This window comes from Stomoxys calcitrans, chromosome 3 (assembly GCF_963082655.1).
Source record: "Stomoxys calcitrans chromosome 3, idStoCalc2.1, whole genome shotgun sequence".
Lineage (NCBI taxonomy): Eukaryota > Metazoa > Arthropoda > Insecta > Diptera > Muscidae > Stomoxys > Stomoxys calcitrans.
This window is the reverse complement of record NC_081554.1, coordinates 162,353,205-162,497,383: the sequence shown is the minus strand read 5'-3', so window position 1 is coordinate 162,497,383 and position 144,179 is coordinate 162,353,205. Positions and strand designations below refer to the sequence as shown.

Here is a 144,179-nt window from a genome sequence, read left to right as displayed (position 1 = left end):
ACCGAATTAGCTCAAAGGAAACAACAGATGCACGAGACTATAGATATGTTTTTCCAGAATATGGGTCAGATTAGGGCCAAATTAGTCCAACCGATATCAGAGTATGATATGATTAAAATCATGAAAAAGAATATAAAAGAGAGCATTGGCAGAATTATATACCCAATACAAGTTTCATCAGTGGAGCAATTGAGAATAGAATGTAACGAGGCAGAGAAAAATTTTCCAAGACGCGACATGCGAAACATTCCTCCACCATCCCGTCCCATAAGGCAAATCAATGAGGTTTTTGTAGGATGTCCTTCCGAAAGTGATTATGAGAATCCAGATTATGAAGAAATATCGGCTATACAGTACAATCGTCAGGCAAGGGCACCTCTTAAGTGTTGGAATTGCCAGAAGACTGGGCATTCCTTTCGCGATTGTGATTCCACAACAAGAGCTTTATTTTGTTATAAGTGCGGCAGGCCAGGTACGGTTACTCCAAGATGTCCAACTTGTCTACAGGGAAACCTGAACAAGGGCGTGGAGAATGTCGGGGGGCCACGTCCACCACCGAGTTCCCCCACTTTCGAGGAATAAGAGCAAAAGAAGCTCAGAACTCAATTACTTTAGAACCAGACAAATCAGAGAATGAATATGAACCATGGATGAGACATTATTTACCAATGAGTATCCGCCAGCAAAATTATGATAAAGTGCGATCTAAGATTTTCGGAAAGGACAGTATCGAGATGGGTGAAAAACCCGTACCTAAGGTCCGAATTAAATTCAACGAGAAGAAGAAGAAATTTAAAGCTATTTTAGATTCCATTAGGAAGCTCGTCCAAGGGAAAGATCCAAGGGTTTATGCCGATGTCGAGGTGGAGGGAGTACCAATGAAAGGACTATTAGATACTGGTGCCACGGTTAGTGTACTCGGTAATGGTTGTAGAGAGCTTATAGAGAATTTGAATTGTAGTTTTAAGGAAATATATTCAAATGTTAGAACCGCCGGGGGTGGGGAACATAGGATTTTGGGAAAAGTAACCTTAGATGTAGTATATAAGGGTATGAAACGTAATTTAGATTTATATCTATGCCCCGATTTAGATCAAGAGCTATACTTAGGAATTGATTTTTGGAAGATATACCAATTGGCTCCGGATATAATAAAAGTTGATGGGATCGATATTGAGAAGGTCCAGAAAGATCTACTAGATGGGGATGATGAATACAAGTTGAACCCCCATGTTCTTGAGGAAAGGCAACAACAGAAATTGGATGAAGTTATATCGGAATTCAATACTTTTGAGGAGAAAGGACTGGGCCACACCAATCTGGAAAGACATTCAATTAAGCTTATAGAAGGCGCTGAGCCATTTAAAGATAGACATTATCCAATGTCACCAGCTGTGCAGGCTTTGGTATACGAAGAGGTTGATACCATGCTTAGGTTGAACGTCATCGAAGAGAGCAACAGTCCGTGGAATAACCGAACTACAATAGTTCGAAAACCAGGAAAAAATCGATTCTGCCTGGATGCCAGGAAACTTAATAAGCTCACAGTGAAGGATGCATATCCACTTCAGAACATCGATGGCATCCTGAGCAGAATCGATGAGACCCAATATATCAGTAGCGTTGACTTAAAATATGCCTTCTGGCAGATCGAGCTGGACGAGGAAAGTAAGCAATACACAGCGTTCACGGTGCCAGGACGACCCCTTTATCAATTTCGGGTCATGCCCTTCGGGCTATGTAATGCGGCCCAACGTCTGTGCAGGCTTATGGACCGAGTCATACCTCAACGCCTAAAGGAGAACGTGTTTATTTATTTAGACGATTTATTGGTTATCTCCAGCGATTTGGACGAGCACATACGTCTATTGAGGGAAGTCGCCAGATGCCTTAAGGAGGCTAATTTGACTATTGGCATGAAGAAATCTCGTTTTTGTCTTAAGGAATTGAAATATTTAGGTTTCATCATCGGTAATGGTGTTCTGGGAACCGATCCCGACAAGGTGGCGGCCATAAGAACGATAAGGATTCCAAAAACCCCCAGGGAGGTGAGAAGCTTTTTAGGAACAGCTGGGTGGTACAGGAGATTTATTAAGAACTTCGCGACTATATCGGCTCCGTTAACGGAGGCCCTGAGAAAGTCAAGGAAATTCGAGTTGACCAATTTGGCAGTTAAGGCCTTTGAGGATTTGAAAAGGGCATTGACGTCTGCTCCTGTTCTACGCCACCCAGACTTCTCAAAGAGGTTTTATATTCAGTGCGATGCCTCGGAATACGGTATTGGGGCTGTTCTTTTTCAATTGAGTGGAGCTAACGAAGAACACCCCATAGCGTTTTACTCCCAAAAGCTGAATGCATGTCAACGCAACTACAGCGTAACGGAGAAGGAGTGTTTAGCGGCGGTAATGGCTGTCAAGAGATTTAGGCCATATGTGGAAATGATGCCATTTACCGTCATAACAGACCACGCTAGCCTGAAGTGGTTGATGACCCTCAAGGATTTGAGTGGCAGGCTTGCGCGTTGGTCACTCCAGCTCCAGCCGTACGATTTTGAGATTGAACACCGAAAGGGTGCCGAGAACGTGGTTGCGGACATGTTGTCCAGATCTCCTCAGGATGTTACGGTTGAAGAGTTGTCCAAATATGATTTACTGGAGGTCGAATCGGAGGAATTCCGGAGCGAAGAATACCTCGACCTGATAAAAACTGTCACTGACAACGGAGATAAGTTGCCGGACCTTAAAATTCGTGATGGTCTAATTTTCAAAAAGACGTGTTTTGACCAGGAGCTTGAGGATGAAAATAAGTGGAAATTGTGGGTTCCGTCGACTGTTACGAGAGGAATTATACAAAGAGCTCATGATTCACCCACTAGTGCCCATGGCGGTATCACTAAGACCATTGAAAGGGTCAAGAGGTTCTATTATTGGCCAAAAATGACCACACAAATAAAACATTATGTGGCGAATTGTCAAGTTTGTCGAGAGAGTAAACCGTGCAATAAGATACTGCGGCCAGAGATTGGGCAGGAGGCTGTAACGGATCGCCCATTTCAAAAATTATATATAGATTTTTTGGGAAAATATCCGCGTTCGAAGAAAGGAAACGCATACATATTCATAGTTATGGATCATTTTTCCAAATTTACCTTCTTAAAGGCCATGCGAGAGGCCACGGCTAATAATGTTATCGAATTTTTGGTAAAAGAGATATTTAATAAATTCGGAGTTCCAGAACTAATTCATAGCGATAACGGAGCTCAGTTTGTTTCCAAAAGTTTCCAGGATCTAATGGAGAGGTATAAGATACGACATATGCGAACCGCGGTTTATTCTCCGCAATCAAACGCCTCTGAGCGAGTCAACCAGTCCGTGATAGCGGCCATAAGGGCTTACTTAGAGGGCGATCATCGTGATTGGGACCAGTATTTATCCGAAATTGAATGCGCCCTACGAACATCCGTTCATTCCTCCACTGGAGTTACTCCGTTCTTTTCATTGTTTGGATATCATATGTATTCCAGTGGCCTTGATTATCAGCTGGCTAGGAAGCTAGGTTCCATGACGGACCATGAACTCCAGCAGTTGCAGAGACCTGAGAAACTCGAATTGATTCGGGAAAAAGTCAAGCAGAGAATACATGAGGCGTATCAACGAAGTTCGACCCGATATAATAGGCGTGCACGTACTATTAAGTTTCTACCGGGACAAGAGGTGTACAGACGAAATACTGTTTTATCAGATTTTGCAAAAGACCGAAACGCGAAACTTTGCAAGAAATTCTTGAAATGCCGGATATTGAGACCCGTGGGAAATAACATGTACGAGCTGGAGACCTTGCACGGGAGGTTTATAGGTGTATATCACGTCAAGGATATTCAGATATAGTGCAATATAGATTTTAGAAAACTGTGATTATTAGTGCAATATTAGGATAATGCAAATTAGTGATTAAGTTCATGTTTGTTGGTTTGTATTCGTCCTAATATGTAATCACGTTCTATACTATAGTGCAATATAACTCCTTTCTGTGATATATACCGAAGTACCTGATTTTTGTTTGACCATCCGCATAATTATACATATCTTGTGATTTTACTTTTGGTAATTATATTGACCGATCCGTAATTATACCCATCTTTTTTGTAACTTTACATGTGTCATTTAGTGATAATTTACTAAATCTTTTATCACGGTGTTCGGCCAGTTTCTAGACCGCTTCAAATTCTCCTTATTTTTTTTTATATGAGAACTCACCCTGATTGGGATAATTATTCGAGCCTTTATGGCCTTCGTCATAGATGTTATGAGGACTACACGTCTGAAAATAGAAAGGACACAAAGTAAATTCCTTATGAGGTGGACTCCGACTGATGTACTTCCCTAATAGATATCGTGAGGCCCGGCTTTTTAATATCAGGGTTGTGGGAGTTCCCCACGTTCATGGACATTATTTGGTCATGAGTTCAGGGCCCGCACACCAGTCCTTTCATCGGATCCTCGAAAGCCCAGGTGTTTTGTTGCGGGACAATATTTTTCGTCTCACAATAGGGCAAAGAAAAATTTGGCGTAGGTCTCCCCTGGTATGAGGCCTTTTCGCCTACGTGGCGGCCTCAGGACCACGAATTATCTCCAGCTCCTATTGTTGGATTTGCTGGAGGAGCTGGAGAGATCTCCTGGGCACACGCGGACGGCAACCAGGCTTGTATCGTGCTATGGTTTGCCATGCACAGGCTGTTGTTGTTTTTTTTGTTCTTTGTTATGCATTCGTATGCCTGAGCCGCCAAAGGGATTTGGGGATGTAAGTTTTGTATTTCCACATTTTCAGCTGCACGGAGCAGGAAAAGGTCGGGAGATCCAAGACAACATCTAGCCATTCCATTAATGCGACTCAGGGTGCCCACGGAATGATTCGCGATTTAATCCCACTGCCTGAAGAAAACGTGGAGTGAGTATGGGGATGCAAGTTGTGGGTTTCTAGGATAGTTTCTCCCCGTGGGAGAAGAAACCACCTGGAAACTCACAACTGCATCTTGCCGATTCACTATCACGGTTCAGGGTGCCTCGAGGATTTTATTTTTATTAATTTTTTTTGTGGGTTTACTCCTTTTATCCTTTTAATTCTGCTGGTGTTTCTTGCTGCGTGCTGTCGGTGGGGAATGTGGTTTCTAATGAACAGCTGTTTTGTCGATTGACAGCTATCGCCGGATCGCGTTGCCAATACTGCCCACCGAATTACACTGGCCGAAATTGTTGTTGCCATCGTACTACCAGATAACGCAGTTTTCATTCAAAATCTGCGGTTTTGAAATTGAGCGGAGATTTTGCGAAAAGGAAAAACGCGTAGAGTGGCACAAATGAGAGACGAGAAATTAAAGATGGCCACTGGAAGGTAAAAGGCCTGTTTTGTTGGGGAATTTGAGTGAAAGCAAGGTAATAAAAGGAGGTATTCGGGGAATTTTCCCGAATAGTTTGGTTCAGTTACTGGCGTCATTGCATATACATTTTATTATTTTTCTGTGTTTTTTTTTGTGGTTATTGCGAAGTAAGCCCGTGTATTTATTTGAATAAGCAAGTGGGAAAATTGTTAAATTACCTTGTTCTTGTTTTTAGTTATTTTTGATAAAATTTTAACTTCTAATTGTGGCGGAAAAACGGTCGTGCTTCTGTTTCTTATATTTTTTTTTATTGTCCAATACACGAAGTAAGTTATGATTGTGCCATAGATTGTGCCTAAGGGCTTTTACCAGTTATGTTCTTTTATATAGGACACAACGCCTCCTGGACGTCAGGAGGCTGGTATTTTTCTTCCCGTACTGATAATGAATTAATGAAGTATCTTGGGAAGCGGTCTTCTAATAGCCGACCGTGCCGTCCTGTTCCACCAGTTGCATCACAAACAGGAAATTGGACCAAATTTCCCAACACGAATCATAAAAAGGTAGGACGTGTAGTCTCTTATTGAATTTTACCCGCCAAATACACCCGAAATAATTAAAAAGTAAGGGAGAGACGACAAATCCTCCAGTCTTGGATTGGTGACTCTTTTTGTGTCACCCAGTTGAGGTTAGGCTCCCTCTGGCGTCCAGGCCGGATGTTTATTTAACCATATCGAGAGGATAAAACAACCAAAGAGGTGTCAGGGCGATATACGATTTTGTGCATTTTTACGATATACGATATGGGCATATTAATGACCCCTAAACAAGAAATCTGAACCGGAAATATCATATGTATTTCCAAGCGACATAAATGATTTTTGCTGCCGTTTTCAACATTTGGATTATCTATATTTTTTATTATTTTTTGTAAATATTGATTTGACATTTTTGTTTTATTGTTTTTTTTTTAGGCCTCCATATATTTTTTTTATATTTCATATTATTTTTATTATATTTTATTTCTTTTTATATGTTAATTTGTAGGTCTCATTAACAGTTTTTTTGTTCCTAAGCTGTGATAGGAGTTGCAAAGTAAATTCAATAATTCTTAGACCGAATCATAACTAGACCTTTTCCTTGGCTACTTGAGCTCATTTAGGTAGGGGTTTTGTCTAGGTATAATATTTTTTTTGGTAGTATTTTATTATGAGGAAAACTAGCCTTTATTAAGACAGTCTTTGCATATCCTAATTTTTTTGTTCGATTGTGAAATCATTTCGGTTATACACAGGTCTTGCGGACCGTTCGTTTAATTGTATGACAATTTTTGTTAATATTAAATAATTGTTGTGTTTTGATAATTTTCCTTTTTTTTTTTGTTTTATTAGATTTGTTTTGACACTACATAAATATAATAGGCTAGATTTTTTTTTAAAGACCAAATCTTTTATTATTAATAAAATTATGTATTTTTGATTGTTTATTGTGCAAACCAAAGATGGTGTGGTAATTGTCTTTTCGAAAGGAGGTTTGACGTGAGGTAAGTGGTGTGGTGTGAGCGGGTTTTCGGGGCCATGATAATAGGAGGGGAATCCTCATGGCCATGGTGGGGTGGGCGACTGGGGGCCAACATCTGCCTCCCACTCAAGTGAATCTGTTTGTTGTGATTTTTGTTCGTTTTATGTTAGGACTTCTTATTGATTGCTGCGTACCTTGGGCCGAAATGACGGGTTGGGACCGCCCAGGAGAAAACGGCGAGAGCTAGTCGAGGCACTAAGTCATTTCTAGGCCGCATAGAGGGACACGTAACAAAATTGTGTGTCCAATGGCATAAATATAGGGAGAAAGTGGTACAGGGCACTCCACAGGGGGGACATTTTATCGCCACTCCTATGGGTGACCACCATAAATGACCTATTACGGATGCTGACTGAGGAGGGATTTGAACCCATCTGCTGCGCAGACGATGTTATAATACTTCTAAGGGGTAAGGATCCGAACGAGCTATGCAGAAGGGCCGAAAGGGTCTTGCATATGGCATATGACTGGGCTAGACCCAGAGGTCTCAATGTTAACCCAGAGAAGCCTGTTCACGAGGAAGACGAAGGTGGGCGAATTTAACGCACCACGTTTCCTCAATAAGATGATTTCGATATCTGGCAAGGTCAAATACTTAGGTGTGATCTTGGACAGGAAACTGAGAAACTGAATTGGAGGTGTCACATTCAGGAGCGTACTAAGAAGGCTCACAGATGTTGGGCACTGTGTAGACGGGCCGTAGGCTCGAAATGGGGCCTGAATCCTAGGATAGTACACTGGCTCTACAGGAGAGTGATTAGACCAATACTTACTTACACCTCAGTAGTTTGGTGGACTGCTATGGAGAAAAAGTGCAACATAAAGACCATACAACAGGTTCAGAGAACATGTTGTCTTGACATAGGCGGAGCGCTGAGGACCACGCTCACTAGGGCAGTGGAGGCTATTCTAGATATCTGAAATGAACCTTGAAGTCGAGTGCGACGCACTTCTGCCATTGGCATAGTCTTGGATTGACGGAACCCTAGTATTGCCATCTGGAAGATCACGTTACACGGATGGATCAAAGCTAGGGACAAAGTGGGCCTGGGGGTTTACATTGAAAATCCAGGGACCGACACCTGTTTTAGACTGCCTGACCATAATACGGTCCTGCAGGCGGAGATCCCGGCGATCACTGAATGTGTGAAGTGGTGTGGTGCTAACGCGAGGACGTCGAGTGTGAACATCTTTACCGACAGTAAAATTGCCATAAGGGCAATAACGGCCAGGACGGTAAGGTCACGAACAGTCTTGCAGTGTAAGGAGATTAACGCCTTCTCTGAGGATGGGAAAATCCGCATCGTTTGGCTGCCGGGCCATAACGGAGTAAAGGATAATGAAAGGGCAGACGATTTGGCGGTGAAGGCTAGAGGACTGCCGTCAACAAACTTGGTTAACCCGAAGCTTTTCGGGTTGACGCAGTCCGAGTTAAGGGAGTGGGCGACGAATGCGCATGCCTCATTGTGGAACAACGAAACGGTCGGTAGGTTCAGCAGATTCAGCTGGTAACACATTTGATTGGAGCGCATATACCCGATGCATGACACTCCTTTTCACCTTCTTTCTATCGATTTCCTTCTAAATTACTGAATAAAATGTTACACTTACCTTTAGAATCAGTCACTGTTATTTCGCCTTATATGACTGTTGACCGATTATTGTCTCGTGAAAAAGAGCTGCTACCACTGCCTCTTCTCTTCGGGAACATTAGTCACAGTCAGAACGCGAACAAGGTAGTCATAAACAAGAAATAAAAACAAAAACAAATTCATTTGGAATTTTTTTTATTGATCAAATTTAGGCTTAATGTTACAATTTCATTTGTAATCCCAAATTATAATATGTCATAGGAAATGTATGGATGTGTATGTACTGGCTATGTTTGTCTGCTGAGGAAAAGGTCTGTTTGATCCAAACCACATTTTAAGATTTTAAAACAAAAAATCAATTGCCTTAATCGTAGCAAACAGAAAAAATAACACAATTTCACTAGACAGAAAAAGTAATCGACCTTAACCGAGGAACTAGGAAACGAGGTTCGAATCTAAAGCTCCAGCCGCCATACAGGTCTAGTTTCTGCTAGCTTGAAGATAACTCCTCACGCCGTGTCTTATCCGTCTCTGGTGGCTTGTCAACAACTCCAGCCGGCGCGTCTTGTGCAAGTTCTAGTTTCAAGAGGCCTGCCGACAGCTCTAGATGCCACCCCGCACCACGTTTTCCTTTTCTAGTTTCTGGAGCATTGCGGATAGCTTGGCACCACACTTCTCCTGTTTTACGATGCATCGAGTGCCGCACACCATCGTACCCACCGAGTAACGCTAGGTCTCAAGAAGGCCTTTGGTGCGTCTGTCACTTACATCCTTCCCCATCATCGTCAAAACAACTGATGTCCGAGGCCAGCCAGGAATCTAAATGCCTTTCTGGCAAATCTGCTTGTCATCACGGTAATTAAAAGGCTTGCTGCAGCTAAGGCTTCAACCATATTAAGGGATGGCCCGAGGCAACGGTAAAGCAGACATGCAAACGTCTGCGATAAAGTGGTGATTGTCCCATCCATTAGAAAACTACAGCCAGCGAAAGTATTGTTGGTCCGAGGCAAAATTACAAATTTTTGGCCGATTCGAGTTTTAGTACAACTTAAATCGGACAGTATTATTTAGAGCGACATGGCTGCGTCGCTGAGACCGATGTTCTCACCAGGTTTCGAAATAAGGCTTTCAGCGTTATAAGACACATTCTAATCTCTAACCGAGCTAAACTCTCTGTGGGTCCCAGGACTTGACACCTTAATGATGGCGCTTATAAATAGGACAGGCTACGTCTTGACATTCTGAAGATTGCGTTCGCACCTATAAAGATAGCCGCTTGAAATTTTGCAGAATATTCGAAGCCATGTCTATGTTTGGCATCCCTGCAAAACAAACTGTCCCCGACAAACTTGACTAAAACGGAAAAGAACCTCCCCGAACCAAAGCCAGTCTGTAGATTTTGAACAAACGCCACACGATATTGGCTCTAATGCATGCTGAACGTCTATGCTATTGGCATAGTAGGCCAGTCAAAGCGAGAGAGATAATAGGCCAGTCAAAGCGAGAGAAAAAATCTACTGTTGTTGTTATAGCAGTGTGAATGTACACAGAGGCGGCAGCCTTTGCCAATGAAGGACTTTATCGGGATCATCCGCTACGTACCCCGTCACGGGATAGCTGTGAGCACCACACGGGCTGAAATATTGAGATACGATCTGTGTGGTGTTCATTGCTGTCACGACAGGCTTAGCCGTAAGCTGGAATGCCCCATACGGAGTAGCTGCACCGGCAGTCGCGGACAATCAGCGGTATCGAACGGAGAGTCTCAGTGAGAGGTCGGGCGGAACCGGCTCTTGCATAAATTCTGAGTACATATGAAGCTGCGAGCTACCAAACGCGTCCACAGGTTACGGATAGTGGAATGCTCCATACGGAGGAGCTGCACCGGCAGTCGCGAACAATCAGCGGTATCGAACGGAGAGTCTCAGTGAGGGGTCGGGCGGAACCGGCTTTTGTACAAATACTGAGTGCCTATGATGCTGCGAGCTATCAACCGCGTCCACAGATTACGGATAGTGGAATGCTCCCTACGGTGTAGCTGCACCGGCTGTCGCGAACAATCAGCGGTATCGAACGGAGAGTCTCAGTGAGGGGTCGAGCGGAACCGGCTCTTGTACATATACTGAGTGCCTATGATGCTCGATATGACAAGGCGAGTTATTGGCGTCACGACCGGAACAAGTTTGCTCACCTAAAGAAGCTTGATGAGGATCAGATCAGAAAGAATGCCACAGATAAAACAAGAAAAAAAACATGGATACTACTTTAGATCTTATAGAGAGCAAAAGCACGGATATTTGCTAAACCAGATGGGCAGTCCACCATAGCGCAGCACGTCCGCCTATGACGCTGAACGCCTGGGTTCGTATCCTGGCGAGAACATCAGAAAAAATTTTTCAGCTGTGGTTTTCCCCTCTTAATGCTGGCAACATTTGTGAGATACTATGTCATGTAAAACTTCTCTTCAAAGAGGTGTCGCACTGCGGCACACCGTTCGGATTTGGCTACAAAAAGGAGGCCCCTTATCATTGAGCTTTAACTTGAATCGGACTGCACTCATTGATATGTGAGAAGTTTGCCCCTGTTCCTTAGTGGAATGTTCATGGGCAAAATTTGCATTTGCAGATGAGCTGTGTTTGGGGTATCCGAGGAACAAAGCCACCGATAAAATAAGACACGGATACAACCACACTGAGCAAAACTTATAGCATGGATACTTGCGAAAGCAGATGGGCAATTGTGCTAAGTTCGGCCGGGCTGAATCTTATATACCCTCCACCATAGATCGCATTTGTAGAGTTTTTTTCCCGATATCTCTTCTTAGGCATACAAAGGATAAAAGAAAAGAATTGCTATAATATTGCAGCTATATCAAGTTATGGGCCGATTCGGACCATAACTGTATTGAATGTTTGAGACCATAGTAAAAGTCAATGTGTAAAATGTCAGACAATATGAGTAAGAATTGTGCCCTTTAGGGGCTCAAGAAGTGAAATAGGGAGATCGGTGTATATGGGACCTGCATCAGGCTATAGACCGATTCAGACCATATTTGACACGTATGTTGAAGGCCATGGGAGAAGCGGTTGTACAAAATTTCAGCCAAATAGGATAGTAATTACGCCCTCTGGAGGTTCAAGAAGTCAAGATCCCAGATCGGTTTATATGGCTGCTATATCGGGCTATGGATTGATTTGAACCATATTTGGCAGAGTTGTTAGAGGTCATAACAAAACACGTCATGTGAAATTTCAGCCAAATCGGATTAGAATTAAGCCCTCTAGAGGCTCAAGAAGTCGAGATTCAAGATCGGTTTATATGACAGCTATATGAGGTTATGGGCCGATTTCAACCATACTTTGCACAGTTGTTGGAAGTAATAATAAAACATCTCATGCAAAATTTCAGATAAATCAGATAAGAATTATGCGCTCGAGTGGCTCAAGAAATCAAGATCCAAGATCGGTTTATATGACAGCTATATCAAAACATGGACCGATATAGCCCATTTACAATCCCAACCGACCTACACTAAAAAGAAGTGTTTGTGCAAAATTTCCAGCGGCTAGCTTTACTCCTTCGAAAGTTAGCGTGCTTTCGATAGACAGACGGATGGACATGGCTAGATCGACTTAAAATGTCATGACGATCAAGAATATATATACATTATGGGGTCTTAGACGAATATTTCAAGGAGTTACAAACAGAATGACGAAATTAGTATGCCCCCATCCTATGGTGGAGGGTATAAAAAGTATGCAATTCAATGCAGAAATTGACATTTCTATAAAAAAAATTTACGTTGGCAACTCAGCTGAAGTTGGGTGGCAATCCACAATCGATCTACTATTCTGCGAGAAAGGAGACTATGGGAGTCTCTACGCCGACATTGACTAGGTTAGTTTAGGTTGTTAGGTGGGGTTACGCAACTCCAGTCGCTAGCCGCTTTACTTGGACATCTTAGAACCACCGTGTTTTTCTTAGGAGAGAAAATACAAAGAGTATTGTGCAAGGCAGTTGAATTAAATACACAGGAAAAAAAAGGACAAATGTATCGTGAGAAGACAGGCAAATCGGGGCAGAACCCCAATGGACTGGAGTTTTCTTCATTCAGCTATTTTAGGCAAAAGTCCGCCTATTCCCACGTCCAGCGCGTGTATCCTATCTAGCTATTGCTGTAATGCATTTTCATTTGTGTGTTTTTCTGTTTACCAAATTTCCCTCGATATCAATAAAATGGAAGTGATTCGATTAGAGGAAGAAAAGATTGTGCATAAAACAATCCTTGTATGGGAAAAATAAAAAATCTGGCTATATAAAAAAAAAACAGAATATTTTTGGTAAAATTGTGGTTAGGTGGGGGAAGTTAAAGTAAGGGAATTAATTGTGTGTTCTCATACATATGATCGATTTCAGATTTATTTTCAATGACATCTTTGTTATTCTCTTTTTCATTTTAATTTATATATGCATATTACTATAAATGTATAATGATTTGACTTTTGTTTGATTTGGCCTAGGCTGCTGTTTGTTGTAGGTTTTTAGTTTGTAAAAAAAAATAAATTAAAAATCTTTAAACAGCTTTGTCCAGAATAAAAAAATTATCAAATAAAGAAAAATAAAAGTGTTTACAATAAACTTATACAAAGTAGAAAGAATATATGTATAATTTTTAATTAAATTAGAGAAAAAGTATTTGCAATTACAAAGTCTTTTTTTTTCATCATCATTGAATACTGCTCTGTCCACTCAGCTTAGGGACAGTGTATTTGAATGGTTGTTTTTTTTGTTTGTTTTGTTTTGTTTTATTGATGGTGTGGTGTGTTTTGTCCCGATTAACATCTATTTCCTAATTTCTATACCTTGCTAGCAGCTATTTATGAGGTCTAGTTTAAAAGGATGATGTGGTTGATCGAAATAAAAAATATATATATATATATATATAAATATATGTGTGTGTGTGTGTGTTTGTGGTAGAAATTATATAATGTTTTCATTTTATATATGCTGCCACTTGATTTTTGCTCAATAATTGCTAATCTCTGTGGGAATTTGAGCGTGAACGTGAAATCGAGGAACCACCTCCGCCGCCGCCATGTCTGCGTGAAGACTCTGTGCGACTACGTTTTGAATGAGTAATGCGCTTGGGCGACGGTGAATCGTGTTCATAACGTCTTTTTGGCGATGGTGAATCGGCAACGGTAGGACCTCCGGCTCCATTGCGATCCTCATCACTGTATCTGTAAGCGGTTTCTCCATTTTCGCGTCCATTTTCACGAGATCGCCCATATACCTCTCTAGATTTTCGTGTAGTTTCTCTAGTTGCAGAAACTGAGCGGCTGCGTGAACGTGAGGCTGATCTTGAGTGAGACCGACGGCCTCGTGATACACTGCGTGAGCGACTGCGGGAATGTCTGCAAAATAAGCAAAAAAAAAAAAAAACCATAAATATCATTTAAATATAAAGGTAATCCACCACCATGGATTTCCAAATAAAGGGTGATTTTTTAAGATCTATAGGAAAGTTTAAAAAAGAAACAAGTTTGGATACCCACCACCTCGGTTATATATGTAAACCACCTTTTGTCAAATTCCAGTGAAAAATGCATACCTTATGCCCAATAGCAGCTATATCGAAATATATTCCGATTTGGACCAAATACTAATAAGTACAAGTAATTGTTCAATTGTGTATAAAAAATATTGATCTTTTTAGTAGCTATATCTAAAAAATAAACCGATCTGAACCATATACGACACAGATGTCGAAAAGCCTTGCATAAGTCACTGTGTTAAATTTCAGTGAAACCGGATTATAATTGGGCCTTTTATGCGGCCAAGACTTTAAATCGATATATCGGTCTATATCGCAGCTATATCTAAATCTGGACCGACCTGAGCGAAATTGAAGATAAACGTCGCAGGGCCCACCACAATTCACTGTCCCAAATTTCGGCGTTATCGGACAATAAATGCGCCTTTTATGGGCTCAAAACCTTGAATCGAGAGATAGATATATACGGCAGCTTTATCCAAATCTAGACCGATTTGTGCGATATTGCAGAAGTATGTCGAGGGGCTTAACTTACTGTTCCAAATTTCGGCGACATCGGACAATAAATGCGCCTTTTATGGGGCCAAAGCCTTAAACCGAGAAATCGGTCTATATGGCAGTCCAAAATCTGGACCGATCTAGGCCAAATTGAGAAAGGATGTGTGGCTTTTATGGGCCTAAGACCCAAAATCGGCGGATCGATGTATTTGACAGCTATATCCAATCTGGACCGATTTAAGCCAAATTGAAGAAGGATGTCGAAGGGACTAACGCTACTCACTGTCCCAAATTTCAGCAAAATCGGATAATAAATGTGGCTTTTATGAGCCTAAGACCGACCCTAAATCGGAGGATCGGCCTATATGGGGGCTATACCAAGATATAGTCCTATATACTTAAACTTCTTATGGACAAAAAAAAACTGTGCAAAGTTTCAGCTCAATATCTCTATTTTTAAAGACTGTAGCGTGATTTCAACAGACAAACGGACGGACATGGCTAGATCGTCTTAGATTTTTACGCTGATCAAGAATATTAATTCTTTATAGGGCCGGAAATGGATATTTCGATGTCTTGCAAACGGAATGACAAAATGAATATACCCCCATCCATCGGTGGTGGGTATAAACATACAAAAAATTAAAAAAAAAACAGGTGAAAGCGTGCTAAGTTCGGCCGGGCCGAATCTTATATACCCTCCATCATAGATCGCATTTGTCGAGTTCTTTTCCCGGTATCTCTTTTAGGCAAACAAAGGATAAAAGAAAAGAATTGCCATAATATTGCAGCTATACCATGTTATAGTCCGATTCCGACCATAATTGAATTGAATAATGGAGACCATAGTAAAAGTCATTGTGTAAAATTTCAGCCAATTCGAATAAGAATTGCGCTCTTTAGGGGCTCTAGAAGTAAAATAGGGAGATCGGTTTATATAAGAGCTGTATCAGGATATAGACCCATTCGGATCATATTTGACACGTATGTTGAAGGTCATGGGAGAAGCCGTTGTACAAAGTTTCAGCCAAATCGGATGATATTTACGCCCTCTGAAGGCTCAAGAAATCGAGATCCCAGATCGGTTTAAATGGCTGCTATATCAGGTTATTGATCGATTTGGCACAGTTGTTGGAAATCATAACATAACAAGTCGTGTAAAATCTCAGCCAAATTTGAAAAGGAATTGCGCCCTATAGACCCCAGTTAGGTTTATATGACAGCTACATCAGGTTATGAACCGAACCATACTCAGCACAGTTATTGGAAGTCATAATAAAACACCTCATGCAAAATTTCAGCCTAATCGGATAAGAATTGTGCCTCAAGAAGTCAAGATCCAAGATCGGTTTATATGGCAGCTATATCAAAACGCGGACCGATATAGCCCATTTACAAACCCAACCGACCTACACTAATAGAAAGTATTTGTGCAAATTTTCAAGTGGCTAGCTTTACACCTTCCAAAGTTAGCGAAAGTCAGCTATATCAGGTTATAGGCCGATTTCAACCATGCTTAGCACAGTTGTTGGAAGTCATAAAAAAAAAACCTTCATGAAAATTTTCAGCCAAATCGGAAAAGAATTACTCCCTTTAGTAGCTCAAGAAGTCAAGATCCAGGATCGGTTTATATGGCAGCTATATCAAACATGGACCGATATGGCCCATTTACAATTCCAACCGACCTACATTGATAAGAAGTATTTGTGCAAAATTTCAAGCGCCTAGTTTTACTCCTTCTAAAGTTGGCGTGCTTTCGACAGACGACGGATGGACGAACATGGCTAGATAGACTTTAAATGTCATGACGATCAAGAATATATATACCTTATGGGGTCTCAGACGAATATTTCGGGGTGTTAAAGACCAAGTTAGTATACCCCAACCTATGCCTGCATTATTCAAAATCAAGACGTCAAATCAGGAGATAAGTTTTTGTGGGAGCTATATAAATTTATACACTGATTTGGACCGTATTTGGCACAGTTTTTGGAAGTCATAACAGAACACTCTGTAAAACAATTGCGGGGCACAAGAAGTTAAGTCCAAGGACCACTTTATATGGGTGCTATATTTAAATCTGATCCGATGTGGCCCATTTGCAGTCACCAAAGGTCTACAAAAAAAAACGATCTCATGGCAGCCGGTTGTACGTACCGGATTGACCCCGATGGAGTTCTCCATCGGCAAGGGCTGCCGCCTCAGTGTACAACACACTGCTACAACAACAATTTGAATCTTCCAAAATAATGTAGTCAGTGGCTACTTAGGCCACCGTAGCACAGAGGTTAGCATGTCCGCCTATGACGCTGAACGCCTGGGTTCGAATCCCGGCGAGACCATCAGAAAAAATGTTCAGCGGCACAAGTGCCTATGATGTTCGTTACAAGGCGAGATATTGGCGCCTTTAAATAACCAATGGACATCATGTTTCCGCGGCGATCGTTCGTATAGACCGGAACAAGCTTGCATCCAAATGTGGCTACAACAAGATTAAATGTCGATACTAAAGCATATTCCAATCCGTATGCGATATTACGGCTAAAGGCGTTAAAAACAAAGGACATCATTTAGATGCCAGTTTACGGTAAGGTAGGTGATAATGAGAGAGCAGACTACCTGGCTGTGGTAAGTGCCAGAGGTTTTACAAGGTCAAACTTATAAAACGTGAAACCTTCCGTTGCAGCGAAATCCGAGATGTTGATCGAAGAGACCTATAGTATAATTTTATGACATACATTTTTGTAGAATATTTTTAATTATGCTATAAAGCAGGTCTTAACGTTTTTCTGGGAATAAAACGCAAATAGTCCCCTTCAATAAGTCGGAAAACATATTCCCATTGCTAAAGACACTGTATGCTAAATAGAAAGGATCAAATAGAAGCCTAAGCGGACTATTTGCAAAAAAAATTCCGTCGTATAGGTAATCCGAGTTGTATAATGAAAGTGTATCGGATGGAAGAAAATTTGCAAATGCTTTTATATTTTGCATTGTTTTTTTTTCTTTTCAATAAAACTAAAACTTTTTTACAATTATAAAAAGGTTAATACATTAATCTAATGTACAGAGTGAAAGTTCTGAAAGGCTTAAATATAGGACCATGTGTATATAAAAACTAAAAATTAAATGGCTAACAAAGTATCCAACAAAAAAGTTGTTTAAACTAAACCTAGTCGTCACTTTGTTGCTTATCTTTTTTGGACTTTTTCTTTTTAGATGGGGTGGGTGTCTCCACTTCTGTTGGCTCTGGAGCTTCTTGGTCCTTATTTTTATTTTTCTTCTTCTTCTTTTTCTTCTCCGACTTAGGTTCTTCTATAGCCTCCTCTGCAGCTTCTACATCTTCCTCTTCATCCTCAAATTTAGCCGATTTTACAGGAGTACTTGCTTCAGCAGCAGACTCAGAATGCTTACGTTTCTTTGCAGGCAAGGTGCTATCAGCTTCAGGTTCATAGGTAAAGACCTCACTGTTATGTAAAAAAAAGATGAACAGCATTAAAAATGGCGTAAAACAAAAATCAAATATGTATCGATGTGACTTCATATTTATTCTTTTATCCATACTTCAGACAGCCAAGGTTTATCATCATTGGGAATATATTCAGACAAATGCGAAACCTTATGGATATCATCATAGATATGGATAAAAGAAAAAAATATACATCCACTTCTGCCATACTAACCTTTTTGATTGATATTTTTCAAATTTCGCCTTTGCTTTTCCTGTTCCAGAGAGTTTTCGCAAATTTCCTTCCTCTAGTAGCCTTAAACGAGCTTCCAGCTTCACCTTGTGGGTAGCACCAAGTTCAAAGGATGCTTCCTCACCAAACGCATCCACTCGTGTGGCAAGTGATGCCTTAGCAGCTAATGAACGAGACATTTTTCCCTTATTTTTCAAGCTGGCCTGGCCTACTAATTGTGCGTGGAAAATTAGACCATATTTGGGGGTATCCTTTTTAGTTTTGAGAGCACGGAAGAGAGCCTTTTCAGCACCCAAAATTTGTACTGTAGATGAGGGATGTTTGGCCAAGTTTATCAATGATCCAGCATGGGCAATTAAACGAGCTCCCACCGTCTCTCCAACCAAAACTGTTAAATTGGGGGCCATTGCCATCATACGTGTTTTTAAATAATCATACAAATGTGATCTATAATCGTTGATTGATAAAATTTCATCACATAAACACTGGATGTTCATGATGTCTTCTTCGGAAATCTCAGTACCCATAGATATTTCGGCGGCTTCCTTCACCTTCTCCTCAACATCTTCGGGAAGTATGTCTGACAAGTCGGAGGTGGCCATGTTTTCCCTTGTACCAACCAATTTTATTGTCTTCACAAAGGCAATGTTGTCGGTTATGATTTTACCCAATTCGGGAAAATGCCATCCATACCATTCTCTCGCTCTCATCATGTAGTTATTGAGCTCTTTATCCAAGTCATCCAACAAACATTGTGCCTGCACAATCATTGTATCGATTTTATCAGGAGAGAACTTTAACTTGTAGCGTGACAAACTATGCGCTAAACCTAAAGCCATTGCTGTCATTTCTTTTTTGGGTAAACCACCTAAAAGACTATCAGCCTGTTGACGTATGCATCTCATCAACTCTTGAACTCCTGTGTTGTAGACACACTGAACGGAGAACTTTTCTTTGATAGCATTACCCAGCTTAGCATCGGCCACCAGCAATGACTCCTGTACTTCATCGTTTAACAATTTTTTAAGAGTTTTCTTTAGGGGTTTTGAGACTTTACCCTCAACTGCAGCCGTCGCTGCAGCCAATGCTTCCGTGGTATCATTAAATTTTTCAAAATGCTTTAATTTTAATAGTTTGTTGGCTTTTTCTGGTGTCTGAAATTCCAAATAGAGGTTATCCACTTCTTGAACTTTTTTCTCATCCATCAGCTTAAATATGGCGTATCCCGCCGGCGTCTCGTAAAGCACAAACATCTTTATCGATGTTTTTCAAACTGTTTTGCACTGTTTAATTCAAATATTTTATGTACAAATTTAAACTTTTATTTTCAACTCAGTCGTGGAAAATATTTTTCACAGCTCCACGCGCTTTCATTAAAAATCCCAAATGAAAGCAGGCGCAGAAAAAACACGTGTGAGCAGACATTTTGATAAACGAATAGAGCGACATCTGCATATGCTTGCAAATACAACTCTGTTAAAATCAAATAAAGTGGCATCATCACTTTTGGGGTGTTCACATACTAAGGATAGCATTCATTTATAAATAAGTTTATGGTTCCTTCATACTAGGAACTTGCATAATGCCATGTCTACATTAACTCGTTTTGAAAAACGTCTGAACCGTTCACACTGGTTGAGATATTTTGGGAATTGTACTTTTTCACACTCTAATATAAATTTTGTTATGCACTATTGTCACGATTTTTATTTTTTCTTTCATTATCTGTATATTGTTGATTTTATAATTTTTTTTTGATAAAAACTCGATTTGTATTTTTTGACATTATTTAGGGCTGTGAACAATTTAGGCACTTATTTGGGCTCACATGCTTTGAATGACTTGTTATTGAGGTAAACGAGTCGTTTTGCTCTTATATATTGTAAAGGAAAACCCGAGTCGTTCACAGAGCATTATAAAGGGAAAGCGAGTCGTTTGCTCTAAATTGCTTTGGCCTGAACATAGTATTGGGTTGCCCAAAAAGTAATTGCGGATTTTTCATAGTCGGCGTTGACAAATTTTTTCACAGCTTGTGACTCTGTAATTGCATTCTTTCTTCTGTCAGTTATCAGCTGTTACTTTTAGCTTGCTTTAGAAAAAAAGTGTAAAAAAAGTATATTTGATTAAAGTTCATTTTAAGTTTTATTAAAAATACATTTACTTTCTTTTAAAAAATCCGCAATTACTTTTTGGGCAATCCAATATAACGCAGGATGCACTTATTAATCCGCTATTACACGGCATGTAGTTGTTTTATGACATGTCATTTTGTATTCATATATAATTTAAAAAGGTTAGTCAAAATTGTCAATTTACATACGATGCATCTTACATTATCAAAGAACCGATCGCTGTGGGAACATGGTGCCATTGGTTATTTAAAGGCGCCAATAGCTCGCCTTGTCATATCGAGCATCATAGGCACTCACTTTTTGTGCAAGAACCGGTGCCGCCCAGCCTCACATTGAGACTGCCATTGCAGCTACTCCGCATGGACTATCCGCAACCTGTGGACGGTAGCTCGCAACTAAGATTCTCGGGACAGCAAAGAACACCACACAGATCGGAACTCAATGTTCCAGTCTGTGTGGTGGTCTCGCAGCTATCCCATGAATGGGATCATTTCTGCTATTACACCTGAATGTTAAGTATGACATAATCTAACCTTTTCGTATGACATAACCTAAAAATGTTAGCAAGTCTTAATTTTTTTGTGAGAAATTTTGTGTGAGAAAGGTGGTTAAATCATATATTTATAAAAATAATTTAATTTGGGGTTGCTTTGATTCGACTGACACCAAAAACACCTGATTTCTTTATGTTGTTGTCAGAAGGAAATGAGCACGCTCCTTCTGTTAGAAACAATACTCGAGTAATTATAAAGGTAGTATTACATTGGTACAAAAATTGTTTGCAGACAGTATTCCACATTAAGCAGAGCATGCCCCTCCAGCGAAATTTTCGGGTGCAGCCAAGACATTTATGTCGCCATTGAAACTAGTTGTGTAGAATACTATTGTATATGGCGACAAACATCGATTTATAATTTTAGTCGAATTTTAATCACCAATGCCTACTATGTCACCCTGTTACGCAAAGAAAATTTCATTTGAGCTGCGTACTTGCAAACTATATCGGTAACGAATGCATTTCTTATGGACGAACACTGTGGAACAACAAAACGGTCGGAAGGACGACGAAAATCGTATGGGGATATCAGGATCGTGAGAATACGAGCCTATTAATGAAATATGTAAGATCAGTATAGCTTTCGGTGCCATTACGGTAAAAAGGACTACGAGCTCACTTTTACTTTTTATGTATTGAGAGCGTAGAGTAATACTACAACTGTTAAATAGTACATACACGTTTTGCGGCAGCTCCTGTATTACATCAATTATTGGTGTCCACATGGAAAATTGAAGGCTGAGAAACCTACCAATAGAAACACTTACGATCCTGGAACTTGTTGGAGAAAGTGCGGAGTGTGTATAGCCAGCGACGACCGTTTTTTTTCACAAATTAAAAGTCGAAATTCATATCTTTTTTCACAAATTGCCTGGAAAGTGGTAAAATATTGTTTTTTTTTTTTTTTTTTTTTTTGTTAATGTTAACCGTTTCACAACATTATCCGAGGCAGTAAGTAAACAAATACCAAATCAATACAAACGAATGACATCTGTCATCTTAACAAAGTGTTGCCACCCTGTGCATTCATTATATGACAGATAGGTTATGGTTTATGTCCACGATAATTATTTATTGTGAATAATAAATTGGCGTTACCAGACGTGATCGTTTTTTGAAAAAGCCGGATTAAACTTATTCCTTTAAAAGAGTATGCAAAATAAATACACAGCAAACTCGACACCACAGACAAAGAGAAAATTAGCTGAGACATCTCCTGAATTTGAAACAATGGCAAAGAAACCCGTAGGTAACATGGATGTTGAAGAGCTAATGTATATTATGAAAACAACCATGAATACTTTGTTAGAGGAAAAATTAGAAAGTCTTCCAACAAAAAAGGATATCGAAGATATCAAATCAGGCATAGCTTCAACAAACGCGGAATTGGCAGACCTTAGAGCTGAAAACAGCATACTGAAACAGGAAATAGAAGAGTTAAGGAACAGCAGAGAAGAAGATGCAAATACAATACGGTGGCTGGAATACCAAATTAAAAACACCAAATTGCTATTCAAAGGTATAACATTTGAAAAAACGGCAATTGATTCTGTTCTGAAGATCTGTACGGAAAAACTACATATAACACCAAAAATACTTACGGCGCATACTGTTACCCAATATAAAGGCAAACAAACTATTATTGCAGAATTTGATTCGGATATGACTGTCGCGCAAGTATTGGGAGCAACTAGAAACTTGATAGGCACAGATGTATCGGTTTATAGAGACTTAAACCCCAGTCGGCGCAGAAACAAAATGAAAATGCTAGCTCTCAAGAAGCAAATATTACAAGCGAGCAAAAAACACAAGGTTATCGTGAGAGACGATAAATTGAAAATAATGGACAAATGGTTCTCGTGGAACTCTCAAAACGTTCTTGTAAGCGGGAACAAGCCCGCAGAAGCTATACTAATTGATCTTTATGCAGATGAAATAAATACCACTATCATAGAGCAAATGCTAAACCAAGCTAGATCAAAAAACTAAGTCCGCCAGCTTCTGGGACAGTACAAGAAGCTGCAGAAATAAATTGTTTAAATAATTTGAAAATAGTTTCTTATAATATACACGGTTTTGAAAATAAATATTTGTATCCAACATTTTTCAATTACCTGATGTCTTTTGAAGTTATTTTGCTCCAAGAAACACACCTCATAGAGGAAAAATCAAAAAATGCCGAAAAATTTTTCCCAGGATATGATATAAGTTGGTTATATGCAAAAAGATGTACCAGATTTGGTCGAGCAATAGGGGGTCTAATGTTGGGAGTTAAGAGGACAATTATCCAGAAAGGCATGAAATATTCCTTTAACCGCCAAGATGAACTACTAACTATTAAAATCAGCTGGTATCAAGAAGAAATCACTCTTATTCCAGTTTACCTCAGAGGGGCGAATTGGGCAAATGAATTTGCAAACTTAAAAAAATATATACATGAACTCGAAGATACTAATCTAATCGTAATTGGAGATATCAATGCCAGAATCGGAGAATTGCAGCAAAGCAACCATATGGAGATCGAAAGCGGGTTTTCAGCTGGGAAAGAAATCCGGAAATCTAAAGACAAATTAGCTGATTGGAAAGGGAAGGCGTACATTGAGTACTGCAATGACATTGGTTTGTTTCTTCTGAATGGGCGAACTGAAGGCGATGAACAAGGAAATTTCACATTTATAAATTCGGTAGGCTCTTCGGTCATTGATCTCTGTGCGGTCTCCAGCGCCATTTTGGAAAATGTTGATAGTTTTCGAGTAGAGGAAATGCCGTGGTCAGATCACTTACCTATCGCCCTACAGCTAAAAATACATTCCTTACAACACAATTATTGCAAGCTAAGCCTACTCCCGCAATTAATATGGAATCAGCAAAACAAAAACATATATCGAAACAAGCTTAACGCAAATTTGGAAAGAATTAATGAGCGAGAAACTGTGGTTGGTATCAAAGACCTAAATAACATTATCAAGGCGTCATCAGAAAAAAAACCCCCAAAGCATTCACTCTTAAAAAAAAATCCTTGGTTTAATCTTAGTTGTTATTGGGCCCAGAGAAAAGCATATAAATGCTTAAATAAATACCGAAAGTCAAACACAATACAGCATAAAAATGAATATATACAAGCTAAGAAAAAATTAAGAGAAGTTTGTCTATCGGCTAAGCATGCATATTATGACCGTTTGTCTATCAAAATTCAAAGGACAAACTGCACAAAGGAATGGTGGAATTTAGCAAAAAAGATTAATAACAAGGAACATAGAATTGGAAACGCTATAACACCAGAAATGTTCAGAGACTATTTCTGCGACCTTCTGAATCCTACTCAAATGTCTCAAGACATACAGTACGCGAAACCGCTAATTTTTGATGCATATCTAGATAGAGAAATCACAGTAACAGATATACAACATGTCTTAGGTAGAGTAAAACCTCATAAAGCTCCTGGTGACGACAGGATTCCATATGAGTTCTATGTGAACGCATCAGAGCAATTCCTTGTTGAAGTGGCGCGAGTTTTTACAAACTTCTATGACAACAGCATTATTGATGAGTCGCTGATAAGATCTATAATTTACCCAATTCATAAAAAAGGAAATATAAATGATCCTTGTAATTATAGAGCTATATCGTTTATGAACACAGCTGCAAAAATTCTGATGGGCATCCTGAATTATAGGCTCACGTCATGGGTTGAAGAAAACCAAATAATGGAAGAATATCAGGCAGGGTTCCGGAAAAATTACTGCACAGCGGACAATGTGTACAACATAGTTGCAATAGTAAGTTTAAAATTAGCGGAAAAGAAGAAAGTCTATGCATTTTTTGTTGACTTCCGAGCAGCTTTCGACAAGGTCTGCAGAAAATCATTGATATACAAGCTTTATCTTAACCGAGTCTCATCCAAATTTATAAATATGATAGAAGCCATTTACCAAAACACAAAATGCACAATATGGAACGGAGAAGAACTCTCACAGGATTTCGAAACAGTGTCTGGTGTTAAACAAGGCTGCCTTCTTTCGCCACTTCTCTTTGCTTTATACCTAAATGACCTGCATGAACATCTAGAAGGAGGTATTGATGTAGAAGGAAAAAACGTTCGTGTATTAATGTACGCGGACGATATTGTAATATTGTCGGGTGACATAAATTCCCTTCAAAACATGATCATCAACCTGGAAGAATACTGCAAACTATGGAATATGGAACTAAATATGTCCAAGTCAAAGATAATGGTTTTCAGAAATGGAGGGCGATTGTCAGACAGGGAAAAATGGTTCTACAAAGGACAAGAGATTGAGATTGTCTCCGAATATACATACCTTGGAGTTGTACTGACCCCAAGACTAAGCTTTAAGCGACATGTCAGTAGTCGAATTACACAAGCAAAAGCGGCGATAAATTCTACGTGGAAAAACTTCCTTCAAAAAAATAATATAAACCTTGAAATGAAATGGAAACTTTTTCAAGCAGTTTGTCGGTCAATTCAAGGATATGCAGCCCAAGTTTGGGGATTTGGATGCTTTGACGAAGTGGACAAGCTACAAAGATACTTCCTGAAGCGAATCCTGAAGTTACCAGAAAGCACCCCAAATTATGCAATAGACATTGAAACGAACGTGGAAAGCGGCCATATGTATACCTTACAATTGCATCTTAACTATATATATAGCACGATGTTTAAATACGATAGTAATCGTTTACCAAATTTTCTAACCAAATTAATATTATCAAAAAATATATTTTGGGCAAAGTCAATTAACGATCAATTGGTGGAAATGGAGGAAACTCCAATTACCAACGACACACCGGAACACACCTGGCTATCAACCTTTATGCGCCTTACTTTAAAACTGAAGAAAGCAAGTAAACTCAGTAATATTGAAAGGGCAAGAGAAAGTGACACTAGGATATACAAATATCTAGATTATACACGCTGCCTATCGTACATGAATGGCTGCTATACTCAATCGGAGATAACATGGATTTTAAAAGCGAGATGCGATTTGATTTATTTAAACGGCAGTACAAACGGAGCTACTGAAGAAAACGCACTATGCACACTCTGCAATCTCCGGGAGCTGGAAAACCTAAATCACTTCCTTGGAAACTGTCCTATTCTGAGAGAAATCAGAGATCGAGTGTTTGGAAAACCATTCCTAACGCATACCGAAATTATTGAAATACTTGATGGAAACCAAATAGATGACTGGCCAAAACTTATCTCATACCTGAAGTCTGCGACTCAATATCGTAAACTTATAATAAATGAATATCGATAATATTATGAATTATGTAATGTTACTAGCACCGGCTCACGACAACATTGTCACAGCCGTAAAATCTTTTTTCAGACTAATATTCACAAAATTTAGAAATGTAAAATAATGTAAATTGTATTAAGCTCTCGAATTTATCTGAATAAAGATACCTTACTACTACTATTGAGAGCGTACAGCAAGCCGATTATGGGATTAAGTCTAAGCCATAGTGTACACTGATAGAAAAATGACGGTATTTTGCCAATGCCGCCTAGTATTATTATGTTCACGTCATTGGAAAAGATTTTTAATACCATTTGATATCAATTCAATACCAGACAAAAGAGGCTATTAAGAATTGACGGCATCACATTTATATTCTTGTCATCGCGACAGAAGTTTTGAGCTTTGTACTTTAAATATTGTCTCCATTATGAAATATTTGTTTAATAAATAAATTAAATGTTTTAATACAATTTGAGTGTGTTAACACCTGCGCTAATACTCGAAAGCGGTGAAAATGGAGATAGTATAAATTCTAAGCACATTCTGCCTCAACGATGATGTCTTGGTGTATATGAATCAATTGCAGAATACATTGAATCAAGCATGTTCAGGGTGTTACATTACTTTTTGTAATTATTAACATAAATAATCAAAATCAAATTAGATTAAAATCATTTTCAATGATTTTTTTGGTTTATAGCGGGTGAAATATCAATAACGGTTTTGTACTAAAAACAAAAACGGTCTGGTGCTGAAACGATAATAAGTTTAGTACCAAACGGTACTAATCATTTTATGCTTCATCCATACCATCCCGTATTGTTTTTGTACCATACGGTGTTACTTTACTATCAATACCGTATGGAACTGAAATGAGCACGTTTGGTAACAAATTTTCTCTGGGTGTAATGTTGGACACATGTGTTAGTGTGCGTTATATTTCCAAGCACATGGGCTTGTGTTCTTGTGCACTTGCACAAATATGTGCAACTTTGTATATGTATTTGCCCGCCACTACCATAGTGGCATGTGGCTGATTAATATCCACACCTTCTTTGCAACCTTTCCTGACCCTGGAGAGAATTTAATTGAAGTTACTAAAAAAGTTTTTGTTAAAGTGGTTTTTTGTTATACCATTAATAATAATTTAAACACAATTGCTGCGTTTTATTTACCAGTCTTGCGAATTCGCTAGTTTCTGGATAAATAAAAGGCTCTTCCCAATAAATATTTTGTACTATAACGTTGGCAGCACTGACAACACATCTGAATTAATAAAATTATGTCATTTTAATTTTAAATAAATGTTTCTCGGAATTCATAAATGTGATTTTATTAAAATCCTAAGCAATTTTGACATTTCAATACCTCTATTCAATGTTGCGTTCTTCCTCTTTTAGTTTTATCATTCAAATTGAATGATTATACCATATCTATTAATAAACGGCGATAAGATTAGCCGCATAGCTAAACTGGATATCATTTTTCTCCGTACAAACTAAGCGAGAAAATTCGCTTAATGGATAAATAAAACACCCCTAACACTTTATGTGATTTGTAATGTGAAATTATTCTCTCATTTAAAATATATATATATATGTACCTCCTAAAAAAATCGTCAAATCATAAAGCGATTCAGCGTCAAAAGGGAATATTTTGACAAAAAATTGGCAAAATGATGTAAACCCTTTACGTCCGGAAGCGCTGAGTACACTACATACTCATATAAACTAGTCAGTCGAATAAAATGTTTTTGAAAAGGACTCGAACGTGTAAATACTCCCTAAACCTTTTTCATATCGAGTTGTCAGGCGTGTTACGGTTTTTATTTATTTGACGTCTGTCAAAAATACATTGCACGTGGTAGCCGCAAATATACCAAGCCAAGTTTAGTGAATCTACAACATAGATACAATTTGGAAATGGAAACCAATAGGTTTCCACTGTTACAACGATTAAATGGTAAATATTTAATAATTAGGAAGAAGGACTTTTTGTAACAAAAGATGTGATGATACTCAAAAGGTTTCGCAATTGTCAGAAAATTATTCCCAATGAAGATAAACCTTGGCTGTCTGAGAAATTTACATTTAATATAAATATGGCTATACTCATCCGAAGCGGTTTAAACTAAAAAAGTTCTTTTACTATTTCAGATATATTGAAAGTGTATTCACGTATCTTGGAAGAAAACTGTCATTGACAATGGGTATAAAATATGTACCGGTTTATTGAGGTTAGTATCAAAATGCTTGATTTCATACAATACTGCCTAAGCATGATGCATTTTATTAAGGTTTCGCATTTGTCTGAATAATATTCCCAATGACGATAAACCTTGGCTGTCTGAAAATTATGTATGAAACAGCTTGGAATATTCTCTTATTTTAGCAGCTGTATTAATTTTTTTATAATTCTAATTTTAGAGAAATGGCGGCTTTGTTGATATGAAAATGTTTACAATTTTGGAAGTCTGGTCTGATCGAAGGCAAACTTTGGATTTAAGGAAATTTCCCATTTAAGGAGACTTCTGTCACGTCATGAGGCTGTCCTATACAAGATTTTAGCTCAATGAAAAGGTTATGTGAGATTGGCGAACCGCAGAGCGACCTACATGAAGTACTCATAGTACTCACTCAGTATTCAGCTAAATATGTTGATGTATTAGCCAGGATTCGACCGCGGGAGTTCTACGTTATATGCGGACATTCTAAACTATTAAACACATTGGCTCACGTACTGCTTTATCTGCCCAAGCAATCAGGGTTTCCCCTGATTATATATGACCTTCTGTAATTGTAAGCATGAAGCAAAGGTGAAGAATGAGCGAAAAAGCCCAAATATGGTGTTGAGGAGATCACATTTCTTTCCACAATTTGTGCTAACATCGGTGGAATAATCTGATCTGACAACCAAAGGGGTGTACCAAATTCAAGATGCCAATTACTGTTACTGCTAGAGGCTCAAAGGCGACAATGCTACATGTGTCGCAGCAAAAAAAAATTTTAATCATAAACTGTTAAAAATAAATTGTAATAATATGAAACATATTTGTATTCACTGCATTTTTGTTTTCCAAGCTTTATTAAAATTAAGACCCTGAAGGGGAAATGTATGTATCTATATGGCAGCGATATCCAAATATTTTTCGATCTGGGCCATATTCAATACGGATATCCATGAACCTAATACAGTAGAGCAGTGTGCGTGACACTTAAGCGCCAACTCTGAAACTTGTACACATCGTGTGATACACATACACAGCAAAAGAGAGTAAAGCCTGTGCTATCTCTCCTGCAAATTTTTACTGGTAAAGTGCGCGAATATTATTATACGCGAATTGATCGATCAAAAAATCAGGCCCCACGCTGATGACAAATGTTTTACGTAGGGTAAATATATCACAGATCTTGCCAGTTTTTTCATAACAAGGATTGGAGACAACTCTAAAGTCCACCTTGATTGTCGTAGATCTCACAACGAGAAAGCTGCCCCTTTTCAAATTTATATTTTCTGGGTCCCGGGATCAGCGTTACCTTTGAAATTTTCGAAAAAGGTCACAAAGTGTCATTCATTAAAATAAGTGGCATAACTTATTTAAAAGGGTGGCGCAGCAATGACACTATATATAGAGAAGGCAAACTCCTCACATTTCAAAGAGTGCTATTCGATTCAATTTTAATCGGACAACTCCATCACGAGAAGTTTTACACGTCAAATGTCGCCAGGGGGTTTAAGAAGTCAACGAAAGATAAGTTTCTAAGAGAACTTATTCTAAAAATCAAATAGAATTATATGAAATATCGAAGTCGTTTTAGCTCATGTTGCCTCTCATGTTTAAACAATTATTTGCTTTTGCACATACTTTGGATAACAAAAGACGAATAAAAATGGCCGGGTAACATATTTAGGCATGTTTTGGTAATATTTTTAATATATTTAACACTTATTTCATATTTTTTAACTTATTTAATAAAAATAAACTATGTATTGTATTCAGTATGTTTCATATTGTACACATAAACAAAGCCTACAGTTGATTTGTTTTGATACTTTGCATGCGTGCGAAATTTAAACACCGCAGTAGAACGGTATTCAAACTTTGCATTGATATAGAAAAAGATGGTATAGAATGTTTTCTTCCTAGTCAGAATGGGGTCCAAGTAGCAGTGACCCGACTGAAAAACAACAAGGCAGCAGAAGCCGACAGTTACCCGCTGAACTACAATATTTAAGACCGAAGGCGAAACGCTCATAAGGCGTTTCCTTTCCCGTACACAAGAAAGGAGACAAGGCGGAATGTGCCAACTACAGAGGAATAAGTCTCCTCCCCATCGCATACAAGATACTCTCGTGCGCACTGTGTAAAACCTAAAGTCAATGAGTAAATTAGGCACTATCAATGCGGCTTTATATGCTAGACCAGTTATTCACACCGAGAAGGTCAAATCAACACCTGCCATCTCTTAGTTGATTACAAAGCTGCTTTCGGCACCCCTATACGTTTAAAGTTATTTCAAGCCATGTCTGAGTTTGGTATCACCGCAAAATTAATAAGACTATGCAGGATGACACTTGCTGATACACGTTCCTCAGTAAGAATAGGAAAGCATCTCTCCGAACCATTTAATAACAAATTAGGTTTCAGACAAGGAGGCAGCCTATCGTGTGATCTCTTGTGTGATATCTTGCTGGAGAATATTATAAGAGATACAGATGTGAACAGAAATTGCACACTACACACAAGACAACAAATGCTACTCGCCTATGCCGACGATCACCGGAAGAAACAATCGCAGTCTTTGGAGGTGACAGGCAGTAAATGGAGATAAGACAAAGTGGATGATATCAACTCCTGTAATCGCGATCAGATAAAGAAAATGGAGAAAGTTGGAAGCTAAAACTTTGAGGCAGTCAGCAATTTTATCTACCTCGGCACCGCCGTAACCGAAACCAATGACACCAGTTTTGAAAAAAAGCGAAGAATAATACTGGCAAACAGATGCTACTTTGAATTAAGTGTCTTAAGTAATTAAGACACTGATACTGCCCGTGTTCTGAGGTATGGCCACTTCTCAAAGCAGACGAGGCAGTGCTTGTGGCGTTTGAGAAAAAAGATTATCCTTAAAATATATGGACCAGTTTATGTGAATGGAGAATATAGGCGTCGTATGAACCACGAGCTGTATGAACTGTATAACGACGATAGCATAGTTACAAGTATCAAAAGATAACGGCTGCGTTGGATAGGTCATGTTGTCAGAATGGATGAAGAAGCTTCAGCGAAAAAGTCTTTTGAAGGCAAACACGGTGGTACAAGCAACCCGATGGAATGATCAAGTGGTGGTAGACACCTAAACTTGGTGTCAAAGATTGTAGAATGAGCGCAGAAGATCGAAGTGGCTGAAATGCTATTCTACGTTAAAGTTAAGTAAGTAGAATGGTATACAAACTTTGCATAGATACGTTTTGAAAGTCAGCCAAGTTCGAAAACAATCCAGTGCAGCCGATTGTACGTACCAGATTGACCCGATGGAGTTCTTCAATAACAAGGGATCCCCCTCAGTGAACAACACACTAACAACAGAAGATCGAAGAAATATATTCATATTCAACGGAATGGCGAAGAGAGAATACCTCTTATCTTCCGGTGGTGGGAATCAAATGTTGCAATTGAAAATATTGCTTTGAACATTCAAGATTTAGCACAATAAAAACGACTCCTTTTTTAAAGCGCAGCCCAGAGGCGAGGCTTTTCGTAGAGTAGCTTCAGCTATATAAATAAAACTTCTATTTAGAGAGGGGAATGCCTCTGAATAATATTTGAGATGCTTTCGGCAGGATTTCAACCCAGTCGTTCAGTGTCATAGTCAGACATGCTAAAAAATGTGGCACCGTTTTAAAGTGAAAACAGATAATTAAAAAACACTTTTAGAAAGTGGCTAAAAAGAGCGGAAAAGTAGGCCAAAAATCAAAAAAAGTATGGTATTTAGTAGATTAGGTTGAAAAGAGGGAGCGGATATTAATCCACCCCATGTCACTATGGCGTGAGGTCCGATCTGTTTGGTGTTTATTGATGTCACGAGAAGCTTAGCTTAGCGAGTAGCTGCAACGGCAGTCGTGGACAATCGGCGGTATCGAGCGGAGTCTCAGTGAGAAGTCGGACGGCACCGGTTTTTGAACAAATATAGAGGCCTATGGTGCTCGATATGACAAGGCGAGTTAATGGTGCCTTTAAATAACCAATTACCACCCTGTTCCCGCGGCGATCGGTTCCTTGGACCGGAACGAACTTGCCCACCTACAGCAGCTTGACGAAGATCGCCACCTCCACATGAAAATGCGGGTACAACAACAACAACCTACGCCAGTAATCGACTTGTTGTGCGCTCTAAATACTAAAAACTTCGAAGAAGAAAGTCAGGAATTCCGTGCTACTTACAAAATCGTGCAACCAGTCGTCAGACTAACAGATAAGAAAAGACGGATAAACCAGAGGGATGCGCAGTTCGTCCCCAGGTGTAGGTTTTATTTCCGATTCAGACAGCGACAGTGTCAATGAAACAGCTGAATCGAGAGATGAGGACAGCGGGATGATGGCAGAAGTGACCGAGGGCTAAACTCACAAGAAAACCGTGAAAGTAATCCGGGGTACGACGAAGGAGACAGAGAAGTATGCAAGGGCAACGCAATCGGGCGAAAGTGCAGAACACAGCTAAGATGTTGGAGAAGAAAAAGAGCTCCGCGCTTTCAAGTACAACCGCAATGAAGACTCCAGACAGTGCTCTGAGGAGGGAGACAAAGTCGTAAAATGAACGAAGGAACCCGCACGGCCCCTAAGTTTTCATGGAGAAGTGTAACTTCCAAAAGGATGCCACAGCCATCAAGGAAGCGAACGATGATGATGAGGACGGTGAAGAGCTGTCATCTTACGCCAGTGTGGCAAGGAAGCACAACTGAGATGCGATGACTTATGCAGTCATCGATATCGGCAGCGCATCCGGTAGGATTCCACCAGATCATCGATCCCAAGCGCATCATATTGTAAACGAACGAGGTTTCGAACATGTGTTGAACTCTGAAGGGGGTTCACCCATATAGAGTATGAGCTTCGAGTACAGAGGGTACATCTTCAAAAATCTCGTTGGAAGTATCCACACACCCTGGGGTGCAAAGCTCGTCCTTGTCAGAAAGATGCACATTCCCCAGCTCACAAAGGTAACGATTTTCATCAAGGGCGAGGGCGACAAATTCGGGACGGAACGCATGATGGAAGTCTTAAACAAGTAAAACCAGGATTTTGTCGTGGAGAAATAGTGGTCTTCCACAAGGAGGAGAAGGGAGAAGGAACTCCCGTTGTGGTGGGAATTGACCAAGTCTCCTTGACAAGTTTGGCTAAGACTGAAGTTTGACGTACTACGGAACTAAGGTCCTCTTTTTCAGGAGTGGGAAAGCTAGGAAAGGCAAATATCCTCATATAGAGCTAACAAACAGTGCAGTGGCAGGACACTCAATACCGCCTTACAAACGGGGGCCGGCGACGAGACAATAACCGACTCTCTCAATATTGGGAAGACAATGATAAGCAAAGATCCTGATACTAAAACATCAGACCTTTAGACAAAGCAGCGTATCATGTAGACCATTACAACTTTCATGACCACGATGTAGAAGCAAAGCTCTATACTATCCGGTAAATTATTCAGCTACCTAAAATCTATGACAAGGGAAAACGCCAACATTCAGAATGTGTGCCCCGCATGCAACCTGAGACAACACACAATTAAACTATTTATCTTTCCACCAGACTACTTTGGAAGAATCTCATTTCAGCCAACGTTGGATCGGTCATGTTGTCAGAATGGATGAAGAAGCTTCAGCGAAGAAGTCTTTTGAAGGCAAACACGGTGGTACAAGCAACCCGATGGAATGATCAAGTGGTGGTAGACACCTAAACTTGGTGTCAAAGATTGTAGAATGAGCGCAGAAGATCGAAGCGGCTGAAATGCTATTCTACGTTAAAGTTAAGTAAGTAGAATGGTATACAAACTTTGCATAGATACATTTTGAAAGTCAGCCAAGTTCGAAGACAATACAGTGCAGCCGATTGTACGTACCAGATTGACCCGATGGAGTTCTTCAATAACAAGGGATGCCCCCTCAGTGAACAACACACTAACAACAGAAGATCGAAGAAATATATTCATATTCAACGGAATGGCGAAGAGAGAACAACTCCTATCTTCCGGTGGTGGGAATCAAATGTTGCAATTGAAAATATTGCTTTGAACATTCAAGATTTAGCACAATAAAAACGACTCCTTTTTTAAAGCGCAGCCCAGAGGCGAGGCTTTTCGTAGAGTAGCTTCAGCTATATAAATAAAACTTCTATTTAGAGAGGGGAATGCCTCTGAATAATATTTGAGATGCTTTCGGCAGGATTTCAACCCAGTCGTTCAGTGTCATAGTCAGACATGCTAAAAAATGTGGCACCGTTTTAAAGTGAAAACAGATAATTAAAAAACACTTTTAGAAAGTGGCTAAAAAGAGCGGAAAAGTAGGCCAAAAATCAAAAAAAGTATGGTATTTAGTAGATTAGGTTGAAAAGAGGGAGCGGATATTAATCCACCCCATGCCACTATGGCGTGAGGTCCGATCTGTTGGGTGTTTATTGATGTCACGAGAAGCTTAGCTTAGCGAGTAGCTGCAACGGCAGTCGCGGACAATCGGCGGTATCGAGCGGAGTCTCAGTGAGAGGTCGGACGGCACCGGTTTTTGAACAAATATAGAGGCCTATGGTGCTCGATATGACAAGGCGAGTTAATGGTGCCTTTAAATAACCAATTACCACCCTGTTCCCGCGGCGATCGGTTCCTTGGACCGGAACGAACTTGCCCACCTACAGCAGCTTGACGAAGATCGCCACCTCCACATGAAAATGCGGGTACAACAACAACCTACGCCAGTAATCGACTTGTTGTGCGCTCTAAATACTAAAAACTTCGAAGAAGAAAGTCAGGAATTCCGTGCTACTTACAAAATCGTGCAACCAGTCGTCAGACTAACCGATAAGAAAAGACGGATAAACCAGAGGGATGCGCAGTTCGTCCCCAGGTGTAGGTTTTATTTCCGATTCAGACAGCGACAGTGTCAATGAAACAGCTGAATCGAGAGATGAGGACAGCGGGATGATGGCAGAAGTGACCGAGGGCTAAACTCACAAGAAAACCGTGAAAGTAATCCGGGGTACGACGAAGGAGACAGAGAAGTATGCAAGGGCAACGCAATCGGGCGAAAGTGCAGAACACAGCTAAGATGTTGGAGAAGAAAAAGAGCTCCGCGCTTTCAAGTACAACCGCAATGAAGACTCCAGACAGTGCTCTGAGGAGGGAGACAAAGTCGTAAAATGAACGAAGGAACCCGCACGGCCCCTAAGTTTTCATGGAGAAGTGTAACTTCCAAAAGGATGCCACAGCCATCAAGGAAGCGAACGATGATGATGAGGACGGTGAAGAGCTGTCATCTTACGCCAGTGTGGCAAGGAAGCACAACTGAGATGAGATGACTTATGCAGTCATCGATATCGGCAGCGCATCCGGTAGGATTCCACCAGATCATCGATCCCAAGCGCATCATCTTGTAAACGAACGAGGTTTCGAACATGTGTTGAACTCTGAAGGGGGTTCACCCATATAGAGTATGAGCTTCGAGTACAGAGGGTACATCTTCAAAAATCTCGTTGGAAATATCCACACACCCTGGGGTGCAAAGCTCGTCCTTGTCAGAAAGATGCACATTCCCCAGCTCACAAAGGTAACGATTTTCATCAAGGGCGAGGGCGACAAATTCGAGACGGAACGCATGATGGAAGTCTTAAACAAGTAAAACCAAGATTTTGTCGTGGAGAAATAGTGGTCTTCCAAAGGGAGGAGAAGGGAGAAGGAACTCCCGTTGTGGTGGGAATTGACCAAGTCTCCTTGACAAGTTTGGCTAAGACTGAAGTTTGACGTACTACGGAACTAAGGTCCTCTTTTTCAAGACTGGGAAAGCTAGGAAAGGCAAATATCCTCATATAGAGCTAACAAACAGTGCAGTGGCAGGACACTCAATACCGCCTTACAAACGGGGGCCGGCGACGAGACAATAACCGACTCTCTCAATATTGGGAAGACAATGATAAGCAAAGATCCTGATACTAAAACATCAGACCTTTAGACAAAGCAGCGTATCATGTAGACCATTGCAACTTTTATGACCACGATGTAGAAGCAAAGCTCTATACTACTCACTTAAATTGTTCTGTCCAAGAACAATCCGGTAAATTATTCAGCTACCTAAAATCTATGACAAGGGAAAACGCCAACATTCAGAATGTGTGCCCCGCATGCAACCAGAGACAACACACAATTAAACTATTTATCTGTCCACCAGACTACTTTGGAAGAATCTCATTTCAGCCAACGATTGTTGAATGAAGAGGGAAAGTTGTTATCACAACACAGAACTTTCGTGACAAGCTGTTCGCCACAATTGTGCACTATTAAAATACAAAAAGCAAAACAAACATTACAAAAACAAATCTAAACATATATGTAAACAATTATAACAACCTTTACAACTTATTTTTGCTTATTTTTCCATATTATGTTCTTTTTCCGAAAAATAGCAGTCAAATGTTTAGCCAAAATAAAACAGCTGTTTTCGAAAATTCGAATTTCCCTCTTCCAAATTTTTCCTCTCCCTATTCAATCAGAATAGGAGGATTTTTTTCGAGGGATAAGTTAATTCCCTCGGAATAAACTCCCAGGGAGCTTTCAGAATTTGGCTGTAATTATTTGTTACTATTTTTCTAAAAAATATATTTAGTAATCAGTTTTAACTCTCAAAACAGAAGTAATATTCCCTTTTCTTTCAAATTATTACATACACAAAAAAGGTTAAGTAAAGTTCTTTTGCACTCACCTCCTCCTGCTGCGTCCACCATGTCGATGACAATCCCGGGCATAATGACCACGATCACCACAATCATAGCATTTACTATCTCCTCCACCAGCTCCACTGCTGCCAACGCCCCCACCGCCATTTCGACTTCCACCGCCAATACCACGACCGCCACCTCCTCCCCCGCCACCATAGCGTTCAGTTGCACCACCCCCTCTGCGTTCACCACCACTGCGTCCTGGCTTGGTACTTTTGCCTGTTGATAATTCCACTCGAGCTCTACGGCCACAAATTGTTCGACCATCTAAACCTCTAACAGCATCTGCTGCGTCACGAGCATCTTCAAATTCAACAAAGGCAAAACCTGGAGGTGAACGTGCTATCCATACACTGCGTAAAGGTCCATAAGCACCGAATGCATATTCCAATTCATTTTTTCGAGCACTGTTGCCTAAATCACCGACATACACCTTTCGGTCAGTGGGGTAGCGAGACATTTTCTTCGACTGGAATAAAAAAAAGAGAAAAAAAAGATTTATACATTTGTTGAAAGAATTAAAACAATCGTGACGGATTGCTATGCGCTAGACCAATTACATAAGAAAACATTTCAGACGTTATTATCCCCTCACTTATATAGGCGAAAAATGTGAGGCTCTTTGGAGTAAACAATGAAAAGAATGAAAAAATGGTCTTCAGTCGTTCACAACATTATTCAGAGGAATCCCTGAATGGTTCATTCTAAAGACCTTCGAACCGGTTACAATTGATATGGGATGAGTGAATGGGACGATGTTGGTCTTGTAGCCACATTGCATGTGAAGGTAGCGTCACGCACCTATAGGTGAGCAAGCTCGTTCTGGCCCATATGACCGATCGTCGCGGGAATAGAGCCATTGGTTATTTAAAGGCGCCATTAACTCGCTTTGTCATATCGAGCATAATAGGCCTCTGAATTTGTCCAAAAGCCGGTGCCGCCCGACCTCTCACTGAGATTCTCCGCTCGATACCGAGCATTCCACTTTCCGCAGCCTGTGGACACGCCCGGTAGCTCGCAGCTAAGTTTCTCGTGGCAGCAATGAACACTACACAGAACAAACATCAATGTTCCAGCCTTTGTGGTGCTCACAGCTATGCCATGATGATAATGTTAGGTCACAGTAGCAGTCTGAACAAACTCACGACATATTTTGCCCATTGTGATACGGCGGTAGCGTCAAACAAAGGCTCTTATGGGAATTGAAACCATGACCACCTCACTGGTTGTTGTTGTAGCAGTGTGTTGAATACTTAGACGGCAGCCCTCGCCGATGAACAGATCCATCGGGTCAACCCGTTACCTACAACCAGCTGCTCTCAGTGGCAGTACGCTATCGCTTCTACCTCAGCTACCGGTGAGTTTTATCCGCTCAGTAACGGTGACATCTTTGAAACCTTTATCCATATTTTACCTACCCATTGGAAGCCACCGTGGCACAGAGGTTAGTACGTCCGTTTATGATGCCAAATGCCTGGGTTCAAATCACGGCGTGAACATCAGAAACATTTTCAGCGGTTTATATCCCCTTACTAATGCTGGCGACATTTAGAGGCACTTTGATATTACCCCATTAGGTTTGGTACTCTATACGGCTTTCCAGGTGAACAACTGTTAAACTTCATATAAAAAAAAAAAATTAAAATGCTTTTTTAGGCCAATAACTTAGAAGGGTCAATAAGGCACAATTACAATTAATCCTGTTGTAATATGATGGCAGTATTGTGTTGGTGCAGAAAATTTGCCGTAAATATGTTTTAGTAAATTAAGATATTTGTCATTTCATTTATTTCATATTTTGTTGAAGGTTTTCACAGCTATAACAGAGTACCCTTCGAGAGATTTCGCTTAGCTTCCAAAAGGAGATGGGTGGCACCGTAGCGCAGCAGTTAGCATGTCCGCCTATGACGCTCAACGCCTGTGCTCGAATTCTGGTTAGTAGATCAGAAGCAATATTCAGCGGTAGTTATCCCCTCCTAATGCTGGCGACATTTGTGAGTTGCTATGCCATGTAAAAACTTATCCCCAAAGAGATGTTGCACTACGGCACCCCGATCGAACTCCGCTATAAATAACACATTGAGTTTAAACTTGAATCGGACAGCACTCATTGATATGTGAGATGTTTGCCCCTGTCCTTAATGGCATGTTCATAGTCTTGTTGTGCGCTATATATACTAAAAAATAACCTCGAAAACTGCTACTTGCAAAAGCCTTAGTTGTTTTCCATAGGACCACCTAAGTGCCGTGTCTGTTAGCCGCGAAAGCCAGGCAATGACATAAGAAATGATCTAACGTCTCATCTTTCCCAAATGCCCTACACATGCTATTCCTTGCCGCACCGATTTTGCATAAGTGATCTTGTAGTCATATGTGTTAGGATACCGAAAGCTACACTGACCTCCTTCTTACTTCATTTAAGTAATAGCCCCGTTTTCTCACGATTAGGATCTCACCCTAGGATTTTCATCGCTCTACCGACCGTTTCCTTCGCCCAATTCCTTAATTCGGACCGCGTCAACCCGAAAGGCTTCGGTTTAACCAAGTTTATTGACGGCAGACCAATCAAAAGAGAACCCTTTATGGGATTTTCCTGCGACTATTTGCTATTTTTAACATTTTAAGAATTAAAGAGGGCACAAAGATGCTGAATTTGTTTTTGTTCTCAATAAAGCCGAATTGAAAAAACTAGTAAAAAAAATCCGCGGTTTGAGAACGGTTAGAGATTTCCCTTTGAAACATTTTAGCAAAGCAAATCACAAATCAAGTTACTAATCCCATGGCAGCCGGTTGTGCGTACCGGATTCACTCGATGGAGTCCTTAATCTGCAAGGGCTGCTTTTAGCGTACAACACACTGCTACAGCAACAACAACAAATCACGAGATAACTATAAGCACTATACGCCCTGGAACTTTGAGCCCCGATCTGTGTGGTATTCATCGTTGTCACCACACAGGTGAATTCGCGTGTTGTAGATAGTCGAATGCTCTATACGGAGTAACTGCAATTGCAGTTGCGGACAATCATCGGTCTATCCCATGACAGCCACTTATACGTATCGGGTTGAGCCGATAGAGTCCTTCATCGGTTTACAATACATTGCTTCAACAACAACAACAAGCATTCAGCGATATCGAATTGGGTCTCAGTGAGAAACAGGACGGCCCCGGCTCTTGCACAAATACCGAATGCTCATAATGCTCGATATGACACAGAGTATTATTGACGCATTTAATTAGCCAATAGATATAATGTTTTCGCAGCGATCGGTCGTATGAATCGGAATGAGCTTGCTCATCTATAAGAGCTTGACAAGGATTGCCACCTTCACATGCAAAGGTTGTAGGTATGTGGAAAAGAAATCCACGCTACAGATGCATTGGAAAAATGACACAGCCAGTAGGACGACGTGTCGAGCTTAGTTTTGTATGCATTCCATAGAAGTACTTTCGCAGTTTCTTAGAGATAAATAAAAACTACCCATGTACGACCTTTAAAGCACTTACATCTAAAGTTTTCTGATGAAATCATGGAAAATGTGAACGTGAGTCGAAATAAAAAAGTCGAGCGAGCGTGTGCAAATTTTGAACGTGAGTGGAAAATCACTCACGCACACAACTCTAATACATACGTTGCCCAGATCCCTAGTGAACTTTTCCCTTAAATGGTAGTATGGAGAACATCTATCACCTGCTAAACTACTTCCCACCAACTAAAAAGTAAAAAAGAAATACACTTTCCATAGTTAAATCTAGACAGATTTCCATAAATGACCAGTAAAGATAAGAGGCACCGAAGTATGCTACATGTCAAATTCTATGAAGAAGTCAACAATCGGGTAAATATTATATGCGAAAGCCATATAAGTCTGAACCAATTACCAAATTCAGTAGAATTCGTCTCTAGTTCACAAAGGCCAACGGTGCCAAATTTCTTGAAATTTTCGATTAAAAATGCGATCTGCACTTCTGCGCAAAATAAGCGGATACACAGCAAAGCATGGCTATATCGAATCAAGAAATGATTCAGAATCGAGCGGTGTACCTAAGAATGGGTCCATCTATTTACATGTTGGGTGCTACAAACAAATTCACTGATTTCTAATTATCTGTTCTACAGTATGTAGTGTTGTAGGATATACAAATATGCTACTATTTTCAAAAGACACAAACTTTGATAGATTTTATGTTAAGTGGTATAATTTTTGTTTGTTTCTCTTTCAAGACAAGGTATATATAAAATCAACAAAATAACTTGGAACAATGTTAATACATGCGTATAACTTTTGTATGAAAAAAATGTAAGTCGCTTTGATGCAAAATTACTTTATTTGTAACACGCGCTACATCAACAAAAGCAAAGCCGGTGAACACTTCCTAAAGAAATACACACTAGCATAATTTTCGCAATTCGCCATTGGTATACTACGAAGTCATTATATCGTTGTTATTACTCAAAACTTGTTAACTACGAGAAGAAAAGTTATTTGTTTCGCAGAAAAACTCAATTGCAAACATAAAAGAAACATTCATTTTTTCTATCTACCCTTTTTGTCTACATCAGTCAGTTGAGAAAATCTCTCATATAACTACAAAGGGTTAAAGACAAAAAATCGATGCTTTTCACAATTCTTGTTGTATCCAATTATTTTCCTACTTACCATCTTGTTCTTATTTTAATTCCCTAGGTGATTTTTATATATAGACCGTGTATTTTCTATTCAATTTTTCTGTGTTTTACGGTATTAAAAAGGAATAAATTTCTGGAACATGCTCCACGAAAATGAAAATTGGATTGTTTTTTCTAGTTTCTTGTCCTTTTTTTTGCAGTAACCAACGCGCGAATGGGACATCGATTTCATTTCGATACATGTCGATACTTAATGCCTCTACACGATTATTTTATTCGCCATGACACGATGTTATCGATAAGTGTCTACCCAATAAACACAAAATAGAAAAATTGTATGGCGAGTTTACGTGGTACATCTTGCTGCATACTGACTTCGGTAAACTTCGATAATTTTCAATAGCTGCACATACACACAAAACAGTTAAATTAATTGATTTTAAAATGAAATCACTTAACAAAATGCTAAAAAGTAATAATAAACATTTTTACAAAAAATGTTTAACTTCATTAAAAAGGCTTCAAACTATTCAAAAAAACTATGCAGAGAACTTCGACTCAAAGTACTGGAAAAAGCAATATCGTCACAATAGATTCGAACCATGGCGAAACAATTAAAGGTGATCTCATTTGTACAACAACCATAAATCATATGGAGCAATCCGCCTTCTTATCATCAAGCTGATCTACGTTTTGACAACACACAGACAAAAATTGGTGTGTGTGTGTGTGTGTGTGTGTGTGTGTGTACGTGTGCGTAAAAGAACAGAGAATATGCGAGAAAGGAGACAAAGAGAATGCAAACAAAAATCTGACATCTTAATACCGCCAAACCTGCCCTGTTCGCGTGAGGCCTCCTTATTAAATTCGCCTTGGATCCAAACTAAGGAAATCATCTTTAATGGGCAGAATCGGAGTTTCCAGATTTCTGGCAGGACATTTATTCCAACCTACAGACCAGGAATGGACTTCGTACAAATATGTGCAAATGCCACGTCAATGAAGGTTTATACCTTCAAGTTGACGAAACACAATTACAAGGAGTCAGATTTTCTAGATTTCTGTTTAGAAAAAGGAGGGCAACACTGATTCCAGCCTATAGACCTGGAATGGACTTTGTACAAAAATATACGAATGTCACATCAATTTGACGTATCTCAATTAGAAGGAATCAGTTTTTCTTTGAACAAAGTTTCCAGGTTCCTGTTTGGAAACTGGAGGGCTGGACACTTATTCCAGCCTACAGACAAAGAATGGACTTCGTACAAAAGTGTGTTAACGCCACTTTAAAGAGGAGGTCAATTACTTCATTTGACGTTTCACAATTAGAGGGAATCTGTTTTTTCTTGAACATAGTTTCCAGATATCTGTTTAGAACTGGAGGACAAGACACTGATTCCAGCCTACAGGCAAGGAATGGACTTCGTACAAAAATGTACGAATGCTACGTCAAAGAGCGGGTTTATACCCTTAATTCGGTGTGCATATATTATTGGTTCAGAACTGGGGGTCAGGACAAATGCCGTTAACGGTAACTTTTCTTAAATCAGTTCTGGGATATGTGCGATATACCAAAATAATGGTAGTGACCTCTACTTTCGTCTGGTGTGCGCACTTTTTTTTACAAAGTCCATTTATGGACTCCAGATTGGCTTTTGTGCGCCAACCTCCAGTTTGAAACGGAAATCTGGAAGGTTTGTGCAACAAAAAACAGTTCTAGGATATGTGTCATATACTACAATGAAGGTAATTACTTCCTTTCTTATGGCATACACAGTTTTTTTGTACGAAATCCGTTCCTGCGCTCCAGACTGGCAATACTTAACGTACAACTCAATTTTCTGCCGACGGCAACTAAAAACTGTTGATGGTTTTCGTATATGTTGCCTTTTTGTCACCCTGTAATTTTAGAAAAAAAATTGTTGTCGGAATTTAGCTACGTCTTTAACTTAGGCAGGTACACAACTGAATACTATTAAAACTCGTTGATTTATTGCAAAATCAAAATAAAGAAAATTGTACTTAGCTGTTTGCTGTACGATTCCTACTCAGTATATCAATAATAATTTTCGCTGCAAAAGAACTCAGTGCTTGTAGGCCATAGTCATGACATGTGTATCTCACAGGCGACACGTGTTGTCGTCTAAGTAGGTACTAAATTGGCGGTCACTGCATGAGACGCACTTCTATAAGGTCGTACCACACAAAGTAGTTGTTTCATTAGTTTCCAAACATTGCGATTTATAATGTTCCTTGAAAACCTAAACTCTTCATGAAAACTTTGGGTCAAATTACTGTCTGTTGTATAAAATGGTGTGTGAGAAATGTGAAGCCAAATTAGCTAAAATAGCAACTCCAGATCCTTGGAAAACTGGTCCGGTACGAAAAATCAATGAAAACAAAGCGCTTTCATCGGCAAAGGATAGATATAACCCCATTGGAAAGACATTACCACCATGCAGGTAAATTTTAAATAAGAATAACTAAAAAGAAGTAAATATTTTATCGTTACCATACTGTAAATTTGGCGATTGATCTTAATTTTGTATTTATTTACAGAATATGCCGCCAAAAAGTTCATCAGGCCGGATCACATTACTGTCAGGCGTGTGCTTACAAAAAGGCTATATGTGCGATGTGCGGTAAAAAACTAATGAACACCAAAAATTACAAACAAAGCTCAACGTGACCCCTATTTACTAATGACATAATAAACATTATTTAAGCTTTTGTTTAATGGTTGATTACGATTATCGTGTTACGAGACGTTTGGAATCTTTGCATTTTCCAGCAATTAAGTATACAAAAAAGGTATATTAATATAAAATCATATTTTCTTGTATAAAACTATATTTTAAAAACTATCTAGACTTATCATTTGGAAAATATATACAAATTTGTACAATCCAAGAAGAAATTACTATTTAAGTATTTTGTAAAATTTGGTCATTAATTTGTTGTGCTGATACTTCCTTTTCTTTGTCCTTTTTCTTCTGCTTTGAACCAGTATATGCATAACTTAGGGCTTCCTTGTTAAACTCTAAAGGCATAATGCCTAGATCACCACTGTAACGATTCTTAACAATTTGTAAATACTTTTTACCCCTAAGTGAAGTTAAACGTTTATCTTGAATAATAAGAACGTTATCTGCCTCTTGACTGGCTTTAGCAGAACCAAAAATCGAGCTTGTAGTCAAGTCGTCTTCTTCTCGTTCCTTCCGAGGGTGCATAACAAGCGTAACATGGAGGTTGTGTTTTGTAGCTAAAGACCGGAATGCTGCAATAATATTATCCTGTTCCCAGAACTTGTCTGTCCGATAGGTACTTGAAATGCCCATCATGAATTGTAAATTATCAATGATAACATGATTAATATCGTGTATGTAGTGGGCATGTTCTATAGCCTCCACGACAATTTTTAATGGCTGTTGTCCATGAAATGTCATAAAATACAGAGGATATTTTTCAAATTCATTAGCCCAATGTTCAAACTCATGCAACTTTTTCTCCAGAGAATATCCCACAAATTGTCGCAACAATGTTGAGGCGAGGCGAGCATTTCGTATTTCAAACGATCCCCATAATGTGGACACACCTTGTAATGCTAAATCCAATGAATATTCACTCATAAATGTTGTTTTTCCACTCCCTGTGGGTCCGGTAATTATTGTTAACTCTCCTTTACGATGGCCTTTAAGTAATTTATTCAAAATTGGAAATCTTTTCCACTTGACTCCATTAACCTTTTCAATGTTTTGTAGTTCACTTAAAATGTCACTTCGTAGTGTGTTGAATGTGGTGATGGATTTATGTTTCACCGGTGTTGCTTTTTGCAAAATATGTCTAATATTTAATCGTTTGCGTTGTGCTTCGAAAGGACAAGGTTCGGTATCTGTAGGCTTTATTAGCAGACATCGTTTCTCGTCAAGCTTTGTGGAAAAAGATTTGGCGACATCCCAACCAGGAGAGTCATATTGAAACCATAGTAATATTTCTTTAAATCTCTCCAACGCAGGTAAACATTCTTGTGGTAGGGCTTTGAGACCATACGGAAGGCATGCTATACAATCTAAAAAAAAGCAGTTTTATGTTATATTCGATAATAGTGATTATTACAAAGTTTTAAAACTTACGTGTTTCAATACGTTGAGCTACCAAAACAAGGAAATCTAAAATATTTGATACTAATATTGCCTTTTGTTTATCACTTGGCCCATATATCAACATTCCGGAGTCATTTTCATTTTGTTGAGTTTCTTCTCGACCATTTTGTAAATAGAGTAATTTCTCACCTACTAACAGACCCGATGCATTCTTCAGGGGAAACTGTATAACATTCAGCTGACGATCATAGCCAGCATTCAACATTTCAAAGTCTACCGTTTTTAAGCCTCTAATCTGGAGTTCATCCAAAATACTAGTTGGAACTTGCGTAACGATGTCCGCACACATTGTTTCAAATATTTTAGCAAGCTCGATGTTATGATTCACAATACGCCTTCCCTTTTCGTAGGCATTCTTAGCTTGTAACAAAGGAACTTTTACATCACAGCTTGGACACAAAAAGGCGCCAGTAGTTTTGTTGACATATGCCCATTTTTCCGGAGCAGGATTTTCGCACAATTTACATGGTATCTGGAAACACGTGTGACCATCTTTGTAGTTTACATTTTGGGATTTCACGACTTTTTTGAACTCAGTATAGTGTCCAAGGTCCTTGTTCGTATCATTGTTATCCAGTGCAAGAGACTTCGAATTACTAACATTCCGTGTATTTAATAAAAGTGAAAATGAATTTTTCTGCCTCCAGCCGGAGTAGTAGTAACAGCGCCTAAAAGCCGCTGACATTTTGCCGGTTAAAATGTCATAACAAGTTTTATATTGGAACAAACGTCATATTATGATGAATTTTGCAATAGGTTTGTTCAAGAACCATTGAATTTATGACAAGCAAAAAAAAAAAAAAAAAGATTTGAATATAATTTAGCGTTTACTGCACGATTCACTAATAGAGGGTTAGGTCACATGCGAAAACATAAAGTGGATAGGCCCCATGAACATCATTAAGGATGTCAAATCTGCCGATTAAAAATGTCATCATATAGGAGAAAACGTAAATAAAGAATTAATATAAAAAGAGAATAATTTGACATCCTCAATGCCAAGTACTGCCAAAAATTAAAAAAACATTGTATTACGCCGGCTGATCGCTTGGCTTGAACTTATTCAGTGAATCCTGCGTTTACTGTTAGTTAATGCTGTGGTGGAATTAGTGTTTAACGAAAATCGTATAGCTAAAAAGTGATAACAGAAAAGTTTACGAATTTGTTAAAAAATCAGCTGTTTCGCAAACGAATAGAAATTCGTTAACTAAACGACGGACAATTATTTTATGTTTACTTTAACGAAATAAATAAAGATAAATATTTACGATGGATTTAGAGCATTTTTCTCTTGTTTTTTATCGAAACATTTCGGGTATGTGTGTGTACAATCAATAAGCATGTGTTTTTTAATATAAAAAACGAGTAGTTAGGGAATAACATAATCGTTGGTGCAAACGATTTTTTGTCGACATATTTAACTAAACAATGTTCGTTGTAAGTTACTGAATTGCGGTACTTCTCAATAACTATGTTATCTCATAGGTTCTGTTAAATTCTAGATCCAGTCGCGCTGCGCCTAAGTTGGGGTGCGTCCAGCGGGATGTGGTCGTAAAGGTGGAGTTACATAACTCGCGAAGCACTTATGCGTGTTTCCGAGTGCTTTCCAGAAATAATTAAAATAGTCTGGGACCTTATTCTTGCATCCGCAATCGACTTATTATAATCGAGTTTCGCATTTTTTGGATTATGGCATCTGCATACGAATGTGCGAGTTTTTGCCCGCAATTTACCTTCGCAAATAAAAATAAGACATCGAAGTATTTATTTCATAAAATAAAACGATAATTATAATATATTCACATTTTTGGTCCCTTAAATTGGACAAAAATTAACTTTGTGCTTAAGCCAAATTGGGCAAAGCAAAATATCTACAAACATGACGAAATCAAAAGTTGAATCATTTAACCACTAAATTTAAGGCAGCAGGATATTTTTCAAGGAAAAGTTTCCGACTTTATTCAATTGTACATTGGCTGTTGTTCTCCTTGTGCCTGCCCGAAAAAAAACGAACATCGAAGAAGCACCGTTGTCTGAGCTAAAGGCGACGTAATGCACATAGTTTTTGTCCTATATCACATAAAACAACTATTTATAGTGCAAAGACTGTAACATATCGTTACAAAACAATTGTATATTGTTTAAAACGTTTTATTTATTTATTTTTTTAGTTGAAATACCTTTTTTAAAAACCACCATTTGCTTTGTTTTTCTTTGAGATGGCAAAATATGCTCCGCGTATCGATTTTTCCTTCTACGAAATCGATAACATTTTGACAAATTACGATCGTAAGCCATGATCCATCTTGTACTTACGGAACGGAATTATTCTTCGAACAAAAACTCGCTCGATATCGGATGCGAGAATTAGGCCCCTGGTTTGTAATGTGTGAGTTACATAACAAATGCACGCACGCATCTTACGGAATAAGTTAACCAACTCTCAACTTAGAACGCGTTTCAGGGCGCAAAACATATGATTTGAATATGTTTACTGTTTAAAAATTGTTTTGCAGTTCATAAATTAGAGAAATTCTTTTATTTAAATCATATTAAACCACATCATTGCCAATGATGATGATGAATGAATGAAAAGTCGATATGAGTTCTAGGCTTAAAGTTGAACGATTTTCCATAGGTTAAACGCAAAACGTTTCTTCCGACATACGCTTTGATTTAAGTCATATAGCATAAGATGTCACATTCCATTTACTTATTTCACTGAACATACCCAACGAAAAAAGATGGTTCCCCGCTTAGCATTTACTTGGTGTTGAGGGATATAGTTGAAAATAATTTTGTTTAATTGTTTTAGAATTTGCCAAGGAACTATATAAATTAAAAAAAAAAAAAAACATAATGCGCAGACGAAGTGAAAGAAAAAAATCAACTGATGTTTCTTCGCCAGCTGTCCAAACAGCATCACGGCGAACCAATCGACGCCGCAAATCACCTTCAATATCTGAAGATGACCAAAGTGTTGAACCAAAAAATAATGATATCAATGAGAAAAATGCATCAGATGTTGAGGAAAAGGCAAGAGATTCTAGCGAAGAACAAGGCGGTGGTAGCATCTTGCGACGCAGGCGAAGTTCTCGAAGTACACGAACACCAATCAAAGAACTTGAAGAAACAAGCCCAGTTCGGCGTCGTCGTAATCGCAGAGAGCCAAGCCCGGAGAACAACATTCCGGCAATACAAGAGGAAGAGATTTGCAATAGCAATGATGTAAATTCTGAAAAAGCGGTTGATGATCCCAAAGAAAGCTCAGAAGTTTCGGTAGATTCCAAACAGCGGAACTCAAAAGATGAAGACGGACCTGCATCACCGGATGGTAATAAGAAACCGAAAGACAGTGGTGATGAAAAGGAAGAAAATCAAAAATTGGAAGTGAACCAAATAGGACAACTTAAAGAAGTTAGTCTTGTAGCTAAGACCGATGAATCCAATTCAAATGATGATCGTCCCAATAGAATTGATGATGATGAATCTCGTTCCTCTGTAAAAAGTGTGAAGGAGACCGCTTCGATTGAAGATCAAGACGAAAAAGACGATCAAGACGAGGTCAAACTGTATACCCGAGATAATTCTCCAAGATCACGTAGCAACAGTAGCGAAAGGAAGGAAATTATGCCAAAAAGAGCCGAATTAAAGGAAGACGAAGAAGAAACTGAAGATGGTGAAGTTGTCGAAAAGGAAGAAACTAATGACGTGAAGAACGATGTCTCGCCCAAAAAGGATCACCATAAGTTGGAGGAGGTAAACCACAATCAAGACGGTAAAACTAATGAAACCTCTAATACCACTGCAGCAGCAGATACAGGTCGCCACATTGTTAGCAGCAACAACTCGACAACCGTCGCAACAACCAGTACCCGCAAACGTCGCTGGATTACTAAGAAAGCCACTGAGAGCAAAGAGCCCATTTTGGCCATATCCACTGATTCGTTGAAGACTCTGATTGCAGACGTTCATCCTGTGCCGTTGAGCGATGTGCAATTAGAGTCTTCATCTGATGTAGAGGATGTGACCTCAGAGCGCGAAGAAGGCGAGCAGTCCCCTTCTCCAGAGCCGGAAAGACGCCGTATTTCTCCAGATAAAATTGAAATATCTGTAAAGCCCCGACCCCAAAAGGAGATCAATCGTCAAAATCAATTGATCCCCGCTATTGGCACAGTGCCGGGCCCAATACAACGTTTACCAAGTCCCGCACGTAATCAGGCCAGCTGTGTTTTATACATCACAAATTTGGTGCGCCCTTTTACAGTTTTGCAACTAAAAGGTCTATTAGCGAGAACAGGCAAAATTGTAGAAAATGGTTTCTGGATAGACCGTATAAAATCAAAGTGTTTCGTGGAATATGAAACTGAGGAGTAAGTTACACTATTCCATAATCTATGGACAAATATAAGATAATTTTTTAATTTTAGTGAAGCTATTGAAACACGTCATGCTTTACATGGTGTTCGCTGGCCTGCATCAAATCCCAAATGCTTGAACGTTGATTTCGGCAATAAATCTGATATGCTAAAAGCAATTGAAACCACCAAAGAAGAGGTGCCTAAATTTGGCCAAGAAACCAATAAGGATAATGTTATTGTGGGTTCGGGCTGGAACAGAGACCGCCATGAAGAGGAAAAAAGGGTATAGATGAAAATTTGTTTATACATATTTTTTTATTTTAACCAGCTTAAAAACGTTTGTTTAATTATCAGGGCTCTCGACCGGTGCGCGAATGGGATGTAGGCAAAAAAGAGAATTTAGATCGCGACAACAAGGGTAATAGGGACATGGAAAGACGTCGGGAACGTAGCAGAGAACGAGAACGGGACAACTCTAGGAACAAGGAACTCGAGCGCAACGACAGAGATAGAAACGATCGCGAAAGGAATGAACGCGATAAGGAGCGAAGAAGGCGTGATAGAGAAATCAGAACAAACAGTTTATCACCAGGTAAGAAGGTCCTAAGCAAACAACAAGAGGAGCGTTAATTTAAACTTGTCTGTATTATAGCACGAAAGCAGAAGAAAAAAGATGATCCTCCACTGAGACTTTTGGATGACCTATTTCGTAAAACTAAGGGAACTCCATGTATATATTGGCTACCTTTGACTCCAGAACAAGTAAGGCGGAAACATTTAATACAAAATGGAAACTTTTCATGTTTTACGTTTTATTGCTACAGATCGCTGAAAAGGAAGCACTTCGTTTAAAGAGGCTGGAAGAACAACAACAACGACTCAAACAGAGAGAACAGGAACGCGAAAAAGAACGTGAGAGGGAACGGGAACGCAGAGATAGAGATCGCAATCGACGCCCGAGATCGAGCGATCGCAGACGTTCACGCAGTCGCGATAGACGTCGCTATTAAGTAGACCAGTCGGTGGTATATTTCTCATTGCAGATCAAACATCCTTTGACATCTTTGTTGATGTCTTCTTTTTCCATATGGTCTTTAGGGTCATATCGTCGTCATTAATTGGAAATGTGTATTTTTTTCAAGTATTGAGAACGTTGTTTTTTTACAACGTTCCATACCAAGTAGAAATTGTCCTTATTTGAACCAACAATGAGATGGTTTTATGTTTTAGAATCATAAGTAGCTTAAAGAAAAATCTATTCTGAACTCTGCAGATACAGGTTTCGTTAAGACATTTCATTTAGATATAAAATCATCTTATTGTTAGGTTTTCTTGTCTGCAAGCGTTAGGTAATTTCCCTAGCCCAAAAAGAATATATTCCTTTTTCCAATTTCACGTTGTATATTACCTTCTTTTATACATTTATTTCCAAATGTGTTTTTGTTTTTATCTCTTTTTTTGTTTTCTTTTATTAAAAACATTTTGATCTTAAGAACTTTTAGCATTCTGCATAAAATTTGAATTTTGATCTGCCACCTTATATAACGTACTGCTATCAACACCCAGCCAAGTCATGTTTGCCCTGGTAATGACGGATTCCCTTTTCTGCCAGACAACAAAAACAAACAAAAAAAGAAACAACAACAGGGATAATAATACAGTCAACAAGATTCTTCATTCAACGCCAGCCAAATTATAAATAGATTTTGAAATTCGGCATATATTTTGATTTCTTCAAAAATCTATAAATATCATACGTACTTACATGCACATGTATGCTATGACAAAATGCAGACTAACCTCAAATTTTTCGCTAATTTGAATCGTTGCGATATGGTCGTGTGACATGAAGTTGGAAAATCCCTACATTAACGATCAAAACTCACACGTATCCTCGCCATTAAGGAAAACAACAAGCATTAAATTCCAATTACATACAAATCAATAGAATATTGCAATACATAAATGTTGTAACACCCACTTATTTAAACAATAAAAAATACTACATACAATTATTGCACATCGCATTGTAAAATGTTACACTTTTAGGGTATAACATTTTTTTTTTTTTATATTTGCGTTAAATCCTGGTATGCGCGTCCACCAAGGACTTTATTTGGTTAGTATCACCAAGTCGCCTTGGGCGGCGTCGGGGAGTGTGAGTGGATCAATGAGGTGATGTCGAATCACCTAACCTAACCTGCCTCGGAGGTTGTTCCACGCCAGTGTGTTGGAAATTCGGGTGATTTCTCGGATGGCAGCTGAGGGGAAATTGTTTGAAGAGTAGCTAACAATGATCCCCAATGTTAACCCTTTCGCTGCCGAATTAAAAGTAGCAATGATAAAATTATTTTCTCTTTGCAACTAATTAATTGGAGTGCTAGGAAGTACAGAAATGCTATTTTCGAGAATATTTGTTAGATGGCTTGTTTGTAACAACATGTCCTGATGAACGCTTTTCATGATTACATTTTTTAGATAATAGATTTTAAGCAAAAGAAGTCAATGAAGTAAATGCAAAAATTACCAACGAACGAGTTAAAAGAGCATAAAGCAAATGTTGCACAAATACTTATTTATGATATAGGTGTTTGGGGATTGATAATGGTCCATAACGGTTCATAAAGGGTGATTTTTTTGAGGTTAGGATTTTCATGCATTAGTATTTGACAGATCACGTGGGATTTCAGACATGGTGTCAAAGAGAAAGATGCTCAGTATGCTTTGACATTTCATCATGAATAGACTTACTAACGAGCAACGCTTGCAAATCATTGAATTTTATTACCAAAATCAGTGTTCGGTTCGAAATGTGTTCAAATTTTGACAAATTTTGTTCAGCGATGAGGCTCATTTCTGGTTGAATGGCTACGTAAATAAGCAAAATTGCCGCATTTGGAGTGAAGAGCAACCAGAAGCCGTTCAAGAACTGCCCATGCATCCCGAAAAATGCACTGTTTGGTGTGGTTTGTACGCTGGTGGAATCATTGGACCGTATTTTTTCAAAGATGCTGTTGGACGCAACGTTACGGTGAATGAACACATTTCGAACCGAACACTGATTTTGGTAATAAAATTCAATGATTTGCAAGCGTTGCTCGTTAGTAAGTCTACTCATGATGAAATGTCAAAGCATACTGAGCATCTTTCTCTTTGACACCATGTCTGAAATCCCACGTGATCTGTCAAATACTAATGCATGAAAATCCTAACCTCAAAAAAATCACTATTTATTTCAATGTAAATCTCATCTATGTCGATCAATCGATTATAAAGCCCTTAAAATTTTGCACGTTAACTGCTGTTATAACTGTGAATGTAAGTTCAATGTTTGGTCCATTTTTTTTTTTTTATAAAACGGAATTTTTATCCGATTGTGGTTGGTACTATGTTCGTTTTTCGCGACATTTTTTTGTGATTACTTTTTAAATTTGCTGATTACATTCAGTAGTACATTCCCACATTACTTATGAAAAATCTTCATAAAAGAATTATGTTTTCATGGAAATTTTTTGTAGTGTTTCAAAAAAGTAACCGTGAAAAATGTGTGTTTTCAACTGTGGAAAACGAATATAGTACCAGCCTTAAAGCTGAAATTTTAACTCGAATACTTCTGTTATGATTTTCAACATACATGCTATGTTTAGTCTACATCGGTTTATAATGGTATGAAAACCTAGTTAAGAGAAGGTAATGGGTTGGGATGGCTATCAACACCACACGGTCTGGAACTTTGTGCTCCGATCCAAATGGTATTCATTGTCATAACGAGAAGCTCAGCTGAGAACTACCGGGCGCGGATAGTGGAATACTTCAGACGGAGTAGCTGCAACTGCAGTAGCGAACAATCAGCGGTATCGAGTGGAGAGGTCGGACGGCACCGGATCTCTCGTAAATACTGAGTGCCTATGATACTCGATATTACAATTCGAGTTATTGACGCCTGTAAATAACCAATGACCATAATGTTTCCGCGGGGATCGGTCTAAAGGACCGGAACAAGCTAGCTCACTTATAAGAGCTTGACGAGGATCGCTACCTCCACATGGAAGTGTGGTTACAACAACAACCAATGCCACTTCATGTATTTTTCGGAGTACACACTAGAGATGTGCGCATGAGTGATTTTCGACTCACGCTCACGAGACGAAAATATTACTCACGCACAACTTACGAATCACGAAACAATTACGACACACGAGAAAATCACGACTCACGATGAATTCACTCGTTCACTCAATTAATACTTTTTTTTATACGTCTCAAATCATACAGCACTTGAATGCACGAAAATTAATATATTGGGTTGCCCAAAAAGTAATTGCGGATTTTTCAAAAGAAAGTAAATGCATTTTTAATAAAACTTAGAATAAACTTTAATCAAATATACTTTTTTTACACTTTTTTTCTAAAGCAAGCTAAAAGTAACAGCTGATAACTGACAGAAGAAAGAATGCAATTACAGAGTCACAAGCTGTGAAAAAAATATGTCAGCGCCGACTATATGAAAAATCCGCAATTACTTTTTGGGCAACCTAATATAAAATCTATCAGCCCTGCCTTACCTGTTTTTTGATTTTTTTTAAAGATTTGTACGTTAAAATACCGTATGATTTGAGAGCATGCAAAACATTTAGTTTTTCGTTATTTTTAAGACTTTAGTCGTGATTTTTTTTGAGAGTCTAGTAGGTCGTTATCTTCTAGTGAGTCGTGATTTTCTCGTGAGTTGTGATTTATGTTCATAATTAGTGTCGCGAGCATGATTTCACTCACTCACAATCACGCACGAAGAATTTTAATTTAATTACGGTCACGCACGATCGGTTGATTGGATTTGGATTTGGCGTGACACAACAAGAGTTGTGCCTGCCACTTTAGTATCAAATTTGCCACTTTTTTTCGACGATGGCATTTGTGTGCCACTTTTTTATTGCGCTACTTAATACCATACTTTTTGGGTTTTTGGGCCACTTTTCAAAAATCATTCTTTATTGTTTGTTTTTACGTGAGCATCTGGAGTTTATCCAGCGGTGGTACTCCCCTCACCATAGCTGGCGACACCTCTCCAAATAGAAAATTTTTACGAAGAGGTGTCGCATAGCAGCAATCAGTTCAGACTAGCAATTGAGGGTTCAGAATTATTGGGTTAAATCATGAATGTTTATAGGAAAATTTCCATGTGCAACTATTCATACTTACCCATTGGGCTCATTCTCACTTCATCATTCGGCATGTAGCTAATCGGAATAGTGATCGTGTGTATACTATGTCAATCGTTCTGGGTATGCTTAGCGTCTTCTGTTCATCCGTAAATATCAAGAAAGCTTAAAAAGTTTGGTCTCCATAGTTTAGGTTAGGTTTAAGTGGCAGTCTGCCATCAGACTCACTTGAACGTTTTCGTCCATAGTGATACCACAGGAACAGAAGAAGGAAGATGCCTTATAGTTCCTACTGTTGAGCGAATGTTCACATCCGCTAAATCAGACAGGTTCTCAAAGAAATGAGAATCTAAAGTGGAACTCCTTCTAACTGCTAGTGCGGGACACACACACAGAAGGTGTTCTATAGTCTCTTCTTCCTCGATGTCCCTACAACTTTTGCAAAAGTCGTTGCTGGCAACCTTTGGTCTGTCAGAATGTTTTCCGATTAATTAGTGACCTGTCATGACAGACACAATGACTGAGACGTCTGTTCTAGCCAATGACAGCAAAGTAGTAGACCTCTTCAAGTCTAGATAAGGCCACATAGTTTTGGAAACCCATTTAGAAATTTGTTTGCTGCCCGTCCGTCTGCCAAAAGCTATTTTCCGAATCTGCATCACTTTTTATACCCTCCAACATAGGATGTGGGTATACTAATTTCGTCATTCCTTTTGTAACTCCCCGAAATATTCACCCAAGACCCCATAAAGTATATATATATTCTTCATCGTCATGACATTTTAAGTAGATCTAAGCATATCCGTCTTTCCGTCGAAAGCACGCTAACACTCGAAGGAGTAAAGCTAGCCGCTTGAAATTTTCCACATACACTTCTTACTAGAGTAGACCGGTTGGGATTGTAAAAGGGCTATACCGGCCCATGTTTTGATCAAGATGCCATATAAACCGATCTGGCATTTTGACTTTTTGAGCCACTAGAGGGCGCAATTCTTATACGATTTGACTGAAATTTAGCATGTCGTGTTTTGTTATGATTTCCAATAACTGTGCAATGTATGGTCCATAACCTGATATAGGTGCCACCTAAACCGATCTGGGATCTTGATTTCTTGAGCCACTACAGGACGGCTCAAGACAGTCTTTAGCTGGTGGAGAACATATCCTTATTTAATTTGGCTGAAATTGTCTACACGATGTACTACTATGGCCTCCAATAATCGTGGCATGGTCTGCAGAAAGAGAGAAATCTTCCAGAGAACTTGGAGTACATAGTGGAGGGCATATACGAAACGGCTTAACCGAACTTTAAGCTTATAAAGTATTCCACCTTTTTAGAAAAATTATGCTCCTTTTTTCAACGAATGCCACTTTATGTGGCCCTTTTTGAAATATTTCAACGGTAACGCTGCTTTCAACTCATGGGCACACCTCTAGTACACACTCTATACTCTCCTTAAGCTTGATCTCTAACTTTTTCTTTATTTAACTAAACAACACTTTTTCTTTCCAGAAGTAAATCGCCGTTCATATATTAGCAATAATACATCACCACAATCAGACTTTTTTTAGGCCAAGGTAATTTTTTTGATTAATTTGTTCAATTTAGGAGGAGATGGAGTCAACCGAAATATAGGAATTAAATTGAAAAAAAAAATCGTTTAAAATTTTTTCTTTAAATCCTAAGATATTACCTATTAACTATATATAATTTTACCGAGTCTTGGAATAAAAGGAGGTGGACGGAGCTTAAAGAGGTAGCGCTGAAACAAAATAGGGGAGAGAACAGTTCAGTGTGCACATAGACCATTATTACACCATTCCAATCAGTTAATACTACCACAACAGCCGCTTCATAGGGATGGAATGTACGGATTGATGCAAAATTCGTCAAACAGTGGTGTCAGAAATTCTGCTGTGTGTTTGCGAGCCGAACCCCGGGGATTCCGCACAACTGACTGACTCACTCATTCAATATTTTCCAGAGTTCTGATGGTCCGTTGAACTCCATTTCTGGGTTTAGCGACACTTCCACACTCCCGAAATGAGTTAACCAACGACAGAGACAAATTATGGTCACGAACGAGTCTCTGAAAAGGGATTTCTAAGCGAGCGCGGAAGACACATTGCGTAGCAACAAATAAGTGATCGTTAGAAAAAATGCTTTCGACCGCGAAGGCCCGCTGCTCCCTAGACCAGAGCATGGTCGCAACTGACTAGAGGGAAAAACAAACAAGGTGGTTGACGAACTTGTCAGGTATGGATAGTATATGGATTTCGCGATTGCTACGACGGCGGTTGTGTTGTTGTTGTTGTAGCAGTGTGTTGTACACTGAGATGGAAGCCCTTGCCGATAAAGGACTCTATCAGGTCAATCCGGTACGTACAACCGGCTGCCATGGTATTGACGACGGTGGTGAGCCCTCTATGCTGGCTATTAGGGATGGTGTATGCCTATTATGGCGAACGTGGGCAGCGGGCTGCAGTGTGGCGAAGCCTCTGTTGCCGAGGTTTTTGGGGACGAGAATATCGATTGTCCTTGAGGCTGAACAAGTGCGGTCCTGGGCCGCTGGTGGGAGTCCTTGACTTGCAACTGCTGGCATCGTGATGGGCACAATACGGGGAGGATTTCAGCACGGTCTGATGTGATAAGTATATGCTCTGCCAATGTACCGCATTAAGGCCGATGCTATGTTCGTTTTTCGCGTTCAAAATCAATATTATTTGGTACCAGGGTGATCTTTATCCTAACCTAAGCTGGGTAGGAGAAGTGCCTTAAGTGTCTTTGCAAATGAGGGTAGGATAGAGTTCGGTCTACATGAATCTTCTTGGTCCGCATGCTTCTCTGGCGTGAGATCAGGTGCACACACTAGAGGGGTGAACGTAAGTCGGGAATTGTCGTGTCACGTGCTAATCACATTATCATGCGTGACCGTGATTGAACTAAAATTCTTCATGCGTGGGCTTAAGAGAGTGACCCACGACACTAATCACGAATAACGAGAAAATCACGACTCAGGAGACAGTCACGAATCACGAGATACTCTGGATTTATTAGAATATCACGACCTACGGTTAAAACAAAAACTCAGTTTTATGAATGCCTTTCAAATCATAAGGTATTCTAATGTACGAATTCAAAACCACTGACATGATTGGCAAAGTATGGAATAAGTAGAAACAACTTCTGCCCACAGATGCATTAAAAACAAATAAACAAATAAGTAGATATGCAGTGATGATATATTTTATACATTTATATTCTTACATTAAAACACCTTATGATTTCAAAAGCATGTAAAACATTATTATTAGCTTCATGTAAAAATATATGTCGTGCGTGAATAAAATAGCTCACGCTATCCTTGCCAAGCTCTTATAGATGAGTAGTCTCGTTCAGGTCCATACGACCGATCGCCGTGGGAACATGATGGCTATTTGTTATTAAAGGGCGCCAATGACCCGCCTATGACGCTGAACGCCTGGGTTCGAATCCTGGCGAGACCATCAGAAAAAATTTTCAGCGGTGGTTTTCCCCACCTAATGCTGGCAACATTTGTGAGGTACTATGCCATAGAAAGGAAGCCCCTTATCATTGAGATTAAAAACTTGAATCGGGTTGCACTCGTTGTATGTGAGAAGTTTGCGCCTGTTCCTTAGAGAAATGTTCACGGGCAAAACTTGCATTTGCAATAACCCGCCTTGTCATATCGAGCATCACAGGGAGTCAGTATTTAAACAACAGCCGGTGCTCCCAGGTCACTCACTGAGACTCTTCACTCGATACCGCTAATTGTCCGCGACTGCAGTTGCAGCTACTCCGCATAGAGCATTCCACTGTCCGCAACCATAGAGGAAAGCTTCCAGCTAAGCTTCTTGCGATAACGAAGAACATCACACAGATTAGACCTCAAAGTTCCTGCCTGTGTGGTGCCCCCATAACGTTTCGTTGTTGTAGCAGTGTGTTTAAACTGAGGCGGAAGCCCTTGCCGATGAAAGACTTCATCGGGCCAATCCGGTACGTACAACCGTTTCGTGTATCTGTTGTCCATTGAAGGCTATTGCGACTTGACTTGGATGTACTAGGAGTCGATAACTTGAAAAACGACATAAACATGTTTCTCTCTCTCTCCCTCTCTCTGGACACTATTATTGTTCCCAATGTCTGGATAGAGTGATGCCGCTACTAAAGCAAAAAAAGGATTCGACTAAGAGAGAATCTCACAAACCTACTTGCCATTAGCCAAGACACCGAAGCCAGTACTCCTCCTCTCGAGCATGGCGTTCGAACATTTCATAACAAGACGACTGTTCTGTAAGCTATCACACACGTATTAGACGAGCTCTCGTTCAGAACAAGTCATGTCGCAACCTTATGGCCCTTTATCTATCAAAGACTATCGATGCGGTAAGCCATGCACCGCCTTTTGAGGACATCCCCAACACGTCTCTAGCAGCCACTAAAACATTGAATAGAGCAGATGTTAGGTGAGGTTAAAAAGAGGGTGCAGATATTAATCAGCCCCATGCCACTATGGACATATACCTAAGCCAGTAATCGGCTTGTTGTGCGCTCTAAAAACTATAAAGTAACCGCTAAAAAGAAAATTTTAAGTTAGGAATTCCGTGCTACTTACAAAATCGTTAATTGTTTTCAATACCATTCCCATAGTTTGGTTCATGTCTGGTATTGTGCTAAGTGCCGGTATCTATTAGACGCGAAAGCCGGGCAATGACAAAAGAAATGCTCCAACGTCTCATCATCTTCCCCGCATGCTTTATACATGCTATCACATGCGCAGAGGTTATCATGTCCGCCTATGACGATGAACGCCTTGGTTCGAATCCTGGCGAGAAAGAAATTTTCAGCGGTGGTTGTCTCCTCCTTCTGCTAGTGACAGCTGTGAGATACTATCCCATAGGCAGGGCAGGTGTGGACGGTCTAGTTGAACAACGCGAAGTGAAATAAGCTCCAGTGCAGGAAAAATGGCGTTCTATGAACTGCGACAGAAAAGATTCTCACCGAGCGAAGGCACAATTCTATGACTTCTTGGCTGTGTCTGTCTTTTGGGCTATTATCGCAGGATCCATCCAAATTACCATCTCGTAGATAGTCAATCCTAAGGTGAAGAGCGAGCGATTCAACGCAGCCGCAATCGGCTACCGAGTAGTAAATGTTGTTCTTGGAGACCATCTGCAACCCCAAAGCATTCTGGTTTGTTGTGAGTTAATCTCTCACAACAGACCAAAGCAGCTCTCTAGTTCCTATTAATGTGCTAATCAAATGCAGGAGATGTTTGAATTAAAATTTATTATTTTGTTTCTAATATATAAAAAATTCTTAACAAAATTACTTAAATTATTGTAAATTTAATTCAAAAACACATAAAATTCAAATATAACAACAGTCGTAGGTGTATAAAAGAGGCGAGAATACTCGATTGTATAATTAGTAGTAGTATGTAAATATTTTTTTGTTATACAACAAATCAAGTATTTCTAGAGCAAAATAAATACATACATATTGTTATTTAATGGAGTGCAGAGCTTGTAAATATTTTATATTCGTTTTCATTGGAATTCAGTTCGTAACCAAGCCAAATACATTTAAATGGTCATAATACTATAAAACAAAATTAAAAGAAAGAAATCAAGACTATTTCTTTGAATGTTCGAAAGCTAAAAATACATTAAATATTATAAACATACACCATGAAAAACTCACAGTTAACAAAAACTCACTCAGTGCATTACTGTACAAATTTTTAATCTCAAAATAGTGTTCACCTTGTTAATAAGTACCCTCATTAAAAGGGATAAGAGTTAAAGTCATTGAAAATTCGCGAATACAGATTAAGGGAAACCAAATCAATGCTAAGTCAATATTTAAAGTTGTTAATAACATTTTTGTTCCTGTCTCGTAAACTTTTCAATTTTGTGTTAAGACTGGGTGGGCTGGGTTTTTTTCGTGTAAGGGAACGGAGACAGCGTTGATCCGACAGCCTATGAGGACTATTGAGGTCAAATGATGGCCCTGAAAAAACGTAATAAATATATAAACATTTTTTAAACATTTAAATTATTTGTCTCCCAAAAGGGTAATAGCGGGCAACACTATAGTGTTGATGAGGACCCTATTCAAACCACAAATTCGACCAATGGTGTGTTGTCTGTGATTAAACCAAAAAAATAAAACCGGACACACCGGCTTTTTTTTATAAGTAAAAACTTTGTATTTTACCAATCTTCATTCTCATGGCCATGTTACTCGAATCTCGCCCCTTTAGGGCTCAATAATGTAAAATACATAAATCTTGTTTTGATACCACAATTACATAACATACCTTTTGCATTTTGTTCATAGGCTTTAATAGTTTTACGCGCCTCTCTTAGCTTTCGTAAAAGGATTTCATTTTTACGTTTCTCGATTAATAATTCCTGACTAAGTTGAGCTTTGCTCTTTGATTCCAATGAATTTAATACTCTAAGAAAGAGAAACGAAACAGAACAATACGAAACGAAATAAAATAAAGCAAAAATATTATGCAAACCAAAGAACTTACGGATGATTGAATATTGAAGTGGAAGATGGTCTCTGTTTCGGATCGGAGTGGGTCATAAGTTTTATAAGGTCATTAAACTCTCGACTAAGTGTTGGGATATCGGGAACATTGTTGTCTCTTAAATTATGCCACTCTGGTCCGTTTTTCGGCAGAGGGCCACCGCCGGCAGCTTCGTAGAGCGTTAAGCCCAGTGAAAATATATCAGCTTTAAACAAATTTGAGAAATCATCGTCGAGTATTTCTTTTGGGAGATAACGGCAGTCACCTTCTTCAACGCAAGGTTCGTTAACTGAAGTCACATGCCCCAAATCACCTATTTTGTATGTTATTAGCCATTCAGAATTACTTAATTCTTCGTAAATTCCATCCATTCCCGTCTCATAACATTCTTTGGTGAGTGGAGGCATTACCGTCTTGTGTAGCGAAGGAACTTTTGTTAGGAAAATATTTCCCGCCTTTAAATCCATGTGGACTAAATCATTGGAATGTATGTAACGCAATCCTTCCGCTACGTGCAAAAGAAGTATTCTTAGTTCTGATTCAACTAAAAATCGTTTCTGAAGTAAGGATTGCAGACTACCGCCATTGCAATACTCATTTTGTATAAGCATATGATTATCTTCTGCCCAAGCCGAATAATAACGTACAACATTATCATGCTTTCCCAAAACTGCGTGAGCCCATACCTCGTTGAGGGCTTGCTTTCTGTAAAATAAAGAAAATATCATCATTATAGATATTCAACCAAGTGGTTATTGTCTTTGGCCACCCCCAGACTTACTCAAAAGAACTTCCAGCCACAGGTTTTATGCTCTTTTTAATAGCATAAATACAACCGTCCAGTCGATTCAAACATTGATACACCATTCCGAATTCTCCGATTCCAATAACTGATAATTCAATAAACTCCTTTTTATATCTACTGATGTTAGTGTCCTGCAGGGCTAATCTTTTTGGGGCTTGCATTTCTGCGGACTGCTCACTATCGTTAACTACATCGTCATCACTATTTAGAAACATTTGCAATGAACGATTGCTAAGGTTTTCACGACCGAATTGAGTACGACAACGTTTCTTATTATGTGCTAGGAGACCTGAAAATATTTTAGAAATATGTTATACACACTGTTACTGCTAAGAAAATATTTAAAATATTCCAAAACTAAATATATAATTGTTGTTGTCACTTCCTGCAACATAAGACATATAGTTTCATTTACTTACTATCTGGTGTAAAAGGGTTAACATTAGCTGTCTGCTGTTGCATGATATTGTCCAGGGCGCGGTTGTGCAATGGTATTGGTCGAGGCCTTTCGGCTGTTTTGAGAAATAGAGATTCTTGCCTTCTTGCAATATCTGATGCAGCCACAGCAGATAAATGGTTCAAGCACTTAACCGATGATTTCTCCAAAATTGTTTTTGGGGTTGCTGGTGTATCAAAAAGACGCAAAGCACGCACCTTTCGGTATGGAGGCGAAATGGACATTGTTGTTGGAGTTTTGTCACAGAGTCCCATGTTTTCACTGACTCCTCTATTTTGTTTAGAAAATACTGGACTTCCATTAACTTCATCGTCTTCCTCGCGACTGGGAGAAGCGAACCTTAATTTTCTGGGCAAAATTGTTGTGCAAATTGGCGATGATGACGAAGGAGATCCCATTTCCACCTCGGCTTGATCCGTGGAAACATTTTCGGATCGCGAGCGAAATGCCATGTTAAGGCTTATCGAATTTATGCGCGTCCACTTTTTTCAGCTGGGTCAATTGTTTTGCAAAAAATATGAGAATTTATAATCCAGCAGGATATTAGTTGAAAGGAGTAATGTGTGTCACATGCCCAACAACAAGATTAATATATTAAAATACAACTCTGTTTTTAATTGCCATTTTGATCGTCAAATTAAAACAGTACACAAAATACCAACAATAATTTTACAATCCAATCATTAATTGTAGTTTATGATAATCACACAAATCCTTTAGTCAGTAGTTTAAGTGTCGATTGATTTCTGTACCAATTAGCTTTTCTTTGTGTTATTATGCATTTGGAATTGTTAGCATATTTTCATTGGCCAGATTCACAAAGCGCATAAAGCGACGTGTCGCAGCCTCATTCAGTTCGGCCAGGGTACGTAAAACATTTCTTTGAATCCTATGTTGGGGACAGCTGTTTATTGGGATATGTAGTAAGAAGGTATTCTGTTCAGCTTTTGTGCTGTCAAACTTCACATAAAAAGAACGTTGGAGAAAAATAGGCGATAAGCTGTACTCTGCTTATAGCTGAGTATTCTGTTCAGATTTTTAGGCAGAATGCTGTCAAACTCCATATAAAAAAACGTCGGCGAAACGTTGGCTAAAAATAGGCGGAAATGTATTACTCTGCTTATAGCGGAAAATGGCAAAAAACTACTATAGTGGCAACACTTAAAACTATTGCCGGTTATCTGTTTTCAGTGGTTCGTTTTTCTTAACTTATATAAGAAAAGGTATATAAAATAGAGAAAACATTTAGTGCAGATAAAGAAACGTGTTTTGGTATGGAAACAAAAACATTTGATAGCTGTGAAATTTCGCCTACGAAACAATTGAAAATTTCAGCGGCTATTCCGAAAGCAGAATAGAATACCAACACTGTAGTGAGGGAAATGGTAATAACATATTTGTTGTTTTATTTATTTGATAAAATATAAAACCATATGGCTGGTACCAGGATTCACTAATAGAAGGTTAGGTCACATGCAAAAACACAAAGTGGATAGGCCCCATAAACATCATTAAGGATGTCAAATCTGACGATTGAAAATGTCATCATATAGGAGAAACGTAAACAAAGAATGAATGTAAAAAGAGAACAAGTTGACATCCTCAATGCCAAGTACTGCCAAATATTAAAAAAAAAGTATATCGGCTGATCGCTTGGCTTAACCTTATTCAGTGAATCCTGGGCTGGTACTATGCTCGTTTCTCACCGTTGAAAACCCATGTTTGCCGCTGTTACTTTTTTGAAAAACTACTCAAATAATAATCATAAAATAACAATTTTATTAAAATTTTACCATAAGTAATGAGAGAATGTCCCACAAAATGAAATCAGCAAGTTTTTAGCTTTGAAATCTATTATCTAAAAAGTTAATCGGCGAAAAATATCGCGAAAAGCGAATATAGTGCCATAGCGGAACAATTAAAGGTGGTTTCATTTGTACAGCAACCACAAACCATATGGTACAATTCGACATCTCGTCATCAAGATGTCATTTCAAAAATGAGAGAAAGCTTGAGCTCGTGTGTGTACGTGTACAGGCATCGCGAAACAATGAAAGGTGGTCTCATTAGTACAACAACCTCAAATCATATGATGCAATCATCCATGTTGTCATCAAGCTGATCAACGTTTCGCCAACACACACAAAGAAATTTGTGTGAGTGTGTGTATACGTGTGCGTATAGGAGCAGATAATATGCGGGAAAGAAGATAACAACAAAGAGAATGGAAACAGAAATCTGTCAACTTAACACCGTCAAACCTGGCCGGCTGTTAGCAGCTGTTCGCGTGAGACCACCTTTTTAAATTCGCCTTGGTGTACAGGTAAAATGATAGAAAGAGAAACACAAACAAAGAGAATGTACAAAAATGGGGTAGTTTTCTCCGAACTTAAAGCCTTGTACTGACTTCCACTTTTCGCCCCAACAACTGTCAAGACGCATTAAGCCTAGTACTGTAGTGGCGCATGTCGATGTACCCAATATGAATATATTTCTTGGAATTGGCCCGCCTGATAATAGATATGGACATTCCTGTTTTTTTTCCAACCCCAACGCGAGTTAACATACAATGTGGATGCTAGAGTATTTTTGTTGTTGTGATTGCTTGTCTCATGTTGTTCCCTTATTGGAACATGTTTGGAGCTTTGCCTATGCTGTTTTTCTTCTTCTTCTTCCTTGTAGCACTGTTACAGTTGGATTCACTTACATTGACCGCTGTTGATGATTCAAAGCTTAGTGTGATCATGTGTTATAATCACTTAGCTAACAGAGACGCATCATAGGCGGTAGCCTAGGGGAAGCGTTACAGCCTACGAACCGGTGAGCGTGAGTTCGAATACCGGCAGCAGTGTTTCTTTATACATTTATATTTTTTATTTATTTATTTTTTTTTTTTTTTTGTTTGTTTCATTTCATTTGTTTTCTTTTTTTTTGATCATTTGATCACATCAAAGTTCAAATGAGTTGTTTAATTTTTTTTCCTTTTGGTTTTCTTTTTTTTGACAACTATTGGATAAGGTGGAAAATGGTTTTGGTTGTTAACATCCACACATATGAGTCCGACCAAATCATAGGTTTAGAGCACTTTGTCTCCATATTGAAAAGTTGCTATAATTTCCCCTTAGCCATAGTGGTGAATGTTGACTTCTTTTCTATGTTCTTTGTAGCTTTTCTTTCGCATTGGAGTTCCCATACACTCACAAATGGATTATTATTGTATTTGTGGCATGTATGTAAAAGAAGACATTTTTGGTTTTGAGAATTTTAATTTGTGGTAGTAATTCAGCAATTTGCCCCATTGTTTAGGTCAAGGCTACAAAAGGTGATAGCAGACTGATTTGAGATCCATTTTGCTCCAACCTTGCAACCGTGTGCACCCAAAAGTTTAAGTTTTTGTGTCGTAAAGGACTTGAGATTCTTTAAAAGTGTAAAAGCGTTATCCTTGCTTTAGTAAAAAAGGGATTAAATTTTTTTTTGTTGGTGGCAGTTCTCCTCAATTTTTATTTTTTTATTGTCCTGCAGAATCGATGTTTATTTATAAAATCGCGGGTAAATAATTGTTGCAAGTGTTGGGTTCCTGCATTTTCTTTTTGCTGAGGGTTTTATCCCCAAAGCTGGAGTGTTGGTCCCCTGTGATCATTTAACTCCTGGATTAATACATTTGGTAAGGTTGCATTTTTTCTAAACAATTGCTCAATTTCTTTTGAGAACTCATTGTTCTGTGGGCCTTGTTTCTCTGATTCTAGGATTCCCCCTTTCCCTGTGCTCATATGGATTTCTCTGTTTCTGCTGTGCAGATTTGGCTGCCTGAGAGAGTCTAACAAAAGTCTTTTCATTTTTTTTGATCAGTGGATTCTGGTGTTTTAAATGGATCGTTTGTCTTGGTTCCAAGTACAAGAAAAAAAAAGAGCCGTCGGGATTGGTGCAACTCATTTAGTTTTTGTTTTTCGGGAATCGAAACAAACGCGTTTTGGTTGAAAAATCACTCTCGAAAAGGAAAAAAAAAACTCTTGCGTGCTAATTCTTAGGTTTTGTAACTTGCTAAAAAAAAAGACCTTAAAAAAATAATTATTTTTCCGTATTTTTGCCCATGTAATTTGCCTCAAGTGTTATATAGTTTAATTTTTGCTCATTTGTAAGGCAGAGATGGAGAACCGAATCGGAAGTGAAACAAAAAGTTAATGCCTAATTGAGAGTTTTTTTTGGTAAAAGTAGTTTGGCAATCCAATGTTTTAGAAAAAGGCGAATATAAAAAAAACCGATAGAGTGAATCGTATCAAATGTTAAAGACTATATTGAAAAAAGTGATTTTTTGTGTATGCCGCGTATTTTGTTAAAAACTTGCAATTGGCTGGAGTTTGCTGGTTTGTTTTAATAACCCCTCACCCCTCGAAAGGCCTTTCAACGTGGGAGCTCCAACAAAAACCAAGTAAGTGCAAACTGTTATACTACCACTGAGCAAAGCCAAACAGATTTGTTTTTTTTCGGAGAGTGAGAGAGATGCCGTTACCTCTCTCAGGTAATTTTTGTCAAAGTAAATAATTTTTTTCTTTTAAATTAATTTAAAAATGTTTTAAATCTTCCCCCATAATTTTTAAATTGGAATTCTTGCAAGTTGGCAACTTTCAGATGATCTGTTTGTGTTTGTTCAGTTAAATATCCTGCATATACATATATATCTGATTCTGTGCTGGTGGATATGTCAATGCTAAAGTGTTAACATGCTATTGGAACCTCTGTTAACTATGTTGATTCGCTGTTAACAAGACTCTCAGAAAATGTTCTTGGGTCTGAAAAGCACTGCTTCGATTGAAATAGCTTTGATACATTTTTTTTGGCAATATTTTTTATATGAATGTACGTTTTGTGCCTTTTGATCATTGACATATCTAGCCCAGTATGCCTATAAAATATTGTTTTTACATTTGATACCATTTTTATTGAAATTTGGCTGCATATTAGTCAAAACTTCGCGATTTAAAATTAGTTTTTCGTTTTATACAACCGAGTGGGTTGTGTTGACGTATGTGTGATTAGAGGAAAAAAATGAAGTAAGGGAAAAAAGGGGTCAATGCACTCACAGCTGTTTTACTTTAACAGAAGTACAAATGGAAATACACTCACACAGCTACATATCATTTTTTTCATAATGAGCCTTTTAAATGAAGTTTGTTTCACAGCCGATTTAGTTTTTTTTTCTGCCGTGCTATGAATTCAAATAAACTCGCCTATTGATTCTTATTTGATATATTATATAAATTTTTTTTTTCATGCCGTGTTTTTTTTTACCCTTCTTGTTAAGTTTTGAGATTTAATTTAAATGATTAGTTTTTTTTAAGAGTTATGAAAATAATTTTAGTAAATTAAAGGATCAATTTAGATATACAAAAAAATTGGTTGTTAGCCTTGACTTTAATATTTCTTTTATTATATTTTTTTTGTCTGTTTTTAAAGTATGATGTGATTCATCTCTATAGTGAGCGACCGGATTTGATAATGAACTTTTTCTTAATAAATTTAATGAATTTGTTAAATATGGAGTAAGCCCAAACCTTTGAGTTTGATTTGTAGGGTCGGTAAAGGAAGGTAGGGTAAATATTATGGGTTTACCAACCAAGAAGCGATTTCTTTGGATGCTTTTGGTAAACAGGAAGGGAGGGCATGCTGTGCAGCTTACACCTTAGCACAGCCGATCGAATGATGTCGGAAATAGATCCTCTGGTGTTGTGACCCCCTTATACTTTGTGTATTTGTCTATTCTATCTGACTTTCTTTTGCTTTGGTTTTGCTATCATTCGTGCACGCATTAACATTAAAGCTGGTAGTTGGTAAAATTAAACGATGAACATTGGCAAGATCCCCCCCCATCCGACGAGCAATAAGGCCGGTGAAATATGCGTGCCATGCCGTTTTGTTTCATCTATAGACATTTATGTGGAGTTTTGCTCAGACTAGACCCTTGCACACTACAGTTTTTGGCGCCCAACGTGGGGCACGAGTGAATTAAAAATTTTTTTTATATTGAACGGCTTGATATTTCAGATATCGTAGGATTTTTCACTCAGCTCCTAGTATTTTTCCTCTCTTTTCTTTATACTGCCTTTATTTTTTTCCCCATTTATTTTCTTTTGTCGGGATAACTAAACTTCGTTGGAATTTATATGTTTGATATGCAGCGGTGCTGAAGCATATAACCAGGAGTTAGGTTGTCCTGCCCTTTTTTCTCTCGTGTGAAAGTTTCAGTTGGTGTTCAGGTTGAATGAATACAGGTTTTGGACTAGGCTCTAATTCTGGCTTCAGCGTATATCTGATTGGAAACTTTTATTATTTGTTTTCTCTATTTGCGATTGGGAATGTATGAATATTATCGAGGATGTTTTTACCCATCGTAAATAACCATTTTTCTTTCTGTCTCCCCTATCAATTTGTTATTCTTCTCCTTAATTATTTCCATCTATTTTCGCATAGTTTGATAATTTTTTTTTTATTACTATCCTACCTTACCTCCTATGCCCGAACAAATCAAACTTGGTTTTCTTGATTGAATTGTTGTTTTTATTTACTTTTTGATTTTTTTTTAGTTATTATTTTGTCTTGATTTACCTTAGATTTTGATTTTTTTAATGTTATTTGAAAATGCCCCTTGAAAGAAGTTCTGAACATATTTCAGCTGCTGGAACAGCTGTTGAGGGTAACTTGCTTTTATGCCAGATTTGTAGTTCTGTTATTCAGAATCCATTACTTTTAACAGAAACCTCCTGTAGACATTCCTTTCATAAAATATGCATTACGAATTACATTAAAACTCAGTCTGATTGTCCAGTGTGTGGGTCGAACATAGTCAAGGACAGCAAAAAGTCCGGTCTTGCAACTTCGCAGAAAACAACTTCATCGGTTGCAACTAGGTCGTCTGCAAAAGCCAAGAGCTATGATGCCAATAGGGCTGAAGGATCCTCTAACCAGGATATAACTACAAATTTAGATGCTAGTGCAGGTATGTCACTACCTCAACCCAGCTTGACTTTGGACAGCATAAAGGACTTAGTGACTGCAATGATGAATAGGCAACAAACAGAGATTGTTCAGTCTCTTTCCAATCAGGTAACTTCGTGGGTCGAGAAGAGTGTTGAGGTTAGTCTTGCTCGTTTAAATATTAATCAGGCTCCACAGATTGCTAACGCATCTTCGCCGGTAGTCAATAGAAACCGTCCCTCTATGCTGAATGTAGGTGAGGTTGAGCAGAGGACATTAGAGCAGTTGCTGGGGTTGCCATATTCAAATAATGAACAGGTGAGTAATGATTCTGGTAGAAGTAACCATGATGGCAATCCTGCAAGCCGATCTCGATTTAGTGCCCCAAATTTAAGCCATGATTTAGCCTTTCGTCCTGATAAGGTTAGCCAAATAATTGCCAATTGGAAGATTAAGTTCAATGGTAGTTCGAACAGCTTACCTGTTGATAATTTTATTTATCGTGTTGAAGCCCTAACTAGACAGACATTAAATGGTGATTTTGACATCCTTTGTCGTAGCGCAAGTGCACTTTTTGAAGGCAAAGCCAGTGACTGGTTTTGGAGGTTCCACCGTACTGTACGTGTTGTTCAGTGGTTCGATCTTTGTAGAGCATTACGTCAGCATTATAGGGACTCCAGAACTGATATTGACATAAGAGAATTAATACGCGACAGGAAGCAAAAGCCAAACGAACCGTTCGACACTTTTTATGATTCAGTCATAGACTTGGTCGATAGACTTGATAAGCCCCTTGATGATAAAACGCTGGTTGAAATCTTACGTCGCAATCTACAACCAGATATCCAGCATGAATTATTAAATATGTCGATTAGCTCGGTTGGTCAATTGCGTGAAATTTGTCGGCGTAGGGAGTTCTTCCTACAGGATATGAGTCGTAAGCATGGATTCTCCGGTAGCAGGCATAATCATTTTTCAAAGCGTGCAGCAGAAGTTGAATTCAATGAAGTTAACGAGCCTGAATTACTTGAGTTTGAAGAAGTTTCGGAGGTCTCATCTGTGTGTTGGAATTGTAGGCATACAGGTCATAGATACCAAGAATGTTTAGCTGATCGCAGTGTTTTTTGTTATGGTTGTGGTACTCCACAAGTATATAAACCCAATTGTAGGAAATGTAATGACAATCCAAAAAACTTCCAGAGCTCTGCACTGAGAAGTGCACCCAGACCGAAAACTTGTCAACAATCCTCACAGACCATGTAAAAATATTTTCTCGTTCAAATTTTCCTTCGGATACTCAACCTGAGGAAACCCATAATACTGAATATTCAAATAAAAATTATGATACCCAGGATAATACTGTGATTCAAAGTACTTGCCCTACTACTACAGGACCTCGTCCAATAATACCTTTTCATGTGAGGTTAAAAAATTATCTCAAGGTCAGAGACAGGATATTCAATGAAGAGCCTAGGGTTGCCAGGTCAAGCAAAAGGATGAGAAAATTTTGGAAAATTGTCAAGAATTTAAAAAGGAACTTTAGTGTTTCAGTACTTGAGAGGCCAGGCGATGTTCGTCCTTATGCTGAGGTGCGTTTGTTAGATAGAAATGTGATAGGTCTTTTAGACACTGGTGCCTCCGTGACGTGTCTTGGTGCTCAAGCCGCTATAGATTTTCTAGGATCTCAGATTCCTTATAAGAAATTAAACACCACTGTCAATACGGCAGATGGTAAACCTCAAAGGATTGCGGGTGTTTTTACGACTGAAGTGGTTTTTAGAAATAAAAGTGAGCCCATTACTATTTATGTGGTTCCTAATTTGTCACAGGATTTGATACTTGGCATTGATTTTTGGAGGAAATATAACCTTCTTCCTCAGTCTCTTTTAAATGGAATTTCCAGTTTATCGTTCTCAGTAGGCGATGCCCAAAATTTAGACCAGAAATATCTCTCGGTGGATCAGAAGTTTCAGCTGCAATGTGCTATTGATTTATTTCCTTCGTTCGCGAAAGAGGGCCTAGGGAAAACGAATGTTATTTGCCATACTATTAATACGGGTGGTGCAACCCCGATAAAACAAAGGCATTTCCCTGTCTCTCCGGCGATTGAGAAGCTAATCTACGAAGAGCTTGATCGCATGTTGGCTATGGGTGTAATCTCCACTAGTCCACTAGTCCTTGGTCTTCACCGATTGTTTTGCATAGAAAACCAGGCAAGAATCGCTTATGCTTGGACAGTAGAAAACTTAATGCTGTTACAGAGGGGGATGCTTATCCACTTCCACATATCGATGGTATCTTGAGTCGTTTGCCTAAAGCTGAATTTATATCCAGCCTTGATTTGAAGGATGCATTCTGGCAGATACCGCTAGATGAATCGTCGAAAGGTAAGACTGCATTCACGGTTCCTGGGAGACCCCTTTATCATTTTAAAGTTATGCCATTTGGCTTATGTAATGCCCCGCAAACCATGTGCAGGCTTATGGATAGGGTGATACCGGCATCTCTCAGAGCTGAGGTTTTGGTCTACCTGGACGATCTTCTAGTGGTATCTCCCACATTTGATCGGCATCTAGAGGTACTCAAGGAAGTGGCTAAGTGTCTTCGTAATGCTGGACTTACAATAAACGTAGGAAAAAGCAAATTTGGTATGACAGAAGTCCGATATTTAGGCCATGTAGTTGGGGACGGGACCATTCGTACCGATCCAGGAAAAATTTCGGCCATTACTGAATTCCCGGCACCGAGATCGGTTAAACAAGTCCGACGATTTCTAGGTATGTCAGGGTGGTACAGAAAGTTCATCAGGAATTACGCTGCTATTTCTAGTCCCTTAACTGATTTGTTAAAGACTAATCGAAAATTCGTATGGACCGAGGAGGCCCAAAAATCCTTTGAAGATTTGAAATCCATTCTTAGCTCAGCCCCTGTTTTGCACAGTCCTGATTTTTCACAGCCGTTTTTTATACACTGTGATGCCAGCAAAACAGGAATAGGAGGAGTCTTGGTGCAAAAGAATGCGGAGGGCGATGAGTTTCCTGTGGCGTTTATGTCTAAGAAACTTAACCAAGCCCAACGTAACTATAGTGTCACTGAACAAGAATGCTTGGCAGCAATGCTTTGCATTAAAAAGTTTCGAGCTTATGTCGAGGGACATGAGTTCACGGTGATTACTGATCACGCCTCTCTTAAATGGCTCATGTCCCAAACTGACTTAAGCACGCGGCTAGCTAGATGGGCCTTGAAGCTTCAAGGATACCGGTTTAAAATTGAGCATAGAAAAGGGTCGCAGAATATAGTTCCTGATGCGCTTTCGCGTACGAATACCGATGACTTGTCCGAAATATGCGGTCTGTCCGAGATAAGAAATGAACGCGGGGTTTTTGTTGATTTAAAATCTGAACATTTTTCCTCTGACGACTACAAGGACTTATTGAGAAGGGTTGAAGATAATATCGATTCCACTCCCGACTTGAAGATTATCGATGGTTATTTATACAGACGAACGGAACACGCCGTTGGAGAACAGCTTGCTGATGACATGATTTGGAAGCTATGGATTCCTAAAAGTATGGTTCCAGAGGTATTGCAGAAACATCATGATGACCCCTTGTCTTCGCATTGTGGGATTAATAAAACATTGGAAAGAATTCGCAGATACTATTTCTGGCCTAACTTAGTTTGGGATGTTAAGAATTATGTTAACTCGTGTGAAGTTTGTAAGAGTACAAAGCACCCTAATGTTGTTATGAGACCACCCATGGGTGACACTGGTTCATCCCATAGATTCTTTCAGCGCTTATATGTTGATTTCATAGGACCTTACCCTCGATCCAGTTCAGGGAATATTGGAATTTTTATTGTCCTTGATCATTTTTCAAAATTTTGTTTTCTCCGCCCGGTTAAAAAGTTTACAGCTGATGCTGTTATTAAGTATATGGAAGAAGATTTGTTTCACACATTTGGTGTACCAGAGAGCGTTATCTCGGATAATGGAACGCAGTTCAAAGCAAAGAAATTTAATGATCTTTTGAATTTTTATAAGATTTCTCATATTTATACCGCAGTTCATTCGCCACAGGCTAATGCCTCTGAACGGGTGAACCGATCCGTCATTTCTGCTATTAAAGCATATGTAAAACCCGATCAAAAAAATTGGGATGAAAAACTAAGCCACATTGCGTGTGCTTTGCGTTCGACAGTACATACTGCCATTGGGACTTCCCCTTATTTTATGGTTTTTGGTCAAAATATGGTGACTAATGGTTCTATTTACCAACTGCTAAGAAAACTGAATGCTTTAGAGGATAGGGCGATACAATTTAATAGATCGGACACCTTTGATGTTGTTAGATCTAAAGCTGCTAATGTGATGAGAGTGCAACATGATCGTAATGAAAGACAATACAACCTACGTTCGCGTGAAGTGTCATATAATGTTGGTCAAGAGGTGTACAGGCGAAATTTTAGCCAAAGCAGTTTTGAAAAAGGATACAATGCTAAACTTGCGCCTACGTTTATTAAATGCAGGGTTCGTCGTAGAATTGGTACTTGTTATTATGAACTTGAAGATCTTCAAGGCAAGTTGGTTGGTACATATCATGCAAAAGATATGAGGCAATAGATTACATCTCCATGCGGTATCAGACTTAATCTCCAATTTGTCCATTAAGCCTGATTTTGGCGGGGGGTATTTGTAGTGGCGCATGTCGATGTACCCAATATGAATATATTTCTTGGAATTGGCCCGCCTGATAATAGATATGGACATTCCTGTTTTTTTTCCAACCCCAACGCGAGTTAACATACAATGTGGATGCTAGAGTATTTTTGTTGTTGTGATTGCTTGTCTCATGTTGTTCCCTTATTGGAACATGTTTGGAGCTTTGCCTATGCTGTTTTTCTTCTTCTTCTTCCTTGTAGCACTGTTACAGTTGGATTCACTTACATTGACCGCTGTTGATGATTCAAAGCTTAGTGTGATCATGTGTTATAATCACTTAGCTAACAGAGACGCATCATAGGCGGTAGCCTAGGGGAAGCGTTACAGCCTACGAACCGGTGAGCGTGAGTTCGAATACCGGCAGCAGTGTTTCTTTATACATTTATATTTTTTATTTATTTATTTTTTTTTTTTTTGTTTGTTTCATTTCATTTGTTTTCTTTTTTTTTGATCATTTGATCACATCAAAGTTCAAATGAGTTGTTTAATTTTTTTTCCTTTTGGTTTTCTTTTTTTTGACAACTATTGGATAAGGTGGAAAATGGTTTTGGTTGTTAACATCCACACATATGAGTCCGACCAAATCATAGGTTTAGAGCACTTTGTCTCCATATTGAAAAGTTGCTATAATTTCCCCTTAGCCATAGTGGTGAATGTTGACTTCTTTTCTATGTTCTTTGTAGCTTTTCTTTCGCATTGGAGTTCCCATACACTCACAAATGGATTATTATTGTATTTGTGGCATGTATGTAAAAGAAGACATTTTTGGTTTTGAGAATTTTAATTTGTGGTAGTAATTCAGCAATTTGCCCCATTGTTTAGGTCAAGGCTACAAAAGGTGATAGCAGACTGATTTGAGATCCATTTTGCTCCAACCTTGCAACCGTGTGCACCCAAAAGTTTAAGTTTTTGTGTCGTAAAGGACTTGAGATTCTTTAAAAGTGTAAAAGCGTTATCCTTGCTTTAGTAAAAAAGGGATTAATTTTTTTTTTGTTGGTGGCAGTTCTCCTCAATTTTTATTTTTTTATTGTCCTGCAGAATCGATGTTTATTTATAAAATCGCGGGTAAATAATTGTTGCAAGTGTTGGGTTCCTGCATTTTCTTTTTGCTGAGGGTTTTATCCCCAAAGCTGGAGTGTTGGTCCCCTGTGATCATTTAACTCCTGGATTAATACATTTGGTAAGGTTGCATTTTTTCTAAACAATTGCTCAATTTCTTTTGAGAACTCATTGTTCTGTGGGCCTTGTTTCTCTGATTCTAGGATTCCCCCTTTCCCTGTGCTCATATGGATTTCTCTGTTTCTGCTGTGCAGATTTGGCTGCCTGAGAGAGTCTAACAAAAGTCTTTTCATTTTTTTTGATCAGTGGATTCTGGTGTTTTAAATGGATCGTTTGTCTTGGTTCCAAGTACAAGAAAAAAAAAGAGCCGTCGGGATTGGTGCAACTCATTTAGTTTTTGTTTTTCGGGAATCGAAACAAACGCGTTTTGGTTGAAAAATCACTCTCGAAAAGGAAAAAAAAACTCTTGCGTGCTAATTCTTAGGTTTTGTAACTTGCTAAAAAAAAAGACCTTAAAAAAATAATTATTTTTCCGTATTTTTGCCCATGTAATTTGCCTCAAGTGTTATATAGTTTAATTTTTGCTCATTTGTAAGGCAGAGATGGAGAACCGAATCGGAAGTGAAACAAAAAGTTAATGCCTAATTGAGAGTTTTTTTTGGTAAAAGTAGTTTGGCAATCCAATGTTTTAGAAAAAGGCGAATATAAAAAAAACCGATAGAGTGAATCGTATCAAATGTTAAAGACTATATTGAAAAAAGTGATTTTTTGTGTATGCCGCGTATTTTGTTAAAAACTTGCAATTGGCTGGAGTTTGCTGGTTTGTTTTAATAACCCCTCACCCCTCGAAAGGCCTTTCAACGTGGGAGCTCCAACAAAAACCAAGTAAGTGCAAACTGTTATACTACCACTGAGCAAAGCCAAACAGATTTGTTTTTTTTCGGAGAGTGAGAGAGATGCCGTTACCTCTCTCAGGTAATTTTTGTCAAAGTAAATAATTTTTTTCTTTTAAATTAATTTAAAAATGTTTTAAATCTTCCCCCATAATTTTTAAATTGGAATTCTTGCAAGTTGGCAACTTTCAGATGATCTGTTTGTGTTTGTTCAGTTAAATATCCTGCATATACATATATATCTGATTCTGTGCTGGTGGATATGTCAATGCTAAAGTGTTAACATGCTATTGGAACCTCTGTTAACTATGTTGATTCGCTGTTAACAAGACTCTCAGAAAATGTTCTTGGGTCTGAAAAGCACTGCTTCGATTGAAATAGCTTTGATACATTTTTTTTGGCAATATTTTTTATATGAATGTACGTTTTGTGCCTTTTGATCATTGACATATCTAGCCCAGTATGCCTATAAAATATTGTTTTTACATTTGATACCATTTTTATTGAAATTTGGCTGCATATTAGTCAAAACTTCGCGATTTAAAATTAGTTTTTCGTTTTATACAACCGAGTGGGTTGTGTTGACGTATGTGTGATTAGAGGAAAAAAATGAAGTAAGGGAAAAAAGGGGTCAATGCACTCACAGCTGTTTTACTTTAACAGAAGTACAAATGGAAATACACTCACACAGCTACATATCATTTTTTTCATAATGAGCCTTTTAAATGAAGTTTGTTTCACAGCCGATTTAGTTTTTTTTTCTGCCGTGCTATGAATTCAAATAAACTCGCCTATTGATTCTTATTTGATATATTATATAAATTTTTTTTTTCATGCCGTGTTTTTTTTTACCCTTCTTGTTAAGTTTTGAGATTTAATTTAAATGATTAGTTTTTTTTAAGAGTTATGAAAATAATTTTAGTAAATTAAAGGATCAATTTAGATATACAAAAAAATTGGTTGTTAGCCTTGACTTTAATATTTCTTTTATTATATTTTTTTTGTCTGTTTTTAAAGTATGATGTGATTCATCTCTATAGTGAGCGACCGGATTTGATAATGAACTTTTTCTTAATAAATTTAATGAATTTGTTAAATATGGAGTAAGCCCAAACCTTTGAGTTTGATTTGTAGGGTCGGTAAAGGAAGGTAGGGTAAATATTATGGGTTTACCAACCAAGAAGCGATTTCTTTGGATGCTTTTGGTAAACAGGAAGGGAGGGCATGCTGTGCAGCTTACACCTTAGCACAGCCGATCGAATGATGTCGGAAATAGATCCTCTGGTGTTGTGACCCCCTTATACTTTGTGTATTTGTCTATTCTATCTGACTTTCTTTTGCTTTGGTTTTGCTATCATTCGTGCACGCATTAACATTAAAGCTGGTAGTTGGTAAAATTAAACGATGAACATTGGCAAGATCCCCCCCCATCCGACGAGCAATAAGGCCGGTGAAATATGCGTGCCATGCCGTTTTGTTTCATCTATAGACATTTATGTGGAGTTTTGCTCAGACTAGACCCTTGCACACTACAGTACTGACTTCAACTTTTCACCCGAACAACTGTCAAAACACAAAATAAAAAATGATGACGAAGAAAATGCGAACCCATTCCGTTGAAGTGGTACTAAGCATGATATACAACTTTTATTAATTTGTTAATAATGAGGGGATGCCCTAATGAATGTCATCAGCACGTTTTTTGCTTCAAAATCTATTATCTACTAAATATAATTGTAAAAATATTAATATTTATGATCTATTCCCACCTTTAAGGTGGGCATTAAGTTAATTTTCCACATTTTTTCCATATAATAAAAAGTGAAAAAAATCTGTGAAAACATTTTCATTTGCGGCACTAAGTTCTTTCCTGAGTAGAAATTTGACATTCACTAAAAGCGTGGATGAAACGTTTTTCAGCATGGGCCAGCGACAGCTTGACAGCTAAATCTAAATATAGTTCGATTTTGCTCATTCAAGAACTTAAACTGCGTATAGACAAAATATGAATCTTAAGCTCAATTTTTGAATGCCGTGGCATACGGACAGATACATGGACATCGTTAAATCGTGTTAGAATTTTACGATGATCCAGAATAAACATGTATACTTTGTAGGGTCAGAAATAGATATGTATTTCGATGTGTTGCAAACGGAATGGAGTTTGTTGCTTGATCCTTTTTAGTTTCTGTCTATAAAAAGAAACCGTGCAACTAACCTGACAACTGCGATCAGTGCGATCAATAGCTATACTGACCTCCTTCTTGCTTCCTTTCAGTAATAGCCTCGTCTTTTCACGATCTGGATCCCCCGTCCTACCGATCGTTTCGCTGTTCCACAATGTCGCATGCGCATTCGTCGCCCACTCCCTTAATTCGGACTGCGTCGACCCGAAAGTCTTCGGGTTAACCAAGTTTATTGACGGCAGTCCTCTGGCCTTCACCGCCAAATCGTCTGCCCTTTCATTTCCCCACCCAAACGATGCGGATTTTGCCATCCTTAGAGAAGGCGATCTCAGTCCCTGGGTTCTTAATGTAAACCCCCAGGCCCACTCTGTACTCTAGCTTTGATCCATCCGTGTAACATGATTTTTTATATGGCAATACTAGAGTTCCGTCAATCCAAGAATGTGCCGATGACAGCAGTGCCTCGCACTCGACTTCAAGGTTCATCTCAGGTATCCGATCGGATACCTCTTCCCTTCCTTCCAGATCTCCTATCGTCGCCTCGATTATTCCGCGATGGTATGAGCTGCTCCCATCCTTAATCCATTCTCCCATCGCCTTAAGTCTCATAGCCGCAGTGGCTGCATCACACTTAATTTGTACGTCAATGGGTCCCATATCTAGAATAGTCTCCAGTGCCCTAGTGGGCGTGGTCCTCATCGCTCCGCCTATGCCAAGACAACATGTTCTCTGAACCTGTTGTATGGTCCTTATATTGTACTTTTTCTCCATAGCAGTCCACCAAACTACTGAGGCGTAAGTTAGTATTGGTCTAATCACGCTCCTGTAGAGCCAGTGGACTATCCTAGGATTCAGGCCCCATTCCGAGCCTACGACCCGGCTACATAGTGCCCAACATCTGTGAGCCTTCTCGGTACGCTCCTGAATGTTCAGTTTCCTATCCAAGATCACACCTAAGACCTCTGGGTATAGCCCAGTCATATGCCATATGCAAGACCCTTTCGGCCCTTCTGCATAGCTCGCTCGGATCCTTACCCCTTAGAAGTATTACAACTTCGTCTGCGTAGCAGACGGGTTCAATCAGCATCCGTAATAGGTCATTTATGGAGGTCACCGTGTGGCGTGCCCTGTTTCACTTTCTCCCTTATATTTATGCCATGCGACACACAATTTTCTGTTCCTTAGCGTATGGTTTATCCAGTCTCTAAGGACCGGGTCCACCCGGTACTGTTCTGGTTTCGCCGGAATTCGGGACAATGAGTAGTATTAGGCTCTTCGACATTTGTCTGCAACTTGGCCCAAATCGGTCCAGATTTGGATATAGCTGCCATGTATACCGATATCTCGATTGAAAGTCTTTGCCACACGACGAAAGGTGGTTTACATACATAGTTCGGCCCGGCCGAACTTTACGCCTTTTTACTTGTTTGCCCTTAAAATATCATTATAGGTATGTGAAATGAAATTTTACAAACAATTTCTCTTTTATTTAATTACGTGTATTTATTGTGAAAGTTTACATGATTTTGTTTTTTTATCGTATTTTTTTTTTTGTTTTTCTGAAATTAATTGTCCACTACTTAGGTTTGGGGGGTATATTTTCCTGTTCTAAACACTTAAATATGTTACCTTTATTGTAATGTAAATATGTTTGCATTTATTTTCTGTTTCTGTTTGTTTACTCTTTCGATTTACTTTATTCTTTATTCGTTTGACATTAATACTATTTTATTATTGGGTAGTTACAGAGTTTTTGTCGTTTTTAGCTTGATTTTAGGTTAAATTTATGGGGGAGTTTGCCGCCGTTGTTGTTGTTGTTGTCGTTATTTACTAATTAAGAGTTCTTATAAGTAAATTTAACAAAACTCTGCTGAAGAGTATACACATAACACACACTTATTTTTATGCCATTGTTTAACTATAAATTTCCTGTGTTAAATTTTTTTATATATTAAATTTTTATGATAAATACATATGTATAAATGAAATTAATTATTTGTAATTTGGGTTGTTTGTGTCTTAAAATTTTGGGTTGCAGATTTTTCCTATGACAAATGATACGCGAGCGAATCCGAAGAGTGAAACACACACAGAATCAATTGAATAGCGAGAGAGGGAGAGAGAGAGAGCGCAATAAATAGATGTACTTGAATGCTCAAACTAATACATTTCCCTTAACGATGTTTGTTGTTTCTCTTATTTTTGAAAATCGCTGTAAACATACTCTTCGCATTCATACAAATATGGTTTTTGGGTTCTTGTCGTTTGTATTGATTTTTGTATGTGTAATATATGTTTTTTTTTAGTAACAATGTCCTTGAAAGATATCTTCTTAATATTTTTGTCTTCCTTTTCTTTTGATTACTTAGGCACTGTGTTCAATTTATTACAACTAAAGATTAATAATTTAAATATTGTAAATTTTTGTTAATGTTTCATCTTCTTCGTTTTTTTCATATTATTCTTGTTCGTCTTTGTTATTATTTGTTGCGGTTTTGTTGTTGTTGTTGTTTGTTACCTTCTATTAATTATTATTGTATAGCTTAAACGAGCGATTTTAAGTTAGTTTAACATTATCATCCTATTTGTTGTAATTGGTATCGTACTTTTTGTAAAATTGTTGTTCAAAAAAGTTTTTATGTTCTTATTTTTGTGATTTTAAATCCATATTTAACAACTTAATCCAATGTGAAAATTTGAATGTTTAAAACCTAGAAATGCTATAAAACAGACCGTCATTATTTTGTTATAATTATTTTTCATTTCATTATTATTAAGTTTGCATTTCTCTGTGTGTGTAAGAGAGAATGTGTGTGTGTGTATATATTTGTTTGCTTTCTTTAATTATAATGTTAAATGGCTTTACTACCTGATTTAATTTGAGTTCTTACTACATAACAGCTTATTTATAAATGTTTATTAAATTTCTTATATATCCATATTCCTGAAAATATTTCGTAAATATATGACAAACAAAGTTATGGGTATTCGCTTATGCTTGAAAATATTACTTCGAATGATAAGCTTTAGTAAAATTTGTCATACGTAAACTAATAAATTTTGTTGGTAGACCCTGGCAGAAAACTCTGCTTTAAGGGCAGCCAGCTCTATCAGCTATCTGGTCTGCAGTTAACCTTACCTTTACCTTACTTTTATCAAAAAAAAAAAAATATTGTGGTAATTGTCTTTCAATAGAAAAAAAATTGTGAAAAGTTTTATTTGTTTTGAAAAGTTGATTGAACTTTTATTTTAATAAAAAATTTAAAATTTTTTTCAAACATGCACTTTGCCGCGCACATCCGTTTATGCAATTTATTGTACTTCTCTTAATTTTGGTCAAGTAAAACGTATACTAAACCCCGTTTAAACTGCTCTTTTGATTCGGATTTCATGGCTCGATCATCTGTTTTCCCTTTATATAATCAGCTGACGAGAGTCTTAAATCCGGATTTAATGAGCAGTGTAAACGAGGTTTTATGTTTGTTTTTGGGGAAAAGATTGCTCAACACCGGAACCGTAAATCCTCCAAGGAATTGTGTATAAACTGAAAGTTTATACTTATTTTTTTATAGCTTATGAATTATTAGTTTTTAAATCATTAACTCGTAGCATGAATTGTATAACTGTTGAAAAGGCACTGAAATTAACATAACGAAATGTAAATGTCATGAAAATGTAAAGGGTGATTTTTTTGAGGTTAGGATTTTCATGCATTAGTATTTGACAGATCACGTGGGATTTCAGACATGGTGTCAAAGAGAAAGATGCTCAGTATGCTTTGACATTTCATCATGAATGGACTTACTAACGAGCAACGCTTGCAAATCATTGAATTTTATTACCAAAATCAGTGTTCGGTTCGAAATGTGTTCAAATTTTGACAAATTTTGTTCAGCGATTTCTGGTTGAATGGCTACGTAAATAAGCAAAATTGCCGCATTTGGAGTGAAGAGCAACCAGAAGCCGTTCAAGAACTGCCCATGCATCCCGAAAAATGCACTGTTTGGTGTGGTTTGTACGCTGGTGAAATCATTGGACCGTATTTTTTCAAAGATGCTGTTGGACGCAACGTTACGGTGAATGAACACATTTCGAACCGAACACTGATTTTGGTAATAAAATTCAATGATTTGCAAGCGTTGCTCGTTAGTAAGTCTATTCATGATGAAATGTCAAAGCATACTGAGCATCTTTCTCTTTGACACCATGTCTGAAATCCCACGTGATCTGTCAAATACTAATGCATGAAAATCCTAACCTCAAAAAAATCACCCTTTACTAAAAAATATACAAATACCAATACTCGAAGGCTCCTTGGCGGGCTTTAATAGCTAAACTCAGCCACTTCGTCAGCAGCAGCATTCGAGTCAGCAATAAATTGGTAAAATCAGCCTAACTCCTCGTTTTAGTTGCCCCCTCTTTTTTGTTCCGCTCTACGTGTAACCTCTTTAGCTTGGTATATTGGTTAGAACTGTGAGTCTGTGATCCCACAATACAGTCCACAGCCAGTTGATGGAATAGCCTATACTCTCATCGCATTGGAGCGGCCCCTTTACGTGCTGGACGTCTCCCCCAGTTTTATTCAAATTATTTTAACAATTAATAGTGATGATGAAGTTAATCCGATAAAATTAAATGTTCTTATTCGGCACAAGAACCAAATGTGCTGGGCTGCCATAGTGGCCTCAAGGATTTATTATTATTTAAACCTTCTTTCTCCAGTGAATTAGAAATTTCATTTCGCTTCAACTCCGGTTTCTGTTCTCCATAGCATTGCGTTTGATATTACTTCCTGTTTTTATATCTTTAGCATTCTTCATAGGAACCAACTTAACTTTAACGAAGCTGCAGTTCTGGTCTCAGAGCTGTAGAGAATGCAGGATTTAAGGTTAAATATCCTCAGTTTAATTTGCAAAAAGAAAATTTGCCCATGAAGATTCTATTAAGGAATTGTGCGACGCCTACTTTAAGAGAAGTTTTTACATGGCTTCTTTACATGGCATCCCCACAAATGTCGCCAGCATTCGAAAGGGAAAACCACCGCTGAACAATTTTATCCTATGTTCTAGCCAGAATTTAAACGGTTTTTTTAAACCCCAATGCTGTGACGTTTTTTATAAAAACCAAATTATTTCGCACAATTCAAATGATGACAATGCCTGTGTTTTTATATCTATCGCCTGTAATCGGTTGTTATAGCACGTCGATAACTATACAGTGCAAATTTATACTGGACATTTATCCAGTACGTCTGACTTGCACTGGATGGGACAAAAAATTAAAACACGGCTAAAATTTTCATTACAAAAACTACTTTTGTGAAAAGTTGGCAGTGAAGCCAATCAAAGCATTTATCCAAGGCGCATTTAAAAATGTGGTCTTACGCGAACAGCTGAAAACAGCCGGTATTAAGATGTCAGTTCTGCGTTTAAATCAGAGGTGCACAACTTTTTCTTTACGCTAGCGTTGATGCACAATTCACACGTATTCTTATTCTCTTGGCTTTAATAGTTATTGAGACTTCATAGGTTCATGGAGAGAATTGAAAAAAAAAAAAATAGAGAGTAACTCACGCGTACAATCTCATTTCTATTTTGTGTACCTTTGGTTTACATCCACAGCAAACCATCCCATTTCTTGCACGTTCTCACGATATTTTTATTTGTGTTTCTCTCTCTCTCTCATTTTACCTATACACGTACACACTCGAGCACAAGTTTCTTTGGTTGTGTTGAGAACAATGCCATTTTAGAAATGACGAGTTGCATTATATGATATGTGGTTGTTGTAAATGCGTTAATGCAAAATAAGACCACGTTTTTAGTCCGCCTTGGCATATATCAAGGAAATTTTCGATGATTGTAGGTATTTTTAGAGAATTGCAAGCATTTTAAGTTAATCTTTTAGGCAGACGATTTCAATAGTAATATTTGCTGTTTTATTTTAGCCCTATTTTCTGGATAAAATTTCAGTGCTAAGTTGTACTGGATAGTTATTGATATCATGCGATAACAGATAATAACAACTGGTTGTAGGGTTTTGCAAAACACAACAATTTTTAACGAAGCAAACTGGCTCAATAATAAGGATGTCTCAGGCGAACAGCTTGTACCGACCATATTTATTTATTTTTTTTTTGTGTTGGAAAAACATATGTAAATCTTCTTGACAAACAGATGGTGGATTCTACGGATTACTACTCATTTTTGATTGTTGTGCAGATGAGACCATCTAATTAATGAGCCATAAGTACGCTCCTTCAAGCCATTCAAATTGGTTGGTGCGAATGGAATCAGAAATTCAGAATCATCAGTATGCACAAAGCGGATCAGAATTACAAGGGGACCCCCTTAATTTGTGTCACCAATAACGAGGAAATTTTTTGATATCTGATTTTATAAAATGATACTATTTTTGTATTAAGCCATCAATTTTTAGAAGTTAGTTCCAGAATGAAAAGTACCTGTGACACAAAGGAAATAAAGGCCTGGTTATGCTCTTGTAAACATACCGTAAATGTAGGAAAACGTATCAGCTGTTTCGTTTTGCTTTATGAAAACGCATGCAAGAAATTACCGAACGTCTGTCGACCGTAAACGGAAAGTAGAATTCAGTACAAACAAAATTTTATGTTCCGTTTTCGTGTCAGGTGAAAACATTTGAAGTTTGAAGAAATTTCGAAACCAAAAATGAATGTCTAGAAAACTGCAATTCTCCTATTCTATTTCTCCGTGGCATTTATTACAATTTATTGTTAATAATAAAGTTTAATTGGGTAGCCTACCTTGAAAAGGCGGTCAGAATGACCTGTTGTGAAAAGTGGGACATATGTGATAACAAGAAATTACAAGAAGAGAGTAAGGGTAAGCACCAATACTGCGCTTTCGTATCCGCTAATCCATGTTATCACTATGTCGGGAAACTGAGGTCTATTCAGGGATTCCACACACTCCACGTACTTCGACCTTACTGTACTAGAGCCCACGGTTTCGACCCGGCACGCGATGATTATAAGCACCGCATCAGTTGAAACTTTGAGCTCCTATTTGTTTGGTCTTCATCGTCATTACGAGAAGCTCAGCTGAGGCTCTGTATACGGAGTAGCTGCAATTGAAGTCCGCACAATCAGCGGCAACGGCTCTTGCTTAAATACTGAATGCCTGTGATACTCGATGTAACAAAGCGATCTATTGGCGTATTTTAATAACCAATGGCCATAACGTTCCCGCGGCGATCGGTGACCGGAACGAGCTTGAAGAGAATCGCTACCTGCACATACAAATGTGGCTACAACATCATCAACAACAATTTCGGTTTCGAAAACTGTAAATCCCTTCGCAGAATTTCTTTATCGTTATGGGACATACATCTCCCTGAAATGTGTGTGTCGCAGTATAGTCGCAATCCAGTCCCTGTCTCCTGAAACCCTCCTCAGTCTGTCCACCGCATCCATAGTATCCAGAAGGGAAACTTGGCCGTATTCTGCCTCCCCTTGCGGCTCAGAACGGTGACTGTCGACCCACCTCCAATATTCGAGAAGGCCGCGATTGCGTACTTCTTTAGTTAGAGAGACGCCTCAATTTCAAGCTTCACAGCGTGGAGGGCAGTCCTCTCCGACCTGCCCTTGAGTTATGCCTGAAGTTCTTCGACGTCAGATCGTTCCAAACTTCAAGTCTTTTTTTTGTTAAAAACATTGTTTTTTGAAATGTCAAATGCTACGTTTGGTAATGAGCACAATTGCCTCTTTACATTTACGATGCATTTGTTCCACATTTACACTACATTAACGAGAGCATAAGCAGGCCTTAAAGCAGGAAACGCTTCAATTTAAAAAAAAATCGTTTTCTCTTAAAACGACATTAAAATTTTTTCATGCATTAATTTAGAACTAAGAAAATAAAAGCAAAGAACAAAACAAAGGATTAGAACTAGAACTATAGTCAGTCAAATATTTTTTTCATTATAACAATATCGTATGTATTAATTTCTCCTCATCTTGAAATCAAATCTATAATTAAATAAACTAACGTACATTTTTACTGTTGTTTTTTGCATAAAAAATCCGAGATTAATTTTAAAATTTTATCAATTATTTAAAACTACTACAATGCTCTCTTACTTCAATAAAATTAAATGAAATTCCGGTTCCCGTTACATTTTTATCTTGTAAATATATATATTTAGATTTTACGCCTAAACAAATGAACAAATTTGTGAAAACATCTGTACGTTGTTTTTTATCGATTATTATTTTTTTACATTTAAATGGGAGAGTTTTCCTAAATAGATGGCAATATTTATTACTATTCATCCATATTTGTAGTTCTCTGTTATGGGTATTTCTTAAGCTGTATTTGATTTGATTCATTATAGATGGAGAGGGAGAGAGCTCGTTTGTAATACATCTTCTTAAAAGTATAATATATTCAATAATTAATAATTAAAATCAGTCCATATTTTTAAAGAATTAGAAACGAAATATATATGTATATGTTTGTGGTATTATAGTTCTCCCGTACGGTTTTTCATTTTTTACCTTATGTTGCTTACGTTATGTACGTTATATTTATAGCGCGACTACACACATTCTTTGTTGTTATTGTTAGTTAGCTTCCTTATGATATATGTATGTATGTATATGTGGAATGTTATTTTGTTGTTAAATATACTGAAATGACTTACCGTTAACTTTAACATTATTTTATATTAATGAGTTTGCCTTATTTTAGTACTAGACTACAGTTCACAGTATGTGTTATCGTTTGTTATCGCATAATTCCGATAGCTATGCTGTATATTGGATCCGCTGGATATCTATGAAGTACATCTGAATTGTACAAGACAGTACTAAATTGGTTCGCGAACATAGATTTCCATAAAAAGGAGCATTTAATAGTTATCGAAAGTATGGGACAACCCCAACAATAGGTTCTATGCACTGTAGAGTACAAAAACAAAACAGCCCCAATGTGTACTTTCCAACAATATGTAGCTCAGCATCAGATTTTGTTAAATTTACATTACAGTTTACAGATTTTTATTGCCTACAATAAATTAAAAAAAAAAACTGAAAAAAATTAAAATATAAGAAACTCTTCAGATTAGTTTTTTTTAAATACCAAATTTTTTGTAGTCCTGGCGTCTTCTGAAAAGGTTGGAATATTTCGCGAGCGAAATTTGACAGCAATCAAATGTTTTTTTTTCCCATACCAAACCACATTTCTTTATCTCCACTTATTGTTTTCTCCATTTTATATATTTTTTCCTCAAATATATAAAGAAAAAGGGACCATTGAAACCAATGAAACAAACTTAAATGATGCCGGCAATAGTTTCAAGTGTTGTCACTATAATAGTTTTTTGCCATTTTTGCCCCACTTTAAACAGAGTACTCTTTTTCCGCCGGTTTTCAGCCAATGTTTCGCCGCCTTTTTTTCATATGGAGTTTGACAGCATTCCGCTCGAAATACTGAACAGAATACTCAGCTTAAAACAGTTTTTTATTCATTTGGGTGTGTTCTGGGTTTAACTTTCACATTTCCCCTAGAAACAAATTGTTATTCCCCCTTATTCCGGTTGGCGGTGGCCTAGTCGAATGTCGAAAACGAAAATTCATTTACATTTTTGGCATCACATAAGTCGAATTTGACAGTCAAATTTAACGAAAACGATCGATATATAAGTTAATTGCATTCTAAACTAAATCGCGCTTGTTAGTCGAAAGGGTATGGAACCTACTTTTATATAATTTTTTTATATACCACAATATTTTTCTATTATTAAACTGTCGAAGGCGAATAATTTACAGAATACCATGAAATGTGAAATTCGCCTTCGACTGCTGTCGATTTTCGCCCTCGACGTCGGGAGTTAGGGTGATTATCACTTAAACAACAAGCAAAAAGGCGTTAAGTTCGGCCGGGACGAACTTTGGATGCCCATCACCTCGGGTGTATATGTAAACCACCTTTCGTCAAAATATGTTCCGATTTGGACCAAATACTTATAAGTACAAGTCATTGTTCAAATGTGTATAACAAAATATTGGCCTTTTTAGTAGCTATAACTAAAAAATAAACCGATCTGAACCATATTCGACGCGGATGTCGAAAAGCCTAACATAAGTCACTGTCCCAAATTTCAGTGAAATCGGATTATAAATGGGCCTTTTAAAACGAGATATCGACCTATATGGCAGCTATATCCAAATCTAGAACAATAAATCGGACAATAAATGCGCCTTTAATGGCGCAAAAATCTTATATCCAAATTTGGCCCGATCTGAGCCAAATTGAAGAAGAATGTCGAAGGGCCTAACACAACTCACTGTCTCAAATTTCAACCCAATCGAATAATATATGTGACTTTTATGGGCCTAAGACACTAAATCGGCGGATGAGTCTATATGGCAGCTATACCCAAATCTGGACCCATCTGGGCAATATTGAAGAAAAATTTCGAAGGGCCTAACACAACTCACTGTTCCAAATTTCAGCAAAATCGGATAATACATGTGGCTTTTATGGGTTTAAGACCCTAAATCGGCGGATCGATCTATATGGCAGCAATATCCATATCTGGGCCAAATTGAAGAAAGAAGTTGAAGGACCTAACACATCACTGTCCCAAATTGTGGTTACAATAATAACAACAACAAGGACACCTACAGTAGGAATGCAAGGGACCCGATAGGAAAGTAATGGCATGTCTATGCTCATAAATGGAAACGGCCGGACTGATCACCCGGGCTCAGGAAGATGCAAGTCATACAGCAGGCGGGTTCAGGTAAATGTAAGAGATTCACACAGTAGGCCGGCTCAGAATACTACAAGCCAAAATGCATAAGAGTAAAATAATATTATATGTATATTAAGCATGCCGTGCGCAGAGGTTAACTTGTCGGCCTATGACGCTGATCATCTGGGTTCAAATGCCGATATGCGCTACTTGGCTTCATTTTTGAGGTATCCTGCCAAGTGGTGTCGCTATGCGGCAAACAGTTTGGACTCGGCAATAAAAAGGAGGCCCCTTATCATTGAGCTTAAACATTTATTGGACTGCACTCGTGAGATATGAGAGAAGTATCCCCTGTTCCTTAATGAAATTTTCATGGGAGATTTATGGGTCGATATGCATAGCAACCCAACTTTAGTTGCGTTACCAACGGCCATATTTGTTACAGAAATTCTCATTTTTGCATTGAATTACGTACTTTATTCGAATTTCGTATTAGCTGAACTTTAAAAATATTGATTATTTATGAAATTGACAAAAATAATCAACTTTATACTTTTTACTTGGTTTTGTCTCCTGGCAACGTAACTAGTCGAGCTAAATTCCATAATGGACCCATTAATAGTATGTATATTAATCTGTTCATTTGAGTTCGCTATTTAAGGCTAGTTTTGTGTTTTTTTTTTGTTTAAGATGGATTCAAAGCATTTTCGCGTCTTCATTTATTGTAGCTATTTTTGGGCGCAGAGGCGCCTATTGCACTGAACGCCTGGGATCGTAACCTGGCGAGAACACTAGAAAAAATTTCAGTAATGGTTATTTCCTCCAAATGCTGGGAACATTTGTGAGAATTCTCTCCAAAGAGGTTTTATAGCCGAGACTAAACGATGTAGTCTCGGTTATGAAAAGGAGGTTAAAACTTGAATCGGAAACACTCATTGATATGTTAGAAGTTTGCACCTATTACCTGATAAAATGTTCATGGGTGGGAAAAACACTTTTTTAGGCCATGGCATTTCTGGATAATTATTATTCAGATTCTACTCCGTCAGGACAAACGTTTGAGGTACAGACGATGCACCATTTCTCACTATAGTGCATTTCTACTACAGTTTACATTGAAATAAATCGAAGGCTAGTTTTGTGATTTTTTTTAACGATGGATTCAAAGCAATTTCGCGTCTTGATTTTTCGCGGCTATTTTTGGGCGCAGAGGTTGGTATGTCAGCCTATTGCGCTGAACGCCTGGGTTCGTAACCTGGCGAGAACACCAGAAAAAATTTCAATAGTGATTATTTCCTCCAAATGCTGGGAACATTTGTGAGACTTCCACCCAAAGAGGTTTTATAGCCGAGACTGAACGGTTTAGTCTCGGTTATGAAAAGGAGGTTAAAACTTAAATCGGAAACTCATGTGAGAAGTTTGACCCTATATGTTAATAAAATGTTCATGGGTGGGAAAAAAACACTTTTTAAGCCGTGGCATTTCTGGATAAATATTATCCGTCGGGACAAACGATGCACCATTTCTTCTACAGTTTACATTGAATATAATGTTACCTATAAAAAAACCCCCTACATTATTCCCATTTACTAGGAATTGTGGAGCTGCGGTTTTTGATTTGTTTTTCAGAACTAAACATAATGCAAATAAGTAAAAAAAGAGAGAATGTTTAAAATTTTTCTTTTCAATATATTTTTCTTAAAAATCAAGAGTTAAGAATGTTCAAAACTATAATGTTTAAAAAAACAAATAATTATAATTTTTGCTGCAATTGTTTATATATATATATATGTATATGAATTGTTGTATATACTTGATTAGTTAAATAACATGTTTTTGTTGTTGTGGTGTTATTTCTGTTTATGAGAATTAAAATGTGGTAATTGTTACATGTACCAACATCGTATATGTTAAAAGAAACGTAGAGATAAAAACAAAATTAATATGTATATTTAAAGTGTGTTTTTTTTAATGAAGGGGGCATGTGGCAGGAAGATTTGGGGGGAAGTTATTGTTAGGCGTGTGTATGTGTGTGTATTTATTTGGGTGTGTTTGGTTGGTTTGACTTGCTGCTAATAAATGAATATTTTCTGTTTGATTATACATAGTATGTATTTATATATTTCATTAAAATATGTTAAATTTAAATCATAATCGTAGAGAATAATTTTTTTGTTTTTTAATTAATTTAAAGAAATTGTTTTACAATTAACAGTCAGTGTTGGTTGGTTTTCCATTTAAATTTAATTAATCCTGGTTGTTAATTTTAAAATTTAATTTAAGGTTTATTACTTTACTCATAGTTGTTGTTTTATTTTCTTTTTCACTTCGTAGAAATTAATGCTTACACCTTCACGTTACTCTTTAAATACGACGACATTACTTTTTTTGTTTTACTATATAAAATAAAGTTTGTGGTGAAATAATTAAAAATGATTTAAAATAAAAAAACAACGAAAATAGAAATTTAAATAAATCTTTAAATATGTGGAAGTTTGTTTGTTTAGTTGAATTAAAGAAAAATATGTATGTGATAAATCTAATTTAGGTTTTTTTTTTTTAAACGTAAAAAAAGAAATTAAACGTAGGGGTAGGTAGGTATATTATTTATGAAATATATAACGAGACGATGTTTTTTTTTTTGTTTTGTTTCAGGTGTTGTGAGAGGCTAAAACGTTTTGTTTAATGATATTTAAACTACTTCTTTTCATGAAATTTACTTTAAAGGGGGTTAAATATGTATATATGCAGTATTTTTTTTTTGTGTGTTTATTTATGTTGTATGTTTTCCTTTCCGTTTTCTTTTAATATTACTTAGAGCTTTGTAAAACTTAATCCATTATCTTTTTGTTGTTTACTTTTTCCATTTTTTGTATTTTTTGTTTTTTTGTATTTTTTGTTTGTTTTATTTGTATTATTTTTATTATTATAATGTAATATATAGGGTAAATATATAGATTGTATGTGTTTTTTTTTAATGTTTATAGTAGAATAGTACATATATGTAGATTAATGCATATAATATGTATATAAACTATTTTTTTTCAGGGTTCTGCTTAATTAGTTCATGTAGTAAATGTTTCTCTCGTTCATATTGTATGTATGTTGCTTCCTACTGTGTTGTTTTATTTTTCTTCTATTTATGTTATTTTTATATTTGTTTGTTATTATGTTTTGATCTTTATTTTGAAGGACGTTGTTGAAAGAAAAAATCAGTGCTGTTGCTGTTGATTCTCTGTATATCTATTTTTTTTTGCTTTTTTCATATATATATATCGATATATTATTTTATAAGGTTTGAATCATCATCAATCAATCACCATAACTTACAGGAGAACTACTGTGTTCGTTATTATTGCTATTTTTTTGTCATCTCCTCTACAGTTTTAGATCAGTATAGGAATTTGCTTTTGAAATGTTCGAGCTTCTCTTTATCTGATTTATAAAAGCATACCTTTTTCTTCTTCTTCTTGTATGATCTAAGTGGTGATACGGTGTTTTCTCGTAAAGTCCCTATCAGTGAAAAAAAAACCATTTAAAAGAAAGAACACGATAAGTGTGGCCAGGTTGAATTTTGTATGCGCCTTCATCAAGGATCAACGTGTTTAAGTTCTCAAAAAAAAAAAAAACTAGTATAATTGAAGATTGCAAAGGATTTTACATGCATAGTAAGGACCCTAACTAGCATTCATGTTTAAAGTCATAACAGTTCTCGGCATATAAAATTTCAACCATTGGTATGAAAAAATTGTCTGATTATTTATCTATATAAACTGTAATTGGCATGCATATTTGAAGCCATAATATAATAAAACTTCAGCCATATCACTTAAGAATGACCGCTTAACAGATGATTGAAAAGAAAAATCGCACGATCGGTTATTAATCGGTTGTGTTCTGGGATTCACTTTTCCCCCCGAAATCAATTTGTTAATATCACACAAACAAAAAGTCTACATTAATTATTTGTTGTAAGAAACTTTTTTGATTTAATCTAAGAAATATCATGATGGAAATTCAAGATATTTTGAAACTTTATTAACGTGGCAATAAGCAATTGAGTTTAGGGGAAATGTGAAACCCAGAACACACCCAAATATTTCGAGGAGTTACAAACGTACCTCCTCGAAATACCATTCCTCTATCTAATGACCAGTCCCAAAGCAATCGGTGTGATCGGAGTGCTACCAAAAAGCTCCTTAATCGTTGACATTCTTGGCAAAGTTACACACATTTAAAAACAAAAGATTTTGAAATATTAATTTTTTTTTCTATACAAAAAAATCTCAAACAAAAAAAAAAAATAAATAAAACTTAATGAATTGGTTTCGAAACTAATAGCATTCAAATCCCATTTATAAAATAGAAACTCTACAGTTTGACATTTGAAATATGCTTATGAGTACATCGTACACATAGCTATATTAACCATTCGGGTGCGCTTGGCATCACTTTCACCCCTAGCAAAAGACTTTTATTGCTTTTATTTAGTGAATAAAGTGCCAAAAAGTCACAATTTAGTTGACCAGTTGGGGTCAAAAACTTTTTAACCGATTTAAAAGCGAAAAATGCAACAATTTTAAAAACTCTTTCATAATTTTTCCATAAAACAATTTTCAGAATATATATTGTTTTAGTTTGCTATCAATGTGAAAATTTTCGTGTTTACTGGGTCTACTACCAAAATTAATATAAAAAAATTGCAAATTTTGCCCATGAACATTCCACTTCTCACATATCAATGAGTGCAGTCCGATTCAAGTTTTTAAGCTCAATGCAAAGGGACCTCCTTTTATAGCCGAGTTCGAACGGCGTGCAGCAATGCGACACCTCTTTGGAGGGTAGTTTTATATGGCATAGTACATCACAAATGTTGCCAGCATTAGGAGTGGAAGACCACCGCTGAAAATTTTTTCTGATGGTCTCGCCAGGATTCGAACTCAGGCGTTCAGCGTCATAGGCGAACATGCTAACTTCTGCGCTACGGTAGCCTCCAAAATCAATATACATTGCAAAATTTGCAAATTTTGCCCATGAACATTCCACTAAGGAACATTGCCAGTTGACAAAATTATAGAACTGATGGCAACTCTGCTGATTAAAGTTGCCAATTTGATTTAATAAAAAGGGAATTTTCCGACAAGCATTCCGATAAAGTTTGCTGCGAAATTTTTAAAACAAACTTTGGTAGGACAAAAGCAATTACATCCATATAATAAATGGAGAAAAAAAAGGCTACTGCAAAGAATGCATGGTGGTGAGGTTAAGTGTAAATACATTTTTATGGATCGATTATAAATTGCCAAATTAGTTATAGAAATCTCCATTTCTGTATCGGGTTTTTTTGGTGAAACCAAAGGTACTGCAAATAATGCATGGTGGTGAGGTTAAGTGTAAAAACATTTTTATGGGTCGATTATGAATTGCCAAATTAGTTATAGAAATCTCCATTTCTGTATTAAAGTACATATGTTTTTACAACTTAATTAGTAGCTGAAGGCTCAAAACACTGATATTGAATGAAACTGGGAAAATTTTTACAAATTTGTACTAATCTTTTTCTCAAGGTTTTATTTGCTGGCGAGCGACCATAATCGATCCCTAAAGCAACACAGTTTGTGGGCCACATTAAAAAAAAGACTGCAAAATTCTTTAGCACTTTTTGGAATTATCTTAACGGTTAATAAAAGCAACTCACAGTGACATTTTATACACGTTAAAAAGGTAAAAAAAAAAATATTTACAAACGAAAAAACACATCAAGAAAAGATTTGCAGAGCGTATTAACATCAAAGAGCGTAGGAAAGAAGAAGAGAGGGTTTCTGCTTTGTCTTCGCCATACCGTAAAATAACGCGGGTTAAAGACACAACCTTTTCGACTTATTCCAATTGAATTCACATTGAGGTTGATTCGCGCATTCGTTCGAACATTTTTTCGTATTTTGCTTTGTTTCTTTGCAACCGAAAGTTGGTATAAAAGGAAAAAAAAAACGAAATATCGTAAGCAATTTAAACATGTGGGGCCTTTAAACCTTATCATTCGTCATCCCAAATCGGGCTCTTCTTTCTTACGCTCTTTGACTAACATAAAAAATATAAAAACAATTTAATTTTGCTTTGATTTGTTTACATTTTTCACATTGCCAGACCGATATCAATGGAGAAAAGTTGCCACACAATTTCAGTTGCATTGTCAGCAGGCAACTCAACTGCCAGCTGTTTGCTATTTATAATGGATCCATACATATGTCTTTTTAAATAAATACAATCCAATGACAATAATTTGTTTTCACCACAAATAGTAAGTTTATTCTAGTATCAAAAAAAAAAAAACATTGCGATAATTCGAAAAACTATTATGTAGCCTTATGACATAGCTAAACATAACTATAACTATGCATTTACAAAGGGACGAAAGTAGGCAAAAAAAAAAGTACTATTATTAAGATCCCAAATTAATAAAAATGTATGTGTGGGGCCGCCTTTTCAAGGTTACAAAACTTAATTACAATGTATACACAACTAATTATTTCAAAAAACCTTGCTCTAAATTTATAATCCTTCTCTAAATGCAAATGTTAAGGGGACCATGATTTTTGTTGCACTTCTCGCAGGAAAATGATTCCTAGCATTTTACTCAATCAGGAGTAGCCTTGAGAGTATGTACCTATTTCATTTTTATTTTTGTTTAATTGAGGCAACCTTCCAATATACCCATCTATATAACATTAATTTAAACAACTTATCGCTTCAATTCTAGTCAATATCAAAGGCCATTGATTTCGCTTGCTCCTGTCCTTGGAATTCTTGGGAGGGTGAAAAGTAGGGATTTTTCTAAAACACGTTTTTCCTTGTTCTAAACTATTTAAGAGTATGTAAGACAAAATTCGAAATAATTTTCATATTTTAAACTAATTTGTTTTTAACTTCTTTTAATGTAACCAACTACTATCTGTTGTTCCTTAAGACATGTTATTGCCTTAATTAAGGCAAGAAGTCTTTCATATATATACATAATAAAAATATATATATATCAAAACAATCACTTATTTACTTTACCGAAAAAGAACAAAAAAGAAGGAAAAAGAAAAGAAAAAAAAAAAACATAATGAAACAAAGAACAAGAATGCCTAAACACTATTTTTGTTTTGTTTTTCTATAATAGGTAAAACTTTTGTTTCCTCTTTTGTTTATTAATAATAAAAAGGTATGTTTGTTTGTTATAATATGCTACAGTTCACCAAAGAAAAAGGAAATTATAACAATAAATTATAAATATAAAAAAAGAGCAATAATTATAAAAAAAAAATATGTATGTATATGTATGAAAATAGGGTTAAATTTAAAAAAAGCCTTAAGTTCTGAAAGGGGTTGGTAGGTGGTGAGGGGGACATAGGTTTCGTTTTTGTTTTTTTTTTTTAATTGTATACGACGACATGAAGTGTTTTTGCTTAGTTTTTTTGATTTTTCAATTATTTTTCTTTTAATGCTATTTGTAGGTTCCATTACTTTATGTATTTTTAATATATATGTATATATAAATATTTAAAAATATTTAACCTTTAAACTATATATGCAAATGTCTAACTGTACGGGTTTTAACTATAGTACTGAATATGTCTCTGTAGAAGTAGTAGTAATTTATATTAAATTTTTTAAATGTAATCCATTTGTATTTTCTCGTATTTGTATTTGTTGTAAAATTCTAGGTCTAATAGTTTTACATGCAGACACATTGTTTTTGCAATTAACATTAAAAGTTATAATGTAAAAATAAAAGAAAAAAAAACAAGAAAGAATATTACCATTTTTGAAAATAAACATACAAATTCATATACTATATGTAATAAAAACTTATACACGTCCCGTGTGTTTTCGTATGTAAAAAGAAATTTCAACCATAAAGAGAAAATGTCGACTAGTTTCTTCATTCATTTTGCAATTCGAAGCCCAAAACGTGCAGAAGGGAACGTATGAAACCAAAGATAACAAAATGTTAAGTTTGATTTTAGCCATTCTCTGAATTGTCTGTCTTAGTGTTTCTCTTCGTTAATCTTTTTCGTTTCGAAATTCGCCATCTCATCTCGCGTGGGGCCTCAAATGCGCAACACTTTCTCTCTTTGGCCATATGGACATGTTAATGCGTGTAAATTAGTAAAAAAAAAGAGTAGTTTTGTAGAGTAAATAGTTGTAATTCTAATCTTGATTTTCTTTAAACCCCTATTTTAAGTGTGTTGTTCCTTTAACCTAAACATTCTTTTGTGTTTCTTTTTCAGTTTTCATTTTTGCTTCTATAACTTTAGTTTGTTGTTGTTGTTGTGGTTTTAATCAGTTGTTGGTTTACATCATAATTAACTAATTTGTTTGTTTCGTTTGTTAATTATATATATATATATATGTATATTATTTACTTGTTTAAATTACTCTCGTTTTTTGCAACTGTTGGTTTGGTTTTGTAGTAATAGTAGTTAAGAGTAGAGCTGTTTACATACATATATATCTATATATATATATATATATAAACAAGGTGGCTTGGATGGTTACGAGTCTCTCATAAGATGTTCTAGAGTTCGTGCCTTGCCTTTATATACGTTAATATATATATAAGTATGTATGTATATAAACTTCAAAGTTTCATATATGCATATATATATTGTATGTATATAATTCAATATTTGTTTATGATCTCTTTAAGATTAATTATTAACTTTAGTGTTATTAATATTATATTAATATGTATATATAGAAATAATATTTAACAACTGAATGAATTATACTGTACGAAACAGACGACGCTAGAGCGCTTCCAATATGTCCACACTTTTGTGATATTGCTGTAGTTTGTTGGTTGTTCGTTCTCTGTTTGCTGTAGGTATTCATGAAATAGTAGTTCTTGATGATGTTAATGATGTTGTTGTTATTGTGGTTGTTTGTAGCTATTAAGGGTCTTCCATATATATATGATTATTCGTGTTGTTGTTGTTGTTGTTTGTATATGGTTGTTGGGTTGCATGGGCAGGTTGAAATCGTCGAATAACAGCATCAGCTTTTTTTTTAGCAGCAGGTAGGCAGCAAACATGCTAACATTTATTACGAAACATTTTTTAGACAGCTTGCGATGTAGCATATGGAGGCTGAGTAGAACTGTCATTACCATATGCTGATCGGGGGCCCGCTCCATAATTAGATGCCCCACCTTCCTGTTTAACATAGTTGCTGTAGTCGTAATCATAACCAGACCCATAGCCACCATAGTCATATTCAGAACCAGATTTTGAGGCAGAATTGCCAGGTCCTGTACGTGGCATGCCACCCACGGGTCCAGTTGTTGATGGACCACCAGCAGCCCAAGTCTGAGCACGGGAATACATGTCAGTGGCCGTGCCAGCACCGGCGCCAGGAGCACCTGTTGGCCCAGCCGAATTTGGTGGCATATTCCAAGCATTCCAACTGCCACCACCCGATGGTCCAGAGGGACCACCTGTTGATGTGGAGTTGTACATGTCGTAGCCGCCATAACCTTGTGTTTGTTGGGGACCTGCATAGTTGGACCATTGTGGTGGTGGTCCCTGTGGGCCTGGAGGGGCTCCCCAACCTTGATAAGAGCCAGGTCCGCTATTACCATAACCATAACCTCCCTGTTGTGGTGAGGTACCCCAGCCTTGATAGCCTGGCATCATGTTGGGCGCACCCAGTGGCATATTTAATGGGGGTCCACCCATTTGTCCATTCTGTCCTTGCATCATATTAATTGGTGCATGTGGTGGGCCCCAGTGACTGGGATCGCTGCCAAGTTTACCATAACCACCACCAACGGAACTGTTGTTGGCATTCTGGGAGTTAGATCCATCGCGTGGTTCAGCTTTCTTGATTTCAACCTACAAAGGGGAGTTGCTTCATTAAAATTTTGGTAACACTGAACTAAAATCTACACTATGAAAAAAAAGTTAATTAAAAAGAGAATAATATCGCCCGAATATTATGGTAATTGGATTTTGTATGCCTGCTTTGATTTGTCAACTTACTAATAATAATAAGAAATAAAACCATATAAATAGCAATACAAGTAAAGTTCGACCAGGTCGAATCTTATATACCCTCCATCAAGACTCGCATTTGTCACTTTCTTGGAATAACTTTTTCGAATATATAGGAGCAACAGTAAGTTCCAATCCCATGGCAGCCGGTTGTATGTATCGAATTGACCCGATGAATTCCTTCATCGGCAAGGGCTGCCGCCTCAGTGCACCACACACTGCTACTACAACAGTAAGTTATGAATAGAGATGGGTTTTTACCGGGTGAATACCCAACGTTTGGGCATTTATTGGGTAAATACCAAATAAATACCTTTTTTGGGTATTAATAATTTTGCAGAATCTTGGGTAAAAAAAAATTTCCAAACAATGTTTGATGATTTCGTATTCTTTGTATTATAAACCTGACCTTCAGATCTCATAAAGTCGGATTTTAGATTTATATAACCGCTATATAGGCCGATCTCCAGACTTAAAGTCTTGAGGCAATAAATTGGTAATTTTTCATCCGATTTCGATGAAATTTGGTATAGTGAGTTCTGGTAGACCCCTATTCAATTCTATGAAGTGCAGTTCAGATTGGACTATATTTGGATATAGCTGCCCTTAGACCGACCACCCGGTCTCCCGATATAGGATATTGAGGCCATAAATCATGCATTTTACCAATTTACCTAATTTACCGCGTAAATTCCTTTTGGGTATTTACCCAACTCCCATCTCTAGTTATGAACCGTTCTTGTGACCAGTGTTGCCACTCAAGAAAATTATTTCCTACCAAAATTTAAGAAAAATCCTACCAAACCCGACCAAAACCTACCAAATATTCTACAAGCTAAAATGCGGTTTATGTTTTTATGCCTAATACTGAAGACTTAGCCATTTGACCAAACCTACAAAGTATAAACTAGATCGTTATATTCATAGACGGTCTAGATATGTACTTCCGTCTGTTTGTTGAAATTACAGCCTTAAGTTCAAAGATGGCATATATCTTGATATGTCACCCTTAATACCGATCTCCCCATGAGAAATCTTGAGTTATAAATTTCCGAATAAGGGTTGGATCCTGAAATACGCATTTACTACCCATTTTCGACGTTACAGTAGACTTTTAACATCTGAGAATGAAGCGGGTCTGACCTTATTTGTGTGCTCTTGGCTTTTTGCCTTTTATTCGATTACAAAAGCCTTATTTCTTACCAAGAATTTATGAAATTTGGAAGAGATCCCTTGACAGTCGTATTAGTTACAGTAAATATCATAGCTTACCTCCTTTTTCCCAAAATTTGAAGCAGTGGTACCCCTTGTAACGGTATTTCATAGTTTTATTCTCCACGAATACAAACAATCGACAAGATTTTTCAGCACACAAAAATGGGTTTTTATATGTTGGAAAAACCTACCAAAAATTGAAGTCAGCTTACCAAACTACCAATTTTGGTAGGAACGTACCAAAAAAACGGCAACACTGGTTGCGACAATTAGAAGCCATTAAAAAATATCACTCTAAAAATTGCATCCAAATCGGATAACAATTGCGCCCTCTAGGCTCAAAAAGTCATATCGAGCGATCGGTTTATATGGGAGCTATATCAGATTATTTCCACTGTGCACAGTTGTTAGAAGTGGTAATTGTGTCTTCTAGGTTAATGAATTAAAGCACTCTTCCAGACAAGCAGAATTCTAGTTCCAAAAGCTTTCTGTACCAAGTTTGGACGGTCTATCGCAATCATGGGACCTAAAACATTGAAAATCTATGGGGCTAAAAAAAAACTTCTTATATAGAAGTTATCATGTTTTCTTACTCTTTTTGTGAAATATACTTTTGTCCCTATTATTTTTTCCCCCACTGTGTACCAAATCAATCAATCTGATCAATCAAGACAATATGAGATTTAAACGAATGGTCTTATGGTGGTAGAGTAGAAATCTGATATCTTAATTTGGGAAAAAGTTCCTGGAGGGCCCAGGTAAACATTTTAGGGAGTAGAGTATGAAGTATCTGGTGTTTGCCCCGACCCTAAAATATCCAAAAATGGAAATGTAGGCCGATCAGGAAAATATGGAGCTCAGAAGTTGATCAATCAAGACAATATGAGATTTAAACGAATGGTCTTAGGGTGGTAGAGTAGAAATCTGATATACTAATTCGGGGAGAAGTACCTGGAGGGCCGTCTTAATTACGATGACTTTATTTCAAGATCTAAGGGAGTAGAGTACGAATACGATAATATTTTGAAATAAAAAGGTAGTGGCCGTCATCCCCTAGAGTTATATTAGATATATTGGAACAATATAGGTTTTTAAAAGTATAGTACAAATCTGGTATACAAATTTGACCTCGCGTACATGAGCGATCAGAACAATATGGAACTTACATGAAGAACCTTTGGAAGTAGAGTATCACCCGGATATTCTTTTTGGTCTGATATATACCATGGTTCACAACCAACTTCATACCCCGTTGAGACAATGTGGAAATGATATAACTTTTTGGGACCAAGAGTTTGGAGGCTGCCAAAATATTCAAATTTGCCCACGAACTTTTCACTAAGGAAAAGGGGAAACTTCTCACATATCAATAAGTGCTGTTCGATTAAAGTTTAATCTCAATAACACGGGACCTCCTTTTTATAGCCGAGTGCGGACGGCGTAACGCAGTGCGACACCTACTTGGTGTTGAGACTTGGACAACATGTTACTCAAATGAAAGGTATATGGGATTAGAATGTGATTCTGATATCGAAGTCCAACCCAAAAATTGACACAAATGGGACATGGAAAAAGGGGTAAATTGAAAGGCTTTTGGGTATGGACTTCAAATCTTCCGAACAAAATTTGGGAGTTAAAGTTACCCAAGGAAGGAGCACAGTAGTCCATTCAAATGTTGTAGGCAACAAATACGATAAACAAAAGATATCTAAAGGTGATTTCTTAATAGCTACATGCAAGTTTTTCAAAAATAAAAATAAAAAATTCAGAAAAATGCATGAAATCTTTATTTGAGTCCATAGTACGGCCCATATAATTCAATGTTTGAAGATTATTTTACGCAAATGTTGACCTGACTGCGCCTCAAATGGTACATCCGCTAGTCTAATTTGGCATACTCTTTCCAACATTTCCGCCGGTATCTCACGAATAAATGTTTCAATGTTGTCTTCCAATGCTTCAATTGAAGCGGACTTGTCTGCATAGACATTAATTGCTCGATCTAGGCGACCTGTCCCGAAAGTGAAACAAAATGTTCACCGAACCTGTCTCTCAATAAAACTATGAATACGAGTACTGTGTGTTGTGGCACGGTCTTATTGAAACCAAATGTCATGCAAATCAAGCTCTTGCATTTTTGGCAAAAAAAAGTTGGATATCATCTCACGGTAGCGATCACCATTCACAGTTATGTTACGATTTGCATCATCTATAAAGAAGTACGGTCCAATGATGCCACCAGCCCATAAAACGCACCAAACTGAGACTTTTTCTGGATGCATTGGTAACTCTTGCAATGCTTCTGGCTGATCTTTACTCCATAATCGACAATTCTATTTATTTACGTAACCATTGAGCCAAAAATGAGCTTTGTCGATGGAATTAAAGAAGCGCGCGATTACATTTCTTAACAGAGAACGCATTTTGATAATATAATTCAATAATTTGCAAGCATTTTTCGTTTGGAAGACGATTCATGGTTAAATTATAGACCAAACTGGAGATGTTTGGCAGTGAAACAAAACAGGAAACGTGCGTAATCTGTTTAAACCTGAGTTGCTAAAAAGATAATGGCTAAAAAATCACCCCTTGTTATATAAAAGACGAATTGTGTTTCTTTGTTTGTTCCGCATAGTCGCGAGCTGACGAATTTTTTGAAAATTTCACAGGATGTGTAGGATGGTCTGGAAAGAGTAATAGGCTACATAATTTTTTGATATCGGAAGAGAGGCGGACTCTCCTCATCACGAAAGTAAAGGTTTTATGGAGAGCAGGCATAATGCATAAAAAATGGCTAAGGTCTCAGGTCCGCATCAAAAACCCACATAAAGGGACATGCGGCTTGAAAGCCGACCGACGGCGACAATATGGGACTCCAATAAAAGATATTTTAGAGTATAAAACGAAACATGTACCAAAATATGGTTTCAGGTCTCAGGGGGCCGTCCCGCCCCAAAAACCTCCCCTAAACGGACATATTCACCGATGGGGCAACATGGGACTCGAATCAAAGATAATTTCGAGTAGAATACGAATGTGATATTAAAATTGGCTCTCACGTCACAGGTGGGCTGCCCCAACCCATTGTCACCCATATTGTGGGTATGAAAATAAAATTGGTACACATATATAAATTTGGACCTGCGAAGGACTCCCTAAAAGAGTATGTAAAAAATCAAATAAAGTCGACACAAGAAGAACCTTGCAAAATTCTTTTTTTTTTCCAAAATAAATTTGAAGGAAGTAGCAAGGCTATTTGAACATTCTATGGCGATCAAAGCAAACGTCAATACACAAGGTTCACTATGGAGCAACGCACAGTGAACACGACCTTGTGTATGGGTTACTTCCAGCTGAATACGGCGTACAACTAATCGATTTGGGAATATTCGTTTGCTTTATGGGGTGAAGTTATTCGTATATTCGTAATCGGTTTTTGTGTGTACATCTTTACGGGCAGTAAGAGAAACCGATGCCTCGGAAGGCAACCTTTATGACTAGGTTATTTTTTTCAGGCACTAGAAGAACTGAGAAGCGTAAATCCGTGCAGGAACAATTCGTTTGCCTTTTTATCCGGGTGGTATCAGAAAATAATTTATCGGGCGTTTAGCTTTGTAAAGGGAATTCATCAGAAGGAGAATAGGGAAGATGAGGAATCACTTAGAACTCGGCAACACCCTCCGCCAACTTAGTCTGCTTTGTTTTAGAGAACCCCATGTACCTCATGTCAAAATCATAAATTCAAGGAATTCTGAACTATATTCTGTCCTTCTCTCATCGCTTTTCAATATGATCTTAAATCTTTTAGGACAAATCTGCAGGATTTGTCCTATAACACCATAGAAAGTAACCCATTAAGCTCCCTTTTTTAGGTTTTGAATTTATCGCTCTTGTACTTGTTTTAGAATTCTTTATAAAGATTCTAATCCGTAAGTCCCTTGGTTCGTTTGGCTTTCTTGAAGAGCCTCCTGGTTGTTGAGAATTTTAATTTTGACCCAAAAAATAATTGGTATTGTTTAGCATCTAACCGAAAAAATCACATCAACTTTTGGAGTTTACTAGAAATATTAAGAACTTCTACATTAGAATATATATTTTACTTTTATTGTAAACCATGTCGGAATAAAGTTTTCTTATACATATGTTTTGTATACAAACATAAAACCACTTACCTGCTTTCCGTTAAGATTGATGTAACGCTCATTGGTAACATGTTCAACAGATGATTCTTCTTCGAATGATAAAAATCCAAAACCACGTGACTTCTTTTTCTCTTGATCGTACATAATAACCACTTCGGTTACTTTGCCATAGCGTCCAAAGAAAGTGCGCAAATCGGTCTCAGTAACATTAGAGGGCAACCCTCCAAGGAATACTTTAAAACCGCCGCCCTTTTTGGGCTTTTGCAATGTACGTGGATTGCATGGTTTGGGGTCGATAGTACGACCATCCAGTGTATGGGGTCCACTTTGTAAGACATGTTGAACATTAGCCGGATCTGAAAATGTTACAAATCCAAAACCACGTGAACGACCGCTTTCATTATTCTTCATTACTACACAATCGATGATTTCGCCAAAACGGCAGAAGTAACGTGAAAGATTTTCTTGTGTGGTTTCCCAAGAAAGACCACCAACGAAAAGTTTGCCCCTCTCATCTTCCTCCATGGTTTTCTGAGGACTTTTCTTAATTGACGTAATTTTGAACCAAGAGTAGTTTGAGAAACTTCCGCTCAAGAAGAAGAAGAAAAACTACTATTAAAAATGAGGATGTTCTTGATGTTTGTTTTTATGTTTTTTATCACTATAGTTATGTTTGGTTGTGTCCTGAAAGAAAGAAGAGGTTGGATTAAATTAAGGGGCGATTGCACATGGAGACAAGAAAATCGGTCAATGGATTAACCTAGATCTTGTATATAGAATAGCGGTATATAAAATTATTATTATTTATTAAAACATTTCTTGTATCTGCTTCTCTTTCCAACATAATATTCTAATGAAAAAATGTGAACTTTGGTATTTCTTTTTAACCGGACACCAACTCTCTACTTATAGGCATAAAACTTTCTAATTTTAATTTGCAACCAACGAACGAAACAAAATTCATAAACATGAAGAAGTAAACAAATAATCAAAGGCAACAAACACTAATAGGAAATCTTATTAAGAATCAAGAGAACACGCCAATTTTAACATACATATATTTTGCTATGAAACGCAACTCAATGGAAAAAAAGTTTAGTTTTCTCCTTTTAGGTTATCAAAATATATTTTTACGCGTATTTTATTATTCTCTACTGAATTTCGTTTTTGCGCAACTAGAGAATGAACTCATATTGTTAACAAAAAACAGCAACAAAAGAGGCCGTTTAACAATAAAAACACTAACACAGATACTGCACAATGGTAACGAAAATCACCAATCACACGAAAGAAGAATGAGGGCTTAAAACAGAAATCCAAAAAATGCCGGTTAATTATCTCTGTGTGTGAATAAATCCACCACAGAAAATGTATCGCATTTCTCTTTTTGTGAGTCTGAATTACGACGACTGTCGCACGGCTAAATTAATACTCAACACTTGTAGAGCTGCCACAGTGTTTTACAATTCTAATTGTTTTTACACACAGTTTGTTTAGTTGCTTTTCATGTAGGTCTTCTTTGAGGGAAAATTTTATAACGTGCTGTCGCTATAGCTTCAGCAAGCAGCGTGATGAACATACTCAGCACTAAGGCAAGAATGTGGTAGTTTGTTTAGGTAGTGGTGAATATACATAACAAAAAAACAAAGCAGGAGTATAGATTTGTTTATGACACGTTTTCATCGATGGTGCACATGGGCAAACATACATACATAAACATGTGGTATGTAACCGGTAGTTTTTAAACTTTTTGTGCTCAGTAAACCTGTATTCAATCACCTATATGTTGCCTTTTTTCAGTGGTATAGGTAGGGTAAGTAGAAGAAGTTGATACACAAGCATAGGAATGCAGTCAGGACTCTCGGTAGATGTTTCATTTCATTGACATGTTCGATTTTGGGTATATGAGTATTATAAATGTTTCTCCAATCCCTTGGCAGCCGGTTGTACGTACCAGATTGACCCGATGGAGTCCTTCATTGGCAAGGGCTGCCGTCTCAGTGTAAAACACGCTGCTACAACAACATAAATATTTCTCAACAAATAACAACCTATTATATAAAAGCCAAAGCGGAGTTGTTTTTTGTATGTGTGTTGGTTTTTCTCTTCCCGGTGATAAGTATGTCGATTTAGGCGAAATTTTGTTTTATATAAAAACAAGTAAGGAAAGGCAAAAGTCGGGCGGTGACGACTATATAATACCCTCCATCCACATAAGTGGAAATTGGGACCTACAGCGGTCAAAAAAAGTATTCATCATTAGCAAAATTGATAATAAATTCACTTATTTTGGGTAATTGAAGAAAATTTAAAGTAAACAAATAATGCAGTTTTATGCAATAGTTTATTTTTCGTAATATGTTTTAAAATAAATTCAAAAAATAAATTTAATTAGCGCAAAAAATGCAATTTTATATAATAACACCAAAAACAGAACAAAAAAAGTATTCATCATTGATGTGCTATCATCAAAGTCAAATTCAAATATTATTTGGGAATCCCCCTTTTCTGTTTTATTTAGTAAAGGAGGCTTTGCCCTTGACAGCAAATTTTTAATTTCATTGAAAATATAGTTTTTGTCAAAATGGGTCGTAAGCAAAACGAGGTTTCTGATGAGGTAAAAGTTTTGATAATAAAACACCACAGGAATGGTTTAACTCAAAAAACTATCAGTGAAATATTAAATAGACCACGATCTACTATACAATCCATCATCAGAAAGTGGACAGAAACGAAAACTGTTGACAATAAACCAAGATCTGGTCGACCAAAAGCACTTTCAGTTGGAGATGTGCGTTGGCTAGTGCGGCAAGTTCAGAAAACTCCGAAGACAAATGCGACCATTCTTCGTAAAAACACTATGGAATATTTAGGGAAGGAAGTTACTACACAAACAATTCGAAATACACTCAAAAGGCATAGTTACAGAGGAAGAACTGCACGTAAGAAGCCCTTTATAAATAAAATAAACCGAGTGAAAAGGCTAAACTTCGCAAAAATGTATGTAAAACAGCCCGAATCATTTTGGAAAACAGTCATTTTTGCAGACGAGAGCAAGTTTAATCTTTTTGGGTGCGATGGAAAGGTCATTGTGTACAGAAAACCAAATACAGAGCTTGAAGAACGAAACACAGTTGCTACTGTAAAACATGGTGGAGGTGGTTTAATGGTTTGGGGGTGTATGGCGGCTTCAGGAGCGGGAAATCTTGAAATTATTAATGGAGTAATGGATCATAAGTATTACATTGACATTTTAAAGAGGAATTTAAAAGATAGTGCTGTAAAACTTGGGCTTGGTAATAACTTTCAATATTATCAAGATAATGACCCCAAACATTCTGCTTTAAATACCAAGATGTGGATGCTGTATAACTGCCCCAAAGTCATTAAAACTCCTCCTCAAAGTCCCGACTTGAACCCAATTGAACATCTTTGGGAACATCTCGAACGCAAATTGAGAACGCGCAATTTTTCGAGCAAGAGTCAAATGCAACAGGTGATAATGGAGGAATGGACTAATATAGACCAAAATATAACCGCTAAATAAGTCCAATCGATGTCAAACCGTTTAAAAGAAGTTATAAGACGCGGTGGTCGAATAACAAAGTATTAATTTTTTTAAATTATGTTATTTATTTTTTTGTTTTTTTGCAATGATGAATACTTTTTTTGTTTAATTTTTTGTGTTCAGCTGTAAAATGGCCCTTTTTGTTCCAATAAATACCATTTTTTTCTTTAAAAACAATGAAATTGTGTACATATATATCACACAAGCACTACTGCATCATTAGTTTAATATGTTTTTATTCCAATTGTCTTTTGTAGACTTATTAAAAAAAAAAACATTGAATGATGAATACTTTTTTTGACCGCTGTATATGTAATTCAGAACCGAATTTGATAGAATTCGGTGGACGTATGTACATAATATGAATATGAAAGCTAAATACAAATCTGAACGGATTTTGATAAAATGTAACAAACATGTCAACAGTTATAAGAGAATTATATGTGCCAACTTTCGTTGCAATCGGTTGACAAATGACCACAACATTATTGCAAATAATTTAAAGTTGGAAGAACTTATTCATACGAGTATGCTTTTGGAGATATATCTAAATATATCTCGATTAAACTCTTTAGATATTGTTGTTTTAGTCGAGAAAAGTGTTGTGCAAAATGTTGCGAAGATTGGTGAATAAATGTGCTTGCCGTGGGCTTCAGATACAAAATCTACGAAACCGATTTCTACGAAATATAACTGTAATGCCGAGTCTTAAGAAAATGGTTTCTGCAAAATTTCGAGTAAATTGCAAATTTTGCCCATGAACACTCGTTCCACTAAGGAACTTCTCACAAATCAATGGGTGCATTCCGATTCAAGTTTAAGCGCAATGATAATGGGCCTCCTTTTTATAGCCGAGTCCGAACGGCGGACTGCCACAATGCGACACCTCTTTGGAGAGATGTTTTATATGGCATAGTACCTCACTTTTGTTTTTTGATTGGGGTATGTAGACTTTTCTGTGCCACTGTATGCATCCAAAATTGAACCGATTACGACCAAACAAATTAAATATTGTGGTAGTCGTAGAGGAAAGTGTTATGCAAAATTTTGGGAAGATCAATAAATCAACTTGCAGTAGCTTTAGAAGTGAAAATCGGGAGATATAAATGGTTATTTTTTAAGAGCTATAGGAAAGTAAAAAAAAAAATAAATAAATTCAAAATAATGCATGAAATCTTTATTTGAATCGAAAGTACGGTCAAAATAATTTATTGGTTGACGATTATTTCATGTAAATGTTGACCGTGACTGCGTCTCAAATGGTCCATCCGCTTAGTCTAATTTTTCCAACATTTAGGTCGGTATCTCAATAACATATGCTTCAATGTTGTCTTCCAATGCGTCAATTGAAGCGAGCTTGTCTGTATAGATATGAGCTTTAACATAGCCCCACAAAAAATAGTCTAGGCGGCCAATTGACCGGTCCCGAACGTGAAATAACGCGTGCTGTGTGGCATATGGCACAAACTTGTTGAAACCACATGTCATGAAAGTTAAGTTCTTGCATTTTGGGGGAAAAAAAGTTGGATATCATCTCACGATAGCGCTCACCACCCACAGTTACGTTACGATTCGCATCATCTTTGAACAAGTCCATAAACTGTACCAGACTGTGACTTTTTCTGGATGCATTGGTAGCTCTTGCTTCTGGCTAATCTTCACTACAAATTCGACAATTCTGCTTATTTACGTACCATTGAGCCAAAAATGAGTTTCGCCGCTCAATAGAGGAAGAGCGCGCGGGCCGAATCTTATATACCCTCCACCATGGATCGCATTTTTCGAGTTCTTTTCCCGGTATCTCGTTTTAGACAACCATATGATAAAAGGAAAGAATTGCTATGATATTGGAGCTATAATAACAAGTTATTGTCCGATTCGGACCTTAATTGAACTGAATGTTGGAGACCACAGTAGAAGTCGTTGTGTAAAATTTCAGCCAATTCGAATAATAATTGGCCCTTAAGGGACTCAAGAAGTAAAATAGGGAGATCTTTTTATATGGGAGCTTTATCAGGCTATAGACCGATTCAGACCATAATAGACACGTATGTTGAAGTTCATGAGAGAAGTCGTTGTACAAAATTTCAGCTAAATCGGATAATTGCGACCTCTGGATGCTCAAGAAGTCAAGATCCAAGATCGGTTTATAAGGCAGCTATATCAGGTTATGGACCGATTTTAACCATACTAAGCTTAGTCATAGCAAAACACATCGTGCAAAATTTAAGCCAAATCGGATAAGAATTGCGCCCTATAGAAGCTAAAGAAGGCAAGACCCCAGATCGGTTTAAATACAGCAATATCAGGTTATGGACCGATTTGAACCACACTTAAAACAGTTGTTAAAAATCATAACAAAACACCTCATGCATAATTTCAGCCAAATCGGATAAAAATTGCGCCCTCTAGTGGCTCAAGAAGCCAAGATACATGATCGGTTAATAGGGCAGCTATATCAAAACATGGACCGAAATGGACTATTTACAGTCCAAACTTACCTACACTAATAAGTATTCGTGCAAAATTTCAAGCGGCTAGCTTTACTCCTTCGAAAGTTTGTGTGCTTTCGACGGACAGACGGACGGACATGGCTAGATCGACTTAACATGACATGACGATCAAGAATATTTATACTTTATGGGGTCTCAGAGGAACATTTCGAGGAGATACAGAGAGAATGACGAAATTATACCGCCATGGAGGATATAAAAAAAATTCAATATTTTGCGTTGTTCATTTGGAAGACGATTCATGGTTAAATTATAGACCAAAGCAAAGATGTTTGACAGTAAAACAAAACACGAAACCTGCGTGGGTTGTTTAAACCAGTATTTCCAAAACTATTACAGCTAAAAAATCACTATATATCGGAGCTATATCTAATGGTGATTTCAATTGTCAAAATAACTGTAGTATTTTCTTGACAAGTCGCACTGAAATCGAAATTATGTGTTCGACTGACCAAAAAATGCAACCTTACCAATAATGTCGAGTCATAAAAAGATTTTCCTGCCACATTTCGAGCGAATCGGAATCTGACTAACATATAATCCAGTGCCCGTCAAAATAATAGCACCATAAGGATAACCTGCATATTGGGATACAGTATACACACTGAAACTTTTCTCATTGCGTCCAGTATTGTATGGAACTTAGATAAATGTCTTCTATTGGAAACGTACACATTTGTTCAGCATTTTGAATTTGTTAAATGTTCTAAGAGATGTTTCATGTTGTAGGCAATGTTACTGGAGTCAAAATAATAGCACCAAATGATATTTCTCTCCCAAATCTTGTAATTTTTATTGAATGAATAGATAAACGAATTATCACACCTTTGATTAACGATTGTTTGGTTCGAAAATCCAAAGAGAGACCTTTTATGAATGTCAAGGAATCAAGAAGAGAACTTAATGTACAAGAAAGTGGGAAAATGATGGGTCGTTTACTCGGGGCAACTATTCGGATGCGTAAAGTCCAAGAAAGTTGGCTCTTCATTCCACTAAACCCATAGCTAGAATATTAACTTCTGGGTTCAAATTTGTGGCATTTGGCGAAAACGGCACGCCTTACTTGTTAAGAGGACTTTCTAAATAATAATAATCTGCATTTTATAAAAAAAAACCTGGAAATGGGATTTCAGTACAATGGTATGGGGATGGTTTTTGTACCAAGGTGTTGGTCCCATATATCGGGTTAAAAATATTATGGATGCTACATTAAATGTTAACATTCTGAAAGAAATAAGGCTACCAAGTGTTTTTTCTTTGAAATGCTTCCGAGTTACATTTTCCAAGAGGACAATGACCCCAAACACACTACCAAACAAGTAAACTGTACTTTGCGGAAAATTCAAAAATAGGTCAGAAGCATACTTCAATAAAACTCGGTTGAAAATTTGTGAACAGAATTAAGAAATTAGTGTATCTAAGGGAGCCAACAAGAAATAATAAAACAGTGTATCTGGAGCTCTATTTCCAAAGAAATGAGTCAGAAACGTGCTGTGCTGTCGTTACCCACAAGGGACAATTAACCAAATATCAAAAATGTTTCTTTGTTTCAACCTCTAACTAAAACTCCTCAATTGTTGGTTACTGTTTCTTTCGTATGAATTTTTGGCCAGTTCGTTATATGACTGCGAACTTTAGTTAATTAGTTTTTGTCAAAAACTAAGAAATATGATTGTTAAAAAAAAAAACCTATAACGTGAACGAAATGTCTCAAACAAAAATATAAAGGCTTTGCAAGTAAAATAGAATAAAACCTCGAATTGAATAAAAAAAAACTATATTGGTGCTATTATCTTTACCGTAGCTGTATATGGGGGAGCTATATTCAAATCTGAACCGATTTTGACCAAACTTCTTAGGTATTGCGGTAGTCGTAGAGGAAAACGTTATGCAAAATATTGGGGAGATTGGCCAATAAATGCGCTTGCAAAGGCTCGAGAAGCGAAATACAAACGATACATATTTATGGCATCAATATCTAAATCCGAACCGATTTCTATGAAATTACCACTAATGAATATCAAGAGTGATAGAAGAAACCTTCGTGCAATATTTCGTGAGAATCGGTTGACACATAAAGATTTTAGTTCAAATGGCATGAATATACATATATAGGGGAGCTATAAACAAACCTGAACCGATTTTTTCCAATTTAATAGGCTTTGTCTCTAGGCAGAAAAACATGTGAAAAAATTGCGACCTGTACTTTGTACACAACTTGACATAGACAGACAGACGGACTTAGCTAAATCGAATCGAAAGTGATTGGGTAATGGGTCTATCTTTCTTCCTTCTGGGTGTTACAAACAAATGCACTAAGTTACACAGCTATGGTGTGGATATAACAATGTAGTTAAACAACCTGGTGTACTATGTTGTTGTTGTAGCAGTGTTGTGCACTGAGGCGGCGGCCATTACCGATGAAGGAATCCATCGGGTCAATTCGGTACGCACAATCGGATGTCATGGAAAGCTCCTGGGAGCTACCATCCACCGGTTTCGGTTGGTGGAATGCTCCGTTAGCATGCGGAGTAGTTGAAACTGCAGCCGCGAACAATCAGCTGCATCGTGAAATGAATCCCAGTGATAGGCCGAGAGACACCGGCTATTACTAAAATAATCAGCGCCTGCGACGCTTGACATGAAAAGAAGAGCTGTTGGCGCCAATGGAAATTACTGTCAATACCATCAGTGTATAACACACTGCTACAACAACAACTGTTTCGCTGTTTTCAAAGCTCTAAAAGAAAATACCAAATACTCTGAAAAGACAAAAAAATAGGAAAACGGACTCCCCTTATGTTAGAATTCCCTATGATTTGCAAATCTAAAACACACAACTGTCCGGACTATTTGCAAAGATGCGGCATACGCACAAGTGGATGTATTGGATAATTACAAGATAGACATTACCGCCTTGCAGGAAGTGCTGTTTTTGAATAGGGGCTAGAAAACTCCGAAAATTGACGAGTTGTATTATAGCTACCATGATTCGAGTCGTGAGTTTGGGTGTTGATTTGTGTTTAGTTGGAGACTTTTACGCCTTGTCTACAAATTAATTTACATGAATGAGCATCCAGGCACAAAATAGGACAGAGATATGTTTTAAGAGCATCGAGAGAGAATACATGAAAGTTGCCCAACACATAACATTAAAAAAGTGCTAGAAGATTTGAAACTAAACTTCACCTGCAGAATGGATGTTGGCAAAAGTTGGGAGTTTAAACCGCGTTCTTGGCACACCTATAATGTTATATGGTTGTTGTTGTAGCAGTGTGTTGAACACTGAGGGAGCAGCCCTTGCCGATGAAAGGTTCCATCGGGACAATCCGCTACGTACAACCGGCTGCAATGGATTTGATTTTTATATAGTCTTTTGGTCTGTTGAACGGAGCTCCAAAAAAAACTCAAAAACTGTTCAATAATCAGCGAGGATCTATAGGATGGCTGATTTGTGCATCACAGAAGCAGTGGGAATACAACATCTGATGCACTTGACATTTTGTAGCGACCACTGCCACGAGGGACCATTCTCATTGGCCAAGAAGCATAAATTTGTATATTCTTAGACAGCAAGTCAGATTGAAAACCGAACTTGACTGCCGTAAATCTCTCAACGAAATGAGTGAACAATGTGGGTATTCATTCTCTCAATAGAGGTCTTCAAGCGATCAACTACAATAGAATGCACCTTACTTCTATCTAAGTCTGATTACATACTGGCAATAAAACCTTAACTACCAAACACCAATATGTATTTGTAGAATATTTCTGGAGGTTAGTTTTACCAGGGCTTAAAGCCATATTTCGAGAGAAGTTATAGGCGGAATAAAGGACTTAGCATACCACCAACTCGAAATATTGATCCGCAACACCATAAAGTATATATATTCTTGATCGTCTTCTTTCGCCCATCCGTCAGTATGTTGAAATCGCGAAAGCGTTCAAACTCGTAAAGCTAGCCGCTCTAAATTTTGCAAGGATACTTTTTTTTGATGTAGTCAAGAGAGACGGCCCATATCTATTAAGTTTTGGATATCACTTCCATATGAAGAGATCTTTCGACTTGACTTCTTGAGAAGAAGTTCTAGAAGTCATACTGAGCTCCTGGGAGTCGTACAGCCTGATCACGCTTCTCTCACCAATAACCGAGGCGTTAGAGGGACTACTCCTCCCGAGCCTCTTTGAGGAATTTCCATTCGCACGATGACACGGCAGCAGATTTGGTGAACAACAACCAGTTGAATGTGGTCTTTAGAGAACGACCACCACCCATTGCATCTGTAGTAATTAACCTCCCCCGGCAAACCAGAGTAGTTCTGGCCCAAATTCGTTCCGGCTATGCAGCCCCCTCAACTCCTATAGAGCTAGGATTGGTGCCAAAGTGCGGGACATGTATCCCGAATGTGACCTGGGACCACACGACACACAACCCCTGTTCAACAGCCCAACCAAACGTACTCGACTCCGACCTTTATATAACCAATGGCCATGACATTCCCTTCACGATCGGACCATGGACCGAAACAAGCTTGATTACCTTGGAGCTTGACGGGGATCGCTACGGAAATGATTATACGGAAGTGTGGCAACGAGGACAATGGAAACAACAAATACTATATACAAAATAGTATTAATCATATTTTGCACCCACTGAATACTACCTGTACAACACAGCGTACAGCACACTGCTACAAGAACAACTACCCGTTTCCAAAAAAAATGCTCCGAGGAGATTTTTCTTCAATAACCATGTGATTGCTGAAACTGAGTCCTATTTTAGGGACAAAGAATAAATGTTCTGAAAAAGGATGATTGTATCGTTCTTGAAGGAAACTATGTTGATGAATAAACTAGAATTTTAATCAAAAGTTTTTGTTTAGTCACCCTATTTTTATTGTCACACTTCATCTTCTTAAATGAAGGATATCAAACGATTCGTTTCGCAAATATGCTCATGAACATTCCATTAAGAGACATACTTCTGACACCAATGAGTGCTGTCGCTGTCGCGCTTCACAAATGTCGCCAGTATGAGGAGGGAGTAATGATCCGTTTACGTATGACATTTTACGTTATAACCCATAACACCAACGCCTAAATATATTTTAACAATTCAGGACGACAGGCCTAGATTTTGCAATGCAGCAATTTGAACCGAAATAATATTTATAATTTTGTTTGTGTTGGCATTTCATTCGTTACCACCAACTCCCAAGTGTTTACAAAACACCGCATTTTTAAGGTTTCGGGCTGGTTGTACAAGTACATTACTTTTCAAACTCCTAAAAAAATAATATAGACCCCGCAAAATTTTTATAGAAAAAGAGCTTATCTGTGCTTTTTCTTGCAGTAACGTTATCTCATAAATTTCTAAACAACCAAAAAATTTACCGACAACGACACAAACATAATAAATAAAAAGACCCTAATCTGGCAACTACAGATATGAGAAGACAATAAACAATTCACCACACACCAATATATGTAGAAATCATAACACACACACACATACTCCTCAACTTAAGAAAACATATATGTATGTACTAAAAAACAAAATGGATGACTGCGGAAAGAATGCATATTTTTTATAAAAGCCATATTGATCAAGTATGTAATTAAAAACAAATTTGTTATACTACGAGTTTTACACGAACATCACTTCACAAATTTTCCAATTATTAACATCACTTGCCGGGGGATACACATGTATATATAAATGTTTATGCGTTTTACCACAAAAACACATTTTTCGCCATTATCGCAAAATATATCGACACACATGCACACGTTTTCTTCTCTTTGTATTGAACCAATATTTTTTTACGCAGTACTTTTTTAAAATATCACGTAGACATATTTGGCTCGTCATCTTAAAAGTGAATGACCATAGGATGAGGCAACCTAAAAAAAAAACATAAGGAAAAAAGCGGGCGGACAGTTCCATCACGATGGAACTTGCCAAACACGCCAATGTTTGTTCGCGCTTCAAGGGAGCGTTTGCAAACATCATTTCTAGTTATGTACATAACTATGTATGTATGTATTTGCCTCATTTTTTATGCCATGAATGATAAAAGCGACTAGACCTCTTCTTTCTCTGTATATAAATCAACCAACAAGCAATGTATGGCTGTTATTATACATAGCATTTTGTATGTATAAAATGTGAAAAATTTTCACTTTTCACACACAACAAGAAGCAACAAAACCTGGAGCTTTTAAATCCCACATACAAAAAATAATTGTTTTCGGCAACATGGGAACAATAAAAAAAACACCCAAACTCCAAATCCATGTGCCACTTTATTTTATATTATATCGTAGAAATATGTGTCCAATTACACAGCAATGTTATTAAGCAATATCCCGGTATTTTCTATGTAGCGCTAACTACAAATTCCTTGCATTTCATGCAAGCATACACAAAATAAAACTTTGCATTTTAGATATCCATTTGACCTAAAACGACGAATGTTGTGCTTGCCGTCGTTATGTAAATTAATATGTAAAATATGGGGAAATAGTAAAGAAATCGTATCTCACCGCTTTCGCCAGGTGTTCGTCTGAGGAAATCTCAAAAATTTTCGCACTGCAAATTCACTAAATTTAAGTTTTTCCTTAAAAAACTAGCTTATAAATAATTTTTATGAGTTGACGATATAACCTAACTTAACCATGATAAAATATGAATTTCGACAAATGCTCATGCTTGCCACGTTAATTCAGAGTTGTATCTAGAAGCTTCAAGCATATGCATGTATCAAAGGTGGCAACGTCACAACAAGTGGCATCTCTAGTTCATGCTAGTGGATCGTTACAAAACTATGATTAATCGTAAGACTGAGTTAAGCATTTGTCATACATACATATTAATTTATTGTTAGTGGCAGTTGCCCAACAACAAAATATTGAGTGCACCATCGTTCAAAATCAGTGATTAATACAACTCTGATTTTGTGTATGTTACTAGTTCGCGCCATTTTTCGTTGTTGTGTGTATGGTTTCTAACTATTGTATTATACACTCGCACAACCAAAACTCGTTGACAGATAATGAACTTCGCGAGACAAAAATTGTACTCAGCTGTTCACGGTACATTAGCTGGTTGTTGTTGTTGTGGCAGTGTGTTAAACACTGAGGCGGCAGCCCCTGCCAATGAAGAAATCCATCGGGTCAATCCATGGGATTGGTAATTATGTCATGCATGTGTCCATGGCGAAATAATTAAATGTGATCTCATTTGTACAACAACCACAAATCATATGGTGCAATCAGCCATCTTGGCATTAATCTAATCGACGTTTTGCCAACACATGCAACACGTGTGTGTATACATGTGCGCACATGAGCAGAGAATATGCGAGAAATAAGATAGTCACAAATAGAATGAAAAAATCGTCTGACAAGAGCCTTAAATCCGAATTTAATAAGCAGAGTAAACGGGGTTTTTGATCAAACACAAAATGTATATTCATTTACAGGTAGTGTACCGCAAACAGCTGAGTACAATTTTTTCTCGTTGACACTATCTGTCATCGAGTTTTCATAACATTCGGTTGTGTGTGTGCATTAAAGATTTTAGGAATTTTACAAGGTGTACCTTGGCGAATGAAAGGTGGTCTCAGGTGGCTGTTCTCGCGAACAGCTGTTGACAGTCGGTCAGGTTTGACGGTATTAAGTTGACAGATTTTTGTTTGTATTCTCTTTGTTGTTATCTTCTTTCTCGCATATTCTCTGCTCATTTACGCACACGTATACACATACGCACGCAAATTATTTTGTGTGTGTATGTGGCAAAACGTCGATTAGCTTGATGATAAGAAGGCGGACCCATACCATATGATTTGTGGTTGTTGTACAAATTAGACCACCTTCAATTGTTTCCACCAGGATTCACTAAATAAGGGTAAACCAAGCGATCAGCCAACATAATTTTTTTTTAATTTTTGGCATTGAGGATGTCAACTTGTTCTCTTTTTAAAATCATTCTTTGTTTACGTTTCCTCCTACTTGACGACATCATTTTCAATCTGCAGATTTGACATCCTTAATGATGTTCATGGGGCCTATCCACTTTATGTTTTCGCAAGTGACCCAACTTTCTATTAGTGAATCCTGTAATTCCACCAAGGTTGCTATTATTCTAGTACAAATCGTACAAAATATCTTTAACGGCAAAATTGTATGCTGTACGTATTATTTTAGGTTTGTCTCGAAGTAAAAACATATGACCGACTTTATAATTATACGGTTGGTATACCAATCCGGCAATTGAAAACAAGTAATATGAATAAAAGGAATAACACTAAAACTCAACAACTTAGGTAAGCTAAATGCAATGTTTACTACATCATGGTGTCACACAACGTTTAGGAATCCAGATAATGAAGTAGCGGAAATGAAGGTTTCACAAATCCAACACTTCCATAAATGTGCAAATTCTCTATAATCTGGAGCGACTAAGTTTCATTCTTGCCCAATGAAAATTTGTATTGGAGATTTTTAATAATATTTTACACATGTCATAATGAAAAGGGTGTCACTTTTTCGCATTCAATGAACGATATCCGATTCAAGTTTTCAGCTCAATGGTAAAGGATGTTATTATGGTCGGGTCCAAACGTCATGTCGCAGAGCAACTCCACTTTGTAGAGAAGGTAGCAAGGCAATAAGCACCACTGAAAACTAGGACTTATTTCCATATGTGGCGATTTATTTCCAAAGTATACACTTTGATATTAATTTGTGCATCTTTTTTTCCAGCAAAGAGCAGCTGATAGAGGCCATTCGGAGAAAAAAAGAATGTAATGCACGAGCTCAGGTGATAGTTGAATCCCTTTTGGAACAGAACGTCAATGAACAAGATTTTCTTATAAAGGTGGGCAGCAGTAAGTTAATGCGTGTCAATTGATTATGTTCATTGAAAATATCATTATTTTACTTATTATCTTGCAGTTGCGGGATATAAATCAATGTCACTACGATGATGTGGTAGATGAAAGAAGTATACTAAAGTTGTGCTCGTATCCACTATGCAATGAAACTTTAGACAAGTAAGTAACTTAGATTAACTTGAGAGTGAATTATGGAATTATTTTGTCCAAGTAGAGGTTTTCTGATGGTCATTCACTATTTGGGAGTTATAACCGTTTTCGGATCTTTGATCAAGCATCCACGGGTAAAGTCAATTGACTGGCACCAATCCTATGCTGCATCTGCCGAAACGTAATTGAGCCAGAACTTCTTTGTTTTGGACACCTGAGGAAGGACACCTTCTTCAGATGCAATAGACGACGATTGTTTCCAAGGACTGCATTCAGTCGGTAGCTGTTCACCTCTTGTTCTACCGGATTTGCGTTAAAGCTATATAGAGCAGCTTAAAACGCCAACTGAATTAGTGTTTTTTGTTGTTGCAGTAGCCACATCTAGAGCTTATGCTCTAGATCCACGGTCAAAGTCAATTGGCAACCTTGGTGTTGTTGTTGTAGCAGTGTTTTGCATTTCATCCATTTGTCTGCTAGTTTGTATTAAGTATGGTGCATCCATGTTAGGGTGCGTCCTGAGGGATCTGTTTCTAAATGGAGTAGGATTGGCTGGGAAGTTGAACAGTTGGCGTGTGATCCCAGTGAAATACTTCTAAAATGCTGGCACTAATCCTAGATTTTGACGTGTTTGCATCTGCCGAAACGTAATTGAGCCAGAACTTCTCTGGTTTGCCTAAGGGAGGGCACCTTCTTCAAGTGCAATAGGTGACAGTTGTTTCCGAAGACTGCATTCAGTCGGTAGCTACTCACCTCTTCTCCTACCGTGTCCGCGTGAATGCTATATAGAGCAGTTAAAAAGCCAACTTAAATAGTGTTTCTTGTTGTTGCAGTAGCCACATCTAGACCTTATGGTCTAGATCATTTAAATCTACGTTGATATCTCTGGGCGGTGAATGTCTATTCGACGATGGTGATTGGGATGGTCGCAGACCAGTAGATACTGGTCAGATAGCATGTAGCTGTGTCCTCGCACGGACAGGATCTTGGTCCCCTAATGGAGGTGTCTCCAGATTTTTCATATTTCAACGATTTTTCATATTTCCAGAGCCACAAAGATCGTCCTTTAGACCACGGTTAATATGTGTCTGATGCAAAGCAGACGTCGTCCTATGCAATCTAAGTAATCTTTGTTGGTGCTCAGTAATTTGAAGTTCTCCATCTGGGCTCCGCAGGAGAAGGCTCTCAAGAACTTTGGCTACTAGTGTGAGAAGGGAGATCGGTCTGCACGACTCCTTTACTTTCATCCTACGGGTCGACGCAGTCTGAGTTAAGAGCGTGGTCGAAGAACGCGCATGAAACAGCATAGCTTTCGGTATCATAAAGGGACACATAGGACTACGAGCACGCTTATGCAAAATCGGTGGGCAAGTGAAAGCATGTGGGGTAGATGATGTATTTATATGTCATTGGCTTCCGGCTTTCGCGGCTAACAGACACCGGTACTTAGGTGGGGACACAATATCAGACATGAATCAACTTATGGGCGTGGTATGCAAAACAATTAAGGATTTTGTGAGTAGCACAAAATTCCTAACTTGGATTTTCTTTTTCGAGTTTGCTTTTTTGTATTCAGAGCGCACAACAAGCCGATTAGTGGTATGGGTGCACCCTCTTTTCAACCTAACCTACTGGGGTCCTATGTTTCAGTAGCTGTATAGCTCTGCTTCTTATCTTGTCAATAAAGTGACAGTTAAATAACCATGCGCATCTCTTTGGATCAGTCCATGTTACGTCCAAAAGTGACTGAGGTTTGTCATCCCTCTTGCAACAGGGTTTCGAAAGTAACATCACAGTAGAACACACACCGGAATGAAAATTAAGCCGCACCTGGTGTATTCGTTGTTGTTGTAGAAGCAGTGTGTGGTACACTGAGGCGGCAGCCCTTGCCGATGAAGGAATTCATCGGGTCAATCCGGTACGTACAACCGGCTGCCATGGGATTGTGGTGTATTCGTTCCACTGGCATAAAGCGAGTAGATCCTGCGTAATGATGTCTCGGAGTTTCATTTTATTTATTTCATACAATATCCACAAGCCGAAGGTAGAATAGCGTTCCAAGCGCCTTGAGGTAGATAATGTTGCTGACTATCTGAAAGTTGTGGTTCCCAACTTTTCCATTTTTTTATCTGATTGGTTGTACAAGGCGTTTTGGAAGTTGAAACCATCCATTTCGTTTTATCTCCATTTACTACCAGACCCATTTTCACTGACTCTCTTTCGATTCTTTCAAAGGCTGCTGTTGCTACTTCCGGCGATCGACCTATGATATCAATGTCGTCGGCCTTATCAGCGTGTCGCCTCCGGTCTTAAATAGTTCAGCGGATAACCCGTCGGCTCCTGATGCCTTGTTGTTCTTCAGTCGGGTCACTGCTACTTGGACCTCATTCTGACTAGGAGGTAAACATTCTATACCCTCATCCGGGATTGGTCATGTTGTTCTTCAGTCGGGTCACTGCTACTTGGACCTCATTCTGACTAGGAGGTAAACATTCTATACCCTCATCCGGGATTGGACAGCACGGGACAGCTGTGAGTACCACACAGGCTGGAACATTGAGGTCCGATCTGTGTGGTGTTCATTGTTGTCACGAGAAGGGGCGGGCCGGGCGGCACCGGCTCTTGCACAAATACTGAGTGCCTATGATGCTCGATATGACAAGGCGAGTTATTGGCGCCTTTAAAAAACTATGGATGGGCACCCTGTTCCCGCGGCAATCGGTCCTTTGGATCGGAACGAGCTTGCTTACCTACAAGAGTTTGACGAGGATCGTCACCTCCCCATGAAAACGTGGCTACAACAACACTGTAAAAGCAATATAAGTCTCAGTACTGCAGTATATGTTGTTGTTGTTGTAGCAGTTTGTAGTGTTCTACCTTTCGTCTGTTTGATTATGTTAAGCGTCAAGACCCAGGACTAAGATGGGGTGCGTCAACAGGGATCTGGGTCTGAGTAGAGAGGTGTCTTGCTGGACAGTTTAACAGGTGACGTGTATCGTGTGATCCCTGGTTACAATCGGGACATACATCTTGCACGTCGGCATCAATCCTTGCTTTGTAGGAGTTGAGGCGGCCGGAACGTAATTGAGCCAGAACTTCTCTGGTTTGCCGGCGGAAGTTAATTTCTTCAGGTGCCATGGGAGGCGGTCGTTCTCCAAGGACTACATTTACCCAGTAGCTTTTTACCGCATCTGCTACCGTGTCTGCATGAACATTGTCTAGACCTACTTGATATGCCGCTTGATCTAGAGGTTCTCTCTAGTAGCGCTGAACCTCACGCTCTTAATTATGTAGATCTACCTTAAGGCTTCTGGGCGGTGGATATCTATCCACAAGATGATGATTTGGATGGTCTCTGCGATAACAGCCCAAAAGGTATTGCTTAGACAGCATGTAGTTATGTCTTCGCACTGATAGGAACTTTGTCTCCCGATGGAGGTGGCATTCCGACAGATCTGAATATTTTTCCACTGCGTGTCACAAAGCTGACGAGACCACACTGGCGCTGCATAACTTCCAACAGACCGGCCAATTGCTTTGTACGTGTCTGGACCCCAAGTGGTGCCGTCTAGTGACTTGAGGACTTTCTTTCTACTTTTGACTTTATCGCAAATTGCTGCGGCATGTGGAAAGAATCTGTAAGAGCTGTCAAATGTAACGCCAAGTATTTTGGGACACTTGATGGTCGAAATCATTTCTCCATCGATGTTGTTGTTGTAGCAGTGTATTGTACACTGAGGCGGCAGCCCTTGCCGATGAAGTACTCCATCGGGTCATCCCGGTACGTACAACCGGCTGCCATGGGATTATCACAGTCAGCTGGGTATTCATCTCATGAGTATTTGTAGTGAAAAATTTGGCTGAAGATTTGGTGGCAGATATCTTCAGATTTTGTTTCTTCAGAAGTTCGTTGAGGTAGACGTTCAACCTATAGCAGATGTCAACAATGGGTATGGAGCCTGATGCCATGATCGTACAATCGTCCACATATGATACGATCTCTATGCCGTCTGGAGGGGGTGGAATGGAGGATAGGTGGAGATTTAACAGTGCCGGAGATATCTCCCCGCCTTGGGGAACTCCCTGTTTCACTCTACGGTGCTTCGACTTCTTATCCCTAAATTCCACAAATGACGGGCCACCACACAGATAATTCGCCACCCGCGTTTCATGCTTGGCTGGCGGGACGTGTTGGCGATGTCCTCAAATAGTTTGGCATGTCGAATGCCAGTCCAGTGCCACGAGGACCGCTCTATCACATGGCCACGGCAAATGTGTGCGGTGATGACATGCAAAGCAGTTGTTGTGCTATGCAGTATTTGAAATCCATGTTGATTCTCGACGATGATTCTCCTACGAGGCTCGAGAGGAGTAATGCCTCAAACGTCTTTGCTGCTGGTGAGGGAAGGGAGATCGGTCTGTACGACTCCCCCAATCTAGGGTCCTTCCCAGGCTTCAGTAGCGGGATCACTGCTCATTTTCCAGACACCGGGAACTTTAAAAGTGTTCAAAGACAGGTTAAGGACAGGACAGTAAGGTACTCAACTGCAGGTAAATCCAGATTCTTTTACATCAATGTAGAGATTCTGTTGGGAGCAAACGCCTTGGATGATATGCAGTGTATACCGAGTGGATGACACGCGGTTTAAACACCCTTTGCCCATAGCCCTCTTTCAGGTGTATAGGACAAAAGTTGCCTTTTATGCCCTTTCCAAAATGTTGTATTTGGAGTTAATTTCCTGTCGAGATTCCGTCGGAGCCAAACGTCTTGGATGATTTGGCTCCACGGATGACATGCAGTATATACCCAGTGCATGACACGCGGTTTAAACATCCAACTTTTGCCCATAGCTCTCTTGCAGGTGAATAGGGCAAGAGTTGCCTTTTCTCCCTTTCCAAAATGTTGAATTTGAAGTTAATTTCCTTTCGCGATTGCGGCGGAGCCAAACGCCTTAGATGATCTGGGCGCCACGGATGACATGCAGTGTATACCCAGTACATGACACGCGGTTTAAACACCCAACTTTTGCCCATAGGGCAAGAGTTGCCTTTTTGCCCTTTCCAAAATGTTGAATTTGAAGTTAATTTCCTATCGAGATTCCGTCGGGACCAAATGCCTTGGATGATTTAGCGCCACGTATGACATGCAGTATATATCCATTGCATGACACGCGGTTTAAGCATCCAACTTTTGCCCATAGCTCCCTTGCAGGTGAATAGGGCAAGAGTTGCCTTTTTCCCCTTTCCAAAATGTTGAATTTGAAGTTAATTTCCTGTCGAGCACCCAGGAATTTTGCGCTTTCAGTAAATGATAACTTGTATCTACTGCTGAAAAGAATTACTTCTACGTAAAGCTTACTGAAGTATATCTCTAAGAGTGCTGGGAAACTCTCCCCTTGCAGCAAAAGCCACGTCATCAGCATACGCGACCACTTTTGCACCTTTTTTGTCCGTTAGCATAATCAGTCCACCTCAGCGATCAATTCCTGGTAAGCACGTCCAATGCCTGCTTCCCTATCACTCCTCGATGGCCTGGGACCCAATTAAGCCTGACAGTCTTCCCCATGGTTCGAAGAACAAATTAGTAGCTTAATACATGCTTTCCTCTTTATTGTTTTCAGTGTACCAACAAAGCAGTATCAGATATCAACGACATCGAACAAGGTGTATGACATAACCGACCGAAAGAAATTTTGCAGCACACATTGTTACAAGGCCTCCGAGTATATTAAATCTCAAATGCTTACAAGTCCATTGTGGATGAGACATCAAGAGATAATACCTAACTTCAAATTGTTGAAATGAAAATGGAATGTTTGCTAAATTGTACACCAGTTTATTGATTTAAGAACGATTTTATGATTATATTTTTTATATATAGCTTATATTGAAATAAAATAAAAGTAATGAATAGTTTGGCCCTAAGCTTTGTTTTTTAAGGATATTAATGCATTTTATTAAGTAGTAGTAAATTCTAAAACATATTTAAACACAGTGAGACATATTGTATGCAGGCGATGGTAACACTTGGGAGGATAAGGAAAATATTTCAATAGCAGCCTGGCCCTTAGATCATTACTATATTGTCGCGTTCAAGGGCAAAATCAGCTTCGCGCTTGGTATCCTCATCCGTCCATTCATCGCCAGATTTATCGGATTTCGCATTTTCATCTCGCCATTCACCACATTTGGCTAGAACATCATTTTCTGGTGGCGTATCCTGCTAGATGATGTGAAAGTGGTTTTTTAAAAACAAAAGACAATACATTTAGCTAGAAGCGTTAATTGGGAAGCGGGAAGGACATTTACGAGACGCAAACTAGTACAGAGTAAATACAAATTCAAATCAATATGTATGTATGTTTTATTAAAGAAATAAAAAATTTGTACAATTAAAGGTCTTGAATTGACATCATCTACCATAGACTAAAGATGTAATATAGAACTGATTATACCTCTTTATCGGCCGCTGCTAACTTGCTGAACATATTTGCATAGATTTTCTTCTCCTTGTCTTTGGCTTCTTTGATTTTGTGTTTGCAGATTTGTATTTGGTTTTGAGCTGCCTTATTGGTGGGCTCCAATTCCAGCACTTTTTGGAAGTCCAATAAAGCCTCATCGTATTCGGCGACTGTAACATTGCATTGGCCACGACGGTACAAAGCCTTAATATTGTTGGGTTCCAATTTCAAAGTTTCATTGCACTGGGTGAAGAAAAATAAAAAAACATTTTGTAAATAGACTAAGTATTTATTAACTGTGCTCTGTTATTGTATAGAAAGAAAAAAGTTCATGATATTAATGATTGTCATAACATTTATGAAAAAAGTATTTAATTTCGTTCCAATGAAATTATTAATAACATTTATGAAACATGCCTCATAAAACTCCAACATGGGATCAATGAAACCTATCTTAAAATTTATGAAAATCAAACATTAAATTTTTGAAAAGTTTATAAAGGGTGATTTTTTTGAGGTTAGGATTTTCATGCATTAGTATTTGACAGATCACGTGGGATTTCAGACATGGTGTCAAAGAGAAAGATGCTCAGTATGCTTTGACATTTCATCATGAATAGACTTCCTAACGAGCAACGCTTGCAAATCATTGAATTTTATTACCAAAATCAGTTTTCGGTTCGAAATGTGTTCAAATTTTGACAAATTTTGTTCAGCGATGAGGCTCATTTCTGGTTGAATGGCTACGTAAATAAGCAAAATTGCCGCATTTGGAGTGAAGAGCAACCAGAAGCCGTTCAAGAACTGCCCATGCATCCCGAAAAATGCACTGTTTGGTGTGGTTTGTACGCTGGTGGAATCATTGGACCGTATTTTTTCAAAGATGCTGTTGGACGCAACGTTACGGTGAATGAACACATTTCGAACCGAACACTGATTTTGGTAATAAAATTCAATGATTTGCAAGCGTTGCTCGTTAGTAAGTCTATTCATGATGAAATGTCAAAGCATACTGAGCATCTTTCTCTTTGACACCATGTCTGAAATCCCACGTGATCTGTCAAATACTAATGCATGAAAATCCTAACCTCAAAAAAATCACCCTTTATAAACCGCCGTTCACAGCTTATTGCCACCAATCCATAGTACTAATTCCATGGCAGCCGGTTGTACGCAACGGATTGACCCGATGGAACCTTCATCGGCAAGGGCTGCCGCCTCAGTGTATGTGTTCGTGTTTTTTCGTCATGGGAGAGGCACATTCCGGAGTGCCTTCTCTGCACGTTTCTGGTCCGTGCCGTGATTGAAAAGAACCCCGGACCCTGGTTCTGTTCGGTTTGCCAGAACCGCCTCCATCATCGGTCAGTGTCGGTGAGGTGTAACCGGTGCATGAAGTGGGTACATTTCCGATCTTGCTCTAAGTCGGAAAGATATATTGGTCGCAGCGATCCAGGAGACATAGCTGAACAATACCTGCAGCTTACACAGTTGTCACGGATGTGCTACGTAAGGATCGCTCAAGAAATCGAGGTGGGGGATAGCCCTTCGTGATACCACATTCCATGCAATATAGACCCATATCGCCTGACCCCTACATGGAATGCATGGGGATAGCAGTTAGGTCCGATACTGCCGTGATAGAGCTATACAACGTGTACATACCGCCGGTTGGTAGCTGTGTCCCGATTAATGGCCAAGCATACAACCCCGATATAAGTGGGTTACTTTCTGGCCATAATCATCTGGTTCTAGTGCATAGTTTGAAATGCTTGGGTGTCATCATTGATGATAAATTCTCATTTGATGTGCATATTAATAACATAGTTAGTCAAATACACCTGCAAGATAGCCATTGGCAAAATTTGGGGATTTAGACCGCGTGCCATGAATTGGGTATATACTGCAGTTGTCAGACCTATTATGCTATATGGTGTTGTGGTCTGGTGGATGGCGCTTCAAAAATCCACCTACTGCTCAATACTTAACCGGATCCAAAGGATGGCTTGTTTGTGCACCACAGCCGCACTGAGGAAGACATCATCTGATGCACTGAATTTAATGCTACATATTATGCCTCGGACATTGTGGCTACCCAAATTGCAGCGACTACTGCCGTGAGGTTAAGGGAGCTTTCTTATTGATCATGTGGCGGCTACAGACACTGTTGTATCCTTCATACAATATCCGATGCTCCAGGCAGTGTGGATTACACCCTACCTGAGCCGTACCACTGTACCACTATTCTTGATAGAACCGATTGGAACTACGATATCCCTGGTAACAGAAGTTACAAAGGCTTCTATATGGATGGTTCCAAACTAAACGAGCAGGTAGGCTTTGGGGTGTACTTTAAAGATCTAGAACTGGCCATATCGAAGAGGTTACCCGACCACTGCAGTTTGTATCAAGCAGAGATCCTTGCAATTAAGTAAGTGCTGGAATAGATATGTCACTACGACGATTGGCATAAACATCTTCTCAGACAGCCAGGCAGTCATTAAATCCCTGGAGAACGTACTTGAAGAGGTCTACTGCGTTGCTCTCATTTGCTAGAACAGACGTCTCAATCATTGTGTCTGTCATGACAGGTCACTGTCTAATCGGAAAACATGCTGACAGACTGAAGGTTGCCAGCAACGACTTTTGCAGAAGCTGTAAGGACATCGAGGAAGAAGAGACTATAGAACGCATTCTGTGTGTCCGCAGCAGTTAGAAGGTGTTCCACTTTAGGTTCTCATATCTTTGAGAAAATGTCTGACTTAGCGGATGTGAACATTCGATCTGGAAGGTTCAACGGTAGGAACTAGAAGGCATCTTCCTTCTTCTGTTCCTGTGGTATCACAGTGGCAGACTGCCACTTAAACCTAACCTAACCTAGTCAAACTAATGTAGCACTTTGCCAGCTATATAACTGTGATCTAATGTTACCACTTCCATTAAAGGAGTGACTTGTACATGCGTTGATAATGCCATATATCCTTTAATGTATTGAGGTTTTCTGTGCAACTACGGCTGAAAGCTCTAGAAGGCTTAAACTTGCAATAAATCGAGTAGTCCGTTATCTATTGTATATTCAGTTCGTCGCTATAACGTATTTCTCCTTATGTTGAGCGATTTTTGGGATGTTCTTTCCTAAAGTTTATTGAGTGTCATAACAGAATACTTTATGCAAATTTTCAGCCAAATCGAATAGAGATCGCGGCATAAAATGGCTCAAGAAGTCAAATCGGGAGATCGGTTTATATGGGAGCAATATAATGTTCTTGACCGATGTGAACCGTGCTTGGCACATTTGATGGGAGTCATAACAGAACACTATGTGCAAAATTTCAATCCAGGGACTCAAGAAGCCAAATCGGGAGATCGGTTTATATGGGAGCTATATCAGGCTCTTGACCAAATTAAACCGTTCTTGGCACACTTGTTGTAAGCCATAACAGAACACTATGATCAAAACCTTTCTTTACATTTATGATGAAAAATTCTCTTTGTGTACTTACTGCTTGCTTAGCTTCAAAATGATCATTGGTTTTTTGATAGCACAAAGCTTGATTGCTGTAAGCTGCCGCTTTTAATTTGTGACTCTCTTCATCGCCTATTCAATGGTAATACAAGTGTATGCTATAAGTATTTAATAAAATTTGTTGAGCCATAATTACTTACTGTTGCTATCCAAAACGTCCACACATTTTTTGTACATCTTAAGAGCCAAGGAATAGTTCTCTTTTTTGAAATATTTTGTACCTTTCTCTTTGTAGATTTTTGAATGTGTCAAACGCTCCTCTGGGGTAAATTTCCAATCTTCCAAGCCCTTTTCACAATCAATTAGTTTTATTATATATTCTACATCAGCATTTGGTGGAATATTAAACTGTTCGTTTCCCTTAGTACCAAAAGCATATCTGGATTTAATTTTAAATCTGCAAAAAAACAATAATAACTTAATTTTATATACAGAAAACCAATATAAATGAATTTCAATCACAAAAATAATTGATCTAATTAATTTTTTTTTATTGAAACTGCTTTAAACACACAAATGATAATATCAATCACCGTTTTTGTAATTATCTAACTAAAATGTTTAATATTTAATTCAAATCATGATTGTAATTTTTTAATGGATCTATGAAAAAAAAAATATATGGAAGTTTCAAAATCAATTAAAAATGTAACTGAACCAATTTAATATATGTTTATTTTCAATTTAATTTAATTTAATTTAATTTTTTTTTGAAACTTTTCTGTGAATTTTCTTTCCGTGTACTTTGTGTGGGGCTTTGGTTTAGACAAAAATAGCTTACCTTGATTCCTCGCCAACAACCATTTTTTCTATTGCAATTTCTACACCTTCAATAAGGCCAAGATCACTTCCTTCGCCTAGATTGAATTCAACTTCACGTTCATCGAACACTTTGCCATCATATTTGCCAGTAATATGTGCTGTAACAAAGGAAAATGGTTTTAAAGCAGTGTTGGGTACTTATGAAATTAAATTAATTATCAAATTCAATATTTAGATGGGGCCGATTTTGTAAAGATTATCCAGAATTTGTGGGCGGAACTCTGAAAGGCCGTATTATCAACGCATCACTGGCGTAGGGATCGATAAGGAAGATTGGGACCTCAAGTAGTGGTTTTATCCCCTCTCGGTGCGATTTTGAGGTCATTCGAGAGGGAGAGAATGAAAGTCGTTGCCTACGGGTAAAACTCGTCTCGTTCAGGGGGCGTTGAGGGAGCTGTGTGGATGGGTAAGTACCAACGGCAAAGGAGGCCCCTTATCATTGAGCTTAAACTTGAATTTAGATTTTATTTTTATTTGTTTTCACTTACAACGATTACAAAAGATAACAATGATCTTATAATTACAGTATGTGATATATCATTGACATTCAACGTAGCAAGAAGTATGAATTAATATAAATTCATATGAACCGATCTTGGGTCCTGACTTCTTGAGCCTCTAGAAGGCGCAATTCTTATCCGATTTTATTGAAATTTTGCACATAGTATTTTGGTATCACTTCCAACAACAACGCCAAGTACGGTTTACGTCGGTCCATATTTTGATATAGCTGCCATATAAACCGATCTTGGGTCTTGACTTCTTGAGCCTCTAGAGGGCGCAATTCTCGTCCGATTTAACTGAGTTTAGCACGTAGTGTTTTGGTATCACTTTCAACAACTGTGCTAAGTATGATTCAAATCGGTTCATAATCTGGTATAGCTGTCATATAAACCGATCTTTGAACTTGATTTCTTGAGCCAATAGAGCGCGCAATTCTCATCCGATTTGACTGAAATTTTGCATGAGGTGTTTTGTTATGACTTCCAATAACTGTGCTAAGTATGGCGTAAATCGGTATAGAACCTGATATAGCTGCCATATAAACCGATCTGGGATCTTGACTTCTTGAACATTTAGAGGGCGCAATTCTCATTCGATTTCGCTGAAATTTTGTACAACGGCTTCTCTCATGACCTTTAACATACGTGTTTAATGTGGTCTGAATCGATCAATAGCTTGATACAGCTCCCATATAAACTATCTCCCGATTTTGCTTCTTGAGCCCCTATAAGGCGCAATTCTTATCCGAATGAACTGAAATATTACACAATGAATTCTATTGGGTGATTTTTTTGAGGTTAGGATTTTCATGCATTAGTATTTGACAGTTCACGTGTGATTTCAGACATGGTGTCAAAGAGAAAGATGCTCAGTATGCTTTGACATTTCATCATGAATAGACTTACTAACGAGCAACGCTTGCAAATCATTGAATTTTATTACCAAAATCAGTGTTCGGTTCGAAATGTGTTCAAATTTTGACAAATTTTGTTCAGCGATGAGGCTCATTTCTGGTTGAATGGCTACGTAAATAAGCAAAATTGCCGCATTTGGAGTGGAGAGCAACCAGAAGCCGTTCAAGAACTGCCCATGCATCCCGAAAAATGCACTGTTTGGTGTGGTTTGTACGCTGGTGGAATCATTGGACCGTATTTTTTCAAAGATGCTGTTGGACGCAACGTTACGGTGAATGAACACATTTCGAACCGAACACTGATTTTGGTAATAAAATTCAATGATTTGCAAGCCTTGCTCGTTAGTAAGTCTATTCATGATGAAATGTCAAAGCATACTGAGCATCTTTCTTTTTGACACCATGTCTGAAATCCCACGTGATCTGCCAAATACTAATGCATGAAAATCCTAACCTCAAAAAAATCACCCTTTACAATGTTCAGCATTCATTTGTCCGAATCGGACAATAACTTGATATAGCTCCAATAGCATAACAGTTCTTATTCAATATTCTATGTTTGTCTAAAAAGAGATACCGCGCATAGAACTCGACAAATGCGATCAATGGTGGAGGGTATATAAGATTCGGCCCGGCCGAACTTAGCACGCTCTTACTTGTTACACATAATTTTAGTGACATTAACAATAATATGACTACCAGCGATTTTAGAGGTTTTCCAATATAGCTTTTTTTATGCGTTGCCAATAGATTGAAGATTTGATGGCAGAGAGTTCCAAAGGCGGATCGCATTTGTAATATATTGCCATTTTGATATAAGCAGTCGATACCGTACGACGACTGTTAAAATCCTGCTAGTTGTTCTCCCAAATTGCAATTTTTGATACAAGTACTCCGGACCTCTTTCATAGATGATTTTATGTAGGTTAGGTTAGGTTAAAAAGAGGGTGCAGATATTAATCTGCCTCATGCCACTATGGACATACACCTAAGCCAGTTATCGGCTTGTTGTGCGCTCTAAAAACTATAAAGTAACCTCTTTTTTTAAGTTAGGAATTCCGTGCTACTTAAAAACCCTTAATTGTTTTCAATGCCTCTCCCCTAAGTTGGTTCATGTCTGATATTGTGTCTCCACCTAAGTATCCGGACGCGAAAGCCGGGAAATGACAAAGGAAATGCTCCAACGTCTCATCATCTTCCCCGCATGCCCTACACATGCTATCACTTGCCGCACCGATTTTACATAAGTGAGCTCGTACTATGTGTCCCGTTATGATACCAATAGCTATACTGACCTCCTTCTTGCTTCCTTTCAGTAATAGCCTCGTCTTCTCACGATCTGGATCCCCCCATAGGATTTTCGCTGTCCTACCCACCGTTTCGCTGTTCCACAATGTTGCGTGCGTATTCGTCGCCCACTCCCTTAACTCGGACTGCGTCGACCCGAAAGGCTTCGGGTTAACCAAGTTTATTGACGGCAGTCCTCTGGCCTTCACCGCCAAATCGTCTGCCCTTTCTTTTCATTTCCTCTTACTCCGTTATGGCCCGGCACACAAACGATGCGGATTTTCCCATCCTCAGAGAAGGCGTTAATCTCCTGATTTTATGTAAGAGTAAAAGATTCTTGATGCCAAGGTAATCACCAAATTTCATATTACATATAGTATTCTCGTAGAGCGAACAACTGTCATATCGATTTTATCCATGAACGTATTTAACAATAGCATTGTGGGCTAGTGCTTCTAGAGTCACATTTACTTCCATAGCAGAGGTAGTAGGTACGATTTAGCCAACAGGAGACGTATGTGTTTTGGTGTAAACGATTGCATTTGATAGAGTGTTCTTAGCATACCAAATATTTCTCCAGTTGTCGCAATTATGTGATCAGTCCATGTAAGTGTATTATGAAAAACTATGCCAAGATTTTTAACTTTGTTAATAACCAGGATATGCTGGTCACCAATTAATATGCATTCATCAGTGACAATATTCTGGTTGCGATTTGAAATTAAGAGACAGTTCGATTTGTGTGGGTTTATATACATATAATTGTCATGACCCCATCTAGAAACAATGTCCAAATCTTCATTTATTTTGAAGAATCCTTGAGGAATGTCAGATTTAGGAAAGCTCAGACAGAGCTTGACATCATCGGCATATATGTGTATAGAGAAATATGTCAGCCGGGCTGGAAGGTCATTTATGTACATCGAAAAAAGCAGTGGTCCCAGAATCAAACCCTGCGGTACATCTTTATTCAGTTGCAGAGATTTGGACATTAAGTGTTTAACTACAACATATTGAAATATTAGGCAGAGGTAGTTCTTTATCAAAGGCACAGCAGAGTTGGAAAAATTAAAGTAGTGTTTCAGTTTTAAGCAAAGTACATCATGGTTGACACAGTCAAAAGCTTTTGAGTGATCCAACAGTATTAGACATGTTACTTGTCCATCATCAATATTTCATCTAATGTCTTCGGAAACATCGATTAAAGCAGTGATGCAGTTATTTTGGTCTGAAACCAGACTGTTTGGTGGATAACAGGCGAAAATCATTTAAGTATGTACTTATTTGCTTATAGGTTATTTTCTCAAAAGCCTTTGATGTGACACTTGTATCACTTTTGAATGTTTCCATGCGAACGGATATATGCTTGTGGTCAATATAGTGTTGAAAAAGTGGGTAATATAGGGCAGTATATACGGTAAAGTGCTTTTTATAAATTTTGGATGCAACAAATTGCATTTGATTTTATCGCCATACAGCCCTCATATACATCAATAGGCTCAACAAATGCAGGTTCAAAAGTTGTGAATTGTGCGTTCGATAAAACAGTTGATGTGTTTCTTTGTACAGTATTAGATTCAAAGTTCATTATGCAGTTTAGAAAATAAGCATTCACTTCATCGGGATCAATTCATCAATTTCGACTGGATGGGTAGAACTAACCCCAATTACTGGTATTGTTTTCCACTTTCTTTTCGAATCAGTAAACTCATTGAATTTTTGGCGTAATAGATAGCTTTTGCACGATGAATCTCCTTATTCACGACAGTTCTGAGGGCTCGATATTCTTCATGTAGCTGTGGAGACGGTCATTTGCTAGAACAGATGTCTCAATCATTGTGTCTGTCATGACAGGTCACTGTCTAATCGGAAAACATGCTGACAGACTGAAGGTTGCCAGCAACGACTTTTGCAGAAGCTGTAAGGACATCGAGGAAGAAGAGACTATAGAACACCTTCTGTGTGTGTCCGCAGCAGTTAGAAGGTGTTCCACTTTAGGTTCTCATATCTTTGAGAAAATGTCTGACTTAGCGGATGTGAACATTCGCAAGTTATTGGGCTTTTTAAAGCGATCAGGATGGTTCAACGGTAGGAACTAGAAGGCATCTTCCTTCTTCTGTTCCTGTTGTATCACACTGGACGAAAACGTATAAGTGAGTCTGATGGCAGACTGTCACTTAAACCTTACCTAACCTAGTCAAACTAATGTAGCACTTCGCCAGCTATACATCTATGATCTAATGTTACCACTTCCATTAAAGGAGTGACTTGTACATGCGTTGATAATGCCACATATCCTTTACTGTATTGAGGTTTTCTGTGCAACTACGGCTGAAAGCCTTGGAGGGCTTAAACTTGCAGTAAATCGAGTTGTCCGTTATTTATATTCAATTCGTCGTTATAACCATGTTTCTCCTTATGTTGAGCGATTTGGGATGTTCTTTCCTAAAGTTTATTGAGTGTCATAACAGAACACTATATGCAAAATGTCAGCCAAATCGGATAACAATTGCGGCTTAAAATGGCTCAAGAAGTCAAATCGGGAGATCGGTTTATATGGAAGCTATATCATGTTCTTCAATTTCGACTGGATGGGTAGAACCAACCCCAATTACTGGTATTGTTTTCCACTTTCTTTTCGAATCAGTAAACTCATTGAATTTTTGGCGTAATAGATAGCTTTTGCACGATGAATCTCCTTATTCACGACAGTTCTGAGGGCTCGATATTCTTCATGTAGCTGTGGAGACTTAAAACGCTTCCATCGTCTATAAGCCAAATCTCTTTTATCAATTAATTGCCTAATTGACTCACTCAACCAACAGTTCTGAGTCCTTCGAGGATGTTGTGTGCAGACAGGCACGGAACCGTGAAGAAGATGCAGTAGATTTTCATCGAGAAATGTTAATTGCTCATCAGTGGATGTAATATCACATACTTTATCCCAATCAATGTTATATATTTCGTAGGCAAGTGCATTGTAATCTATTTTATTAAAATTAAAAAAAAAACTTTTGGGCTCTTGTTCCTGTGCAGGCAAGGCATCATATGTTAGAAATATGAGATCATACTAAGCTGGTCATACAGTAAAATATTTTCCGGCTTTGGTACAAGAAAAAGGTCCATCAGGCTGTTTGCAGTTGCTGTAAAATGAGTTTGAGTTCTTATGTTTACACTATTCAAGCCAATAGAATTGAACGATTCAATTAACGTTCTCTCCTCCAAAAGGTTGGAGTTTAGGTCGCCAATCGGACAGTTCTCATTGATATGTGAGTAGTTTGCCCCTGTTCCCTAATGAAATGTTCAGGGGGAAATTTGCATCTGTCTAGTGAAAAGGCCGATGAAGAAAAAGGATAAGAGGTTCAGGAAGAGGGACCTAAGGGAACACAAGAAGGAAGCGAGAACGGTATTCAATGCGGCTAGTGGCAGTGGTGACAGAGATTTTGGGGAAGCTTAAAAGGATAAGCTTAAAATTTATAAGAAGGAAGTGAGGATGTTCAAAATAGAGGCTACTTTAGTATAGCTGGACGTCATCAGCATAATCGCTCTGCAATTCTAATAAGCCAGTGTGAAACTGAAACTCACCATTCGACATTTGCACTGCTCTCATACTTTGAAACGCAGAGCATTGACAGACCAAATACAGAGTGGGAGAAATGATATCGCGTTGGTGGTTAACTTATATTAAGGGGCGAATCAGTGGACTCTGTCCTACACAATGTAGTGCATCACCTAGAGAGAACACTAAATTATGCAATTAACATTGGCAGTATTTTTGGATATTGAAGTAGCCTTTAACAATGTCCATTTGTATAGAGATAGCGTGATCGTTTGGATAATGAGAATATATTCGCATAGAGAGATCATGGCCAGTATTGGTCAAATGTCGTTAAGGGTTAAAGCCACATTTCACAGCTACTATGAATTCTTGAGGTCGATATGTTTCATTCAGATCGGAGGCAAAAGCTGTAAGGGGGTGTTCAGATGCGGACGATTTTGTCATTCTCGCTATGGGTGAATTTCTAGACACTATGTCGGACATTCGGAGGCCATCGTATCGTATCGCATGTCCGCCTATGACGCTGAACGCCTGGGTTCGAATCCTGGCGAGAACATCACGGCACGGGATAGCTATGAGCACCACACGAGCTGGAACTTTGAGGTCTGATCTGTGTGGTGTTCTTTGCTTTCACGAGAAGCTTAGCTGCGAGCTACCGGCGCATCAACAGGTTGCAGATAGTGGAATGCTCCATACGGAGTAGCTGGAAAGGCAGTCGCGGAGAATCATCGATTTCGACAGACAGTCGGGTGGCACTGACTCTTGCACAAATACTGAGTGCCTATGATGGTCAATATGACAAGGCGGGTTATTGGCGCGTTTAAATAATCGATGGCCACTCTGTTCCCCCTGCGATCGGAGCATTGGATCGGAACGAGCTTGATCACCTACAGGAGATTGACGAAGATCGCCCACATCGTCCACATGAAAATATGGCTACAACAATAAATTGACCTCGGCATGGTATGACTACGAGCACCACAAGGGTTGGGACTCTCAGTTCTGATTTTTGTAGTATTCATCGTCATTACGAGAAACTCAGTTGAGAGCTACCGGACGCGTCCACATGTTGCGGGTAGTGGGATGCTCCATATACGGAGTATCTGCAACACCAGTCGAGGACAATCAGCGGTCTCAGTGGTCGGCCGGCACAGGTTCTTGCTTAAATACTGAGTGCCTATGGTATTCGATATAGCAAAGTGAGTTATCGGCGCCTTTAAATAACAAATGGCCATAACGTTCCCACGGCGATCGGTCCTATGGACGGGAACGAGCTTGCTAACATATGGAGCTTGGCGAGGATAGCCAACTCCACATACAAATGTGGTTGCAACAACAAAAACAAAACATTGATGGTTGAACAACTAGGCGCTTCTCTTTGGATCAGTCGCGGTTAGGACGTCAAAATTGATAGTAGACCACAGCTTGTCTAAACCAATACCAAGTGTTCCAGCTACAAACACCGTTTATGTTCGTCGACTACCCTGTTTGTTTCCAAATTCAGCTCGCTGACTCTGTGGTTAGTGGGGTCCGTGCAAAGAATTCCATCATGCTCGCCTGCAAGTACCACTGCCTGCGCCGGGAAATTATGCCACACTTGCGGTGTTTGACGGCTGGTATAAAGACCGACCGACTGCTGCGTTGATGATGCCTCGCAATATCCTCTTGGCAATCAGCACATTTGAGAGGGGTGACAGTGACAGAAACAAGTTCCTCAAGACACTTGCCGGTAGCACTTGGGGTGCTGACAAAGAAACCTTGTTGACAAAGCAATTGGCCGGTACAGATCTGTCAAAATGCCGCCCTTCATGTGGACTGCCCCCATCAGGAGACAAAAATCATACCCGTGCGAAGATATAACTACATGCTGCCTAAGCAATACCTTCTGGCCTGTTATCTCGGATAACACCCACATCATCATAGGTATATAGGTATCCATCGTCCAGAAGCCTTAAGATAGATCTACATGATCTAGAGACTGAGGTTCAGCGTTACAGAGAGAATCTTTAGACCAAGCGGGTCTAAACGACATTCATGCAGAGTCGGCAGAAGATGAGGTGACCGCCACCCATTGTACCTTAAGAAATTGACATCCCTCGGCAAACCAGAGTAGTTCTGCCACCATTACGATCCGGCAGATGCAGCTGCCTAATTCCTACAGAGCAAGGATTGATGCCAACGAGCAGGATGTATGTCCCGATTGTGACGAAGGACCTTTTTAAATGCCCAGCTAGACCCACTCGACTTAGACCCAGATCCTTCTGGACACACCCCATCTTAGTCGCAGAGTTCCTGTCAAGCTTCTGTAGGCGAGCAAGCTTGTTCCTCCAAAGAATCCATCGCCGCGGGAACAGGTGGCCATTTGTTATTAAAAGGCGCCAATAACTCGAATCTCTTGAAACTCAAATCCAGACCTATCCGAAAATCCTTCGTGTGCGAAGGCAGTAATATGTATCCACTGGGTTGTTATCACATCTGCAGGTAGCCGGCCCACAAGGTGATTATTAAATAGTCAACCACCGCCCTGAGGCTTTACAGCGAGAGTTTCAATGCTAAATTTGAATAGCCCTTAACTCAAGCAGCGTATCAGGCAGGTAGAAAAAGCGATTAATAGCTACCGCCCAGTTACGTCCCGGTAGTTGCAGCTACCTCAAATCCTATTGTGCTAAGATTTATACCAGCGCATTATAGTATTTGGCTTGTAATCAGAAACAATTCGACAAACATCATCTGTCCATTCAAATTTACAAACAGATCGCTCTGGAAGCAAGCCAGCGAAGTGGTACGAGTTCCAGCATATGGACATCTAGCAGAACCTAGCTAAAGAACTAAGTTTGAATACACAACATAATGTTAATACAACAACGACCAGGACTTAAGTTTTTTTCATTGGATTCTCATTAAATTTATACTGTCTTGGCCGATGAAGGATTCCATTGGGTCAATCCGACACCTGCAACCGGCTGCAGGCATTTTTTTTAAACAATGAGAATGAAAATGGATCTCCATTTCATTGCTTAGTTCGAACAGGGTTTCGTAAATCATCACCAGTTTTGGTGTTGGTGTTGTAGCCACATTTTCATATGGAGGTGGTAATCCTCGTCAAGCCCCTGTCAAGCTCTTTCCGGTTCAAAGGACCGATCCTGGCGGAAACAGGTTGGCCATTGGTTATTTAAAGGCACCAATAACCCGCCTTATCATATCAAGCATCATAGGCACTCAGTATTTGTGCAAGAGCCGGTACCGCCCGGCCTCTCACTGAGACTTTCCGCTCGATACTGCTAATTGTCCGCGACCACTATCCGCAACCTGTGGATGCGCCACAGGTCGCAGCTTAACTTCTCGTGACAGCAACGAACACCACACAGATCGGACCTTAATGTTCCAGCCCATTTGATGCTCACAGCTATCCCGTACCGGGGCCACTTTAAGGAGTATTTCAATGTACCGGAGCCTGCTAATACTGATTTGTCTTTTACGAGCCATTGTACTCAAAGCAACTCCACATCTTTTTTTCAGGTCTAAATTACACCATCCACATGACTGGAATTGAAGTTTCAGACTAACACCGGTGTTTTTTAATACATATATGAAGAACTATTGGAGAAATATTTCAAAAACTTTGTCTCATAGATCATACATGTGTCTCTTAATATTTTCTGTAAATAATAATTCATTCCATGCTTCTAGAAAATTCACTACTTTACGCTCCCATATACATGTCAACCACAACAATACATTTCAGCTCTAATTGAATATGTTAAACCGCACATTGACAAAACAAACTGATATGCATATTCAATTTATCTTGAAACCACATCCAACCATGGAATATTTAAGAACTTACCTTTGCACAATGATCCATCGTTGGGGCTGCGACGCTTATCGCTGCTGACAATGGTAAAACGTTCAATGCTTCCATCTTTATTTGGACTCACGTCTGCTCCCTTCCATCCCAGCATTTCAAGCTACGTAAAAAAAACACAACAAGACAGCTGAGAAAGAAAATCCAAATTAAGATGGTTGCTACACCATGCTTACCTCAAAAATTAAGGTGGCGTTTGGCGGAATACTTGGGGGACTGCCACTTTCGCCGTATGCATATTCTGGAGCACAAATTAAATTACATTTTTCACCAAGCTTCATGGTAATGACCCCCAAATCAAAAGCTTGTATAACACTTCCTAGGAGGGGAGAAAAAAATTGCTTAGCAAAAAATCCATTTTTATTCATCATGTCTAGCATACTTGTGCCCAGGGTGAATTCAAAAGGCTCTCCCCTATCTAGACTGGAGTCAAAAATTGTACCATCCGTCAACTTGCCGGTATAATGCAAAGATACATTACATCCATTTTCTGGTGTACTATCTCCAGTACCTTCTTTGAGAATTTGTTTTTGAACTCCTCCATCAGGAGTAATGTTGATTTTTTCAATTTCTCCTGCAGTCATTGCAGCTTTTTATACAAAACTTCGACGAATAAGAACTTCTATGAATTTCCTTCGAGAAATAATGGCGAATGTGAAGTATGGAAGTAAGTAATGAACAAAATAATTGGCAGATGGCACTGTTGATTGTGATGCAAAATACATAATTAGTGCACTAAAGTAACGTAAATAAGCTTATTAAACCATCTGGGTGGGGTGTTCACATTTTAAGATTTAGCACTAATAGGTTCTTCACTTGCCAGAAACAAAAAAATGGAAGGGCCGCACAAGCTTTGAGGAACTAAACTAAAAATGTGTGTGAAGAACGTAAACTAAAAATGTGGTGATTGAAAAATGCCACAATTTATAACTTATCTATTTGAAAAGTGTTTTAGGCCCTACTTATTAAATACTGGATTTATGGCCCACGTCCAATGCGGATTTAAAAAGGTGGTCTCACGTTACACTACCTGGTAATTATGTCATGTGCAAAACATATTTGAAGAAGATAAGTTGAAAAAAAGTTTATTTCTAAAACCACTTTGACATTTGAAGTTATGGTCTCAAATCATATGGTGCAATCCGCCATCTTGCCATCAAGCTGATCGATGTATTACCAACACATACAAAGAAATTTGTGTGCGTGTGTGTATACGAGTGCGTACGTGAGCAGAGAATATGCGCGAAAGAAGATGACAACAAAGAGGATGGAAAAAAATTGACATCTTAATACCGTCAAACTTGGCCGTCTGTTAACTGCTATTCGCGTGAGACTGTCTTTATAGATCCGCTTTGGTACAAACCAAGATATATTCATTTACAGGTAGTGGCAGTTACCCAACAACAAAATGTTGAGTGCACTATCTCAAAAAATAAGTGATTAGTGCAACTCCATTTTTCGTTGTTTGTGTTTGTGTTATAGTTCTTAACTATAATACACACAGCCAAAACTCGTTGACAGATAGTGTACTTCACGAGAAAAATTGTACTCAGCTGTTTGCGGTACACTACCTGGTAGTTATGTCATGGTACCAAGCCTTAAATGTTTTTTATATGGAGTTTGACAGATGTCAGCATGAGAAGAAGATCAGAATACCAATCCTTATGCCATGATACGTTGCCATTCCCTTACGTTTGCACTATTTGCAAACACATGTGTATCTCAACGGAAAAAATGCAATTCGCATACAACCCTGTGTGCAGGCGGGCTGATCAGGTTTTAATTTTTTTTAATTTGGTGAAGGACAAGCGAACAACAAAAAGAAAAATAAAACGGCGCCAAGTCAAAGTGCTATGCCAAATTGCGTGTCATTGCATTTCGGAGCGTTGGGCAATTTTGTAAAAAGAACATCTAAGCCTGACACGGGCGTAAGCACGTGAATGGAATTGTAAGTGGACATAGGTTAGGTTTTTCAGTGGGAGCACAAACCAAATGTAAGTACCTTTTGAATCAATCTATTGAATCTATCTAATTTTGCAAAATTTGTATTACTATTGCTCCCATATGTTTTTCTACATAGCTTTAGTTCTGGACATCCAACTCATATTTTGAATCATATGTTTTTGGGGAATATCCATCTGGGCGAAACAAAATCTTTAACATTGGCTCCACTGAATATCCGTTTCCCCCATACTCAAGCTCCCCATTTTAATTAGAAGGTCAGCAGCCTGTCATGCATACGTTTGATACTGCTGCTAGTTTCGCACTTTCCCCCAGACCCTTACTAGGTTTGCACGGTCCGAAACAACGCTCAAGGCCATTGCGACCTCGTAGAAACGCATCCAGTTTTATTTTGTATAATATCGGTCATATCGAGGCTAGATTCGATTTAAATTCGCATTCCGAGATACATAATAATTTAAATATGAATCCCTATCGACCTCAACAACATCATGCAAGTGGCGACCAAAGAGCCGCCCCATTTCAGCAACAGCACTATCAAGATGAGCATCGACCCACATTTGTACATCAGCCTCGTTATCCAGCTTATGCCATGTGGGAAGCTGAGGAATGGTAAGGTAAGTTGGTACAATTTCTATAATATATATATAATATATACAAATTAGTAATTCACTAAATTAATTGAGGTTAAGTTGGGGCTTCGAGTGAGAATTCGTTTTTTCTTTTGGATTTTTTCAAAATGGTGGTTCACCATGGCGTATGTGGCATCTGATACGCAATTATGTATGAAGTAGTTGGGGAGCATTTGTTCTGCTTTTT

At 38.1% G+C, this 144,179-nt stretch overlaps 9 protein-coding genes, 1 long non-coding RNA gene and 1 other non-coding gene across 14 annotated transcripts; 4 read left to right on the top strand and 7 right to left on the bottom strand.

Annotated features, from left to right (window-relative positions):
• Positions 1-8,728: 8,728 nt before the first annotated feature.
• On the bottom strand, positions 8,729-42,102 carry LOC106083535 (probable splicing factor, arginine/serine-rich 6). The gene is made up of 3 exons (XM_013246624.2): positions 41,899-42,102; positions 37,221-37,705; positions 8,729-13,964 (listed from the first exon to the last, which is right to left on the bottom strand). The coding sequence occupies exons 1-3, from the start codon at positions 41,899-41,901 to the stop codon at positions 13,586-13,588; spliced, it is 867 nt and encodes a 288-aa protein (XP_013102078.1). The 5' UTR covers positions 41,902-42,102; the 3' UTR covers positions 8,729-13,585.
• Positions 17,561-19,706, bottom strand: LOC106083534 (nucleolar protein 58). The gene is made up of 2 exons (XM_013246622.2): positions 18,286-19,706; positions 17,561-18,069 (listed from the first exon to the last, which is right to left on the bottom strand). Exons 1-2 carry the CDS (start codon positions 19,554-19,556, stop codon positions 17,775-17,777), a joined length of 1,566 nt encoding a protein of 521 aa, XP_013102076.1. The 5' UTR covers positions 19,557-19,706; the 3' UTR covers positions 17,561-17,774.
• Positions 18,164-18,242, bottom strand: LOC131996461 (small nucleolar RNA SNORD53/SNORD92). The gene has a single exon (XR_009397882.1). It is a non-coding gene; the product is annotated as a small nucleolar RNA SNORD53/SNORD92 (small nucleolar RNA).
• On the top strand, positions 28,107-29,308 carry LOC106083536 (uncharacterized). Its single transcript, XR_001220678.1, has 3 exons — positions 28,107-28,220; positions 28,415-28,494; positions 28,685-29,308. It is a non-coding gene; the product is annotated as an uncharacterized LOC106083536 (long non-coding RNA).
• Positions 42,103-44,056: 1,954 nt separating the features above from the next.
• On the top strand, positions 44,057-44,784 carry LOC106083525 (cysteine-rich PDZ-binding protein). The gene is made up of 2 exons (XM_013246610.2): positions 44,057-44,329; positions 44,427-44,784. Exons 1-2 carry the CDS (start codon positions 44,178-44,180, stop codon positions 44,554-44,556), a joined length of 282 nt encoding a protein of 93 aa, XP_013102064.1. The 5' UTR covers positions 44,057-44,177; the 3' UTR covers positions 44,557-44,784.
• On the bottom strand, positions 44,690-46,740 carry LOC106083524 (mitochondrial DNA helicase). The gene is made up of 2 exons (XM_013246609.2): positions 46,001-46,740; positions 44,690-45,936 (listed from the first exon to the last, which is right to left on the bottom strand). The coding sequence occupies exons 1-2, from the start codon at positions 46,713-46,715 to the stop codon at positions 44,792-44,794; spliced, it is 1,860 nt and encodes a 619-aa protein (XP_013102063.1). The 5' UTR covers positions 46,716-46,740; the 3' UTR covers positions 44,690-44,791.
• Positions 46,741-48,757: 2,017 nt separating this feature from the next.
• Positions 48,758-52,406, top strand: LOC106083537 (apoptotic chromatin condensation inducer in the nucleus). Its single transcript, XM_013246625.2, has 5 exons — positions 48,758-50,403; positions 50,461-50,674; positions 50,746-50,983; positions 51,044-51,153; positions 51,216-52,406. Exons 1-5 carry the CDS (start codon positions 48,890-48,892, stop codon positions 51,399-51,401), a joined length of 2,262 nt encoding a protein of 753 aa, XP_013102079.1. The 5' UTR covers positions 48,758-48,889; the 3' UTR covers positions 51,402-52,406.
• Positions 52,407-60,941: 8,535 nt separating this feature from the next.
• Positions 60,942-64,141, bottom strand: LOC106083542 (wee1-like protein kinase). Of its 3 annotated transcripts, none has more exons than XR_001220679.2 (6): positions 63,338-64,141; positions 62,895-63,207; positions 62,114-62,818; positions 61,895-62,034; positions 61,276-61,584; positions 60,943-61,173 (listed from the first exon to the last, which is right to left on the bottom strand). XR_001220679.2 is itself a non-coding variant. In XM_013246632.2 (5 exons), exons 1-5 carry the CDS (start codon positions 63,825-63,827, stop codon positions 61,430-61,432), a joined length of 1,803 nt encoding a protein of 600 aa, XP_013102086.2. In that variant the 5' UTR covers positions 63,828-64,141; the 3' UTR covers positions 60,942-61,429. The 3 variants fall into 3 exon arrangements, 1 of the variants encoding a protein (XP_013102086.2); XR_001220680.2 differs by having other exon boundaries at positions 61,293-61,584; XM_013246632.2 differs by having other exon boundaries at positions 60,942-61,584.
• A 27,472-nt stretch (positions 64,142-91,613) lies between these two features.
• On the bottom strand, positions 91,614-118,117 carry LOC106083532 (heterogeneous nuclear ribonucleoprotein 27C). The gene is made up of 3 exons (XM_013246617.2): positions 117,967-118,117; positions 105,370-106,023; positions 91,614-99,823 (listed from the first exon to the last, which is right to left on the bottom strand). The coding sequence occupies exons 2-3, from the start codon at positions 105,862-105,864 to the stop codon at positions 99,050-99,052; spliced, it is 1,269 nt and encodes a 422-aa protein (XP_013102071.1). The 5' UTR covers positions 105,865-106,023; positions 117,967-118,117; the 3' UTR covers positions 91,614-99,049.
• Positions 118,118-119,661: 1,544 nt separating this feature from the next.
• Positions 119,662-126,389, top strand: LOC106083540 (putative RNA polymerase II subunit B1 CTD phosphatase RPAP2 homolog). The gene is made up of 4 exons (XM_059364949.1): positions 119,662-119,747; positions 120,187-120,301; positions 120,379-120,476; positions 126,086-126,389. Exons 1-4 carry the CDS (start codon positions 119,710-119,712, stop codon positions 126,267-126,269), a joined length of 435 nt encoding a protein of 144 aa, XP_059220932.1. The 5' UTR covers positions 119,662-119,709; the 3' UTR covers positions 126,270-126,389.
• LOC106083539 (FK506-binding protein 59) lies at positions 126,376-142,290 on the bottom strand. 2 transcript variants are annotated; one of them, XM_013246627.2, is made up of 8 exons: positions 141,781-142,290; positions 141,575-141,717; positions 141,381-141,501; positions 131,230-131,368; positions 130,589-130,845; positions 130,426-130,520; positions 126,920-127,168; positions 126,376-126,687 (listed from the first exon to the last, which is right to left on the bottom strand). In XM_013246627.2, exons 1-8 carry the CDS (start codon positions 141,980-141,982, stop codon positions 126,532-126,534), a joined length of 1,362 nt encoding a protein of 453 aa, XP_013102081.2. In that variant the 5' UTR covers positions 141,983-142,290; the 3' UTR covers positions 126,376-126,531. The 2 variants fall into 2 exon arrangements, with proteins under 2 accessions (XP_013102081.2, XP_013102082.2); XM_013246628.2 differs by having other exon boundaries at positions 126,376-126,684.
• Positions 142,291-144,179: the final 1,889 nt, after the last annotated feature.

What these genes read in the sequence shown, in the direction of transcription:
- LOC106083534 (XM_013246622.2), bottom strand. Translation starts at nt 19,556, where the DNA reads ATGTTTGTGCTTTACGAGACGCCGGCGGGATACGCCATATTTAAGCTG. An exon ending in GAAAAATATCAATCAAAAAG is followed by an intron (nt 18,070 to 18,285) that starts GTTAGTATGGCA and finishes TTTACATAACAG; the next exon opens with TGAGGTCTTTACCTATGAAC.
- LOC106083535 (XM_013246624.2), bottom strand. An exon ending in GGTGGACGCAGCAGGAGGAG is followed by an intron (nt 13,965 to 37,220) that starts GTGAGTGCAAAA and finishes CTTATTTTGCAG; the next exon opens with ACATTCCCGCAGTCGCTCAC.
- LOC106083525 (XM_013246610.2), top strand. Translation starts at nt 44,178, where the DNA reads ATGGTGTGTGAGAAATGTGAAGCCAAATTAGCTAAAATAGCAACTCCA. An exon ending in AAGACATTACCACCATGCAG is followed by an intron (nt 44,330 to 44,426) that starts GTAAATTTTAAA and finishes ATTTATTTACAG; the next exon opens with AATATGCCGCCAAAAAGTTC.
- LOC106083524 (XM_013246609.2), bottom strand. Translation starts at nt 46,715, where the DNA reads ATGTCAGCGGCTTTTAGGCGCTGTTACTACTACTCCGGCTGGAGGCAG. An exon ending in AGCTCAACGTATTGAAACAC is followed by an intron (nt 45,937 to 46,000) that starts GTAAGTTTTAAA and finishes GCTTTTTTTTAG; the next exon opens with ATTGTATAGCATGCCTTCCG.
- LOC106083537 (XM_013246625.2), top strand. Translation starts at nt 48,890, where the DNA reads ATGCGCAGACGAAGTGAAAGAAAAAAATCAACTGATGTTTCTTCGCCA. An exon ending in GTGGAATATGAAACTGAGGA is followed by an intron (nt 50,404 to 50,460) that starts GTAAGTTACACT and finishes TTTTAATTTTAG; the next exon opens with TGAAGCTATTGAAACACGTC. An exon ending in TACCTTTGACTCCAGAACAA is followed by an intron (nt 51,154 to 51,215) that starts GTAAGGCGGAAA and finishes TTATTGCTACAG; the next exon opens with ATCGCTGAAAAGGAAGCACT.
- LOC106083542 (XM_013246632.2), bottom strand. Translation starts at nt 63,827, where the DNA reads ATGGCATTTCGCTCGCGATCCGAAAATGTTTCCACGGATCAAGCCGAG. An exon ending in TAACCCTTTTACACCAGATA is followed by an intron (nt 63,208 to 63,337) that starts GTAAGTAAATGA and finishes AAATATTTTCAG; the next exon opens with GTCTCCTAGCACATAATAAG. An exon ending in ACTTCAATATTCAATCATCC is followed by an intron (nt 62,035 to 62,113) that starts GTAAGTTCTTTG and finishes TCTCTTTCTTAG; the next exon opens with AGTATTAAATTCATTGGAAT.
- LOC106083532 (XM_013246617.2), bottom strand. Translation starts at nt 105,864, where the DNA reads ATGGAGGAAGATGAGAGGGGCAAACTTTTCGTTGGTGGTCTTTCTTGG. An exon ending in TCAATCTTAACGGAAAGCAG is followed by an intron (nt 99,824 to 105,369) that starts GTAAGTGGTTTT and finishes TCCCCTTTGTAG; the next exon opens with GTTGAAATCAAGAAAGCTGA.
- LOC106083540 (XM_059364949.1), top strand. Translation starts at nt 119,710, where the DNA reads ATGAATAAAAGGAATAACACTAAAACTCAACAACTTAG. An exon ending in AACAAGATTTTCTTATAAAG is followed by an intron (nt 120,302 to 120,378) that starts GTGGGCAGCAGT and finishes ATTATCTTGCAG; the next exon opens with TTGCGGGATATAAATCAATG. An exon ending in TGCAATGAAACTTTAGACAA is followed by an intron (nt 120,477 to 126,085) that starts GTAAGTAACTTA and finishes TATTGTTTTCAG; the next exon opens with TGTACCAACAAAGCAGTATC.
- LOC106083539 (XM_013246627.2), bottom strand. Translation starts at nt 141,982, where the DNA reads ATGACTGCAGGAGAAATTGAAAAAATCAACATTACTCCTGATGGAGGA. An exon ending in GTTGTTGGCGAGGAATCAAG is followed by an intron (nt 130,846 to 131,229) that starts GTAAGCTATTTT and finishes GTTTTTTTGCAG; the next exon opens with ATTTAAAATTAAATCCAGAT. An exon ending in GGACGTTTTGGATAGCAACA is followed by an intron (nt 130,521 to 130,588) that starts GTAAGTAATTAT and finishes ACCATTGAATAG; the next exon opens with GCGATGAAGAGAGTCACAAA.